We start from the raw sequence: 133,006 nt of genomic DNA on the forward strand, positions 1-133,006 counted from the left end.
TCTATTGTGCCCCCTATCAGAACTATACTATCCATAAAGTGATCTACAGCTCACCTTCCAGTTCCAGAGTTCTGATGAACTCCAATATCTGGGATGGCTTCAAGGAGGCTAATTACTCACTTCTATAAGTTTCGTGTCCAAGTCGGGTTTTGCGATGGCGAGGCATTCCGTCACCAGGTGATCCGGAGTTTCTTCCTCCCCACAGAATCTGCACTCGTCATTTTCTGTTAGACCCATTCTCATGAGGTGTTTCCTAAGGCGGCAATGCCCTATGAGGAATCCAGTGAGGAGGTGTAGCATATTCTTACTAAGATCCAGATACTTCTTGGATCTTGTAGAGTAGAAGTAGAATAATCCAAGAAAGATTTCACGCAATACTAATCGCCGTCTAGAGTGTCCGATACTGATAGAATCCCAATAAATCAAAATAACAATCAGAATGAAAAAATAATTCACTTTTATCAAAACGTGATTACTATGTTTTGATCATATGATTTTGACGTTGCCACAACTAGCTGCAACTCTCAGAGAGTTGTTAAAGAACAGTTTAAAACTGTTCGGTTCTTTTGCAAGAACCTGCTCTTTTGGTAAACTGTTCTGTTATTCATTCGTGTGTATGATTCCATCGGAGTAACATCTGCTACCTCACTGGTGAACGTATTTCAGCTAACGACGAAACAAGCCGATTTACGTTAACTAAATCAGTTTCATAAGAATTTTCCTGAAAACGTTTCAATTGAATTCAAAACAAAGGATTGTGGGTCTCACAAGGGAAAATAAGGCTGTAATCAAGGAAATTGTAGAGAAACAGTGGCTGAAGTTATGAATTCTTACATTGAACAAATCATTGAGAAAGTGATGGAAATGTTTGAAAAGCGTAATGTCGCAGATAATGCTAATATCATCCAATAATTAAATGAAAGTGAAGATAAAATTGATCAACTTCAACAAGAGATGAAATCAAGAAATTTAATAATGAATGGTAATCCGGAAACCCAGGATGAAATTGTAGACAAAAAAATTATCAGCATCTGCCACAGTCTGAATATTGATTTAAATGTTGAACATATTTCGAAATGTTATATAGTTGAAAGAAAGGTCAAAAGTAAACAGAGGCCCACTCTCAAAAAAATGCACAATGAAAAACGCAGAGATGACCTAATTAGTAAGAAGAAATTGTTCTAAAGTCTCGCGCCAATTTATTAGATGCACAAAGGATTTTTCATATTTACTTGTATTGCACAAGAATAAAAGCAAAATATTTGAATTTAAAATCCATAGAATAGTTGGCAATTTTTGTGCAATCACAATATTTCGTAACATATCTAGCTTGACACCTATTTCTGTTAAGAAATATTGTAGACAAAATAAACTAAAGGGAGGTGTTGCCATATGGGTGAGGCAACAAGTTGACTTTGCTGGAATTGATTCATGCAAATATTGCATCGAACAGGATTTTAAAATATGTGCTGAAAAACGTAGATACATTATTTTCAATTGTTATAGATCTCCTTTTGGAAATGTGAATATTCTCTGTTGTGTTGTCTTAATGTTGAGCCAATGGTGGGATGGCCCACAAGAGTTACCAATAATAGTTGCACCATTATAGATCATGTAAAATTACTCAAGAATTCCAAAAGGAGATACTAACAGAATAAAATAATTCTTAAGCCTTAAGAAATGTTGTGTCTGAGATAACAAATAAAAAAAATGAAGATGAAATCATTACTATTACTAGAGAAGGTGAGTTAATTCGTCAGCCTCGGGCTATCGTTGATAATTTCAATTCTTATTTTAGAGAAAGTTCAAAACTTCTTGTCTCGCATATTGACGCCTCCGATAACTCAATTGTGGCACCTATAAATGATTTCATCTGTCACTCTATGTTTCTGCAACCTTTCAGCGAAACTGAACTTTTTAATACACTAATAAAAAAAATTAAGAGTAGAAAATCTTCTGGTATGGATGAAATACCGGCTTTCGTAATAAAAATTTTTCTAGACATAATCATAAAACCAATAATTTACCTCGTAAGTATGTCATTCAAATGTGGTGTTTTTCCTTCAAAATTGAAGTTGGGAAAAGTTACACCTAAGATGCATCTTAGTTACACCTATTCAAAAAAATAAAAGAATAAAAAATATTGAAAATTTCAGACCTGTCATCGTGCCACAAACTTTGTCAAAGATTTTTGAATATGCTTGTTTGTGCAAGAAACAGTTATGAAGTTCGAGCGACCGCGAAGTATCATAGGATTGCGCGAAAACGATGTCAACACTGATGGCTCTGCCCAGAACGCAAGAGACATATGAATAATATAGTTTGAATGATTGACTTCGCTAGTTCGCCCAAAAATTGTGCTTGACATTTCTAAATATTAATTGACTTTTCGCATTTTTTTTCTTGATTTTTTAACGCTTTTGAAATACCCGCTTTATTCATCGCTTTGTCTTTTCGCCTACGCCTTTGTAAGTGTTTTTTCTACACCGCTTTAAACCCAGAAAGTTGGAGCTGATAACCCGCACCAAGGGCCCTGTGAAGAGCTGGGATTTGTACCAGAGACCATTTGTTCTTCAACCTGAAGCCCCATTTGGTAAGTCATCATTGTTGACCGCAATTATTATTTGCATTATTATCAAATATTTCGCTGTCGCTCCAACTATCCAACTACAAACGCACGCAGATATACAGTCCATTTTTCTCTCAAACAATACTGAGCTATCGGACGTAACATTGGTCCTTTTTCGCAGCCGGATATTGAATTTTGCATAATTTTGGTTTATTAATTTGTTTTCATTTCCCATTTATCGCTGTCATAAACATTTTTTGTGCCTTTTACTTCATAAACACCAAACTGTAACTTCAATCTTGTTACAAGGTGAAGATACTGATCTCGATTCAGAAGAAGCAATAAAACGTGAATTTCAAAATGATTATTTTTCTGTCAAAACTATTTATACTCAATTATTTGATCCAAATGAAAAATCTTTGAATGAATCGACGCAATCTGTTTTGACACGCAAGCAGAGTCTTGCTTCTTGCTTTCCTCATTCCTTAACTCCTAACATTCGACTTCCGCAAATAGAAATAAAAAAGTTCAGAGGAGATTATACGCAATTTGCTACATTTTTGGATGTATTTGACGCCCTTGTTCATAACAATCAATCGCTCACTGAAATTGAAAAGTTCAATTATTTGATATCCTCGTTAGAAGGACCGCCTCTATCTTTAGTTCGCACATTGCCGATGACTTCTGATAATTATCAGATCGCTTATGACTCGCTGGTCAATAGATTTTCCAATGAAAGGTTGAGAGCCCAAGCTCATTGGAACGCAATAGAAAGCACAGGCAAAATCAATTGTAATAATCAAACCGCACTTAGCAATTTACTAAGTACATTCACTGAAAATTTGGCCGCACTAAAAACCATGAATTTTCCTGTAGAATCTTGGGACTTTATCGTGTTTATGCTCTTGATAAAACGCTTGGATAATTCAACTATCGCACGCTTCGAACTTGAAAATGGTTCCTCTATGATTCCCGAATTCAAGACTCTACTTGAATTTCTCAATAAATATTGTATTGCAATGGACACTCTGGGTACATCCCATAATTCTAATAATACCAGAACGGGTGATTCAAATAGTTCTTCCAATTCAAAACAACGCATAGGAACCTATTTCTCTAACGACAATAAGAATCAACGCTCAAAATCCACTTGTACGCTTTGTAATCAAGACCATTCGCTTCTCTCATGTTCAAAATTTATTGAAAAAACTCCCCAAGAACGTCATTCATTCGCCAAGCAGAAACATCTATGTTTCAATTGTTTGAGTAACATACATGATTTGCGATCTTGCAAGTCTGTGAATACGTGTCGAAAATGTCATCAACGACATCACACCTTGTTGCACCTTGCACGGCCCTCCAGTGAAACTTCCGCTGGATCAGAGGAACCTCCTTCTACCTCTTCTGATTGGGCAGTTTTGTCAGCATCCGCTGGTGTCTCTCATAAAACACCTACAGTTCTATTGTCCACCGCGTTAATTGAAGTCAGAGATAATTTTGGAATGTTTCATCGTTTTCGTTGCTTGATTGACAGTGGATCCATGTCTTCTTTCATAACTCGAAAGGCTGCGAATTTGTTAGGTTTACCCCGGCACAAACTTGATGTTGAGGTAAAAGGTCTTAATTCCATGAAAATGAACGCTTCTTATGGTTCTTTAGTTTTAATGTTTCGCCCATGTAAATTGAATGGTCCTGTTTTGTTGACAGACGCAATAATTTTAGACAGAATTTGTGATGAGATACCTTCTCATCCGATTCCTGTTTCCGCTTGGTCCCATTTAGCGCACATAAAATTAGCCGACGAATCCTTCCATACCCCTGGTAAGATTGATATTTTATTAGGCGCAGATGTTTTTTCGAAAATCATGTTGACTGAACAGATAATTGGAAAACCTGGTCAAATTGACGCTATGAACACCATTTTCGGTTATATTTTAATGGGGAAGTTCTATTGTAAATCAAAACCATCTATATCAACATTTTTAACTTCATGTTCAGATTTCTCCACAGATATTTCTCTGCAAAAATTTTGGGAACTTGACTCCTTGCCTTCAGTAGAACCGATATCCCCTGATAACAAACTATGTGATCAGATATTTTCCGATCAACACTATCGCGACAGCGAGGGTAGATACGTCGTTTCGCTTCCATTTCGCAGTTGTTTGCCGCAGTTTACTGGAATGCGTGAACTGGCGCTGCAAAGGTTCTTTACTCTTGAACGAAGACTTTTGAAAACGCCCGATTTGTATAAATTATATGTTGAGTTTATGCGGGATTATCTTGAATCCAATCATATGGAGATTATTCCTTACGACTGCATTAATCGAAACTCATATTATCTTCCTCATCACTGCGTTGTAAAAGCTCAGAATAGTCAGAGTAAAATTCGTGTAGTATTCAATGCTTCCGCAAAATCTCCTTGTTCTGAAGAAGGTTCACTAAATGATCATCTTCTTACCGGGAAGAAACTTCAAAGGGATATAATTTCGATTTTACTTCGTTTTCGGTTGCATGAATATACAGTATGCGCCGATATCCGACAGATGTATCGCATGATTCGTATAAGGCCAGACCATGCAGATTATCAACGCATTATTTGGAGGTTTTCAGTCGATGAGGCACCTCAAGACTATAGGTTACTCACAGTAACGTATGGTGTAAATAGTGCCCCATATCTAGCATTGCGCACCCTCATTCAGTTAACTGATGATGAGGGTCCTAAATTTCCTTTGGCTTCAAAAGCACTACTCGAAAATACGTATGTTGATGATATCGTTGCTGGCAATTCGTCGTTGGAAGGAGCCAAACTGTTGCTCCAGCAACTAGTTGAACTTTTGAATAGGGGTAATTTCGAACTTAGAAAATTTTCTTCCAATTGCCCTTCCGTTTTGGCAGGAATACCGTCTTCACATATGTCAGCTGATCCTCTGACATTTGACCAGGAAGATGAACACTTTTCTTTGAAGATTTTGGGTTTGCAATGGGATCCAAAGGGAGATTGTTTTCGCTTCAGCTTTGAACCCTTGAATAAATCTTCTACAAAGCGACACTTACTTTCCCAAATAGCTCGCATCTATGATCCCATAGGTTTTTTAGCTCCAGTGACTTTTCTCCTGAAGCACCTCTTGCAAAGAGTCTGGTCGTCAGGTATTGATTGGGATGATGAACTTCCTCCAGATATCGCTAGAGTCTGGGATGCATTCAAATCCCAAATTCAGATCCTATCCTCGATCACCATTCCTCGCAAACTTCTCTCCCCGAAAGCCAAGTCTTACCAACTCGTAGGATTTTGTGACGCCTCTGAGAGGGGTTACTGCGCCGTGGTTTATAATCGTATGATTGATGACAACGATCAACCAAATAATAATTTTTTATGCGCAAAAACTAAAGTTTCTCCTCTGAAACGAATAACAATTCCGCGTCTTGAATTGTGCGGTGCTGTACTGCTAGCCAAGCTCCTCTCATATTGCCTTCACGTATTTCGGGATTCTATAGATTTTTGTAAAGTTTACGCTTTCACGGATTCCCAAATCACATTAGATTGGATCAAGGGATCACCACATCGGTGGCCTACATTTGTAGCCAACAGAGTAGCTCACATCCAGGAGAAGGTACCTAGTGCTTCGTGGTATCACATTGACTCCAAAAATAACCCCGCTGATGCCGGGTCCAGAGGGTTATTGCCTTCAGAATTCGCCTATCAGTCCATTTGGTTTGATGGACCTCAATTATTGCACACGCCTTCAAGCTCATTTCCTGTTAATATCGATATTGATGTGACCACTCAACAGAACATTAATAATTTTTGCTCGAAACTTTCAGATAAATCTGCCCAGAATATTATAATTTCTTTACTCGATAGTATTTCTTCGTTGACCAGAATTCAAAGAATTCTCGCATATGTTCTTCGCTTCACGCATAACGCTAAAAAAGAGAGTGATAAACTGTCTGGAAATCTCACACTCCTTGAGCTAAATGAATCATTGTTTCAATTAGTCAGAGTCACGCAACAACATGCCTTTTCAACCGAAGTTAAAGGGAACACTTTTCCCAAACATTGGCAAAAATTGAAAATTTTTCTTGATGAACGAGGTATATTAAGAGTAGGAGGCAGGATTGATTCATCCTCGTTATCTTTCGAGTCAAAACACCCAATGCTTTTACCTAAAAAGAGTCGTTTGACAGCACTTGTCGTTGATATGTACCATAAAAAATATTTACATGCAGGACTTCGCACTCTTAGATTTCTGATTGCTCAAAGATTTTGGATCATCAGTGGTAGAAAGGCCATTTCTTCGGTTTTGAATAGGTGTTTAAAATGTTTCAAAATTCGGCCCAAGCCATATCAACCCCCTATGGGTGCACTTCCAAAACCACGGATTTCTGAAGTTAAACCTTTCAGTAATTGTGGAGTAGATTTCGCAGGTCCTTACTCTATAACTATATAGGTAGGTCGACATCGTGGTGTCAAAACGGTGAAGGCTTATGTATGTTTATTTGTTTGTTTCGCTACAAACGCAACCGATTTGTCCACTGAGACATTTCTATCCGCTCTCCAAAGACTTATTGCGCGACGAGGAAGAATAAGTCATTTATATTCTGACTGTGGTACTAATTTTGTCGGTGCCAATCGAGAAATAATCAATTTGATGAAAGATTCTGCTGAAAGGGAGCACATACAGTGGCATTTCAACCCCCCTTCAGCACCGCATATGGGTGGTTTATGGGAAGCAGGTGTCAAATCTGTGAAAACCCATTTGAGCAGAGTTATAGGAGCTCAAATTCTCACATATGAGGAGTTTTATACGGTTCTTTGTCTCATCGAGGCTATATTGAACTCTCGCCCGCTAGAAGCATTGTCTTCAGACCCAGAAGATGTGTCCGCCCTTTCACCTGGTCATTTCCTTACCCTTGAACCACTTAATGCCCTTCCTTATCCCGATATTACCCAACTTCCCTTGAACCGCCTTAGTCGTTGGCAATGTCTCCAGCGAATTCAACAAGATTTTTGGAAACGTTGGCAACGTGAATACCTGCACACTTTGCAGCAATGTTCCAAATGGTACACGCCGGACAATAATCCTCCTAAACTTGGAGATTAAGTGCTCATCAAAGATGAGAGGCTTCCTCCTTGCCAATGGGCACTTGGACGAATTTCATCTCTGTCCAGTGCAATCGATGGACGTTCCCGCATCGCCACTGTTAAAACCCGATCTGGTTTCTTGAAGAGACCGGTTGTTAAGCTTTTCCCTTTGCCTGTTGAAATTTGATAGGCACCTATATTAATTGTGGTTAATAAATTAATTTTTTTTTCTCTCTCAATTTTTTTTTATAATTAAGTCGCACCTAATGCAGTTTTAGAAAACCAATGTTATGTACGGTATTTATTTTTTTTTCTCTTTTTTTTTTATCTTCCATTCATTTTCCATTTTTCGCGCCCGGAGAATGTTTGTGCAAGAAACAGTTATGAAGTTCGAGCGACCGCGAAGTATCATAGGATTGCGCGTAAACGATGTCAACACTGATGGCTCTGCCCAGAACGCAAGAGACATATGAATAATATAGTTTGAATGATTGACTTCGCTAGTTCGCCCAAAAATTGTGCTTGACATTTCTAAATATTAATTGACTTTTCGCATTTTTTTTCTTGATTTTTTAACGCTTTTGAAATACCCGCTTTATTCATCGCTTTGTCTTTTCGCCTACGCCTTTGTTAGTGTTTTTTCTACACCGCTTTAAACCCAGAAAGTTGGAGCTGATAACCCGCACCAAGGGCCCTGTGAAGAGCTGGGATTTGTACCAGAGACCATTTGTTCTTCAACCTGAAGCCCCATTTAGTAAGTCATCATTGTTGACCGCAATTATTATTTGCATTATTATCAAATATTTCGCTGTCGCTCCAACTATCCAACTACAAACGCACGCAGATATACAGTCCATTTTTCTCTCAAACAATACTGAGCTATCGGACGTAACAATGCTTTTTTGGACTTCATAAACAAACATCATATTATATATTCTACACAACATGGTTTTCGCAGTGGTAAGTCCACTCAGTCAGTTTTACTGCATTTTTATAATACACTTGTCGATTTTCTCAATAATGGCGAGTGCTGCAGTTTTATGTGACTTAAGCAAGGCTTTCGACTGTGTTAATCATCAGAAATAACTGAGTATTTTAGAATCTTACGGTTTCTAGAGGCAAGCCTTATAACTGGTTGAGGACTTTTCTTGAAAATCGAATTGTTTTGAGATTGATGGTTCGATATCACTGGTGACGTCGAAGAGGGAATCGGTGTGTATGGGTGTGCCTCAGGGGTCCATATTGGGGCCGATTCTATTTTTACTATTTATAAATAGATTTGGAGCCAGTATACTCCACGATTTCATTGCGTATGCGGACGATATATCCTTTTTAAAGCCTTAGACAAATGCGTTATTGTTGAAAGAAGTAATCGAGAAATTATTGTACGCCGCTTGCATGTTTTTCAACAACCACGATCTATATTTCAATGCTAAGAAAACCCAAATAATTCGTTTTCATAACTATAAACAACTTGATTTCGGTGATACACTCTTGTCCAATATGAATACGGTCAAGTTTCTTGGTGTTGAATTTGATGAACACGTCTACTGGGTGTCGCACTTTGGAGGTCTGGCTTCGAAGTTGCAACCTTACCCTTACCTGTTTAGAAACGGTGCTGGATGTTGGCCAGCTTGTGAGTATCTATTATGCAAGTGGAAACTCGTCTTCGATATGGAATCTGCTTTTGGAGTATCTCAACCAGATCAAAAGATGTATTTGTTGCACATAAGGCAATTTTGAGGTGCATTTTTAATATTCCTAAGAGAGAAACCTGTACACTGGCTTTCAGGTCCGGCAATATTTTGACGCTTGCCAGTTTATATATTTTTGGAATTTCGTGTTATATTTATTGCAACATAAGCTCTTTCGAACGTAATGAAGAGATTCATAACATGAATACACGCCGAATATGATTGATTTACACGCAGGTTGCAAAATACAGGATTGCTCAGAGTGCACATAACTATATCTAGGACCACGTATTTTCACGGCTTTAAGATGTTTAAGACGCGGCTTAAAGCATTTTTGATGCAGATAAGTTTTTATACTGTGCAAGATTTTTTTTTTGCAGTCCTGTACAGTAATATAATTTTTTATATGTATATATGTTTTTGATTTCTATGTTGAAGTTTGTTAATATTCCTATATTTTAGAATTTGAAGTTTCCGACACAATGTAATAATTATCTTATCAAAAATAATCATTTCCATTATTTTAAAGAAATTCATCATCTAAAAATTCCTTAACACTATAATAACTTTTTTTTATAAGTAACCACTTCACGAATCACGGCTTTCTTGGCTTATAATTCAAGATGACAGAAAATAACAATTTTTAGATAACTCACTTTGGTTAACAGCTCTTCACTTTTCAAGATAAGTATAGGATACAAGATCGAGCATCCTTACCAAGGAAGTAAAATGATAAAAAAAATGTTTGCCCAAAAATTTCTTTACCATGGTAGAAAAACAGTTGGACTATCTGTATCAGATGTTTTTTCTATTACCACTAATTAATAAATAAGCCTCAAGTGTTATTCCAATTTATTTATGACAATTCATAATGTGGTACACTGAAAATGATGTTCATTTAGTTAAAAGTAAATATACACTTATAAAAATCTCAAGCCAATTCATTTCACAGAAAAATGACAATAACGCAATATTAAGGAGCTTTTCACCCCATTTGAGCAAATGGTGATAAGGAGGAAGCCCGAAAAAATTTCGTAATATTAAAAAATTTTACATCTGTTGAAGAGATTTTTTCTACAACCGGTCCTAAATAACTACTTTCCCGCACTAATGCGGGAAAGTAAATATTTGTTAAACGTGTTAATAAAAATACCTTCAACATGAAATCTCTGTTCTCTTGTTCATCCTTAAACTTAAAAACAAATCAATATTTGTTTTTCGAATATCATTCATAAAAACAAAATTAAAAATTTATTCATCTAATGAGAAGCTTTCAGAAGATACGAGTATTCTGGAAACAGCTAATATAGCAACTATGAATCTATTGCCTGAAAAATCTAAAGATAGGTACAAGAAGCAATATGCAATTTTTTTGGACTGGAGCAAAGATAAGAATGTGAACAGCTTTAGAAAGGAATCATTTGCCTGAAAAATCTAAAACAAGGTACGAGAAGCAATATGCTAATTTTTTGAACTGGAGCAAAAATGAGAATGTGAATAGCCTTAGAGAGGCTTACTTAGTTGATCTCAATAAAATACTCAATGAACTACACTCTGGTCACATTTTCAACGATAAAATGTTTATTGAACATAAAAGAAAACATTTATATAAAGTTTTTTTTAATTGTATAGGGTGTAATATGAGTGACTGGCAATAGCCTAGTGGTGATTGCAGGTCATCCAGGCCTTTCAAAAAAGTAGCTTTTTTGTATGCTAATACGGTTAGTTTTGGAGATACAGGATTCAATGTTTTTTCCATGGGGATCAGTAAATTTTGATGTTCCGCAAGTCATTCAACTCATCGAAAATTTCGGCCAAAAATTTAGTTCAATACTGGAATTTCACTAAATTCTCAGAAAAATCGTACATTGAGATTAAATTGGAAAAATCTCTTGTTTCGCTGATTGGATATTTGTATTTTGTTATTCTGACAAATTTTCTCAAGTTTTTTCCAGAAACGCATGGCAATATTCCACTATACAGGGTGTTGAAACTCAGCTTGTGAAAAGTCCCATATTTTTCTAATACGGACCTGATTTTTTTAATTATTTTAAAGATTAATCAATGGAATGAATTGTGCGTTTCAAATGTCACTCAAATGTGGTTCAAAAGTTATGAGGAATTGAAAATATTGGTGAATTCATAAACCACCCTGCATTTCGGCTATGGGGAAGATTAAACCTATCATATATAGGTTTTTTGGCCTCGCCTAAGGTAGCTCTACCTCAGGTAAACGTATGTACATTTACCAATGAAATACCCTGTTTATTTTTTAAAAGGGAAAAATTAAGCGATTTCATTTGTTATATAAATTTATATGGTTCACATAAAAAACAAAAGTTTGTATTATATCTTCAAAACTAAATGCATTAAAAAACAAATGATTACACCAATGAGTTCTACTAAGAAAAGTGCCTCTAAGGTGTTTTTGTTTCATGTTGATAGCACCAATAATAAAGAAGTTATGAGAACTTTTCATTTCACGCCATTTTCCAATTTTCTCTTATATCTTGAAAACTGGACATTATGAGGTTGCGGTTTTCTCCAAATAAATTCTCTCAAACATCAAGCCCCAAAATGTGTCATTCATTTTTTTTTCTAGTTCAAGGGAATTCTGAGATCCCCTCACTAGACAATGAATTTGGGACACCCAATACAGTGAAATTTCATCGAATTCTGTTGTCTTCTCATCCATGATATAAAGAAGAGGGATTTGGTCCAACTCCCTACGAGGGGTAGTTAGAGGGACTGTATGAATAAACCGTAGCTTATCTGAACACACCCATATTAGTGAGTAACCTCGAAAATCTGAGTAAGGCAGAATTGCATATTATAAGATTTCCTGCATTCTCTACAGTGCTATCTTATACGAATATTTCCATTAAGTTTTTTGTATTACTACCCTGTATACAATTTATATATGTGAATATTTTTCTCAGTCTAATTTGCAAATCAGTTAATGAATAAAGCTCTCAAAGTTACCACACAAAGAGCAAATATAAACAATTCTAGAAATAATACTACGACTTTAAAATCTAATGTCATTTCTTTTATTTCACACCTTTCCTTGTTTCATTCATTATGGAATACCTTCGTTTTTTTGTTTCAATTCTTATTTCCAACTATTGAGAATAGCTTTACTGGTGAAAAAGGAAGAATAGTCGATCTAAGTAACTCCAAAGAACAGAATAATGTATAACAATTACAGATCCTGTTCCCAGATTTGTGTCTCCATTCCAAATCTAATTTGCTATAAATAGACCTGAAAAGGTCAAAACAAGAACAAGAAAGTTTGTGTATGCATAATGACTGGAAGTGTGAGGTAATCGTCATTAATCTGTCTAGGAATCAAGTCTGTTCACATCATGCAGAGATCCAGCTTGGGCTTTGTTTATTTGAATATATATGAAAGCAAAAAAATGTTCACTATTGAAATAAATACAGTGGACTCTCGTTAACTCGAAACACCATGGGACCAAGATTTTTCGTCGAGTTACGAATAGTTCGGCATAGACGTAGTTCGAGTTATACAGGTCATTCTTGATAAATTCGACTTACAGGGATAAACCGAGAGGTAAACCAAATGGTAATTCGCGATATAGAGGTAAAGATTTGTGATATTTATTCCCTATAATAAGAGTAGATCGTACATATTTGATGAATTTACTGAATAATGAATTGACAATAGAAAATTTCACAATGAAATAGATCAACGTGTCTTTGTGTTGACAAAAGTCAATTGACATATTCTGAATATTTTCAGAGTTTATCTGATGAAGGAGTCTTATTTAGACTCTAAAACGTCAAAAGAGTTAATTAATTCATAGTGTAATTGTTCGTTTCTTTTTTTGTAAAATTTTTTTCATCCTGACAAATTATTGCAATTATTGCGCAGGAGCATTTTATTCAAATTTTTTGAGAGCTTATTTCAGAAATTGAGAGTGAAAATTCTAAATAAGTTTTTTCAGAAATTCCAATCTACCGAGAGGTCTCTCAGAGGCTTATAAAAGTCGGGATAAAAAACATTAAACAAAAAATGTATTTTCAACAACCTTTACATAACTAAGCAACAAATAAAACAAAATTCTATAAAACCTCACAATGCAATTTTTGCATCATTAAATACGTTCGATTCTTCGACACCTTTCGACTTGTGCGGCGGGGTTAAGTACGGACTTCGAGTTATGCATGGAAATTTTTTCGGCTCAAACAGGTTTTTCCAAGGGGATTGAAAATAATTCGAGTTATCCAGAATTTCGAGTTAATGAGAGTCCACTGTAGTTTCGAACAAAGTCAAGGCAGAAGCTCACAATCAATTGAATGAAAATAGAGAGCTACTTTACCTTACAATGTATGATAATTTTTTGCTTATCATTACTTTAAGTTGAAATAGGCTATGTACTTTGAAATAAAAAAAATATTATGAAAAAATACAGAAAATTTCAAAATCTACAGTGATTCAAGCAGATTTCATAGTTTTATACTAGCTCCAAAAAAAAAAATGCATAAAATAAATATAATTCACAAATGACCCCTATGATAAGGGTCATAAGTGGTTAAATATTTATCTTGTAAAATTCTAGAATTATCTAATGCCATATTTCTTGAATTATCGGCATTCATCAGTCTGCCATCATTTCCAAGCAATCTATTACCATTATCAGCAATGTTAACACTTGATAACAGCCTAGTATCATTTGCCATAAGGCGTGTATTGTCATTCACTAACAGTCTATTTTGGTCACATACATTAATGAGTATTCTTCTTCCATCATTTGTTAATATTGAGGAATTATCTGGTAGAAGTCCTCTAGTATCAGTCAGAATATGGCTGCCATCTGGAATCATCCTAGAGTTATCAGCTGCCATCATTCTTGGAACTTCTTGTTGCATGATTCTTCTACATGTTCCATCATGTTGCATCAAACGATTGTGATCTGTTGGCATTGTCTGCTGAGGCTGCGGCAATTGTTGGATTTGCGGTTGTTGAAATTTTTGATCATTATTTTCATTAAATTTGGGCATCCTTTGGTCCAACGTTTCTTGATATTTCGAAGATTGTGAGGGAGCATGTACCTAAAAAAAAATATTTCGTGGAAAACAGCTAAATTTACACTATGATTCATTTTACTCTTTTAATGTAAAATATAAAAAGAAAAATTTTTGATGAATAAAGAGGCAGTATTCGAAAAACAGGTATTCTTTCAAAACACGAATACAAATTTGAAAGGTTCATATGAGACATAATTTAGTAAAAATATTATACAAATACAGTACCATCCAAGAAATACATGTTCTCAATTGGCATAATCCATAATCTGACTAGAGTTTAGAGGTAAAGATTTTCGTTCGAAATTTTGAGTTCCTATTGAATTAAACCAAAAATGCGAATTACTTCCATTGATATAAAAATTTGCATTTGAATGTAAAATTTTTTTCTGTTAATTTATTATTATTTAAGCCACGCGACGTCCCCTCAAAATGAATACTACCACTCCGAACACTCCGAAGGAAAAAAAGAGATCTGATCCGTCACAATTGATTTGAGGAGTCATCTATGAATGTTTGCTACCTATGGCTATGACTTTGAACACCAGCGACCATTTTAAATTGAATTTCTGAGACTTAGGCCTTATTAACCGACAGGCCTTAATACCCGAACCTACCTTAGTGTTTCATTGTAAGCCTGAAGAAGAATACAGCAATGCATGATAGCAGCAGTCTTCAGTGGGATTTTCAGATCTTGATTTTTACCAATTTACAATGCAACTATTTTGTAAAAACTTTTTTAAACATGGGCTTATATAGTGATCTGGATTCTTCAAAACAGAATGTTGATTTTTGAAGTACCTTCATCTTATCAGAGCTGTGCCAAACCTCAGTAATTTGTGATCAAATTGAGGAGTTGAGGTGAGCTTATTCGAATAACTTCATTTTCAAACTAAGTTGGCTAGTACTTCAATTCTAAAATTGTAGATCATAGCAAGTATTCATTTCTGTGGTTTTTTCTCAACAGAGAACAGAGTTGCATTCAGCCTAAGTACCTAATTTGTTGAATTTCACAGATAATTCTTTTTAAAATCAAATAACTAGATAACCGTGCTTTATATGAGAAAATATGAGAAATACTTTCATTTTTCAAAATAGGAAAATATTCATTAATGAAATTCAACTTACATCTAAGAGAGGGGTTCTTCGAATTTCTGCGTTTTCTATGAAATGTAATGGTCATAATAAAGAAATTGAAAGATGTGAATGGAATTTTGTATTTGGAAAAGATTCATAACATCAAGGAAAAGCTATATTCTGAAAATAATTTCCTTCAATAGAATCATTTACGAGATATACCCGAAAATAACATTTTTTGTGGGTTTTCAACTGCCTGCATCTTTTTAACTGAGCCGAATCGGAAAAAAATGGTGAAGGAAAAAAGTGTTTCTTTTGACCTCAGGAATCTTCGGATGAAATATATATATGTACAAGTCAACGACTCACCCTGTATAAGGTGTCCCATCAAAAAATCAATTCGAAAAACTCAAATACATATCTTTGAAACAGATAAAATTTTTGAAAAACCGATAAAGCGATGCTTTCCGACAAATCCACCAATTTTATCAACAACAATAACAATTTCAAGCTTCGTTAGGGTGATTATTGATCGTATCACTAAAACCTCAGAAAATCCAAACAGAATACCTACAATAATTCTCAGTTTTTGTCTAGTAAGTAGTAGTATATTATTTTCTAAGTACTTGCCTTCATATGAGTATTTAGAGTGCTCGATTGGGAGAATGCTTTACCACATGTGACACAAACATAAGGTCTTTCCCCTGAGTGTACCCTCATATGACGCAACAAAATTGTATTTACTGTAAAACCGCGTCCACAAACAGTACATACATAAGGCCGTTCTCCTGTGTGATTTCTCATATGATATTTCAATTTCATCACTGTTGTGAACCTTGAAGAAACAAGTAGAATATTAAATAATATAAATCTAAAAAAAAAGATTAAATTGGATCGCATAAAGAGTTTTCCAAAAGAAGGTTTCATTTTGAATAGCCCGCTATCTGGGCAGCTGTAACTTATGAATCTGTCATCTTGTGACATTCGACAAGTTAAAACTATGCCATCACTAAAAATTGAAGTATATATACTTCAACAGTGCATGGAAATTGTTGAAATTTACTACAAAAATGGTGGAAATTTTGCAAACACAGTTGGCGAAACTAAAACACTCTTGGGTCGTCGTGAAGCACCTTCTCGGCCGACAATAGTCAAAAGTGAAGCTGTTACGATGATTGGATTGCGCTACCGAGATATTATCAATAATTTCTTATGGTAGGAATTGAAAGATAATGATGTAGACTGCGTTTAATTCCAACAAGACTGCGCTACATACCCCACAAGCAACGAAACAATCACAATTATGCAAGAAAAGTTTCTTGGTCGTGTTATATCTCGAAGAGGTGATCACAATTGGCCACCTAGATCTTGTGGTTTAAAAGTTTAGAATTTTTTCTTTGGACCCATAAGAAAGTTAAGGTTTATGCCAAAGGACCTCGATCGATTCAAGACCTTAAAAATTGAATTCGTGAAGTTATCAAAGACATACAGCCGCTAATGTGCAAATTACTCATGGAAAATTTCATTGAAAGGATATGCTGCTGCTACTGTAGCCATGACGGTCATTTGGCCGATATCCTTTTCCATCGTTAATGGCATATTGGCATTTCTTCCTCTTTACAATGAAATGAACATCTATTCATTTTTCTTAAAATATACTCGTTTCATTTAACATCGAAATGAAACATCTTATTGGAAAACCGTTTATATCAAGAATATAAAGGATATTTACCTTTTCTGGCAAACACTACACTCTATGGGTTTTTCAGTACCATGCAACCTTTTATGACTAGTGAGATCACCAGATTGACGGAAAGCCTTTCCACAAAAGTCACAAACAAAAGGCCTTTCATTTGTGTGTGTTCTCATGTGTATCTTCAAACTTGCTTTTGATACATATCCATTTTTACATACTTCACATTGGAATGGACGTTCGCCTAAATAGAAATAAAAAATTATAACTCATGGCATTTATAGCCTGAACTAAACTCTATATACAGGATGGGCCACTTGGGAAGGGATGGGATGGGGGACTTTTACGGAGTACGATTTTATTGGAAATTTGGTTTGTTGGTTAGACACCACTGCTCTATCTATCTAAAATATTTTCAGCGCTGCTGTGTGTTGCCGCTTATATCAAAAAGTACTAACAACTTCGATATTTCAATTAGAACACCCTGTATATTATTACTTTTTTCGGTTTGCCGTAACCTCTTGATTATTTATGTCTTAACTTCCTTGTTCCTATCTCGAGCGGTTTTCGAGTAATTGATTGATTTACTACCTTCTTTGTGCAAAACATAGCCTCAATTAAACATTCCTCATTTCGGTACTTGTAATAGATATGGATTACCAATATTCCGTGTATCATTTACGTGGAATAAAATCAAGCGCGGTCCCAGGAGGGGGGCTCAGGGGGGTCATGACCCCTCCCAAAATAAACCCACCTACCACTATCAAGCAGACAAGGTACGAATTGGAATTAATAACAATATTAGTTGTGAATTACAAAATTCACATCTTTTCCGTCGAAGTGTACAATAATTACACAATTGGTACACAAACGTGTAACGGCATAAATATGAACAAATTATTTCGAAGAATTAATATCTGAACGAGTTCCCATCTTCAAAATAGATAAGAATACAAATAAGGGTATCATAAAAATGAGTGAATAGCTCGTAGCGATAGGTTTACAATCCTCATCCCTAATGCCCGCCACTCACGAAGCGTTTTTTCGAGCGTTTGGTAGCAAGCGTCGAAGAGATTCCAGTCGGGCAGTCAAGTTCATACTCTGATTTACAGTCGTACGGCCGTGTCACGAGCTGTCTGACTGGAATCTCTTCGACGCTTGCTACCAAACGCTCGAAAAAACGCTTCGTGAGTGGCGGGCATAAAGAAAGTGTTTCAACTGAAATTGCAGATGTAATTTCAGCTGTTACTGTCGGCACGTTTGAATGTTTTATGATTTATTACCCTTGTTGCTGTTATTGTTAGACCAGAAAGGGCAAACTTTTCTGGAATTTTTTCTGTCTGAAGTTTTTTCCGATATTTGAATAGGAAATAGAACAGGCATAATATTTTTCTTGTTTCAAAACTGAAATTGCAGAAGTTATTACGGCTGTCGGCTGTAACTGTTACTGTCGGCACTCGTCACGACCCGGTTCGTTTGAATGTTTGATGATTTTATAACCCTTTTTTGTTGTTCGGGCAAATTTTTCTGGGATTTTTTTCTATTTGGCTTTTCCGAAATTTGCATCGGATTTGGTTTAATCCTCTTGAACATTCACAGGGACATTGCTGTTGACGAGGACGCTGTGATTACAAAGTTTTCAAAGGGTTCAAAGACTAAATTAGATTTTGTGTTGTAGTTGCCAACTGTCTTCCTTTTTTTTCATATTAAACAATCGATATATTATTCAATTTTTATATTAATTTCCACCTGAATGTTTAAAACCCTGATAAGTAAATAAATATATTATAATACACAGGCGTACAACTTTGCTTCCGCCGTTGCTTTCCGAAATTCGAAGCTTTATTGTAAAATTTGGTTTTACATTCATTATTCTAAGTATTGTCCACCGCTGGCCACTACTTTCTCCCATCTTTCAGGCAGTGTACGAATTCCGCGATGAAAAAACTGATCATCATTTGAAGCGATCCACAATTCGATCCAATTTTTTACGTCTTCATAAGACCGGAGTGCTGGTCAGCCAGGCCGTATGCCATTGATCGAAACAAGTGATAGTCCAAGGGAGCAACGTCTGGAGAATACGGTGGGTGAGGTGGATCTTCCCATTTAAACGTTTCCAAGTTTATCTTGACCACTTTTGCAACAAGGGGTCGAGCATTGTCATGCTGTAAAATCAGTTCATCATGTCTCTCGTTGTATTACGACCGTTTGTTGCGGCTCAAATGCATTAATTGCGTTCGATAACGATCGCCTGTGATTGTTTCAGTCGGTTTCAACCACTCATAATACGCTACGCCGAGCTGGTCCCACCAAATACTGAGCATAACCTTGGAACCGTGAATATTCGGTTTGGACGTCGACGTGGAAGCATGGTCGGGATATCTTCATGATTTTCTACGCTTGGGATTATCGTAATGAACACATTTTTCGTCTCCAGTCACAATGCGATGCAGAAAACCCTTCCGTCTTCGCCTTACAAGCAGCAAACAAATGCCGTTAAAAATCTCTCGGCTTCAACTCGTACGGGACCAAATTTTCTTGTTTCTGATTAATTTCCATGACTTTCGGGCGTTTTGAAATGGCTTATTGCGTCACTCCCAATGATCCTGCCAATACTTGTTGCGTTTGACACGAGTCTTGTTCAAGTAATGTTAAGTAAGTTGAGTTAAGTATAATAAACAGATATTTTCTACATTAAAATAATAAACATAGAAATTTGTTTTTGCGACTAATTTATTCAATCAATATAACTCAACTCTCTTTTTTCCTTAAAACTTCTATGATAAGAAAACTAATCAACAAGTTCTATGTTGACATACAAATATTCAATGCTCTAAAACTTCAGGCTTCAATACCTTCCCTCATTGAACCATTGTGGTCTACCCCATTGCATTTTTTTAACATTTGTAGTCTGGGTTTGAACAAAGATTTCGTCATATCTGCAAGCTGGTATTCTGATGACACCATCTTCACTTCAATTATATTGTCAAGTCATCAGGTACATGGTACATTAAAGCACCGACTGCTTCTCTATAAGGAAAACCCTTGATTACTAAACGTGTTTTGTACTTGTCAATGGATTCATCTGGATTTGTCTTGAACTTGAATATCCACTTACAAGGTATTGCCTTGTCTCCTGCTGATAAATTTTTCATTACCCAGGTACAATTTTCTTGCAGTAATTTTATCTCTCTCTAAAATCCAGTTTTCTTTTTCATTGCAAGATATTGCCTCTTTGTAGGATAATAGTTCTTTAGACTCATTGACTTCTGCTGCAACTGCCATGACATAATTCTCAAAATGTTTAGGCAGCTTCTTATCTCTTCTATTTCTCAGCTGTCTCCTTAATTCGATGTCGTCTTCTCTAATCCCATCAAAGAAAATTTCTTTCGTTATATGTTCATCTTCTACAACATTTTGCTTTGCTTCTATAGCTTCTCTCTGTGTGTTTCTCATTTCTGGGTTTACATGGATATCTTCTATCATTTTTTCTTCGGATCGATCTTCAAATTCATCATTTTTCAGTGAATCCTTATTTTTTATGAATTCAATAACATTTTCTTGTGGAAATGAAGAAAGATTCTCTTTCTCTGTCCCATTCATAATCTGTAAGGATTACACTCATCAAAAATGACATCTCTTGATCTGAAAAATCTCCTCTTTTCAAATGACCAAATTCGATTGATGTGATTATAAATATTTTTGATGTTTTTTTTTTATACTTTTAATAATAATAATAATAATAATAAACTCCTTTATTTCAAAACATCTCTATGTACATGTATACGAGTGAAAAGAAATGACGTCAGCACAGAAATACATATAACTCAAATATAATTCATCAGATTATCACAATTCAAATAATCCCCAACTGAGTAAGGTTCTAAAACAATTAACATTTTCTTTATGACATTTTTAAACTTTGGAAAGGTTAACATTCTACAGCAATTAGGTAACTTATTATAAAGTCTTATGCACATATAATAGGGTCCTTTCTCTGTCAATGTTAGTCTATGTATGGGACAGTTCAGATCTAAAGTTCTCGTCTTATAATGATGAGTATATTCACTCTCGAATTTATCTTTATGCTTGAAAAGGAAAACCAAACACTCATATATATACAGAGCATAAACTGTCATTATACCCATATCCTTGAAAACACCTCGGCATGAATCTCTAAACTTCATACTATTTATAGATCTTATAGTTCTCTTCTGTACAACGAATAATGCTTGTATGTTGGAGTTACATCCCCAGAAAATGATTCCATATCTAAGAACTGACTCAAAATTGGCTTGATAGAGTATTTTCGAAGTTTCCTTGTCCATATACCTAGCCACTACTCTAATACCATATCCGATGCTACTCAGTTTCAATCCAGTGTTGACCAAATGTGTACCCCAGTCCAGAAACTCGTCTATATATATCCCAAGGAATTTTGTGCCTCCGACAGGCTTCACCTCAAGATTTTCTATACAAATACTGTCTTCCGCACACACTTGCGAATTTTTTGTACGAAATGTTACATAGTTAGTCTTTGTATCATTTATTCACAATTCATTCCTGTCAAACCATTGAGCAACTTCTGAAAGAGTGGTCTTAGCTCTTTCTTTAACCTCTGGGAAATTCTTTCCGGATACCAACAGGTTCGTGTCATCTACATATTCCACCAGTCCATCCATAGTCAGATCATTAATGTAAATTATGAACAGGATTGGACCTACCATACTTCCTTGAGCTAGACCTCTATTTTTGGCTACTGTACCTGACTTGTTGTTATTGATAACCACTTGCTGCCTTCTATCAACAAGATATGATTGGATCCATTGATGTGCTCCACCTCTTATACCGTATCTTTCAAGCTTCATCAACAAATATTCCAGATTTACACAGTCATATGCCTTACTCAGATCTAAAAAGAGTCCTATTGCTAAATTTTTATTCTCGAGTTCTTGTAAGATCATATTAACAAACTGATAGATAGCTGTGCCTGTCGATCTTCCCTTCAAGTATCCATGCTGAGAGTTTGACAGCAGTCCACACCCAGCAAAAAAACTCACCAGTTTTGAACACATGACTAATTCAAACACCTTTGAGAAAGCGGGGAGCAGACTTATGGGCCTGTAATTATCAAGATTCTCTGGGTCTCCCTTTTTATAGAGCGGTTTTATAATAGCGAACTTCAGCATATCTGGGAAAACAGAAAATTTCATGGAGTTATTTATGATATAGCACAATATTGATGCAACATGTTTCACTGTAATTTTGACAATACATGTTGGAATATCGTCATATCCACTGGAATATTTATTCTTCAGGTTTAGGGATAGCTGTATTAGTTCTTCTACATTTACTGGTCTTAAAAACAGTGACTGGTTATTCTCCGCTATGTTACACTCAAAAGGCTCATGTTGCTTGTCCACTAAATTTCTGACTACCTCAATTAAATGTTCATTGAAATCGTTTGGCAATGACATCCTATGCCTGAATACCCTGTGATCCACCTGATTGTTCTTTCCTGTCAGTTCTCTGCATATTGTCCACATAGATTTCATTTTGCAATCAGATTTTTTGACACGATCTTGAAGCATTTTTTGTTTTTCTTTTTTTAAAATTTGATCATAATATTTTTTGGTTTCATTGTACTGAGTTCTATAAGATGGTTGAGTTGTGGAAAGCAATAATAAAATATCCAGATGTTGTTTGATTTCCTCAATTTCTTTACTTTTTTTGTATTTTTTATTTTTAGTTGTACGTGTCAAGGTAAGTGGAAAGCACTGGTTGAAAATATTTATATAGTTGTTGATGAAAATCCGCCACTGTTCATTCACATCTCTTTTGTCAATTGAAAATACATTCTCCCAGGATTGTAATTTAAGTTCCTCTATAAACTTATTTTTAGATTCATCAGAAAAGAATCTTTTGCGTTCAGCTTTGACTTTGTTGCATTTTTCTATAGTGAACTCTAATTTCTGCCCATAATGGTCAGATATATGAGCTACAAGTATTTTGGCTCTCAGATTATACTGTATGTTCGTGCAAATGTTATCCAAGCAACTTTTCGAATGATCAGTGACTCTGGTATCCTCCATGACTGTTGTTCTTATGGAATAAAAATTAAGTAGGTTTAGAAGACGGTGTTTATTATTATTTTCCCTAATCATTTCAATGTTGAAATCCCCTGCTATGAAAATAGTCTTACCAGTCATTATATTGCTGTTTAATATGCTTTCTAGTTTATCGAAAAATACCTCAATATGACCACTTGGAGGTCTATAAATGCAAAGTATAATAACATTTGTTTTATTAATGCAACATTCAACAGCAGAACATTCAAACTCACCCAGTACAGCGCATTCATCTGCTTCCTTATATGCTCTTCCTTTTATAGAATTATTTATATAGATCGCTGAACCTCCGTGCTTTCCCTCTTCTCTACAAAAACTGGAAATAAGCCTGAAGTTTTTGATTCCTATCTGCTCAATTTGTTCTCTTGATTTCCAGTGTTCTGTAATACATAATATCACAGTTTCTTTATTTTCATTCAATAGTTGTTCTAACTTGTCAACACTATTCCCTAATGATTGCACATTTTGATTGATTATTCCAAAAACATTTTTATCCTTTCCTAATTCCTGTCGTGAAGTCCCTGTTTCCCCATTACCATTGTTTATAAAAAATCTGCACCTGGTTTGTACTTTTGGAAGAGTCCATAATTAAATCTTTTTACTCCTACGTTTTGAGGCCAGAAGGAGGGATCATAAAGTTCATCCTTTTTTTCAAGAGGTGCAGTCAACAGAAAGCTTTTCAACTGTTTCGGATCACTTGGTAGTTCTTTCACTTTAATACTCTCATTGGCAAACGACGAGTTTTTCCTTATATGTTGTTCCACTTGTTCAGCTGTGACATGTCGTTTAATTCTGTAAAGGTATATCCATGCTCTTCTTTCTGCTCCAACAAAACCCGTTTTCTCCTCTTCTTTAGATACCCTTGTTGTTCCGAGTCTCTTAGGACGTCTTCGTTGTACCTTTTCGAAACCCTCTTCATCTCTATTTGGTTTATTTATTTTTTCTACCAAGTAACGGTTGTTGGTAGATGGTTCTTTATTGCCGCTAGTTTGAAATTTCGACATATAATTACGATGTTGTCGTTTGGGTACTTTGAGGTTAATATTTTGTTGTTGTTGTTGTAGTTCTATGACACTTTCCTCGTCCTCAGACATTTGAACTACAATTTCTGGCATTATGTTGCTGTCACTAATGTTCTTTCTAACTGCGTCTGAATATTGTGTTTTTGTTTTTTTATCATCTTTTTTTTCAATTTGTTCCATTCTTTGAAGTAACAATCTATTATTTTCTTTCAAAACTGAGTTGTGTTCTTTCAATATTTCAATTTTATCAGTAGCTTCTAAAAGTAACTTACTGAGATACTCGATTTTCAATTCCAAGATTTTCCCCTTTTCCATATTTAACTGCTTATCAGCAACTTCATCACAACATTGGATGTACCTATGATTGATAACTCTAAAATTTTTCCTTTTAACGCACGAACTGTGGTATAAACCATCACAATTTATACATATTTGAGCCTTGCATACTTTTTTAACACAACATTTGAAATTATTTCTCAATAAATTCACATCTTCTGTGATTATTTCTTCGATAAAACTTCAACAATTGAATATATACAGTCATATGAATCTAAATAATTGAATTAATTAGGAATGCAAAGATAGGTAAACATTTTCTGTAAAAGTTTCATGATTATATTTTGTTTGCGTAGATTCTTCTAGAATCAAACAGAACCACAATGAACAATAGGTTGATTCATGGGAACAGTCTAGGCTCAAGTTTCTCCATTGCTAGAGCTGATACTCAAAATGTTAGATTTCTAAAACTACCAAAATCTACCAACAGATTTCTGTCTACTAAAAATTTCTATTAATTGCGATAAAACAACTAAAAAAGTCACACTTGCGATCATAGGCGTAACGAGGGGGGTTATTGAGGACATAACCTCCATTGATTCATTGATTAGAAGAAATTAAAAAAAAATTGTGAGTAACAATTGAAAAAAATATATAAAATTGGAAGATTTTGCTTTTTCGAAGTGGGGTCCCCACCTCCCAATGAATCAACTCTAGTTACGCCACTGCTAGCGATCGCTTCAGTCAGCTCGGAGCTCGGGAAACCCCCTTAATTTATCTAAGCGCGTACAAGCTTCCAGAAATATCTGCCGTGCGTATCAAGCTCAAGTAGAAGTAATATCCAGTAGCTTGATATCAAGTCAAGTAATACATATCTCAAATCAAATAAAGTTGAAGTATGTAATGTTTTAAGCTTGATTTTCAAGTCAAGTAGTTGGTTAAAATATCAAGCAACTTGGCTTGATGAATCCCTACTTCTCAATAGAAGTAGTAGTAGATAGACAAATGACAATTTTAAAATCAAATGAAAAATTCAACAATCGGAGAAAAATGAGAATGGGTACACTGTGCACTTACCAGTATGAGTTCTTAGATGCAGTTCTAAATTAAATCTCTGGGGAAAGCATTTACCACATGTATTACATACAAAAGGTCGATCGCCTGTGTGTTGTTTGATATGAACAGATAAGGAATCATTGTCTGGAAATTCTAATTTGCAATAATCACAAATATGTTTTAACAATGCTGGGTCGCCTTCTTTTTTCTCATGTATTTTCATATGTTTTAAAAGACTATTTTCAGCGTAACATCCCTTATTGCAGATTTCACAAACAAATGGTTTTTCTCCATTATGTTTAAGCATGTGCTTATTCAGTAATGTAGCATGTATAAATCTTTTGTTGCAAACATTACACTCGTGAGGTTTCTGATCATCAGGCATATGGGTTCTCATATGATTATTCAAATAATTTTCTTCAGTGAAGCCTCTTGGACATAATTTACACTTGAAAGGACGGTCTTCAATATGGGTGCGGAGATGTTTACGAAATGATTTCAAGTTTATAAATGTTTTCTTGCAGGCGTTACACTGATGGATGATTCTTTTGATTTTTTTTCCTCCTACTCCTAAAAATAAAAAAAATAATTAACACTATGTATTCAAGAAATTTTACTTTTTCAATTACAATTACCCCAACTAACATTGTAAATTTCTTGAGGGATCGAATTATTATACATATAATAGATTAATAATAGCATTGCATATATCTGATTTGTTTTATACTATCTATAATGGTACTTTATTATCGTAAAAAGCCAAAAAGTCTTAAAACACTATTATAAAGAGCGTATCGTGTATTCTATTATAATAGATGTTAATACAGCATCATTTATATATAAATTATGCTATAGCTATGTATACTAGCGACATATTGATCTTATAAAAGTTTTATGAAGATATTTTGTAACATCCTCATGATAATTATAAATCTCTGTGAAATAGTTATATAGCTTAGCTATGAGAAAATATATAAATGTATTATTATCTAAACAACAATAAGTTATTGATGTAAATGTATTTATCCTGTAACGGCTTATTTTCGGATATTATGAAACACTCTTGTTGTACTCATCAATATAAGCTTTATAGAGCACATAATATGAATTGTTCCTCAAGTTTTTCAACAAACATAGCTAAATCACTCGTTCAATCAACACCATTATAGGTAATAGTAAATTAGTGATAAGCGGTATACATAGAATTAAGGATTTTAGTATTGTAATATAGTTTGATTACCTAAAGTGAGAAAAAATAAAAGAATAGAAAAATGGACGATTCCTTGAGGAAAACTGAAAAGAGTTAATAAAAAAAGTTTTGAGCTAATCTAAAGAAAATTAAGCTTGTTAGACCATCATTGAATTATGAGATCTCCAAAGGAAATTATTGTTATGAGGAAATCAATTCCACCATCAAGGATTTGAAAGAACCCTGCAGTTAAATTTCTATTAGTGACATTGATAATAATAATAATAAAGTTTATTTGACTATAATAGATAAAAATAATAAATAGATAAAGAAATAACCTTCAAAATACATTGAATATATCACAATTTTATTTAAAATAATGCACTTGATTCGATAGGAGCTCACAAGTTGGTTCTCATGCCAATACGGTTGATAGTGAATTATCCAAAATAAAATGGACATACAAATACGCTAAGAAGTTAGATTATGGTCGTTATGGGCTTAAAAGTAATTGAAATATTAAACAAATAGCATTGAAGACGTTATCTGAAATCGAATCGAAGAATTCCAAAAATGTTTCTTACGGATCCAAGGAGCGTTTTAAATACTCCAAAAAAATTACGGAGTTGAAAATTACAGGTGGTGTATTTTGGCTTAATAGATCAACAAAAATATTATTCTGAACTCTGTTCATTATGATTCCAGTAACATGCGCATGCGCAATTTGATCACCACACATGACTGGTGTTCATTGTTCAGCTATACCAATAAAATATTTATTCCACAATGTTGTTAGGTAAAGTGAAAGTTTGGTATTTTATAAAACTAATTTGTTTTATAGAGTGTATTAAGGAGGTTAACAGATGATATCACTGATAACAGTTACCTCACGAACAGTTTATCCACAGGTAAGATGCATTCGAGCATATTTAGACGTTGCCAATGTGAACAAAATTTCATTTGAATAATATGTGACTTTGGAATAAATGTTTCACGTATTTCTTTCAATGAAGTACCTAATATTTAAAATAACTCTGACTGAAAATAATAGTTTTTCGTTGATTAAATATCTTGGTCTGACATTGACTAGATAATATATTATTTTGTGAACTCATATATTATGGACGGATATTTTACAGAAATATTTCAAGGATTAAAATAAGGATTAAAGTAGTAACTTAATTAGAAAACTAGAATTTAATAAAAAAAAGTAGAATTTCATAAGAAGTATAGAAAAATCGTTTCCCACAAATGTAGGAATCATAAAATCATATTTCTAAAAAAAAAATTTAAGAACAATCCTACCAAAAATTTCTTTAGTTTTATAATTTACTCTCTAAATGTTATTATTTTCTGAGTAAATAGCTAAAAATATTTATAAAAATATATATTTATTTCAACAAGATAAGATTTCAATGATCTTGACAAAGAACATTGGCGACATTGGTTGGAGCTCTTCTGATTTCGGAATTATTTTTATTTTATAGAGGCTATATAATAGTAACGTTTACAACTTTTGTTCCGCCTTTAAATTATCTCTGGTGTAAAATTCTGAGACGACACCATTCTGTATTTTTTGTGTTTGCAATGAAAAAAGATTATGAATAGGGTTTGAGCGGAAGAACAGAGGGTTAACAACATGCCGCACTAGCATCGCTGTAAAAGGGTGTTTTTAGAAATGAGAATAGGATGCTTAGTATCGAGACTAACGTTTGCATGTTCTAATCTGCCTCCCATTCGGATTATGCCGAGTTTAAAGATTTCAGACAACTAGAAAACTTGACTGATTTCGTAGATGTTAAATCTTTCAAATCAACGGTGAAACACTAGCCTTGAACGAGTTTAAGCAGCAAATTTTCCGTGTTTCGCTACTCAGAAGGACTTATTTTTAGTGAATTTATTTCAGTATCTTGTTTTCCTCTTGATTTTTTTGCGAATCTCAAACAATAAGTTGTAACACGTGTCATCTCAAAATGGTTTGAAAATCTCTCGAAAATGTAATTGTTACCTGACATTAGCATGAAAGTGTGGTTTTGATTATATTCGTTAAGTGTTTAAGCTGTAAGCGAATAGTTTGAAATATGACGTTCTTGTGGCCAATTATCTGAAGATTTAGATAGGAAATGTGGCGCATGCCACCACAAGTCAGCACCTTCAAGATCGGTAGGATTGATCCCTCTAGAAATAATATCAGCAGGATTTTCCTTTGAAGGTACATGATTCCAGTTGTTGGTGTCAGATAGACCTTGGATTTCAGAAATTCTATTGATCACAAAAGTTTTCCATGTACGAGGTTCGGCACTCAAGCATGCTGAGACAATGGTTGAGTCAGTCCAATAGTAAACTGACTCAAAGTTGAGGTTCATGGACTGGATCACCTTTTTTGCCAGCTTTGACACTAGCAAGGCACCTGACAATTCTAGTCTAGAAAGGGAAATGGTCTTGAGAGGAGCAACGCGTGATTTTGTGCATAAAAGGCTGGTTTGTATATCACCGTTGCGATTTTGCGATCTCAAATATATTCATGCACCATATGCCTGAATAGATGCATCACAAAATCCGTGTATTTGTACACTAACCGGATCTCCTTGAATGACATGACGGGGGATTTCCAAAATTTTGGCTCTTTGCAGTTGTTTACAAAAGAGAATTCAAACCTTGTGTAGGTTAGTCGGAATAGGATCAACCCAATAGAGATTGGCTAGCCATTGCTGCTGGAGTAAAATTTTTGCCTGAACTATGACAGGATCAAGGAGACCTAGAGGGTCAAAGATTTGGGAAATGGTTGACAAAATGTTTCTCTCCGTGACTGGTTTTGAATAATCAAGGGACAATTGTGAGTTATGGATGAAGCAGTCTGATGTGGAGTTCCAAGAAATTCCCAAAGTTTTCGTTCTTTTCGATTCGTTGACGAGATGTTTGATGGAATTTCCTTCTGATCTAACCCACAAAGATCTGCAAGGATAGTTGGATCGTTGGAACTGAACTTTCACAATTCAAAACCTGCGCCCTTAAGCATGTTAACTAGATTTTTTCGTATCACTATTAGATTTTCTGTTGTTTCGGCGCCTGTAAGGAGATCATAAACATAAAAATCATTTGAGACGGGTAGAAAGGAAACTTGCGGAAGCGGTTCCATAGGTAACTGTATTTAGATCGAAATGTGATAGCTCTTGATTAGGATGAACCCGCCACAATATCCGTTGGAGACTACACTGTTCGGGATTAATATTAACCTGGCGATACATCATAGTAATGTCACCAATTAACACAAAATTGTGTTGTCGAAAACGCAATATTATTGTGAAGAGATCATTTTGAATCGTTGAACCAACTTTAAGAACATCATTTAACGAGATGCCTGAAGTAGTGCTTGTAGAAACATCAAAAACTACTCTTAGCTTCGTTGTTGTGCTATCATGTTTTTCTACTGAGTGATGTGGTAGATAATAAATAGGATATTGACTTTGATGATTACGATTAATTTTAGTCATATGACATATATTTTGATATTGAGTGATAAATTCAGAATATTGAGACTTGAGTTCAGGGATTTTATTAAGTGTTCTTTCAATCGCGTGAAATCTGTTGATGGCTGTTTCTTCAGAGTCACCTAATTTGAGGTTATTTTCTTTTAAGGGTAAACTAACTGTGAATCTTCCGGTATTGTCTCTTGAAAATGTTTCAGAGAAATGAGATTCACACGCAGCTTCTTCCTTGGTAATGAATTTTTGACCTGCAAAGTTTTCCTCGATCTGCCAAAAATCTTGTAACTGTATATCATTTGAAGTAGATAGAAAAGAAGAGTTCTTGGAAGCGGGTGGAAGAATGGACAAAGGTCCGGATATTATCCAGCCTAGCTTTGTTTCCTGAAGTAAGTCTCAAGCGATTTTATAGTTGGCCTCGGTTGCATTTAATGAAGCAATTATTTGAGCTGATTCGCCCTTAAGAGAACCTTATACGTAGAAAAACCTTTGAATATCGGTAAGCATTTTGTTTTGATTGATTAGAGGATCAAGAATTTCTTGGAATTGAGTAGTCCACTTGTAATAACTACCGTTAAATTCGATCAATTTAATGTCAGATAGCTTTACATTTGTCATCGGATGATTTGATACGCCACTGACGGTCGATGTTACGGGGTTGGATAATTTCATTTTTGCTTGAGAAACAACGGAAAAATATTTCGTTTCAAATTCATCCCTTTCTAAATCATGTACATCTTATCGACGGGCTCTAGGCACTCAATTTCTGTTTGTATTGAGTTTAATTCGGATAAAAGCGATATAATAATAGCATTCAAACGAGTTTCTAAATCATATGTATTATTTTATTGTATTGTAAATGTTGATTCTTGAGTCAATGGATTAGTGGATATTTTCTTCAGATATTTATCAAATCTTGTGATCGAACCTTTTATACCGGCTCTGCGAGAAGTAAGCATCCTCTTATTATCGATTTTAGTCATTTTATCAGGGAAAAATATTCAGTAAATATGAAGAATGAATTTATTATATGTAATAGTTTAAATGGACTAACGAAATTTGGAAATTTATTATATCAATGAGACAGTAATACTCTAAACTCGTTATAAATGATGGATAAATTATGGGTTTATTTGAGAAATAGGTAATATAAAATGGAAAGGAATGACCTTTGATTTCCTGTGCTGCTAAATTGCAACAGCGATGGCGTCTTCTTATCGTAAATGCACTTGAGATGAGACCCTACCGAAGCGTTGATTTTGTCGTTCACAATATTGGTTTGTTAGATTTAAAATATAATCCGACTCGAAGGACCATGAATTGGGGTGTGGTTGGTTTGAAACACAAATTCTAATTTTATGAATATGTGTTTATATGACACCGGGAGATTCATTTATGCCTTATGACATATATCTGGTTTTTGAAGCATAAGCGAGATACAAGGTGTGCAACGTCATTTCTGACCAATATTCTATTGAGTGATTCAGAAAATGAAATTCAATTTGACCACCGAGAGAAAAAAATTCAAACGTTGCAGATTTTCCGCCATTTTTAATTTTTTTTTCAAGCTTTTTTACCTTTTCTGAATGGAGCACTCAAAAATTCTCTGATATGACTAAAAATCGTAACTTCAAAGGTTATACATAACTGACCCCACTCAATAGAATATTGGTCAGAAATGACGTTGCACACCCTGTATCTCGCTTATGCTTCGAAAACCAGATATATGTCATAAGGCATAAATAATTCTCCCGGTGTCATCTACATGACTATATATGTTTTATTTCTAAAACGTTAATTAGTTTATAATTAAATGGGATACTTATATTTGGCTTGATTACAATTATACGATGGAAACAAAATGAATTAAATCTGCAAAGAATGAAAAAAATGTATATACCCATAAGGTGTCCATTGAAAAAATGAAGTCAACAAACTCAATATCTTTAAAAAGGATGACATTTCTGAAAAACTGATAACTGGATCCTTTTTGGAAAAACCTGAGCCTAAAAAAAACTGTGTGACATGTGTGATGATCAAAACATAAACAATCAGTTCAAGTCAATAAGAATGTAGTATAGAATAAGAAATAAAAATAGTAAAAATCCCCGTCCAGTTATTCTGAAATTCAAGGATTCAAGAAAATTTCATAGACATTCAGGAAATACTTTAGAAATTATAAAATCTATATCAAGCAAGATGTGACTAAGAAACAGCTCGAAATATTAATAATTGCTGGAGAAAAATTAGGTTGCAAAAATGTATGGATTGATGGAAGTATCAAAGTGGAATTCATACATTGAGAAGCAAGGATGACTGCGACAAATACAAAATGGGTGCATCAGGACAATAGGGTCAATTTTCTTGATTTTGTTCTGTTTGAGTAAAGTATTAAATATAAAAACAAAATTTATTCTGATTACTTGTTTCAAATGTTGGGATGTGCTTGTCATGTCATTCATTTGAAAAATGTGTAGGGCAAGCTTTCATATGATTTACCCAATTACTATTCTTTAGATTTTGATGTTTTTTTTGGATTGTTGTTTGAATCATATTGCCTCCTTCCAGTTGAGATGAAATTGACTTTTAATCTAGAGAACAAAAGATATTGTGGAAAACTCTAATATATTTTACTCAGAATTCAAGAATATGTGCTAATTTTTGTTTTAACGATTGCATGTTGGGTTGAGTAAAGCCTCCGATCTTATAATTTGTGTCATTTGAATTGTAATTGGGTTTTTTTCTATCAACTTCTAGAGAGCTTGTTTTTCTTGTTTATAACCTAGATATCATAACGAATGCAGTTTTTTGGATTATTTGTTTTTCAATGTAGCAAATTTTATGTATTCATCATCTGCTTGGTCAGAGTATATGAAAAACAAGCTTTGCTTGATTGATTTGATACTTATGATGTATTGAAGAATATTGTATATTATGTAACTAAAGTGATGAATGAATTTTAAAAATTAAGTATGTTATTTTTGCATGTAGATCAAAAAAAATTTTATTTTTGCTATGACACAGACTCATTTCTTGAATATCCATTATGATAGAGGATGGCATTACATCATAAAAAGTGAACCCATAATCTTCAATAGTTGAAGTCCTTCGAAATGTTTGTATTTTCAAGAAAACATCTTGTTTCTGTGAAACAAAGGGTCAACAGAACCTTTGGTGACATGTTTTGAAATAGTATAGATGTTTAGACTATAGGTCATCAGTCATTATATATATTAATTTCAGTTGCTTTCACATGGAAATTTAAATATAATGAAAGAAACATAACAAATTTAGTTAATTTTTTATATTTTTTTTCACCTGCTGCCTTTGTTCCTCCATTTCTTGACAAAATTTTTTTTGAAATTTTACTCTTCTGCATTTTAGCTGCTTTGAGGAGCTGCTTCTGAGCAATTATTTTCTCATCATTTGGATTGTTTGTTAGAGGCTGCTCTAATAACGGAAAGTCATCTTTGTAATCGTCATCACTTTCTCCAGATGAAGAATAAATTCCAAATCCATCCAAAAAAAGAGTTGAAGTAAAGTCATTCTTTTGAGAATCCTCATCTTTATTTAAATTTTTTTGAAGTGGTTTGCCAAGATATTGACGTAGATTTGTGTCAGATTGTTCACATAATTGTTTAAAAGAAAATGCAGTGTTTATATTATGGAAACATTGCAGACAAACTGTAGAAGGCAAACCATCATTATTTTCCACCTAAAATCATATTAGATTTTATTCTGTATATCAATTAAAGAAAATTATCATGATTATCTTCATAAACTGTTTTATCTTGTTAAGAAGTCTAGATATAAAAAACCTTTCACAGGTTACATAAATCACATAGGTGTAGGAGTACCTTAGTAGTTCACTTAACAATAGAACAATTGTTTTTTTCAAAGTGAACAAGGAATATTTCTATTTTCTCTTTTCTCACATTGGTTGATAAAAATATTAATTTAGGGTATTGATCAAATATCTATGTATCAAATCAAACATATCTATAACAAAAGCATATGTGGAAAATATAAATTACATGTACTCACTACTGAATATTTCTTAAAACAATATTAACCTGTACTGAGCAAAAACCCATCATCATTTCAGCAATAACCATAGCTCGTCCTGTACCTGGATTATCAATTGTTAAAAATACAGATCGCATTTCCCCCTTATCGCTCAAACAAGCCCTGCAAATGTTGTTTACATCGAAAACAGCGCTCGCTTCCGATTTAACCTCCATGGTTAAAAAAGTTTGAAATGAAACATAAACAGAAAAGATGCACAAATAGAGGTAAGTTAATGGCGAAGTTCGCTACTTCCACTGGTCGATTGTGATGTTAAACCACAGATCGCAAAGATAATAAGTTGGGCTCATAGACCTATAATAATATTATAGGTCTATGGTTGGACTTTGGTTAAACTCTTGGGCTGCGTTCATAAACTTACACAGAGACCTAAGGTGCTTTCCAGCCAACGTCAGGAGCTCCTCGGTACAGCTCCGAAGCGCACTTGTAGTCAGCGTGACCAGATTGAAATATAGTGAATCTAATACTAAACTTGCCGCAGAAATCTACTAAAAATCTACCAACACCGTTCAGAAATCTACTAAAAAAATCTACTTACATATTTTTTGACAAAATTTCACAGATGACGCTGCATTAGATTTTAACATTATTCAGAATACACTTTATTCTAATGTCTCTTATGGTTAAATTTTACTTCATGAATAGGATATACAGTACAGATGCGTTCAGATTCGAAAATAATACATGATTTTATTTCAAAATTTGAACGACAAAAAAAAAGAAAAATAAACGAACAAAAACAAATAGGATCAAAATAGCTAATATAAACAAATAAATTTATATATGTAAAAAACAAAAGGATATAAATAGAAATAAAAACTAAAATCTTTCGGATAAAAATAACATCAAATAAAGAAATGAAATAGTACAGTTGAACATAAAAAAAAATAATTGAAAAATCAGTATCAATCTGCAGTCAAATCATCGTCTTTAACATCCATTATAAATTTTCACTATCCATCGAATCGAGCATATTTTTTGTAGGTTGAAAACGACTCTTTAAGTCCTTCTTTAGCATGTTATAATAATGCTATATTTTCATTTAGAAATCTGTTTCTATTTTTTGTTTTGATGCGGTTAATAGCCGAAAATATTCTCTTGCATTTGGCATTCGAAATCTGAAATATGCAGCCACCCAAATTTGTCGATGAAATTCCAGTCAGACATATTTTTTTCCACTAAATAGAATACCAAATGTGAGATAATGGTATATTTTCAACGGAAGTTTACACACCATCTGTTTTCAATGAGGCACCCTTCGGATATTCCATCATTCTTCGTATTTATTCTCAGCCGACAGCCACCAAACAAGTTTTATGATTTTATTTTGTTTAAGTAGGTACGTTCTTCTAGAAACACGTAGAACGTAGAACCTCAATGAGAATGAACAATGAATTGATTCATAGAAACAATCTACACATCCGAATTTCCATATTCCCAATCGTCTCGGTTATATTTTTTAAAACTACCAAAATCTACTAAAATCTACCAAAGGATTTCTTCCTACTGAAAACTCCATGAAAATGCGAAAAATCTACTAAAAAAGTAGATTTCTACTAAATCTGGTCACACTGCTTGTAGTGTTCCAGTAAACAGGGCGTCGAACCCTCGCGTTGCCTTCCCCTTTCCTCTGAAGCACCCCCCGCATTTGCGGGGCTTCGAGCCCTGATAGGTGTGAGAGAGAAAGAAGACCGTTACTTAAAGTACGCATAAAGTACGAGACAGCTGTAGAATATATTTAGTATTCTGTTCGTAGAACGCTGGTTTGTTTACGTTGAATTTGACAGTTTCGTTTTGGCGCGTTCCACTCATAGCAAGGGCTCGAAGCCCTAGTGCGCCGAGCCCCGGGGTGACACGCACCTGACTGGAAAGCAGCTCTAACATCAAGGTCTATGCACAGAGTATGGCCATATTATAAGAGAAATGCGCAGGTCAGAGACAAGAATGAGACGCACAACTCCCCACTAAATTTTATCCGATATTTTGCATTCTTGTCTCACACATCTTTAAAGGCAGTTGAAGATGGCGCCACATCCGCTTTGTGCATTTTAGCGCAGGAATTTCAAATTATTAATTTCAATTTCATTGTTTTTAGGCTTTGAGGTCTTCGAGCAATTTCGCGCAACCATAATATTAATAGTGACATTTTTGCCATGCTGAATATAGTGATTATTAATCATTTCCAGGCTGAAATATGGCAAAACATTGTCACTACTAATAAATAACTAATTAATATATAAATAATTCTCTTTATTCCACAATAATTCAAATTATAATGAAATGGCGTCATCACAAAAATATACTTCAAACTAGGGTACCTCTCCCTGAAACAGAGAAATCATCCAGACTATATGGTACCAAATTTATAAGGTATTCTTTAACATTACTCTTACAACTTTTTTCAAATCTGAGCAACCTCAAATGATTTGGGAGACTGTTATAGAATTTAATACACCTACATATAATAAGTACTTCTTTCAGTTAGAGGCAATGAAATAGCCGGATAGTTAATATTTATCCGTCTTGTGACATAATTATGGCTGCGTGGAATTGTTTAAAAAACGGAAATACATATTTCGAATTGAGATTATATAGTTTAATGTAATTTTTGTTGTAACTCTTGAGAACATTTATCATATAAGAACAAATACAATCCAATCGATTGTCTTAGAATATTGATTATCAAATAATTGTTAGCAAAACTTGAACTCTTGAGGTACCAGATAGCTCTAAAATGCCCCTCAAAGTTTTAGAATTTCTCTATACTGCTTTTTGATTTCCCATAATTGACTTCTGTGTGATGCATAATTTTAACCAACTTCCTTTTCCTGGGTGACTCATGGAATAGCATAGCGTTCATAAACTTACATACACTTAGATATTTCGTATTAAGCACAAGGAACTATATCTTCTAATTACCAAGATCTTTCGAAAAAACAAGCGAGTTACATTCACCACTTTCAGTCATCGAATGCAGCATGGAATTCACATAACGGTCGCAACCATAGACCTATAATAATTATTATATTATATTATATTATTATAGGTCTATGGTCGCAACCGTTCCTTTACCTACCTCGACCACCAGATGATCCTCTACTCTACTTCTACTCTGTTATCTGTGATCCTCTATAAGAGTTTTTCTATAGGCCGCTAGAAGGACTCATCGTCCTCCATTCGTCTATTCACCGCTAGATGGATCAATTGTCCTCTATAATCAAGTTCATCTAGCAGCCACTAAAAGGACTAATCGATTTGATTTGTTGTAGGAATGTTTAAAAAGAGTTGCACAGGGTGAACTCCAACACCCCCTCTCATGCCGACAAGGTGAACGAGAGAAAATTCATTAAAAGCATATATATTATTTATTGTTTTTCTTTTTCAATTCTAATTTTCGCTTCAGAATCCTATTTCGTTGTGAATCGAGTTGGTTCTTTCTCTGAAAAGACAAAAACTTATTAGTTTCAGAGATAATAAAATACAGTTTCATTTTATTTTTAATAATATATCAAATGGCAGCTTTCCAGAAACATAGTTTCAGATCGCTTCGAACAATCAATCGAGTTATATTTTCAGACCTCTTTTAACAAACAATCAAATGGTTTCTTTCAAGAGTTATATTTTCAGATCTCTTCGAACAAACAATCAAAAAGTACCTTTCCTAAAACATAGTTTCAGATCGCTTCGAACAATCAGTCAAGTGGTATCTTTCAAGAGTCATATTTTCAGATCTCTTCGAGCAATCAATCAAATGGTAGCTTTCTTGAAACTAAATCTAATCAGTACACACACCAGGGATTCTATCTTAGTGTCGACACCACAGAACACCAATACATACCATATAATCTCAGATTACTAGTCTGTGATATAATCATAATATATTCGATGTATCTTGTCTTAACCTATAAAGGTAAACTGAAATCATAAACCGTTAAACGATTAAAATAATGATATTGCTGAATTTCCCGCCATATATTCCCGCCTATTTGAGGAAATTAAACAAACCGGAAAGCTTATTGTATGAACTTCATAGACTCTACTGTTTCATTTTCATTTATAAGCTAAGTTGAGGTAGTTGACTTGGGGTAACATTGTGAAATAAGTCGATCTGAGTGGTAAGTGACCTGAAATTATTCTGAAATTCTACATTCTCCTTAAAATATTATATTTTCAGCGAACGAAATGCCTTCATTCAATACAGAAAATGATTTCTTCACCTCTCCCGCCATAACTGAAAATTTCGATGATAGTTTACTCAATTCACTTCCGAAATTAGACACGCTCTCATTATACTCTGAAGAAGAAAAACCGTTCGATCCTGAACTTGAACCTCTTCTTCGTGAAAATCCAAGGAGATTCGTAATTTTCCCAATTCAATTTCCACAGATTTGGGCTAAATATAAAGAAGCTGAAGCCTCAATATGGACGACAGAGGAGGTTGATCTTTCGAAGGATTTAGACGATTGGCTTCATTTAACACCCAGCGAGAAACATTTCATTTCACACGTTTTAGCTTTCTTTGCTGCTTCTGATGGAATTGTCAACGAGAATTTAGTTGAAAGGTTCAGTCAGGAAGTCCAGATACCTGAAGCTAGATTCTTTTATGGTTTCCAAATTGCAATTGAAAATGTTCATTCTGAAATGTATAGCACTTTGATTGAAACTTATATTACTGATTCATCAGAGAGAGAATATTTATTCAATGCTATTGAGAATCTACCTTGTGTTAAAAAAAAAGCAGACTGGGCAATAAGATGGATTAATGATAAACATGCATCATTTGCAGAGAGAGTAATTGCTTTTGCTGCTGTAGAAGGAATCTTTTTCTCTGGAAGTTTTGCTGCGATATTTTGGCTTAAAAAAAGGGGCATAATGCCAGGGCTCACATTCTCAAATGAACTTATCTCACGAGATGAAGGATTACACTGTGACTTTGCTTGTCTTATGTTTTCCTTACTTGTACAGAAACCACCTAAAGTACGTATTACAAATATAATTCAAGATGCTGTTAAAATTGAACAAGAATTCTTATCGGATGCACTTCCTGTTAGTCTTATAGGTATGAATTGTGAACTCATGTGTCAGTATATTGAATTTGTTGCTGATAGATTATTGGTTGAATTAGGATGTGAAAGAATTTATTTCCAAACAAATCCATTTGAATTTATGACTAACATTTCAACTGATGGAAAAACCAACTTCTTTGAGAAAAAAGTAGGAGAATATCAAAAAATTGGTGTAGCAGGAAGCGGTGGTGATGTTGATTTCACCACTGATGCAGATTTTTGAAGAGAATCTAGTTTTTCATAAAAAGAAATAATATATTTCTTTTTCTGTTTTTAAGCTTTAATTAAGAATTATTTTTATTAGAATAAAATAATGCACCACAAATATTTTTGTATAAATCTTATGTTTTAATCTACTGTGTGAATAAATGGTTTTATTTTATCATTTTTCATTAAATCAAAAAACAAATGAAGATGTTGCAATGAGATATTTGAGAGAGAAGTTGAAGAAATGTTTTGACAAAGTGGATTTCATTGTTGCCTTTTATTTCACTCCTTGTTCTGATGGCAGTTAAGATTCTTTTTAAAACACCATTTTGTATTCTATTTGAAATACCTTTTAAGACATAAGTTATACTTGAAAAATTCAAAATACTTTCTAAAAAGTTTTGTGGACATCAATAAATAAACTGGGATTATGCCATATTCCGAGTGTTTTCCATTATATGGCTATAGAAGAAAATGGATTTAGCATGTTGCGTGAGTAACCTATGTAATAGAAATTCACAAACTTGCTTGTTTGTACTGTACTTGTCTTGTACATATTGGTATGCCTTATGGGATCAATATTATTATTCTTTTACTATAGCTAAGATAGAGCAATCAATTGAGATTTTCTTTTCAATATACAATACTTACCTGCCTATATCTGCACCAGTGGAAAAGTTTTTTTATGGTGGTCTAATTATAAGATTGCACTGAAGATGAACGCCAGTGTCTTTGGAAAAATTATTTTATTGAAATTTGTTAAGTAAATGGTATTTGATAATTAACTTAGACTGCCGGTTGGCTGAAAAGGCACTTAATAGAGTTAGGTATATTATTTTAATGATGTAATTTTAAAATGAGTATTTTACATTTAGTATTTCAAATATGAAATTAAAAAAACATTTGGTTTTAGTATTTTGCATTTGAAATACAAAATTAATAAGTCATTTGAATACATTTATAAACTATTTTGCACATCTGTGTATAAAAGATATAGTTTATTAATAGACTTCTTGATTTATTCTGTAGTGAAACCTACTGAATAAAATATGATGCTCCATATCTGTAGAAACCGAAAATGTGAAAAAAATACAAGTCGGACACGCACAGGAAAAACTAAGTATCCTGTGTGACCGAAACTATTTTCATTAAGTAGTGCTTGAGCAATAATGATACTTCCTAAAAAATTAGATTCTTATCTCTGTCCTAACTAGAGGTATGGAACACCGTGCCACCGTTTCAGGGCCCTGTATTGTTGAGTACCTATACAGGGTGTCCCAGGAAGAATGCGACAAACGGATACCATGAAATAAGGTCATCATGGAGGACTCGTATCAAGAGGTTTCAACATAGAGAAAGGAGGAATTTTTTTATTTATTTGTCTATGGGTTTCAAGTTTCAATCGCCTGAGTGCCTTCGTTTGGGATATATGTAGGTACAGGGTGATGTTCATCTTTTATGAGTAAAATTTCACAGTTTAAGAACTCTTTAACTAATCGACCGAATAATTTCAAATTTTGAAGTTTTGTCACCCTTTACTATCGACTTCCTTCAATATTTCTGAAATCGAGTAAATCAGATCCGGACTAGGAAAATTTCAGACTTTCCCTATTTTCGTGAACATTGGATCACCCGCCTGTACGTGGACATTATAATTTTTTCCGTTTTCGTAATGTCAAAGAATTAATTCATAATAAAAATTCTAAATCTCTGCTTGGCACGGTCATACAGGGTGAACAATAAACATTTTCCCTTTACGAGTGAATTTTTTTAGTTCAATATAACTCTTCAACTAATCTAACGAATAATTTCGATTTTTGAAGTTTTGCCTCCCTTTATCGTCGCCTTCCTTCAATATTTCTGAAATCGAATAAATCAGATCCGGACTAGGAAAATTTTAGACTTTCTCTATTTTCGTGAATATTGGATCACCTTTTAAGTTGAAATCATGATTTTTTTTTCGTTTTCGTAACCACTAAGAATTAATTCATGATTCTTAATATCCTGCTTGGTACAGTCATACAGGATGATCAGTGAACATTTCCTTATGAGCGGAATTTTGCAGTTCGTCATTCACATGGAATGAAATCAACAACTCCCATTATTTTCACGTATGGACTCAAAATAATCCAAAATCACTGATTTATAAAAATTCCCAAGTTAGATTCTCGATAAATGTTTGTTTGCGGTATCTACAACAACAATTTGATTTGCCCTAATATTTTTTAAAATAAGTATAGACATGATGAGAAATTTATGAAAATTTTTAGAAACATAATTTTGTAAGTTAGAAAACATTCCAATGGAAACATTGTGGTTGCAACATGATGGATCTAATGCGCAATACAAAAAAAAGAAAATGCGCAAATATTTGACTGAGACTTTTGAAAACAGATGGATTGGCAAAGTGGAAATATAGCTTGGCCTCCTCGATCCCTTTAGGGAGCAATTGCTACAAAGAATTATTAATATTTGCGATATTATTAAATATCAACCGAAAACAATAGTGAAATCTGTGGCACAACTATATCAACGTGCTAAAAAATGTATTGAAATGAAGTGACACCATTATGAATAATTTCTGCTGAACTGAAAATATTTTTATTTATTTTGTTTTTGATTCATTTTGTTTTCAAGTTCAAATATTTTCAATTTATTTGCTGTTTATTTTCTGTTATTCATCCAGTTTGTGGATTAACATTTTTCTCAAATAATTTGGGAAAAATTTAGGGATGGCATTTGTAAATCGTTAAAAAACTGTAGTTTTCGAAATGATTCTACCGAAAAATTCAGGATATATTGAACTATGAAATTTTTTTCATAAGGAAATGTTTATTGATCACGCTGTATGACTGTGCCAAGTAGAGAGTTAGAATTTTTATTATTAATTAATTCTTTGTGGTTACGAAAACGAAAAAAAATCATGATATCAACGTACAGGGTGATTCAATATTCAAGAAAATAAAAAAAGTCTGAATTTTTCCTAGTCCGAATATGATTTATACGATTTCAAAAATTTTGAAGGAAGGCGATGGTAAACGATGACAAAACTTCAAAATTTGAATTTATTCAGTGGATTAGTTGAGAGGTTATTGAACTAAAAAAAATTCACTCTTAAGAAAATCTTTATTGTTCACCCTGTATGACCGTGCCAAGCAGAGATTTAGAATTGTTATTGTGAATCATTTCGAAAACGAAAAAAAAAACAAAATGTTAACGTACAGGGTGATTCAATATTCTCGAAGATAAAAAAGATATGAAGTTTTCCTAATCCGGATCTGATTTACTTGATTTCAGAAATATTGAAGAAGGAGATAGTAAAGGGTGACAAAACTTCAAAATTTGAAGTTATTCGGTGGATTAGTTGAAGAGTTATTGAACTAAAAAAAATTCACTCTTAAGAGAATGTTTATTGCTCACCCTGTATGACCGTGCCAAGCTGAAATTAAGAATTTTTATTGCGAATCAATTCTTTGTGTATGCAAAAACAAACAAAAAATCATTATTTTCACGTACAGGGGGTGATCCAAGATTCACGAAAATAGGAAAGATCTGAAATTTTCCTAGTCCGGATCTGATTTACTTGATTTCAGATATATTGAAGGAAGGGGATAGTAAAGGGTGACAAAACTTCAAAATTTGAAATTATTCGGTCGCTTAGTTAAAGAGTTATAGAACTGAGAAATTTCACTCATAAAGATGAACATCACCCTTTATATTCCAAACGAAAGCACTCAGGCGATTAAAACCTTTTGATACTAGTCCTCCATAATGACCTTCAATCATGGTATCCGTTTGTCTCATTCTTCCCGGGACACCCTGTATAGAAATTCGTTATTTGCTTTCCTTATGGCACATCGAGAGATTTCTACGAATTGTCAGTTGATTCAATAACAAAGAACATAAATGCAATTATTTATCCATTGACCAAACTAATCAATGGTTGGAGAGAATGTATTCCCGGATTGCTTAAAAATTTCCAAGATAATATAACACTTTTCAAAAGAGGTGAAAAAACTGCTCCAGAGAGTTATCGACCTATTTCTTTCCTACCAGTTTTTTCTAAGGTCTTGGAGAGAAGATTATGTGCATTTTGAAAAAAAACAACTTTTTTCGTCTTGTCAGTTCGGCTTCAGGAGGAAAAAATCAACAATCGATGCTATCTTAACTTGAGTATATACCAGTTTATTTTGGATTGTTTTGAGCCCGGAAAGTGTTCATTGTCTCTCTTTTTATATTTAACCAAAGCGTTTGACTCCGTACCTCATACGGCATTGTTGGCTAAGCTACGGAGGTATGGCTTTGGTGAGAATAGTTGTAAATTAGTTCAATCATTTCTGTCTGAAAGATTACAAGCTGTATTTGTTGATAATAAGTGGTCACAAAAAACGAAAAATACTATTGGAGTACCACAAGGTTCAATATTTGGGCCTATTTTATTTTTCATTTTTGTAAATGATTTCTCGGATTTTATGAAGATGACGCATAATGTTTTATTTGCCGACGATACGAATACATCAATTGCATGTGATGGTGTGGATATGGCGGAGGAGCTGTTTGCTAATATACGGGCGGATGCTTTGAGGTGGTTTTCGGGAAATGGACTCTCTGTCAATAAAGAGAAAACTGAAAAGTTTGTTTTCTCATTGAAGAGAACTGATCCGTGAGTAGTGTGAAATTCTTGGGACTGCACTTGGACACAAAGCTCACTTGGTGGGCTCATGTGGATTACTTGTGCGCAAAGATGGCAAGGGACCTTTTTGTATTAAGGCAGTTATCTTCCTCTGTTTTGGTTGGTGTACTTAGGGCGGCATATTTCTCGTTATGTGAGTCCCATCTACGTTATGGGATACTTATGTGGGGTCGCTGCAGTAGTTTTGAGAGAGTGTTCAGACTACAGAGACGAGCTATACATATTGTAGCCAACATAGGCTATAGTGATGATTGCAGAGATTCTTTTAAGAAATTGAAAATACTTACACTTCCATCTATATTCGTGCTGGAGTTATTGATGTATGCCCATAGGAGGTCAAGTATGTGGAGTTTTCGTAGAGAAAGCCATCCTTATTTCACTAGAAATGGGGATGAATTCTGTGTTCCATTTTGCAGGTTGAAGTAGTCACAGAGTGCACCTGATTATTTATCACCAAAATTTTACAATGTTCTGCCTTCACATTTGAGAAGGATTTCATAAATTTCTTTCAAAGACAAGATAAAATTGCTTTTTGCTTTTGTTACAACTGACTCTTTATAATGTAAATGAATTTTTTAACTGTGATTTTTCAGCTTTTAAGGTATATCCAATTTCGTTTATTTATATATTTATGTAAATTGTCTTTTTTTTTTCCTTTGAATTAAATTGGAATTTTGACGAATGTATATACTTTTTGTATGGTAACATGTATATACTTACTTACTTATGGTAGGAAATAAGTTCTATACATATAATTCTATTATATTATAATTTTTGGGAATCATTCTGGTTAATGTATAATAAGAATTTTACCTGTTGTATGTGAGAAAAAATTTATTTGGCATCATATTTTAAATAATCTTTCAGTATTAAAAGAGATGTTTTTTTATTATATTTTTAAGGCCTGCCATTTTACAGTATTTAATTTTTCACTAGCATAATGAATAATACTAAAATTGTAATGTTCAAATTCCTTATCTGTGGAAATAACAAAAAAGATCAAGCCTTCCAAGAAATAAATATTATTTTGAAACAATGTTTCAATCGAGTACAGATATCCCAAATAGGGCAAAATAATTTAAAATAAAGAATTTATAGTTTACTTATTGAATTTGGAAGGAACCTTTACAAAGCAATCAACTTATGGACATATCACCAAATATGAACTAGAAACCTGCTTTTTCCAGACTATCAATTTGTTGAGATAATTTTTCTTCTTTTATTTTCCTTGTTTGATATTTTGTTCGATTTCTAATATATAAGGATAAAAATCTATCTACATCCATTTCACCATTCAAAAACTGCTCTGCTAACTGTTCGCTATCCTCATCGGCTTTTCTAGATGCTAAGCGAAGATGTTCCTATAGAAATGAAAATTTAAACATTATGGAAATTTTCTCAACTTATTAATATTAATGAAATACTTTTATTACTAGTGTATTGATTGATTTGCCGAAAAAGTTAAAATGAAAAATTAGGTCAACTATATTTTCAATCAATGAATTCTAACATTTATTGAGTAGCTCAGAAGTTATACTCATATTATATTTAACAACCATACGTTTTCCACCACAAAGACAAGAGTTAGTATTAACAATAAAAAAATTAAGAGAAAAGCACTGATATGAAGTCATATACAGGGTGTTCCAAATTAAGTCGGCACCATTGCCAACTCCGTTATTATTGATGCTACGATGTCGGTTAAATGGGCAAACTGGTAGCATTTTTAGTGGCCTTCTCGATGCCAAAAACAAAACAAAAATTGACAGTCGCGTTGTCATAACATTTCATGAAAAAATATTTTTTTCAATGGAACATCCTATATATTTTTTCATGCATTCAATTCATTTAAACATTCTCAACAATGAAGCTCATATCACCTTTCTTCCTGAAGTGGAAAATAAGCGACTTATTTTGAAATATTAATTCTTTCACTAGTACAAAAAATGTATTTGTTTCGGCGAATAACACCTCATGATTGTCCAAACACCTATTTTTTGTACTTATACGAATTGCGCTGGGATGTGAACTCGTGAAACCCGTGATCATGTCGCATCACTCAATTGACACCTCTAAGCTTGTATTAATATACAATAATATACATAACGATAATTTCCATCTTAAAGCCATTTCGCTAGCCGCATTTATTTTGTGAATCAATAGTGTCAATAGAAATATGTGATCAACAAGAAGGCGGAGTTTTTGAACATTTTCTCGATATTTTATAGCGCTTTATCAAATCCGTTTGTTATAAATGTTTCCTATTAATACAACTGTCGTATATTCACCTTTAAGAAAAAAAGTCAAATGAGCTTTGTTGTTGAGAATGTTGTTACGAATCCAAATGCATGAAAAAATATAGGGTGTTCCATTGAAAAAAATATCATTTCATGAAATATTAGGACAACGCGACTGTCAATTTTTGTTTTGTTTTCGGCATCGAGAAGGCCACTAAAAATGCTACCAGTTTGCCCATTTAATCGACATTGTAGCATCAATAACAACGGAGTTGGCAATGGTGCCGACTTAATTTGGAACACCTTGTATATATACATGTATACATATATTAGATGCAGTTAAAAGGTAGATGAATTCTTTTTTGCATTTTTGAACTTCGATTTACTTCGACTACAATCACTTGCTTATTTTTATATGTAATATATTCTTAAAAAAGGCTAAAGATGGGTTTCATAAAACTTTTATCGTAGTGATTTGCTCAATCAAATCATTTCAGTGTTCAATTTCAGTTCATTTTTGACACTTCCATAGATTTCTAACTAACAAGCGTTCATTTAAATTTGTGGTCAAGAGTGCTCTGGAGAAATTGAGTGGATTTTCTGTGATAACAAGTAGCGCTTATCTTGTACCATCATTACAAGTAAAATATCATAATATGTCATATTTAGAATTTGGATTTTCGAATCTGTGAGATAAGTATTAGTAAATAATAAAGCATGGGTTTTTCCAAAGAACAAAAGGCATTCATGATCCAATCTTACTTCAGAAATGGACAGAAGATTGAAGGCGAAGGGAAATATTCTATAGATGAATGTCTAACGGAATCCAGGACCCAGATGTTCCCATTGATTTATAAATGTTTCCAGAGTACCGTTTCACGGTGCGTTAGTGTTTTCCGTGAAACCAGCAGAGTGGAAAGAAAGAGTGGAAGTGGTCGACAAACAAAAAAGACACCAGACTAGAATAATACGGTCGAAGATGGAGGAAGCTCCAAGAACTTCTGCCAGTTTTATCCCAACTCACTAGTGTCTCTTTTGCTACATGTCATAAGATATTGAAACAAGATATCAATTTATTTCCATAGCGATTGACCTGCTACCAAAAGGTTCAAGAGGTTGATTATCCCTGTAGGATGGCTTTTTGTTAGTGGTTCCTGAATGAAATCAGTAATAATCTCACGAACGTTTTTTTTTTCTGACGAAGCCACCAGGCTTCGTCACATTCTGGGTATGTCAACTCACAAAACTTGAGAATGTGGAGAAACGAAAAACTAAAAAATTTTTTTTTATTGAGATACCCCTTCATTCTCAAAAAGTTGGAGTTTGGTGCGCTATGAGTCGGAGGAGAATAATTGGACCAATTTTCTTCAATGGAACATTAACAGCGGACCGCTATAGGGACGAAATTCTTGCACTATTAATGGGTGAATTTAATTTGGAGGAATTAACTGAAAGCTTCTTTCAACAAGATGGTGCAAGAGCACACACAGCTACAGAATCTTCAGCCTTTATGAGAAATGTTTTTCAGGATCGGCTTATTAGTTTGAACATTTTGAGCATGAATTTCCTTCGCTGTCTGGCGACCTCATCACTCGTGACTTTTTTGTGCCTAATTTGAAAAATAGTATTTTTCAAGTACCTATACCTGATTTAGTCCAACTGAAGAACCGAATTATCAAAAAGGTTGAAGAAATTAACAATTCACCCCATACCTTGGATAATGTTTTCAATGCCTTCACAAAAAGATGTGAAAAATGTTTAGAGTAGAGAGATGGTCATTTCCAGCAGCTCCTTTGATTCAAATAATGTTTTCGTATGATTAGGAATTAAATGAAAGTCTCATGTTTCTTACTTTTATTTTTCTCATAAATTCTCAAATTGGTTCAATCTAAATGAGCAAATTTTTTGAAATTTCTTGACCGAAAATTGTCAGAATCCACTTATTTTATTTATCCAGGCAAACTTGACAATGAAATTTGTAAGTTGGAGGAAACTATCTTTGTGAATCGAGGGATAATTAGGTCAAGAAAGTCGAAAAATTGAACTGGTCACTAACATTTTTTTACATACTTCGAATCTGGGAATTATATGGTACAAGCTAAGCGCTACTTGCAATCACAGAAAATCAACTGTAATTTCTCCACAGCATTCTTGACCACGAATTTAAATGAAAGCACGTTTTGAGGTAAATCATACAAAATTTTCCAAAGTATTTACTACAGGATTAAATAATGATTTGATTTTAAAAAAATTAAATAAATAAAGAGCAAATATTAAAAAAAAATAGCAGTTTACCTGAATATTTTTAGGTGAGAATTTTTCACATAAATTTTTATAATCATTATGTAATTTCTCAGTTTTGAATGTTTGATCAGTTGCTTCTTCTATTCTATATTCAATACCTTTTCTTAACATTTCTAATTGTTCTTGTTTTGATAAATTAGAGTCTGTAATTATAAAATATTAAAATGTAATTAAATATTTGACCAAATATGAAGACATTACAATTATATTTCAACAATGAAAAAGTGTGACATCTTTGATGAGAAACTATTTACCTGCTAGATCTTCAACATGCAGAATAAGTTCATCTATCAACCTATTTTGTTCCTTAGGTTGAGTCAATTCAAGGATAAAATCTTCCTGTTTATCTATACTTTCATTCAAAGATTTCAATTCTTTAATAGTGAGTTTATTTAATTCTGGGAAATAATTTCCTTGTAATAATGACATAGAACTGCTAGCTATCATTTGACTAGGAGGAGAAAAATTTGATGAAGTTGGAAAGTTCATTAAATATCCTGGACTAGTTATTTCAGATTCTGAAAATAAAATTATATGATATTATAATAATTTTCACACAAAATAGTATTTGGGACATACAGGGTGATTCACCGAAATCGCCTATTAGACGTTTATGGAAAACTAATCATAATTTTGTGCTGAAAATTTGCATATTGGGGTTTGAGACAATGATCTTCATCCCTAAAATATTTTCAAATCTCTACAACTTCCGGTTATACCGGAAACAGACTACTACTTCCTTATTTCAAATTGCACACCCAGTATATTATTGCATTGTTAGTTAGCTTTATGACGAAAAAAACAATTTCGTCAATATGCCATACCTTGGGCAAAAACTCAACGGTTCATGAGTTAATGGGATTCTTATGAAAAAAATGGAAGCGATGAGGACTACCATTTTTTCGAATATTTCAGCAGAAAAAACTTTTTTCGAAAAATTTTTTTTCTTTTTCGATTCTGCAAATACGTTGTATTATAAGACTGCGGTTTGGACCAAAAATGTACAGAGTGTTTATAAGAAGATCATGAACCTAGACAAATAGAATTCATCAAAACTCAAAATTTTCAAATTAGAACCTATATTTTTTATTATACATAAACATTCAGTTCTAAGATTAATGTTTTCGAATTTGTACCATCTCTCCCATATTGCGCCTAAACCAATTGGACTCCCTATCCAAAACTGTTGTCGCTTCAAACTTAAAATCGTGTCCAGTACTAAAGTGATGTAAAATGGCCAGAATATGTTCATGAAACCGTAGCCACTTTCAAGCTCCATTTTAAAGGCGACTTTCTATTGAATCGGTCTTTTCGGATGGATTATGAAACTGAACCTAAGTTCAATCTCATAAGTAATAAACAATAAGGCTTTAGGGAGAATATTTCGACAAGAACTCATTGATACATTCTTTGGACAGAGGCTATAAAGTATTGGCGAAGGCCTTTGTTGGTGTCGGAGGAAATGGTCTGAAACTAATAGCGTTTTCTGCTTGTTGCACTGGTGCGCACTAGTGCTGCCCCCATCGAGTGTGTCGTTTCCCGCTTACGTTTTCGGTGCGCACTATTTCAGTGTTCACGTTTTCTGCAAAGATTAGGGAGAGAAAGATAGGAAACGAAGCGACTAAGACGACGCCAGCGACGTCTAGTGTTTCAGTTGTAAACAAAATTGGATGTTTTTGTCAGAAAAGGTTAGAATCACATTTCTGAAGTTTTTAAACATCTTTTGGGTTAAATCTGGTTCTGGGAGTCGGTGCATCATTTCCAGTGCAAATATAGCGGACAACAATAAGATATTTACTTTTACTGCGTTCGGTATATGTCACACCGTTCGCACCATTACCACCGTAAGCTCCCTAAGCGTTCGGCAAATCACACCTTCTGCACTTTTCTGCGTTCGGTAAATGTCAACCGAATGCACCGGTGCTTATCCTTTCGCACCGCCTAGGTAGACGGAGAAAAGGGTGCGAACTGTGGACCATAGATTACAATAATATTAACATAAAAATGAAGAAAAAAATGAAGAAAAGAAGTACGCCAAATTCTGTGGGATAGGAATTTTTGATTTCAAGAGGTTATATTTACTGCGTTCGGTATATGCCCACCGGTGCGGAGCGTGCGGTGTAAGGTGTAAACGGTTGATAGGTCACGTGACCCCGTTGCGTTCTTGATTTGCCGAACGATGACGGAGCTAACGGAGCTGATATCGAAGAATTTTTGAATGTGTTTTGTGAAAAGAAAAAAAGCAATTTTGTCGATTGAAATTATTGGAGACGGCCATACTAGATCTAATTTGTCTCCTCGGGATATCAGGATGTATTCTACATAATGTGTTCATCTTGAAAGAGTTGAAAGGAGATATTGTTGATGAACCACTTAATGAAAAAGTTGGAAATTTTGTAGACATCGAAAATATGCATAATCAATCAGGGAACCAATTAGAATAGAGTAAAAGGAATTTTATAATCTATTCTTTGAACAATATTCAACAATATCCTCAGGATTATCTCCTTTCAACTCTTTCAAGATGAACACATTATGTAGAATACATCCTGATATAACGAGGAGACAAATTAGATCTAGTCTGGCCGTCTCCAATAATTATAATAGACGAAATTCCTTTTTTCTTTTCACAAAACACATTCAAAAATTCTTCGATATCAGCTCCGTTAGCTCCGTCATCGTTCGGCAAATCAAGAACGCTCCTATTGCTCCGTGGTCACGTGACCTATCAACCGTTTACACCTTACACCGCACGCTCCGCACCGGTGGGCATATACCCACCGACAAGAAATTTTTTTCTCAAAAAAACTTTTTTTTCATTTTATGTATCAGATAATATCAAGATTTTTTTCCTCAATTACTCCTTTCTAAAATTATTACGTTAGTCCTTATAGTTTTCAAAAAATTATGAAAAAACCGAAAAAAGAAAATTTCCATAGTCACTATTAAGTGAATTATTTTTACTGTGAATATCCTATGTGTGTACTCGATTCACTTTCTCGAACTAGAATGATGTAGAAATGAACTTGAGTAATATCATCACAGGGTGTTTCAAATATTGTGCCAAATATTGTGCCAAAAATTGTTTTACAAAATTTGATCATAACTTTCGATTTTCAAATTAGAACCATATTGCGTTGGATTCTACGGTGAAAAATAAGGGTAGTGTCCAAACATGATTATGCTCCCAAATTCAATAATTCAAGAGTTATTCGAGATTTTATAAATTTATATTATACGTAGAGTAAATTTCATTCCATCTGTTTCAAGACAGACTAGCAATAATACTGTATGACCATAGAACTTTAAATGTCTAATTACTTTATTAGGCCAATTGAAAAGTCCCCGATCTGATGCACAGATGGCGTTGCTAGTATTAAATCCATATGATTTTTAGTTAGTACCAACTAAGATGTCTAAAAGCCTGGTGTATTGACTGATTAGATTTTGTTTTGCCAATTTTGATGATATAAGTTAAGATTCGTTAAGTCAACTGCAGGTAGCGCTATCAACAAATTAAGATTCTTGTTATTTTTTTCCTTTATATGTGCTAGGCTTTCTTAACCATCTACACAATGAACATTTAATTTTCTATAAGACTCTTTCAAATTTTATTACCCATCACCAGACATATACAATTCTTGGATCATCCATTCTGCTGTGATGTCATTATATTATCTGTCTTACATTTTTTCTCAATATTTTGAAAACTATAAAGACTAACGCAATAATTTTAGGGAGGAGTAATTGAGAATGGAAATCTTGATAATATTTGAGACATAAAATAAAGAAGTTTTTTTTTTTAAATTTTTTGTGTAAGTGCCGGAGCTTCGAAAATATTCTAGCTGAATAGGGCATCATGAAGAATATCATATTCCGAATTTTCAGATTTCAAATAGGCCCCGTTCTCCACAAACGTCTAATAGGCAGTCGAACTTGAAACACCCTATAGGACTAATGTTGATTTCCTTCTTTTATTTGTTAATATTAAAAATAGAGTTGAATAATGAAAGATTTAGAGAAAAATTCATATTTTAGTTTTTGCAGTATGGATTACAAGCTTGCTTAGGCTGCACTCTTTTGCCAGAATCATTTATAAGTATTGTACAAGTAACGTACACAATTTTTGATGAATAAATTGAATTGAATGTTATATATTTTTGACAAGAGAAAAAAAGCGATTTTATTTGTAATAGAAATTTTATGGTTTATATTTGAAAAAAATACAAGTTTGTTTTATAACTTCAAAACTAATTGAAATATAAAACTTTTGTGGGTTTATTCATTTATTTATTAATTTATCTATGTAATTGCTGATTATTTGGGAATAAACATATATTTATTCATTTATTTTATTTCTTTTAATGATTTCACCAATGTAGAATGTTTTCGTCAAGTAACTTAACGTAGTGAATAGTTGTCTTAATACGGGGTTATTTTAACAAAAACGTGGAACATCTAAAATTTCAAATTACTCAATAATTCGTCTTATTACAATAATTCTCATATAAACTACAACAATGGGATAAATATTGTTGTAAATAATGAATGGAAATATTCTATAGAACCGAAAAGAAACAACAAATGTTTCTGTAACGAAAATAAAATTACTTTTTTGAATTTATTTTTTTTACTAAAGTAACAAACAGAAAGAAAAATAGAAGAATCACATAAGAAGTGAAGCCCTTTGCAGGAGCACTGAAGTAGATCTAGAAGATATTGTCAACTTGGTGGCGAAACTTTTAACGACAGATGAAGCGATTGTGGAGCGAAGACCGCGAGCGAATAAGAACAGAATAGAAGAAGCCTTCGTTCAACAAAGGATATTTTGATGATGATCTACACCTTTTTCAATTTCAATTTGTAATTCAGAAAGTGTAAAATGTAATTGAGAAAAGCAAATTTAATTTCAGAAGATCGAAATTGTATTTCAGGATTGGTAGTTGTTATTCAGAAAATGGAATTTGAAATTCAGAAAAAGAAGTTTAAATTCTGAAACAGTGATTTATTTTTCAGAATAGCAATATCTAATTCAGAAAAGGAAAATTTGATTTCAGATAATTTAAATTTGGAAATCAGAAATAAGAAATTGTAATTCTGAATTGGTTACACGTACTTCAGAATTAATGAAAATAAATAGCTACTTCTATTAGTGTGACGTCACACACCGCCATTTTTGGTAGTCCTGTCAGTGTTCGGAATCCGAACAAATAAATTGTCATTCAAATTAGTACGGTGTCGTTGAAGGAATTGGCTTATTTTCATAAATAAGAGTTTTGAGGAACGATTTCAGTTTTAATTGATAGACAGAAGAAATGAGGTTAACATCAGTAAGTTTGAATCCTGTATCATTCCCCAGATTTTGTAAAAAGCCATGTTCATTAGTTGATCTTCAAGTTCGAACTTACTGGCATGAATCTCGTTCCTTCTGTCTATCAATTAATAGTAAAATCGTTCCTTAAATAATCTTATTTATCAAAATAAGTCAATTTCTTCAACGACAACGTACTAATTTGAATGACAATTTGTTTGTTTGGATTCTGAACACTGACAGGAGAAGTAAAATGGCGGTGTGTGACGTCATCACTAATAGAGCGTGTTGCACTGGTACCTCATATTCGCTACTGTTCTGATTACATATTACATTCAGCCTTATTATGTAACTTAAAACTGAATGGATCAAATAGAAATGCAACGGAATCGTTTCGAATTGCTATCTGTAACTCAAGTAGAATTACTATGGATAACAATTACGAATTAAATTTGGCAATAGAAAATTTGATACAGAATATCAAATTTGGATATGATAGAAGCGAAACATCCTTTTTTCTCACATTACGATCCAATTGGTCATTCATTCCTATTCTGTAACTTCAAACTGAAGGAATGGATCGAATAGAAATGCAAAGAAATCGTTTCGAATTGTTATCTGTAACTTAAGTAGAATTACTACGGATAACAATTACGAATTGAATTTGGCAATATATAAAGAATTTGATACAGAATATCAAATTTGGATATGATAGAAGTAAAGCATCTTGATTTCTCAGATTACGATCCATTTCTATTCGAGTTACAGATTAGGATTCATTATCTGAAATTGAATTGATAACCTCCCAAATACAATTTTCCTTTTCTGAAATATAATTTGCTGTTTCTGAAATTCAATTCACTATTCTGAATTCTAACTTCCTAATCTGAATCCAGATTTTAGTTCAATAACTTTGGAGTCGGATAAGACAACTGTTTTATGAAAAATTTGTTTGAAAATTTTTTTTTTTATTTTGAAAATTTTCGGCCACCACTTCGGTACCGCGATAATCGTCTGCCGTTTCGTTTTTGAATAGCTATGAGAGTGTATTTTGACATATTAAATCGGCAGCTTTCCTTAAATATGTCTTTTTCATGAAATTTTTCCACCTGTCGCTCGCAATTCACTACAGCTGGGGGCACCGCAACCGCGCTTAGCTTTCATGGTCGGTAGGTAGAACAGACTGACGAAATTTTGGGCTTTCCTAAAATATGTGTGTTCTGCCGTCCACTGGCTCTTAGACTATAAATTAATAACTACTCCTACAGACAAACAATTGTAATAAATACTTTTTCCATAGAAAAACGCATTTCTTCAATCTTGGACACTAAGAACTTCAAGCAGATATCTTGTAAACAGTTTTATTGATTTTAGATAAGAGGTTTTTTTATGTTTAAAAGTGAAATTTCATATTTTGTCAGTAAAACAGTAGAAATTGATTAGCCAAAAGAATAAGGAATAAATGATTCTTGTTAACCATACCCAATAGTATTTGGACATACTGCATAATTACCAACTGAATTTAACTAGAACACAAAATAATTTCTAAAAAGTTTCATAATCCTACCTCGCAATGTGCCAAAGACAAATACGAAAAACCTTCTTCAAAAGAACCTCTTGAGAAGGGTATATCAACTTACTCAATCAACGTTTAGAAAGCTTATTACATAGAACACAGGTTCTCCTCCTAACTTATAAAAGTTGTAAGCTTCTGTCTGAGCGGTCTCACAGAGGCCTAGAAGAGTCAGGACAGAAAACATTGAATTGAGCAAGTTGAATTTATGTCATGAAATTAATGTGTAAAACAGGCATTGAAGTATATGCATCTCCAGACTTTAACAAAGTTTTCAAAAGAGCTCCTAGGTAGAAAATCTTCACATAGACAATATTAGTCACAATAGTCATAATATCCTCTTAATATATTCTCATCATGTTCAGTAGCTTATATACATTTTTTTATTCCTTTATATGTGCTAGGCTACTTCAGCCATCTACACAGCGAACATTTCATTACCTATAAGGCTATCAAATTCATCAACCACCACCAGACATGCACAACATCCATGACCTAGTCAGGATTCGAACCCGGTACCTTCGGCACCACAATCGACTCTTTAGTCCACCATACTACCAAGGCAGTCTTATATACATTTGAATTATAAATGTTCTGTCAATCTGTACCAGAGCAACAGTTCCTTTCAGTTAACTTAAAATTCCTCAATTGCAATTTTTGTGAAGTAGATATACAGGTTGTAAGTAGGTAAATTCAGCAAGTTTTTGAACTATAAGGCACAGATGAGGAAAATTGTATTAAAAAATACAAAAATTCAGAAACATATATCTTTCTTTATATTAATTTAGTTACTCAACAAGAACAGTTTCGAATATTCTGAAGTTTCTTTTGATTTGTTATAAATATTTTGTCATTTTGGAATTGTATTTTAAGACAAAAATCGTATATATCATAAAGATATATCAAAATGGGTGCGTTCAGCAGACTCAACAGTTGTGGAACAGTTTATATTCTATGAATTTTCTGCTGAAAGTATTCTATCAGTTTCCGCTACGGAGCGGTCGCCATCTTTAGTAGCAAATTTATTATATGCAACTTTTTGGTAACATGTTGAGTAGCTGATATTAATGACAGTGATTTTGGGACGAAATTTAAATTTCAAATATAGCACTAATGGAATAAATTTCCCATATATTGAAGAATAAAAAAGTATTAATACCAAAACCAATCTTGGAAATAAAAATCGAGATTATAATAGCAAATTATCTCTCATATCAAAGATATTGAAGCCAAACAGCTCATCTGGTATGGACACCTACAGAGAATGAATGACCAGAGACTGCCAAGGAAGGTTATGGAGTGGGTACCTACAAAACTCAGGAAAAGAGGTAGACCAAGGAAAACTTGTATGGAAAGTGCGAAGAAAGCTATGAGCACAAGAGACCTGAGTCAAGTTCAATGGGATGATAGGAAGAGGTGGCGAAAAGGCATCGGACGAAGTTATGAGAAGGACCTACAGAACCTATTGCTGTCAAGAAAAGGAGTAACCTGTCCAGCAGAGAATACTAAGGTTACCAAACTGATACCTATCAGTAGCGGAGCTACTTATGCTAACAATCTTTCTGCTGAACGCGCCCATTATGAAGGAAATGGCACAATGTTGTAAATTTTTAATACTCATATACCTTTTACTGATGTTGAAGGTGAAGTTACTGTATTGCCACCATGTTCACTAGTTATGGGAGGAGGATTTCTTTCAAATTCCCGTATTACTGCTTGAACTACTCTACCCAAATCAGAATGTAATGTGAACTAAAAATAATAATAGTATAAAGTTATCATAATGATAATATAAGAACCTACATTCAGTAGACCTGGTGCCGTTGTAATATCACCTTCATGGTTAACCCATGGATGCACCACAATTGGAATTATTTTTAGTAGAGGTTTATCATTAGGAAATTCATTTCCTAATGACACTATCAACTTGAAGTCATTATCACCTGCATGAAAATCAATTTGATATTCTATCCCCTCGGTCAGTTCTGTAACACTAATCGACTTATAAGAACGTCATGTGATATGATAAATAATAACTTACTTTGCATTGAAAATTTTCAAAGTGTTAATTTGCTGTTTACGTAATTCTGCTTCGCTACGATGAATTCGAGGTAACATCACATAAACCATCTAGCTTGATGTTTTCGAATTTGTAACGAAAATATGCTTATTTTTCCTAAGCATTAAAAACAAACTTCTATATACCTTGATTTGACAATTATTTGATAAATATGTCAACGTCAACATAACCATCCGCCTAATGGTGGGTTTACGCACCATTCCTAATAACTAAAGACTAAGAACTAAAAACTAAGAACTAAACCTAAGAATTTAGTGGCGTTTATGCACTCTCTTGTTAGTTCTTAGTTAAGGCCTTGAGGTTTACATTTACTGCGTTAGGTACATGCCCAATTATTTGATAAATATGTCATCGTCAACATAACCACCCGCCTAATGGTGGGTTTATGCACCATTCCTAATAACTAAGGACTAAGAACTAAACCTAAGAATTTAGTGGCGTTTATGCACTCTCTTGTTAGCACAGAATACTAAATATATAAGAAGTGCTAACGCCGTGTTAAATCAAGGCAACAATATGGCCGATATTTTGTCCGCCATCATGTAGTGTAATATGGCGGGAAAATTTGAATATGAAGGTATGACAATTCATTGAAATTGTTGGAATATTATTAGTATTTATTTTAGGTTATGTTGTTATAATTTCGAATTAAAACAGAAAAATATCATCGAAAAGTTTTATTTATCAAAGGAAATTTACATATTTGCTTAAAATAATAATTATTTATAAAAATCAATACATAATATACATTATATTGGGAGATTTACACTATACCTGACTGAAAAAAAATACCTATTTATACCTACTGTATGAAATTATATCTGATGAACAACTGAATTGATACATTTCTGAAGCAATATTCAAATTTCTACACATACATGAAAGATAAAAATCTTCAGTTGGTTTAATCTATCTTCCTGCGTTACAGTGCTCATTTCGTAATTCACTTTAATTATCACAGGTCCTCTTTGTTACTTCATTTTCAGCTCATTTGGAGGTTGTAGGTGGATATGAAAAGAAAAGATTATAAATAGCGATCAATTAGTAGGCAATTCATTTTAATTTGATATGATAATTCTGGATCACGTAGATGGTTATTGTTAGAATCATTAATATTTTCCATACAAGAAACATTTGGGGAAGTTCTACAATCATAGGGCTGATGATTATAAATTTGATACTTCAGTAAATGCCGAGGAACAGAATTTAACTTTAATATAGTTGATTCTGAAGGATTATTATAATCACAAGTAAGGATCTCAGATATATTAGAGCATGGAAATACAATATGAGGAAAAACCCGGTCTTATTTTGTTCTAAATTTATTTTCTCATGGATTACCTGACCTTACCTTACCTGAAACCTAAAACAGAACTTGTAATAAATAAGTGACAATAAAAACCACTTTATCTGTTCATTCAAGAATTACAAATACAAACACAATTTATTGTTGGTTATAAAATCATATTGAAAAACTCGAACGCTGATTGGCTTATTATGAGAATAAAATTTTTACATCGTGATATGTATACCGTGTAATTTAAGTGTATGTGACGTCACATCTGTTGCCAATGCTAGCACTAGCGGTTTCACCCCCCTGCTTGTTAGTTCTTAGTTAAGGCCTTTGAGGTTTACACACAGATCCGTAATCTGTGGGTTTACATTTACTGCGTTAGATATATACCCAGCGGTGCGGAGCGTGCGGTGTAAACCTCAAAGGCAAGAGAAATCATAAAGTAATCAATGTTTAAATTTTTAATCAAATTTTCATCATCATAGGCCATAGACCTATAATAACATTATTAACAATATTATGTTATTAATTATTAACAATATTATGTTATTATAGGTCTATGTTATAGGCTGTGTGCGTGTTTGTATGTGGTGACCTCCGTGGCGAAACTAGTAGACAAAGTTGACAACCTAGTTTATCCATAGAATTATGTATTATTAGTTCAATGAGTTTATTTATGTCTATTTCTATGATTGACGTTTACTAATCGATTAAAGCTATGATAGTATGATATACAACAATAATAATAATTCATTTCTTCCGAATATTAGTTTTTTGGAATAATAATAATTATTATTAAATGATACGATCTAATGTAAATATTAGTATTGGTTGTTTGAAAAGCTAGAGGTCCATATATATATATATATATATACACACGTATATTTAGTATAACATTTTGTTTATCTATTTCTGTCTATATACACCCGGTTGATCCTATATGCTCACGAAAGTGTGAAATGTAAGAAAAAAAAATCTTTCCCAATTTGCAATCCACTCATTAGAAAAAAAAAAAGATGTCTTCTGGACAAAGAGCGTTTACTCAAAAGTTATCCAAGTAAGAATATTCGGTATTCAAGTATATATCAAACAATTCTCATAATGGTTCTAATTTCTATTTTGTAGGCAGCATCCTGCTGAAGTTCGTAGAAATGTAGCTTGTCACAAGAGTAGTTTCATATCGCCTTCCTCTTCATCGGTAATTGTTTTTTTTTCAGTACAAGTAAATTTTCTATTGCAAAGATCAATTATTGAACAAAGTATTTTTAGATTTGGACTAATGATTTAGTGGAACCATTTGATTTTGAAGAATTTGTTGGACAGTATCAACTCCTAATTGATAAAGATCCTCTTAGAAATATTTTAGAGGTGCCTCATAGAGATGTGGAAGTTGATGTTATTGAAAGGCCTATTAGAACCATACAGCCTGTGGTTCCCGAAGAAAAAATGTGAGTTCATTTATTTACAAAATAGTTTCTACTGATATGTTATATCAAATTTTGTCCAATAAATGTATTATTAGATAATTCAAGTGTTCAACTGGAAATTCTTTCTTATTAATTTCATTTGGCTGTATTTACAGTGAAACATTACCGCCCCATGTGCAATCCTGTATAGAATGTTATACATCTGACTGGAAGGTGGTGAGATATAATCATAGAGCTCTCAGTAGTAGTGTCTCTACAAAAAATAATGCTTGTAAAAAAGTACAACCAAGTCCAAAACAGGAATTTGAAGTGGATTTTCAAGTACAATCAATAGATAATCATAGTGAAGTTGGTAAGTTTATTATTTCACAACTATAGTTAAATCTCGATTATCTGGACTAATTATTATTGTTAGCTATTTGGATAATTAAGAGAAGGAGGTTATCATACATATTACATAGAAAATAAAATTGTCTATATATTATATATATTATAATTATAATGGTTTGGATAAACAACAAGGATTATGAGGGTAACTATTTCTAGTTTAATCCTGTTTCATTAACATTATAAACAAAATCCAAATCAGTATTATTTTCCTCCAATTCCTTCATGAGTGTTGTTGAAATAAATTGTGATCAACCCTCACATAAAAATATTTATAGTTCTCTTTTAAATAACGAAAATATTTATTAGAATATTTAATTAGAAAATTAGACTTTTTTTTTAACAAAAACTCAAAATGACAACTTCAATCAGCACACTTGAAAAAACATAACATTACATCAATTCAAAGAACTTTACGTGTTCATTTCAATACCTTCCCTAATTGATATAATGTTTCTTGAACATAAACCCATTAAACTTCTCAAGAGAACTCTGAACCTCTATTTCCCCATCCAATATCAATTTTTTTTAACTAATGGAGAACAACGGAGCAAATTACCTATTGAACCTTCCTATTTAGATATTAGTAGAGAGGTATCAAAAATGAACCCAGTAATACAGAAACAATTAAAGATGATAGATAAGAATAATACAAAGAAAGAAATGATTAACACAAAGGTAATTTGTCTGAAAAGTATGGAAGAAATTCATAAAAGTATTATGAAGGATGTGTTATTGCTGGAAGATAAAGACCTGACATCTAGAGGTTCCTACTGACCAAATCCAATAGCTGACATAGAATACTCACATAAACATAGTGAGCAGAATGAATCCGAATATACCACTCTACACAAAGGATATCGAAAATCCTCAACAAGAAAACCAACAATTGAAACAGCCTCAGTAGATGAAGAAAAACATTTACCCTATGTCCTACGTGAGCAGCGCGACTTTCAGTGTCCTACGTTGAAATCTACAAACACGACACGGCGAGACAAATATATGGTTGGGGTTGGGATTGTGCATTGCGAAAGATCAGTCGCGCGAATTTCGCGCAGAAATATCAAATAATTTACCTCGGTAAGGTTAGCTCCCGGCCGGCCAGCTCCTCGGGAACCATTCATTCCACCACGGTCAAACACGCTTTCGTCATTTGCGATTTTTTGATTTGATTTCTGGATGCGTGAACGTAATAATATTAAGTTGTCTTATAGAGAAATGAAAGATCTAGCGAGTAGCAATTTTTTGTTTACCTAGGGATCTAGGGATCAATTTCAGAATGGAATTGAAGAATTTCATGCCGGCCGAAGAGATTTTCGTGATTATTATATTTTCCGAATGAGCGGCCAAGAATGAATTTGAGTTCATATCATAGAGAGCAATAAGGAGGCTATTAATAATAAATTCATCGTACATATTGGTAACCCATAAGGGCCCAGCTCCACGACTTGAATTGTATGATATCGTACCACCGGACAGTTTTTCGTGATTTTCATATTTTTCGAATGAGCGGCCGAAGATGAAATATAGTCCATGTTATGGAGGATTGAAAAAGACATAAATTTTGAAATTTTCGTTTACATTGGTAACCCATAAGAGCTCAGCTCCACGACTTGAATTGTATGATATCGTTCCGGCCAGATAGTTTTTCGTGATTTTCATGTTTTTCGGATAAGCGGCCAAAGATGAAATATAGTCCATGCTATGGAGAATTGAAAAGGCTAAAAAAACTGTAATTTTCGTTCACTGAAGGCCTTGAATGTTACTTAAGTTTATATTATATAACTCTTTTTTTTTGTAATTTCATAATGTAATCAAACTTATTATTGGCTGAAGGACTCAGGTCGATGGCCACAAATACATTAATATTTTATCGATATTTTACGATCGATACGACTGCACGTAGGACAGCGCTATTATATTCCAAGGTTTGATAAATTCGCTTTGGCCGCGTCGCTCGCATCGCTCGCAATAGTTCGCTCACGCAGTACACAGCGTTAGGATTCCAGGGAAGGGAACAAAGAGAGAAGAAAGTATGGCTATTTATATCAAGAGTCAAAGATCAAGTAACAGAAGAAATAATTAGAAAATATGTGTCACGAAAGCTTGATATTTGTACTGATGAAGAAATCATTGTAAAGAAAATTGAAACATATCACCAAATTTAAGATAACACTTGTTTCAAATTAGAACTACCAATGAAACACAAAGATCAAGTTTATGAAATCAAATTTTGGCCTAATGGAGTAGCATTTACATGCTATAACTTTGCATTTGATAAAATGAGAGAAGAAAAAGCCGGTAAGAATGTTTAGTTAGACGCCACACAACTGCAAAAGAAATAAGTGTAAATAATAATATTGAAAACCTAATAATATTGAACGTAATTATACAATCCATAAGAAATAAAGTAGATCGCTTTTTTTTTTTGAAAGAATTGAAGCCTAGTGTGATGTGTTACCGAGCACTGGATCACTCGTAGTGAAATTGGAGTTCTCTCAAGGTTGAGATTGGACGAATATGTTGTAGCTCACAGCTTTTGTCGTTTCAAGCAACGGTGGATCATTAATATTGATTAAACCCGACTTCAAATTTCCCATTCCGAATCTAATTGAACACTATCAAGAAGATATTATAGCAGAAGTATCGGGAATAAGTATACCAAAAGAAAAACTATTGGTCCTAGTAAGCTGAATTATCGAATTTCATACAAACAATTGATGAAATAGGGAAAAGGAATATAAGAATCTACGGTAAGCACTTCTCCTGAGGGTTTGTCCAATATTCTTTTTCCTTGCTTTATAATAATTCCCTTGATAACCAATCGACGAAATGCTTGATAGAATATTCAATAAGGAGTTATTTAAGGACTACAAAATAATAGTAACAGGGGATTTCAATGTAAACATACTAGTAGATAGTAGGGAGAAAATGATGACAGAAAGCTTTCTTCAAACATTTAATCTAAGACAAGTCATGAATGAACCATTTAGAATAACTCCATTTAGCTCTACATGTATAGACAACTTTTTTTGTAATTTTGAGGTGGTGCGTTTGCTGACAAAAAAATCTTCATCTTGGAGATCACTATGGGCAAATCATAGAATTGGAACCTGAAAAAACAAAGTATGAATAAAAAACAAAAAGTCAAATACAGATCCATGTCTAACGCTGTGTCCTGCGTGAGCGAACTATTGCGAGCGATGCGACCGACCGACGCGGCCAAAGCGAATTTATCAAACCTTGGAATATAATATCGCTGTCCTACGTGCAGTCGTATCGGTCGTAAAACTGTTTTACGCGAATTCCGCGATCAAGTTATTTGATGTTTCCGCGCGAAATTCGCGCGACTGATCTTCCGCAATGCACAATCCCAATTCCAACCATATATTGGTCTCGCCGTGTCGTGTTTGTAGTTTTCAATGTAGGACACTGAAAGTCGCGCTGTTCGCGTCGCCCGCGCAGTACATAAAATTCGCGTCGCTCGCGTCGCAACATTAGTCGCTCACGTAGGACATAGGGTAATACAGCTGTACGTAAGATGAAAGAAGCACTTCGTCGGCTAAGAGTGTAAATCTGCTATGTCCATAATGAACAATTTCACAGGAGATCAAAAAAACCGTACAGTACAGTGTTATAGTAATAATAATAAGAGAGTTTATTCATGAAAATACATTCAATAGAGTTTATTGAATGTATGTAAATTCAATAAGGAATACCACAAATACAATATATATAAAGAGCACACTCGAAACTCTTGACACCATTTTCAATGTTACACACAGTATTAATGTTTTGGATCTTTCAAAGAGTACAAGAAAAAACTGAGTGAAGCCATTGAGACAGAGAAGAGAAGAAACCATGAAGAAAAAATCTTACAATTAGGAAACAAAATGAAACAAGTATGATTAATAATTCATAACGAAACAAGAAATGCAAAACAAATGAATGAGACCAGGTTACATGCAGATCTGTTCAATGATTACTTCTCAAGATTGGGCAAAACATCAACAATAGTACAGCGTGCTCAACCAAAAACATCAAAGCTGTTGAAAGATTAGAAAACCACACATCACGTCCACAAACAATTATGACTCTTGATCCAACTACTGAATTTGAAATAGTTAATATAATTTCAAATCTCAAAAGCAAATATACCCAAGATACGTATGGTTTGTCAACCATTTTCATTGAGAAAATAAGTGGAGCTTTAATTGTTCCACTAACCATTGTTATCAATAATTGTTTACAGGAGGGGGTTTATCCAAATCAGCATAAGATAGCTAGAGTCATACCGGTATATAAAAAGGGATATTGTAATGATCCAAGAAACTACAGACCAATTTCAATATTGCCATCACTGTCTAAGATATTTGAAGAAGCTATAAAATCTAGGCTGATTGATTATTTTGAAGACAATACTGAGCAATCACCAACATGGTTACAGACAAAATAAGTCTAGCACCACAGCTCTTTTAGAGATAATCAATCAGGTTGTGAAATCGGAGGATGAAGGACATGAATTTGAGATACTGTCAAGGGATCTCTAGAAGGCGGTCGACTCTGTTCAACTTGAAATACTGATAGGAAAACTTGAATTTTATGGGGTAAGGGGCAGCGCTTTGCGGCTTCTTGGGTTATACCTTGAAAAGCGAACCCAGAGTGTGGAGTAGAATTGTGTGTCTTCGTGGAAGAGAACAATCCTGTGGTGTACCACAGGGTTCCATTTTGGGCCATGTGCTCTTTATTGTTTTCATTAATGATATTATTATCCAGTGCACTCAGGAACGGGCTTCGGCCTCAACTTTGCTGTTTGCGGATGATACATCCTACTTCATGAAGGCTATAAACATGCAAGAACTTAGGTCAATGGAAAAAGCTGTATTGGTAAAATCAAATGAGTGGTTTCATAACAACTATCTATAGGTCAATGAAGAAAAAACACAGATTATGAAATTTCGAAGGAATAGCACAAATAATTTGAAATTTTTGGGGTTATATTTGGATGGAGGGTTGACCTGGAAGCCCCATTTATAAAAAATGAAGAAGAAATTGAACGCAGCAATATATGCTATACGAGTGATAGAAAAAGAGTGTACAAGACAAGCTGCTGTTACTACTTACTATGCAAACTTCCACTCCATCATTATTTTATGGTATACTTCTGTGGGGTACATCTTCCCACATGTCAGAGATACTCATTCTTCAGAAGAGACCAATCAGAATACTGTTTCAACTAAAAAAAAACTGAAAGTTCTAGAGAAGCATACAAAACCCTCAAAATACTTACCGTCTCTTCTGTGTACATGTTGGAGTGCGTCAACTACGCCCACAAGAATAGCACCACCTGGCTGTACCATACCACAGAAAAAAGAGAACTCAACTGGGTATTTAATTCTGGGGTCCCAAATTATATAATCGCCTTCCAGTGGATATCAAAAACTCCACCCTAGTAGCTTTCAAGAAGAGTGTAAAGGAGATATTAATCTCTAAAACTTTGTATTCCATTGAGGGATTCCTGAACACAGCATTCACATAATCATTTTGTAACTTTTTTAGTCGTGACATGTGAATTATTGATGTTAAATATACTTCCCGACTTAAGCTTATACGCGTAGAATAGAAAAATCTCATCGCCGCCGGCTTCTCACTCCCCGCTAAGAGGAACATTCACTCAATCCCAGATATTTAAAAAAACAGAAGGATAGAGTTCGGTCGTGTCTGGTCTTTGTGGTCCCCCTGGTTCTCGTCGAACTTCTGGCCCACGCGATCTCCCGATCCTTGGACATGTCCGTCGCCTCCTAGGAATTTTCTCACCGTCCATGCAGTACCTAAAAGAACAGCTTTTTGCTTTATATTACAAATTTACTCACTGAGTCCTAATTGTGTAACGACCTTTTTGCGTCACTGGCGCCTCTGCCAATTGCCCTTCAGCACTTTGCAGTAGTATCTCGAGCGCCAGCCAATTTTAGGGAGAAATTGACAAACCTTACCAGGGCAGCTTAGTGAAGACAGGATTCGGTGTCACCTAGGATGGTAGCGGTGACCAAGTAACAAACAACGCAACAAAATTAATAGGTTTATTGATTCAATTCTACAATACAGACAATCTCAGCAAAAACGGGAAATCAGAAAAAGCATAAATTATATCAATCTGTATACTTTAATTCGGTTACTGAGATAATTTGTACTGTCTACAACTACTGTGTCCTTACCTCACCAATTTATTGTCAGTCAGAACCGTTGAACAAGTTAGTCGGATCCGGGAGCCGGGAAATTATGATATTTGGAGATTGAGAATCGTGGATTTTGTAGAGTCGGGAAGGAATGAAAACTAATCCTAGCGCGTTGAAAAACTCCACCGGTACACCACCCTCTCGTTGTCTCTATCAAATGAAACCCTTGAATATTCACTCGCAAGAAAGTCACAAGTAAAAATTAGCAAACTCCCCAGAAAAAGACTAACAAGTAAGTTTACTGATGAAAATGGCGATTTTCGACCTCAGAAACGGATTTGTAATTATTGGCGTTCAATTACCAATTTTACTATTTTCCGGTCACCTGGTAACCACTTAACCAAAATGTCTTTTCTAAAACTAAAACTACTGCCTAAACTTCTAAATCTAACTAACTAACTACTGAACTAACTACTACCTAAATCTATCTGAATAACTAACTTTACTATACTACTGAAAACTACTAAGCAACTATCTGAATGCCTGAACATCAATTACCGATTTTGGGTCGGTTACCCCCTTTTATAACTTCGGTGCGGGACGGTGAAGGAATTCGGCCCACGTGACTCTTCATGTCGACAAAAACCTCGTTTTTCGAGAAAATTCTCTTGGCGGAACGTAATCTGACATATGGAAAAAAATATATCAGCGGTAAAAACGCCGAAATAAATAATTTCTTATATTATTTCACTCGGATTATTTGAGGCCCTGGTCGGTTGAAAAACATGAAGCATGGACTTTTTCTTTATCGCGGTGAACAATTAATAAATTATTTCCAATATTTACGGAATATATCAGAATGATTAATTTAAACGGAAAACAATAAAATATTCTTTAGACGGAGCCTGATTATTCCTATGGGAATAATCAGACTTCGTTACATCCCCCCTGGTTCGGAAAAATTCAAGTTACGGTGAAACAGAAATTTGAATTCTAAAAACAAACAAAAAAAAATAACCGAATACTATCCTGTCTTTTTACGCGGGATATATGGGAAGTACGGGTCTGACTGTTACGTTACGCTATCAAAGATTATAATGCTGTTGTAGACAGTATGACATATAAAAATAAAACTTTGCTCTATGAATCGATGTCAAATTCAAATGTCGTCTTCTTTCTTCTGTCATCCGGGGTGATTTGAATGTTTGGAAATTTCTTCATCTCGGGGTTGTGGAGTAGCTCTCATTCCCATTTCCATGAAGTTTCCAAGTGTCGGTGAAAAATTCAAACGCCATCTTCCTTCTTCGGTCATCCGGGGTGATTTGAATGTGTACATGTTTGGGAAATTTCTTCATCTCGGGGTTGTGGAGTAGAACTCATTCCCATTTCCATGAAGTTTCCAAGTGTCGGTGAAATAATCTGATGTCAGGTGTGGATTATCCCATTCTCCGGTGAGTAGTTCCGTGATTTCCATATCTCGATGAATCATGCCATATTATTTCAGAGGGACGTCGAAATTCCCAGTCAGATGAGTCGAAACCATTCCAAACTCATTGATATACTGGTTGATTTACCTGTGGATATTACAAGGAATCAGTGACTGTATGGTGAAATTTTCAGAACGGTGAAAATTCTTCCAGTTATACAGTTTAAATTATCTATATGAAAATTGAAATGGAATCCAGATGTCCACCAGAGTAATAATTGACAGGCCATGATGTCCAATTCTTCAAGTACTTCTTTCTTGGATGATGACATGAATAAATCTTCAGGAATCATGTCTTCGGTGGAATTGGGCTTACAGCTGATCATCCGATGAAAGGTGTGTTGCCTATCTCCAGCATTTATTCTCATCGGTGAGTATCTAGCCTCTTAGAAAACTTCATCTGTAACACTGCGGAATATTTCAGTTATTTATCAGAACAGTAAGAGATTAGAAATGGCATTCTTCAAATAGATTACACAGTGAAACTACTAATTTATATCTGACGGCCTTTGAAATTCGGGGCAAGTGACTGGAATTGTTTTTATTGCATAATATTCGCTGACTTATTATGTATTATTCGGTTTCATCAACATTTACATATTAAAAATCAGTCTACTAGTCTTGAATATAATGTTATAAGATATTGGGTTAGGCCCTATATGGTTTTACACAGTTTACAGGATTATGGAACAAAAACAACGGTATCTTCTTTTTAATTCTATCTCATTTTCTTGCTCTCTCTTCTCTCCGCTGCGTGGCTTCCCTCTCTGTGCATCTTGCACACGGACGCAGGGCTAGTTGTTCCAACCTAGTTGCTGTCGGCCGTGGGGCCAGTTTTCTGGGTACGCATTCGCAGTACCTTGTCTGCGTACCTATCAAACCACATCTGCTGCAGAATAGGAGTGGTCGACCTCGACACTCCTGCCGCGAGGGACATGTCTTGCCGCACTTCCAGCAAGTGTTGGGTCTCACCTCCAGGTAGACCTTATTTCCCATCGTACCTACAATACGAACGCTCCTGGGGGCTGGTGTGGTTTGATCTGAAACATATGGTTTAGTTATAACAGTGTTGTCTTCCACACTTGTCCTGCATGGAATTTTGGAACCGGTATCTTGCTTACTGGTACGCAGCTGGCACAAAGGGGGTGTTTGTGTAGACTGTGTAGTGGTCCGTTTCACCACCCTCTCCACTCTTGCTAGGGTGTTTCTCCCTCGCACTGACGATACCGAGCTCTGGGGGGTTCTGGGCATCCGCATCTCCGTCGTTGTTCTCCTCCTTAACACCGGTACTTCCGGTATTGTCTCCGGTGATGAGCTTCGTGGCTCGTACACCACCTCATCTCCCCACCGGATTGCTGCCCAGCGACTATGCAGACTCTCTGACATCCTCTTTGCCTGAACAAGAAAATCACAGAATAATAAGAACATGTCAGTAGTATAAAATCAGATTAATAGGTCTAGTTTATGCGGGGAGGTACCAGTTAGTAACAATTTTTTTTTTTTTTTATCTCAGTTCTGACTTTTTCTCGGTGAGTTTAACAAAGTAACTTACTAGTTATGAAATGGTTTTAGGTCTTTAACATGTACGTGATTCACTTTCTTACCTGACCGGTCTTTCAGGTCATAAATAACTGGTGAAATCACCTTCACAACAAGAAATGGCCCTTCAAACTTTGGAGCTAACTTAGATGCGAAGTTATTAACGGCGGATGATAGGTGATGTGTACGACGAAGCACTTGATCGCCTACCTGGAAACGAACTTCTCTACGTCGAAGGTTATAGTTATGAGCTTGTCGATTAAATGCCCTGTATAGGTTGGTCCTTACAAACTCATAGGCCTCCAGTAGGTGTTGAATCTGCTCTGTACGGTGAGTCAAACTTTCTTCTTTTTCTTCGGTGTTCTCGTTGGGATCTCCAGATCCTTGATTCCTGGGTTCCGTGGCATATATGGCTTTGGGGATGCGCAGTTCCCTTCCATAATTTAGATATGCCGGAGTGAATCCTGTAGAGTCCTGTCGAGCAGTATTAATAGCAAAGGTTAATTCTCCTACCTTTTCATCCCAATTTCGGTGATCTGCCTCGCAGAATTGAGCAATCATTGTCTTCAGTGTTCGGTTGGCCCTTTCAACCGGATTGCATTGTGGAGTATACGTAGGGGTAAACTGGTGATTGATACCCATAGCCTGGAGGTTTTCTCTGAATAGCCGGCTGTCATACTGTTTCCCATTGTCGGAGATCACAGTGGTTGGACATCCATACTTCAGTACAACCTGTTCATATAACGCCATGTAGACAGTCTTGGCGTTGGCCTTCCTCACTGGTCGACATTCCACCCACTTGGTAAACCTGTCCTGCATAACTACAATATAGGAATTACCTTTCTTGGAGCGGGGTAGAGGTCCTACTACATCAGTTGATACTTCCTTGAATGGCGCATCCACCATCTTTCGAGGTTGCATCTTTCCTGCCAGTTGCTGTTGGGGTACTTTAAACTTTTGGCACGAAGTGCAGTTCCGGACATATTTCGCAATGTCCCTAAACATACCTGGCCAGTAATAATTCCACGAGATCTTCGCAATCATCTTAGCTATTCCCAGATGTCCAGCCAAGGCAGAGTCGTGGTTTTCTTCCAGTACTTTGGTCCTCTGTTCAGTGGGTATACACAACTTCCAGGGATGGCCTGTTCCAGCTTCCTTGACGTCTGGTGAATCCCAAAAGTGTCGGTGCAATCTTCCATTGATGATGGAATAGTCGGGGCAGTGTTCTGGTCCTTTCTCTACTTCCTGAAACTTATTTTTGTACCACTTACATTGAATATCTGTCTCTTTCAGTTGGACACAGTTAAGTGTCGGTAGTGGGTTTCTTGACAGGCTGTCGGCCAGTTTGTTGAGTGATCCTCTTCGGTACTGTACTTCAAAATCAAACTGCTGTAGGAACACTGCCCATCTTGCAATTCTTCCAGAGGGTGACTTGATGGAGTTTAACCATTTCAAACTCATGTGGTCGGAGATGACCGTGAATCTAAACCCTTCCAGGTATGGTCGCAGCTTTTCTATCGCAAATACTATGGCGAGGCATTCTTTCTCGGACACTGAATAATTCTTCTCGGCGGCGTTCAATGTCCGGCTGACATAAGCGATGACTCTTTCTTCTCCTTTGATAGTTTGAGTTAGGGCTCCTCCCAGTCCCACATCGCTTGCATCAGTCTGTAAAATAAAGGGTTGCGTAAAATCAGGACAAGATAAAATAGGTGACTCAGTTAATTTGTGTTTCAGGATGTCGAATGCTTCCTGCTGTGCTTGACCCCAGTTCCATCGTTGCTTCTTCTTTAACAACTGTGTTAATGGAGAAATTACCTCGGAGAAGTTCTCAATGAAGCGACGATACCAACTGGCGACTCCCAAGAATCTACGCACCTCTCGCACTGTTTTTGGAGCCGGAAAGGCGACGATGGCCGACACTTTGTCGGGGTCAGTGCAGATTCCGTCTGAGGTGACGACATGTCCCAAGTATTTCAGTGATTTCCGGACGAACTCACATTTGTCTGGGTTGAGACGCAGTTTGGCTTCCCTCAGTCGTCGGAATACCTCTTGTAGATTTTCCAGGTGTTCCTCGAACGTTCCTCCCAGCACGACGATGTCATCTAGGTAAGCAAAAGCTTTTGGTTCCATCTCCGGTCCGATGATGGTGTCTAAGAATCGTTGAAAGGTTGCTGGGCTTGCATGCAGTCCAAAGGGCATTACCGTGAACTGATATAATCCCCTTCCAGGCACTGTAAACGCAGTAATGGGGCGACTCTCTGTCTCCAGTGGGATCTGCCAGTATCCTTGCTTCAAATCAATTGTTGATATGTATCTGGCCCGTCTTAGTTTATCCAGAATTCCAGAGATGTATGGCAGGGGATATGCATCCTTAACTGATGCCTCATTGACTGCTCGAAAGTCTATGCAGAAGCGATACTTCCCATCCTTCTTCTTAACCAGTACCACGGGTGAACTCCAGGGGGATTTGGAGGGTTCTATTACTCTTTCCTCCAGCATTCGATCCACTTCCTGATCAAAGATTTCCTGCATCTTCGGGTTCTGAGGCCTATATCTTTGTTTAATCGGTTCAATTCCGGGTTTCAACCTTATTTTATGTTCTATCAAGTCTGTAGTGCCACTCAGTTGGGTAAATTTTCCTAGTTCTTCGGCGAGGAAGGAATCCAGTCTCGTCCTCTGCTCACCAGTTAGATCCAGTAGGTGTTCTGCTGCGGCCTGTATCTCTATGGCCTTCTTTGTCACCTGTTCCACTCTGGGTACAAGTCGACCTTCCAAGTAGACATTTGTCTTTCGAAGATCCAGGGAGAAGTCGTATTTCTTGAGGACTTCTATTCCCAGGATTAAGTCTACCGTTAAATTGGGTACCAACAAGAATTCTATATCTGTCAGGACATAATCGGCTATCACCATTGACAAGTGATACATCTTCGGGGTGGCCGTCGTTTGACCATTTGCTACCATGACAGTTTCTGTGTTGGATTTTTCTCCCTTAATTCCATTCCTTTCACACAGCTGGGCTACCTTCCGGCTGCAGAAACATTTGGTTGCACCAGTATCTACCAGTGCGTGAAATACTTTTCCTTCGATGTATACCAGCACCAGGGGCCGGTTGTCACTTCCAGTAGTGGGGTCCAGTGGAGTCAGTAGCTCGATGGACGTCGTTGGGGAAGTTCTTTTCTGATTCCGGGAACAGGGGCAATCTCGGGAGAGGATGCCCACTCTTTGACATCGGGAGCAAAATAATTTCGGCGTTCCTTGGCATTCTCTTCTTAAATGTCCATATTTTCCGCATCGAAAGCATTGGGTCTGAAAGGTCACTCTTCGTTCCGCTGGGGATCCAGTCCGGTCCTGGGAGGTGTTACCATTTCTTGACCTGTTGTCTGTATGTTCCAGTGATCTTGAAGGCAGTTGTGAACGACCAGGTCCAGTGGGTCTTCGGTTTTCTATTCTACCGTGGGGGGACACTGGCCTCGGGGAATCCGGTTTGGAATTTGGGACTTGATCTTCTGTCAGTACATGGAGATTAGCTTGATAGTCTCTTTGACGACGCTGTTGATAAGTGAGATGAGGTTCATCAATAAGGCTGGGGTTAGCCGGTGGTTTTGTATAATGTCCCATTTGCCATTGTACTAATTCAAAGATTTTTCCTTTCTTCAGCAGTTCATCGTATGTGGTGGTCTCTTGAAAGGCCAAAGCCTGCTGCAGTGATGGCAATAACCTCTGTCTTATGAGTCGAATCTGTTCACTCTCAGTGGGACGATTGCAAGTCAGCTTCTGGAACAGATTTTGCATCCGGGTAACATACAACAATAGCTTTTCATCAGGGCCTTGCATCCTCTTCTTGATTTCATCCAGTAGGTTCTCTTCATAATTGACTGGTAAGAATGCTTCCTTCAATTGATTTTTGAAATCATCCCAGTTTCTGAAAAGTCCCCTCCGGGGAATGAACCAATCCTTGGCATCCTTTCGTAAAAGTTCGTAAATCGATTCGAACACATGCTCTAAGGATGTCTTCCGGGATTCAGCCAGTCTCTCTATCTCCTCTATAAATCCGGTTACGCTATCAGTGCCATCAAAATAAATATTCCATTTATGAATGGGTACCGTTGCAGTCGGTGTTGACTTCTGTTGGGTGTCATGTCGGGGGTTCAAATCTATTATTGATTCTGTCGGATGGGGGAATGACACCCTTCTCATAGAGCTCGTCCACCTACTATGAGTTGGCCCCTCTTGTTGTTCCACATTCTGTCTCTGTGGTTGAGAAACTGGCATTGTTGGTAAATGCTGTAGTAAATCTTCACATTCCTGTCTAGTTTCATTCAGGACCTGTGCTAATTTTGATTTATTTTTAGGTGTCGCAGCCTGGGGAATTGGAACCTGTGGTAGTGGCTGATCATCAGCGTCCAATGTTATCAACGATGTCTCCAGTGGTGCAACCTTGGTTGGCTGTATGGGAGACATCCCCGGCGACTGTGGAATCTCTACATCCAAAAGCGATCCATCCGGATGATTCGATGGCTGCGGTCTGTCTGCAGTCACTAGTGCTTCCAATGACCTCAAGGCCCGAGCTGCAGTCTCCTTTAATTGTTCTATCATCTGTGACTCGGTTTCATTGTCAGTGATAATAAAATTCAGTCTTCTCTGAATGTGTATCAATCTTGTTGAAATCCGAGTATATTCATTTGTGGTGTTCCCAGTGTCAAAGTGTTTAATGGCTTCCAGCAAGTCGGTGAGTTTATTCTGACAGGACTCCATGTCCAGTGTCGGGTTCATTCCTGTCGGCTGTAGAGGCAAATTTAATTTCAATACCTGTCGTAATAGGCTTCTCTTTAGCGTTACTGTGCTGGGTATTGTTTGTCCTCTCAGCTGTAACTCATAAGTCAGCTCATCATTCAATAATCTATTCACATCCATGTTGAGGTTAAGTCCAAACTCAATCGATTTGAAATCTATCGAAGTTATTCGACAATGTCCTCTTCTTATTAATCGTTGAAGTCCGAACACTTTCCCCCACTTCACTATTCCCGGTAACAGTCCTTATTTTTCCCTTATCCCTCGCACAAAAATAACACTAATAGACAATAATGCTGAAAAATTACAAGTTGATAACAGAATCTATTCAAGTTTGAATTATTGTTTGATACAGTAATAGAAAATCAAAAATGAGAAAACTCCCAGAAAACAAGCTGGTTTAAATTTATTATGATTCTCAAAAAATTTTTCAATGTCAGACAGTTGACAATTTCCAAAAGAAAACTAACTCATAAACCCAGCTAAAAAATATTCAATGTCAAACGCAGTTGACAATTTCAGCAAGAAAATAATTCAAAAACCCAGAAAAGAAAAGTAGGGTTAACCGAGTAGTTCAAATAATGTTCACTGTCAAACACAGTTGACAGTTCTTGCAATCAGATAATCTCAAAAATAACAAATTGTCAATTTTATTCACAGTCCAAAATATATTTCAAATAAATCAACAACAATTCAGCAATCCTGGAATATCAGACAAAGAAAATCAATGCAAGTCTTTATTCAAATCAATAACGATAATCACTTGTTTCAAAAATTCTTCAGCAATTCAACACAAAATAAAAATGTTTCAGGCAATCAGTAAACTCAGAAATAAGGAATACACAGCAACAAAAACTTATATTCACTGTTGCAGCAATAATAAAAACAAGTCAACTTTATTTATCAGAAATCAGCTATTATGGTTCAAAAGCAAATAAAGTCACAAGTAAATATCTCCAAGTCCTTATGACTTTTATATCCCTACCTTGTTTCAACCTGGAATAAAGTTGCTCAGGATAATAGTGTGTAAGGGAAAAAATAACAAATCTTTCTTTATTCAAACGATGATCAGTAAATAGTAGCAGTGAACAATACCCTATTATATGAAGGCGGTATGATATCACTATATTAGCTGCAGTGATTGTACAATGAAACAATCGGTAGCAGTATCTCAATTATACTCACTGGTTTTCTGTCCGAGTTGAACCAACCACTCAACGTTAAACAGTATTCAACGCGCACAAAGATAGTCACTGAGTGTCACCCCAAAGTCACTTTCCGTAACCCTTCACGTAATCGAAAAAGTCACAAAGAAATCCGGCGGTCGATTGTTCTAGTCCTGCAATACACAAAAAAACAAAAAAAAGTTATTCAGATTTAAATGTCCACACTGTCAATGCTATGTCGGTTTCCTGCTAATAAAGGAAATTATTGTCAAACGCGGAAATGTTTATAGCACTTTAATATAGTCCACTGATACTTAGGTACCAGTAACAAATCAATTCAATATACGGATCTTCCTCCAACAGGAGAAATAATCTCTTCCACTCAGAAAGAAAAAAAAAATGGTTGCACTGACCTTCGGTTCCTCTTCAGTCCTTACACCCTTAAGCGTTGTTTTCTGAAGATCGGGAGCTATTCTGTAGCGTTGTCCTCTCAAGTCCCTGCTCGGGCGCCATTTGTAACGACCTTTTTGCGTCACTGGCGCCTCTGCCAATTGCCCTTCAGCACTTTGCAGTAGTATCTCGAGCGCCAGCCAATTTTAGGGAGAAATTGACAAACCTTACCAGGGCAGCTTAGTGAAGACAGGATTCGGTGTCACCTAGGATGGTAGCGGTGACCAAGTAACAAACAACGCAACAAAATTAATAGGTTTATTGATTCAATTCTACAATACAGACAATCTCAGCAAAAACGGGAAATCAGAAAAAGCATAAATTATATCAATCTGTATACTTTAATTCGGTTACTGAGATAATTTGTACTGTCTACAACTACTGTGTCCTTACCTCACCAATTTATTGTCAGTCAGAACCGTTGAACAAGTTAGTCGGATCCGGGAGCCGGGAAATTATGATATTTGGAGATTGAGAATCGTGGATTTTGTAGAGTCGGGAAGGAATGAAAACTAATCCTAGCGCGTTGAAAAACTCCACCGGTACACCACCCTCTCGTTGTCTCTATCAAATGAAACCCTTGAATATTCACTCGCAAGAAAGTCACAAGTAAAAATTAGCAAACTCCCCAGAAAAAGACTAACAAGTAAGTTTACTGATGAAAATGGCGATTTTCGACCTCAGAAACGGATTTGTAATTATTGGCGTTCAATTACCAATTTTACTATTTTCCGGTCACCTGGTAACCACTTAACCAAAATGTCTTTTCTAAAACTAAAACTACTGCCTAAACTTCTAAATCTAACTAACTAACTACTGAACTAACTACTACCTAAATCTATCTGAATAACTAACTTTACTATACTACTGAAAACTACTAAGCAACTATCTGAATGCCTGAACATCAATTACCGATTTTGGGTCGGTTACCCCCTTTTATAACTTCGGTGCGGGACGGTGAAGGAATTCGGCCCACGTGACTCTTCATGTCGACAAAAACCTCGTTTTTCGAGAAAATTCTCTTGGCGGAACGTAATCTGACATATGGAAAAAAATATATCAGCGGTAAAAACGCCGAAATAAATAATTTCTTATATTATTTCACTCGGATTATTTGAGGCCCTGGTCGGTTGAAAAACATGAAGCATGGACTTTTTCTTTATCGCGGTGAACAATTAATAAATTATTTCCAATATTTACGGAATATATCAGAATGATTAATTTAAACGGAAAACAATAAAATATTCTTTAGACGGAGCCTGATTATTCCTATGGGAATAATCAGACTTCGTTACAATTGCTTGATATTTCTTTTGAGATTTTTGGTTACTATTCCAGTTGTTAAGATGGTAATTGGAATAGTTCTCTTGATATCATTCCCCACTGCCTCTTTATATGAAATTCGAGGTCCCTATATTTTCAATTTTTTCGACTTCTTTTTGACGCATGTTGTTGTTATTTGGTATTGCTACGTCGATGAGTAATGCTGTCTTTTGATGTTTATCGACTAGTAGAATGTCTGGTCTAATTGTGAGGGACTGTTTTATCAGTCAAAACTGTACGGTCCCAGTATAGTTTATAGCGTTCGTTTTCCAGGATGGTCACCGTTTGTTACTTGCAGTATTGCACTTTTTCAGAGTGAATGAGTTGTAATATGGTTGCCAATTCTTGGTGTAGTATTTTTCCTACTGCATCGTGTCTCCCTTTATATTCATTCCTGCTAACATTTGACATCCTGCCGTAATATGTTGGATTGTCTCATTTGTTGAACATCTGTATCGGCATCGATCCTTAATGATATGCTTGCAGTAATTTCTCGTTGAGATCACTTGATCTTGGATGGCTAAAAAAAAATCTTCCGTTTCTGGATACATCGCACCTGATGTGAGCCAATAGTTAGGCGTTTCAATGACGGTTTAACTCGTAGAAATGTCTTCCATGCAGGGGCTTCTCTCTCCATCTTTGCAGATTTTCTTGGTTTGTTTGGTGGTTATATGAAAATTGCTCCTTGTGAAGTTGTGAAGGTGTTGATTCGTCTGCTTCACACAGTATTTTGTAGACGTCTATTCAAATTGCTTGATCTCTGAAGTATTCCTGTAGGCTTTCTATCTGCCCATTAGCAAGTTCGATGATGTCCGTCGGACCCCTGACTCCTTTATTTCTTGGCAGTATAGTTCTCTCAATGCTGCTTTTCGGATGGTGCTTATTTGCAGGTTTTCGATGTCTGTTTTGCTCTATGGAACTATACCGAATGAGTATGATAGAATTGAACATGCATATGTATTGATGGCTCTCGTCATATTCTTGCTGTTGAGGTTTGTTTTTAAAATATTTTTAGTTCTCCTAACGAAATCAGCAGTTAATTCTTGCTTCAATCTTTGGTGGTTGATTCGTCGATTCTGTTTCATTCCAAGTTATTTGTGAAGATCATCCGATTTCATTGCTTCTATTTCCTGTTCAGTTGCAAGAGTAATCGGTTCATCTTGAATTCTTCCTCGCACTACGCTGAGAATACGACACTTGTCCAATCCGAATTCCATAACTATCTCTTTTGAAAAACTTTCCAATAGTTTGATCATAAATTCTAGGTGGTTCTTATTACCTGTTATTCTAACAGGCAACTAGTACAAACAAACTAGGCAACTGTAACTAGTAGTCTGTGGTTATATGAGTAGTGGTGATGACAGTTGTCAATTTAGATGAAATAAAGTATTTGTATTTCTTGCATACTTATATTATCATAACATGGCGCAGTCGTAATAAATAATAATGTCGATGTCCAAGAAATTAAAAAGGAGATCATCAGAACCATGGGCGGACTCCATTGCATCCACCCAAAGTGCAATGGAGAGTTTGGAATTACGAACAACAGAATTGTTCAATAGAATTCAATACAATTTCATTCAACAAATAGCTGAACTAAAAAAAAATTTGGTGAATTAGTGTCTAAAAAAAATATTGAAGATGATTCAGATGAGGCTAGACAAATGATTGATTCCAATAATGAAATCTTACAAGACATTGCACAGTCGAGTAGATTGGATAAAAATATCCATTTATCAAGTGGAATATCTGGCCCAGAAAAATTGTCCGATAATTTAACACTAGGACAATTTAAAGATTGACGACAGAAATTTTAAAACTATTTGTTACTCCAAGGTTTAAACACAGAAAATACCGGTCAATCTGCAGCACTTTTATTTTCTTTTTTCAACTAAGAGATATCAGACGTAGTTCGAACTTTTTCAACTTACTGAACCTTGTTTCCACTGCTACCATAAATATTTATCAGATTACGTTATTGAATCCCTTCACGACTCAGATTTGAGGAAAAAGTGCCGTATTCTTCCAGACTGCCGGTATAGAGGAAATTATAAAAATTTGCGAATTAGAAGAAATATCAAATAAAGAATGTAACTATAATGAAGATATCCTAAAAATCCAACGGAAAAATATTCCTCGGAGAAAATGCCCAAGATGTGAAAATAGTTGGCATAAGACTCTCAGTGAATGTCCAGCAAGAAATTATATTTGTGAAAAATGCAAAATCAAAAGACATTTTTCACAGCTTTATCGAAAAAAAAAATCAATTATGCAGACTAGATATCCTGAAATAGATCAACTTGGTGAATCTTCGAAAATAGTATTTTTAGTAATAAATTCACTGGAAGAACAATATTCATCAGAGAATTCTCGTCACATTTGGGTTGATATTAAATTGATAGGCAGCAATAAACTTATATCGCCACCTTTAAGGCTATTCCAGATACAGGAACAGAGGTGGCAATTGCAGGTGAAGACTTTCTGAAAAAGTTGTCTATTCGAAAACAAAAATGTGTGTGACGTCACTCTAATAAAGCGTGTTGCGCCGGTTCAGGAGCCGACCCGTCTCTCTCGCTAGATCGTTAGTTACAGAATTTGTACGTGTACGTTGTACGTGTACTGTTATTATTCGATGTTTTCTCTAACCTTAATCTATTTTTCAGTTAGAATTTTTTTGCAACTTCAATTCCCAAACTTCTCACCACGAATTTCAACCATCACTCAAACTCTTATCACCGTTTGGCGAGTTTTTCTCGAGCCAAGTTCTATTTGCGCCCTCTCCGGCCTCTCCCGGGGGTTTAGTGTTTCGTCCCGAGGTCGCTGGTGGACTTGTCAGTTGTCAAAATCCACCACTTTATCCCAATGAATAGCTCCTTCGTGACACGACCGTTCCTATGGTGGATATGCACCAGTCCTAAGAACTAAGACTAAACCTAATAACTAAGAATTAAACGCTAATAAATCAATGAGGACATTTTTGCACGTTTCCTAAGAACTAACACTAGCAGGCCAACTGTTAACAGTGTTAACTAAGAACTAAAGGCTCAAATAAAATATAGAAGTGCGCGTGCGCCTCATAGAATTTCAATATTAATGAGTACCAGAGTACCACCAACACAAGTTTACTTCTTATTGGTTCTTTTGAAGCCACGAGTGATTTCGTTTTCGTAGTCGATATTTCCATGTTTAATGTTTTGGCTTTTGTGTAAAATTTGAACAAGAGCGGTTGTAAATCGTCCTCGCTCTCAGCTACAATTACTGCATAATCGGCATAACAAATAATCTTGATCTCACCGGTTGTCAGCCTGTAACCTCTTGTTGACTTCTTCAGTTCTTCTATTATATCGTCCATTATTAAATTGAACAAATGAGGACTCAAGGAATCCCCCTGCCTTATTCCTAACGTTGTTGTTATTTCTTCTGTTAAGCCGCTGTTCGTGACTATTTTAGTGGATGTTTGGTGATTTAGGTCCCTTATTATCTTAACGATATTGTCAGGAACATTTTTTCTCTTTAGGATACGAGTAATATCTTTCAGTTGAACTCGATCAAAAGCGTTCGTCAGATCAATGAAACACATGTACATGGGCTTGTTGTATTCTATAGACTTTTCTACCAGCTGTCGTACTATATATATAGCGTCTATGGTTGATCGGTTTTTCCTAAATCCTTGTTGTTACTTAAAAATTATTATTATAATTATATTATAATGAGGGGTCTCTACTGTAATTTCAAAATTGACGAATGTTTATCTTAACAAATTGATTCTTATGGTGATTTTCAATTAGCTTAATTATCCTTTTATTTTTTATTCAATTTCAGATTCTAATTCAATATCTAGTAGCAGCAGACAAAGTGTCATTTCAATCAGTTCCATATCATCATGTGGAGATACTTTAACTCCACGAAATTCTTGGGCATCCTTAGATCTTAGACATTCAGCTGGTGATGCACTCATACCCGAAATATTGGGGCATACTTCACCTGAAACACTGGATCAGATAAATGAGTCACGTAGGCAGGCAGATAGACAAGATGCTTTGTTTGTTTTGTACTCTAATAATGCAGAAAATGAACCTTATGAATGTGTGGAAAAGAGATTACCTGCTGTACCTCCAGCCGAACCTTTGAGTCATAGGCTGTTGGTAAAATGTCAGCAATTAACGTGCGTATTTTTTGTACTTGAATGCCTACTTGTTGAAGTTGAAAATTCTTCATTTTCCATAGTTTGGATATTGAAATGGAACCACTTTTTGCATCAATGGCCCTCTATGATGCAAAGGAAAAGAGGAAAGTTTCTGAAACTTTCCACTTTGATTTGAATCCAGAAGGACTCAAACGTATGCTAGGAGGCCACATACCATACAGTGACATGAGCACCTTGTCTAGAGGTTGTATTTTCAATATTTCGAATCCATCACCAGATCTGTTTCTAGTTATAAGATTGGAGAAGGTTTTACAAGGCGATTTGAATGAATGTGTAGAACCATATATAAAAGAAGATAAAGTAAGTTAAATTAATTACCTTTTTTTTTTCAATATTCCTTTCATTATTTTTTAAGAATTGGGATAAACTCAAAGCTAATGCAGTAACTGTGTGTGAAAGACTTGGAAAATATAGACAAGCTTTTGCATGGACAGCTATCTATTTAATGAACGTCATAAATGGCAGCAATTCTTTGGAAAGAGAAAGTGACAGGGACTCAGGTAGTCATTCAAACACCAATAGTTTGGGTAAGCGCACAATATTTTTCTTGATTATCAACCATAAATATCACTTTGACAATAAATTAATAAATAATTGTAATTATTTACACAGAGAGAAAGTCTGCAGGAAGCAGCTTAGAACAACTCAGACGAAGAGCAACTGATATGGGAACCTTGACCAGAAGGGGTTCTCTAGAACGTAGAGATAAAAGAAGGAGTTGGTCACCTGATCATTTAGCAAATAGCTTAGATACCTTCCGACCAATAACTCTTACAGTAACTTCATTTTTCCGCCAAGAAGGGGAGAAACTGAAAGATGATGATTTATATAAATGCCTTCAGGAATTGAAGAGACCACAACTGATTCTAAAAAAAATTAAATGTATTCCTGCAACATTAAAACTGGAAATATCACCTTGTATTGGAGAATACAAACAATGTCTAACAACTGAGTTGGCTAAGTTATTACCATATCCAGATGATAAAGGTAGACCTATAAAAGAATTACTAGAATTTCCTACAAAGGAGTTATTGCTACCTCACTATATGTATAGGAATCTGCTCTTTGTTAGTCCAAAAGAGTTGAATTTTTCCAATAGAGCTGGATCTGCAAGGTAATCTTAAATTTTTCAATTATTACGTATACAATGGGCATGTGGCCCCTTTCGTATGTTTGTGTTCATTGAAATATGCGGATGACACAAAAAGAACAAACCACTACAAATGTTTCATATGGAAATTCTCGAGGAATATGCTATGATAGATAATTCATTATTGTTAATTTCAAACAGCAATATGTAAGTTAAGTGCTACTTCAATTCTGAAGTATTTGTTTTTTACTATATTAACTATTTAGGGTGAAAACGAATATAGACATAACAACTTAGATGGATGAAATTTTCGAGAATTATTATAGAAATCATTTTTCACTTTTTAATGAAAATATTTAACAGGGTATTCAGAAAAAGATTGTTGTTAAAACCTTCCCTATATTTCAAATGGGATATTTTCTTATTGAAATATCATTTTACTGAAATCAATAAAAAATGTTCCATCAACCATATGCCTAGAGACTTGAGATTGTAGCTTAGGTGCTACAACCTTTAGAATCGGCCTAAGAATAAATGTCTTAGGTGCTACAACCTTCAGAATAGGACTAACGATGAATAGTTCTTGAGCGGCCGTTGGTCCGCACCGATAACTATATCCGGCTGTTCATTAACACGAAAACTTTCGAGAGCAAGAAGGGACACTTGAAATTTTCAGTGTAGGTTCAGATCGCGAATATTTCGGTTGAGTTCGTTAACAGGCAAAATCAGACCAGTGGACAGTGGTTTCGTCGAATGGCTTTTCGAAATTGTTAAGGCTTACAGAGGAAGAAGAAGAAGAATTCCTCTGTGATTCAACTCGATGCTCCCTCGCACCATGTTCTCACCTCTAGCGAGTGCTTCCATAATTCAGTATTCATTCAAGTATTAACCAAGTATTCATTTTAAGTATTAAACAAGTATTTATAAAACAAGTATTCATTCAATCAGTAGTATTCATAAGTTATTATTATAAAAATTATAGTTCTATTCAGCGTGTGTTCATTCGCTTAACATATTGAACAAGTAAAAATCATTACGTATTTTCCTTCATCCACAAATCAAGCAAGCATACAAGTGTCCAGAAATTGTCAATTTTATTAATTTCAAAACATAGTTTGATTTGGATGGAATTTTGCAAATCAATGAAGAATGACAATTCGAAGCCTCTTGAAAAATGTTTTTGTTAGTAGGTCAAGAAGAACTATACATATATAGAAAATAGAAACTTATTTAACTATGTAATTCTATCCGATCGGAATTTTACGCGTATACGAAGGGTAACTATTTCAAGCTGCTTCCGAAATTGCGTCTAGATAGCTTCTCTAGAACCATAGGAAATCTTCCTATAATATAGACCAAAAAATATTGAAATAGAAATAACCTATTGTATATTTTCGTAATTGGTATTTTCGTAATAAGGTTGAAATTTTGGGTGTAAATTTAAAATCATCAGGGCCGGCACGAGCAATTTTGGCGCCTGAGGCTAGAATTTTTTGGTGCCCCTGTTGAAAAAGTATCAATAACATGACCTCCTTCATAGTAGTTTTAGTTTTTTTAGTAGTTTTATTTTTGAATGCCTTTGAAATCACAATAATTGTACTACCTTTCTGGATACAATTCTAGCAAAATATCTTCAAAATCAATTTTGTCACTAATTACTAAGACCTTCAAGAGTTAGTGGAAAATTGTTTTTTTTTTAACCCCCAACGTTTAGTTGAACTTGAGAAAAAAATGAATAAAAAAATTAAATGCTCTTGAACAATAAAGAAAAAAATTGATACTTAACCAAATTTACAAGATCCTTCGTTAATTACTAAATTCAGCGAATGAGAAGAACAAGGAACAAAGAAAGCTTCCGGGTTTTCATCAAGAATAATAATAATAATTCACGTGCCATCGAATAAAACAAAATGTATGTCTATTTACCTTATGTTGTTTACGCTGTATGTATTTTGATTTATTCCTGGATTTCTTCGACGCCGATGAACAATGCGTAAGTAATATATCTGATTTTCACATTCACAAGACACGATCGATGAAAAATTACCTATCATACCACAAGATACAGAGGGCGGTAGGTCATGCAAAGCTTCGAAAACTAATTGGGATTGACAACATGTGTTCCGCTGAAAACATTTGGCTTATTACAGAAACTAGTTCTGAATGCAAAATCGTAGGAATTTTCCATATGCTGAATATGTAAATAACTTCCACATAATTCGAAAGCGAAGGTAGTGCTGTTTTTCGTCTTTGTGAAATACATTTCATCCCTCTTTCAATTAGGTTAATAGGCAGTGCTGTTTATATTGGTTTGGTTGCTATGTGTTATTTATTAAACAGGCGGCTTAGTAAAGACGGTTTGGAGATTTTAATTGCTGGGAATGCACGCAGCGGAGCGGACCAACCTCATGTTGTTTTTGAGAATCAAGACTATATTTTTTAAGAAATATGAAAAGGCGGCCACAAACTGAGCTAATTTGCCACCCTCGAATAGAGGCGTAATTTATGAGTGGTATATTGCTTTCTGGGACGTTTCAAATGACGTTTGCGCTTTTATTGTTTAATATGAAGTTTTAATATTGAATCCCGCATGGAAAATTCCGCAGAATTTCAGCGGGATCCCGCATTTGCGGGATTGGATGCCCTATCCACGATGTTCTTATTGTTGACATTTCTCTGATTTAACTCCATATTGAAAATCTTTGAGTTGTTGTAGTTCTGATTTCAATAATTGCATTTCCATCAGCAGTTTTTCGGTACTTACATCAAATTGATCTAATCTAATACTGACACTTATACAGGGTGTCCCCACCATTATTGTTTGCCTATTGTACGTTTGTGAAGAACTGGGCCCATTTGAAATATAAAAATTAGAATTATGATATTCGATATTCTCTTCTAATACAGTTTTACAATAATATATTCATTGATGTCGATTGAATTCCAGAAATATAGCTATCAAGATTCAACTGATGTCTGGAGAAAGCGAGCATCATGCTTTGTACAATATTTTTGGAAAATCTAGCTGTCCTGAGATGACAAATGAAGCTTACACTGCAGTAACGTATCATAGTAAAACACCAGTATTTTACGATGAAATAAAATTAAAGCTACCTGCAACCTTAGCAGACAATCATCATTTGCTGTTTACTTTTTATCATATATCCTGTCAACGTAAAGCTGAACAAAACACTGTGGATATTCCCGTTGGTTATAGTGTAAGCGTATTTCTACATAAAAATTAGGATCAATCAACATTTTCATTCAAAATTGCAGTGGTTGCCCCTTCTCCGTGATGGTAGATTGATCAAAGGAGAATTCTGTCTTCCTGTAATGTTAGAGCCACCACCTAGGAACTACAGTTATATACCTCCTGATGTATGTTTACCAGGAACTAAATGGTTAGATAACCATAAAGGATTATTCATAGTCACTTTAGACACAGCATCTTCAGTTCATACCCATGATCCTCCTGTAGAGAGATTTCTTTCAACATATGATTATGTCCATACTGGAATAATACCTGCTAGATTAGGAGAAAGTGGCTTAGAGAATGAATTGAGGTGAGTGAGACATAACAGTTCGGAAATTTTCGGATTACTGATGATTTATTAGAATAGTTACTGAAAGATCAATATTTTGTACAGTAAAACCAATTTATCACTTATTTTCCCCAATGTTTATATGGTAAATTACGAAATAATATTGAATTTTTTTGCTATATTAACTTCTGCAACTTTACAAAAATTTACCTGTGTGAATTATTTTTCATTGACTATACATGTATATTGCATATGTAAATACTATTGGAAGTTTTTTTTTTAATTTTTAGTGCTGCAATGTTGGGCTTATCAGGAGCAAAGCCAGAAACCATTATCAAGCACTTACCTCTTATATTTGATCTAGTCATTCAGTTATTAGTCCAGCCCCCAAGACTTTCCAATCAAACACTTAATATTGGACATATAGCATTTGAAACATTATGTTTACTTCTAGAAGTTATTTCAGTAAGTAGAGAATATTATGAACCTGAGACTGATATATTGAATACTTCTATAAAATGTCTTTTGTAAATTTATTGACTATTTTGGCATTCTTTATGAATGTTCATTTGTTCTACATAATTGGAACAATTCAGTGAAAAAAAAACAGCTTTAAAATAATAGTGTGTATTTATGTGTGTGACAAATGCCATTAGTAATATTTGAGTAATAAATAAGTACATAAATATTACTAATGGGATTTGTCGCACATATAAATACGCACTATTATTTTATTATTAGAAAAAATGAATTTTCCATAATTTAGAGCGATTTAAATTCGTTCCTTCCTCATTCACAGAAACAGTTAAGTTAAATATTAAATTAATCTCACGGCATTCAGACATGTTTTCAATTCTGTAAAAAGTACCTCCCCGAGCGGGACTCGAACCCGCAACCTCCGAATCACTAGTTGCTAGAGCAACGAACTAATTATTATTATTATTATGATATTAATTTAATATATTAATATATACAGACGTTAAACCATTATTTATTTAATTTAGTGAAAGTTGCTGACTTTACGATGGTACTATAGATCTAGATTCGTTATTTATAGCCTCCTTGATCTCATGCATTTAAAATAAATCGAGTTGACTTAGGGATTGATCCCTACAAGAAATGAGGAAAACACTGACGCGAAGTCAGTAGGTTTTGAACGCTCATTTATTCATGCACCTTTAGAGACCACAGAACGGTTTATGGTCGATTCACATACATCACTCACGTCACAGTCATCGTTCCGAATCAAAACCGCTACCAGCCAGTCTCAGTCAGATTAGCGACTATATTTACATCAACTCGTCTTGTAGGATACATTCAAACGTAAATCTACCGGGCCAATCAGAAACTACTTCATCCGAACGCTTGAGGATTTTTAATTTAATTTTAATTCGAAAACATTGAGAATTTACCTTCCATAAAAAAAAGAAGTATGTATCTTTCAGAAGAAATCTTCTACTGACGTTTAGGTGACAATGTTGTGAGACTCGCGGTTCTGATTCGTGAGTGTCGGCTCAGTGTTCTAAGCGCGACTTAACCATAGACTAACTAAACGGAGAATAGATGAGACACTAGTAGAACAAGCTTCAACGCCATCTGTTTTTGTAGAACATTACTAATTCGTGAAAAAAGCTCAATTGAAAAAGGTATCTGTAAAGAAAAAAAATTCTGTAGTGCACCTTTTGAATAGGTAGGTACACCCATATACAAGAGGCAAAAAGTTTTTTGAAATTCAAATTCCAAAAGGAAATCAGAAATGGATTCGTGCAAGTTATCGATGAGTGAGGAAATTTATTTTCATGAAAATAATACCTGCAACGAACTTTCATCTGATTTTCTTTTGGAATCGAGAGATGAGGATCAATAATCAAATTCTGGATAGAATAAAAATTTATTAACTGAAATATCACCAATTAAAAATACAGATTTATTTCATAAATATCTAATCAATAAACTAATAATTGCATTGAAAACATTCTCAAAAATTAAAAATAATGAATTCAATAATACAAAATATGAGTATTTATACCTACTATAAAGCTCCTTCAGTTAATTACCTGGCAAATCAATTGAGGGCAAAGAACCTTTTTTCAGCTTTCCATTGCTTTCCAAACAATCACTATGAAAATGGCACTGGCATATTCTAACATGCTTAATTTGATATTTCTCCAATTCCAAAAGTTTCCTATTGCCGATGCGCTCAAGCCACACTTTTCGAATTTTCTCATCGGTAGTGATGGCATATCTACGAAAATAAAATAAATATATTCTTTTTATAGGTACTGCAAATCTTGTGTTGACGTTAAAAAGTTTTCAATTGGGTTTTGAATTCATATTTTATAATTACCTTCTTGCATCTCGATTTTCACATCCAATAACACAGCACGTCTTCACTCTTGCAGGCATATCGAAATTTATTATATTTCAAAAAGAACGTGTCAAACAACTCCTTGTGTCAGTTGACATTTCAAAGGTTTTTTGATAATAATGATTATACATTATACTTACTATTTTCATACATCTCCCCACACAAGCTGCATATAAACCTGGAGACTTTCCTCCCAATAGACCGTAACGTGTATGGGAGCCACTATTCACGAGTGATCTCCATGAATGCAACGACATCTAACTATCAAATTGAAAATAATTTTTTCGTGTATTAGTGTCCTCCTCCGACAGATGGCGCGGAATATACGAGTGGCTCATCTATTTTTTTAGTTTGTCTATGGACTTAACTTTCTATGAAGCATATTCTTTGAAACTGACTTCACGGAACGGAAACGTAATGTAACTGATTTGTGTGAATCGACCTTTATAGATAAATCCAAGGGAGCAATTGGCTAATGTATCGAAAAGCGCTTAAAAACTCCTAACTTCGGCGCAGTGTTTTCCTCTACTGTATCAGCTTGATGAACTAATAATAATAATAAATTCCTTTATTTCAAATCATCCCCACAGTAAATTACAGAGAGAGAAGCGAAATGATGTCAACAATAATATACAGGGTGTCCCGTAAAGACCACGTCAAACCGAGGGAGAATGTAGATCAAAGGATAACCCACCTGCTATGACCAAATTCCTATAATAAAAGTCTTACCGTTTTCGAGATTTTTTTTTGTTGAAAATAATGAATTTTTGCCCCTTTCAATAGTTTTTCCCTTACGGTTGGTACAATTTTACATCTTTCTGGTTAATTTTTTCAGTAAAATATTGCTGAAGAATGATTTTAACGTTTACATTAAAAACATAATCCGAAAATTCTAAAGGGGGCTATGAGAAATATTTTTATTGGAAATTTTGGTAGTGGATTATTTTGTTTATGAAGTTTAGCCCATCGTTGTGGAAAAAAAAATGCACCGAGCTACTGCTGCACATTACACCAATAAATTGTCTATTTGATAGTGATTTCGAAGAGGTATCACACAAGTCATTTGTTATTGAAAAAAAAAAGATATGGCTGTTTTTATCCAAATGGGTACGTTTCTGACAATATCAAGTTCGTCAATTCTGTTAAGAAATCTTCGATGTTGCATTACTTAGTGAACAATGGCAATTGTTTACGTGCGAAAATATTACTCGCATAATTATTCACCTCAACGAAATTCAATTTTGCCGGCAAATTTTGGAAAACATCATGCAGATCCAGATTTTTTTGATAGGATCATTCGGAGCGACGAGTCTTCCGGTACCGAAGATGGGTACATGAAGACCTAAATCCTTTAGACTTTTAATATTGGGGCAGCCTAAAAGACAAAGTATATGCAACACCCATACGTGATGAAGCCGAATTGCGGATGCGTTCTCTCAATTCGGCATCATCACGTATGGGTTTTGAGTATACTTTGTCTTTTAGGCAGCCCCACTCATAAGTCCATAGGATTTAGGTCAGGTGAACGAGGAGGCCCCAAAATTTTACCTTCTCTTCCAACCACAGACTACGTCGCAGCGCCAGTGGCACATCTTCCAATAAAATGTGCAGCTGGTTGGTTAGAAATTCCAAATAATTGTTTGCGTTCAGTGATGGCGGCAGTTCGATCGGGCCCAAAATTGCACCATTAAATATTCCAGTCCATAAATTGATCTTGAATCGATATTGTGATCTATCTTCTCTCACCTCGTGTGGATTAATGATATTCCAGCTATGCAAATTGTGGAGATTCATGTACCCATCCTTGGTACAGGAAGACTCGTCGCTCCAAATGATCTTATTAAAAAAATCTGGATCTGCATGATGTTTTCCAAAATTTGCCGGCAAAAGTGAATTTCGTTGAGGTGAATAATTATGCGAGTGATATTTTCGCACCTAAACAAATGCCTTTGTTCACTTAGTAATGCAACATCGAAGATTTCTTAACAGAATTGACAAACTTGATTTTGTCAGAAACGTACCCATTTGGATAAAAACAGCCATATCTTTTTTATTTGAATAACAAATGACTTGTGTGATATCTCTTTGAAATCACTATAAAATAGACAATTTATTGGTGTAATGTGCAGCAGTAGCTCGGTACATTTTTTTTCCACTACGATGGGCTAAACTTCATGAACAAAATAATCCAATACCAAAATTTCCGATCAAAATATTTCTCATAGCCCCCCTTTAAAATTGTCGGATTATGTTTTTAATGTAAACGTTAAAATCATTCTTCAGCAATATTTTACTGAAAAAATTAACCAGAAAGATGTAAAATTGTACCAACCGTGAGGGCAAAACTATTGAAAGGGGCGAAAATTCATTATTTTCAAAAAAAAAATATTTCGAAAACGGTAAGACTTTTATTATAGGAATTTTGTCATAGCAGGTGGTTTATCCTTTGATCTACATTCTCCCTCGGTTTGACGTGGTCTTTACGGGACACTCTGTATATACAAACTCTGATAAGTTATTACAATCTAGAAAATCACTAAGTGAATATGGTTCCAGTTTAATTAGCTGTTTCTTTATGGCATTCTTGAATTTTATTAAGCTAGATAATCTGCATGTAGATGGTAATTTATTATATAGTTTTATGCACATATAGTAGGTACCTTTTTCTGTACTTGTAAGCCTATGAGAAGGTTAAATGAAATTCGTCGTCCTTGTATTATAGCCATGGTTAAAGTAAGAGCTGAATTCAACTTGGTGCCTGAAAAAGAACATCAGACACTCAAATATATACAACCCATATATAGTCATAATCTGCATATCCCTGAAAACACCCCTGCAGGTGGTTCCAAATTTCATATGCCTGATTTTTCTTATGGTTCTTTTTTGTATAATGAAACTATATCTCATTTCTAGAACGTACCAGACTTGTCTGTAGATCAACACTCAAGGAATGCTCTGTTGGCCACATATATTCACTATCAGTGCAATTTGCCCCATCCAATGGGCATCAGCAATCAAAGCTCTCCAGAATGGGAAGGAAGATCGAACATAACTAGAAGTAGCTCTAATCCCGACCTTGAGGTTGCTCAGTTACAACAGCAATATAGAGGCCTGGACAGGGCAGCTAGTATGAGAGCTCCAAATGCTGATCTTATAAGTCCCAATTCAAATACATGTCAGAGAATTTTGCATCAGGAACTTGTACTTCAATGGGTGGTGTCCAGTGGAAGATCTAAAGAGTTAGCTAATCAGAATGCCTGGTTCTTATTCGAACTCACTATCAAATCTATGGTTGAACATTTAGCATATACTAGAACTTTGGAAGCTCCAAGGAAATTAAGATTCAGTGAACATTTCTTGGGGGATATATCTAATTTATTGCAGATAATCACAGGTAAAAACTAATATCACTGACTGCTACATACATATGTATCACTTTCTACATTTACAAAAGAAATTGTCACCGACGTTTTGGTGACCTTGAATACAATCTACTCGTATTTATGAATGAGCCTGGGGTGCGCCAATCAGAGAGCAAGATCGATTCTTTCTACCAATCGCAGCGATATTTCAATTTGAACCGAGGATTTGGCGTTCGCTTAGGTTAGTTGTTAGTAGGGATAACAGGTGTAAAAAAATATTTCGTTCCTACTTGATTTAACCAAGTAATAGCAACTGATAAATTGATATCACAAGCCTTTTTGAAATTTTCTTCAGATTTATTGTCTTCATGATTCGGACAGAAGATGAGGTGCAACACTCCACAGGCTTAGATTTGTTATTAAAGAAGTTTATTTCTTGAATTAAGTGTTTAAACTTGGAATTTCTTTACATGCGTTCTTTAAATTTCATTTTCCTTTGTAAAAATAAAGGTTTTTGATTCATTTTCATTCTTCAAATTTATCTATTTTATTCAAATGCCTCAACTTATTTTCTCGGTATTTGAGTTTCGACATGTGCAACTCACTTCCATTCGGTTCCCAAATTTTTTTTGAATTTTCTGTTTGGGTTTGAACATCCTCTGATAAAAAGTAATTTGTCACTAGGTCTGCTTCAAAGTGGGTACTGGTATTAATTGTATATTATAAGGTGAATACTTTTGATGTTTGGTATTCTAAGCAAATAGAGCTTAACTAGCTCTGAGGTTAATTCAAAAATGTATCCAAAGACTGAGCAGTCTGTGATTAGGGAATCCAATCCCGCAACAAAATATCAATCCCGCAAATACGCGTGATTAAAATTGTCAATCCCGCGGATCCGCAAGAATGTGGGATTGTTAACATATATACTTTTTGTACTCCTCCTATTAAACATGCTCATAAGAAGGTATTATGCTACTAAAAACATACTATAGTATGAAATTGTTTATTTCATGGCAAAAGCTGACAATTTTTGCTGCGAAAAAATTCGAAAAAACTGACACAAGATACAAAGATCGGGAGGGCATGCAAAGCTTCGAAAACTAATTGTCGTAGGAATTTTCCGTATGTTGAATGTGTAAACAACTTCCACATAATTCGAAAGCGAAGATAGCGTTGTTTTTCGTCTTTGTGAAATACCTTCATCCCTCTTTCAATCAGGGTAATAGGCAATGCTGTTTATATTTATATTTATTGAACAGGCGGCTTAGTAAAGACTGTTTGGAGATTTTTATTGCAGAGAATTTTGATAAACGCTGCGGAGCGGACCAACCTCATGTTGTTTTTAAGAATCAAGACATTCAAGACTATTTTTTTTTTAAATATGAAAAGGCGGCCACAAACTGGGCTAATTTGCCGCCCTCGAATATAGGCGTAATTTATGAGAGGTTCATTGCTTTCTGAGACGTTTCAAAAGACGTTCGCGCTCTTATTGTCTAATATGAAGTTTTAATATTGAATCCTGCAGATCCCGCATGGAAAACCCCGCAATTTCGATCCCGCAGAATTTCAGCGGGATCCCGCATTTGCTGGATCCAGCACGAAAGTTCGATTTTCTTTGTCATTTTTTACTACAGTAGTTCATAGTGAATCTCAAGGTCAACAAAACGACGTGCCTAAAAACGGCAGAGTGATTTATCTTATTAGTCTTCGCTAATATCTTGAAGAACCCATAAAACTTAATAGAAAGCTATTTTCAATATTTACAACTGATTACAGATTTTTGATTTCTAGGAGAAATAATTGCGCTCTCTATTGGAGATATAAGAAGAGCTCACAAACTAAATTCAGCTTTGGCTTTCTTTTTCTTCGACCTCCTTTCTGTATCTGATAGAGGCAATGTTTTCCACATGTTAAAAAACTACAATAAGCATCTGCAAACGAAAATAGCTTCCATTCAAGATCCATCTATTCTTATTGAATTGAAGTTGGAATTTATGAGGATTATTTGCAGCCATGAACATTATGTACCATTAAATCTTCCTTTTGCATCGCCTTTCATGTCGTCAGGAGCTGGTGTTTCTCCTAGTCCTAGTGTAACTAGCAGTACCAGCCAGAATTCTTTCTTATCTGGACCTCCTCCTAGTCAGGATAGATCGAGTGCTTTTGCAGAGTTATCACCAGAGTATAGACAGCATCATTATTTGTCAGGTTTGGTTTTGTCAGATGTTGCCACAGTTTTACTTGAAATACAGTAAGTTTATTAAATAAAATCAGAATTGCATTTCATTTCATTATGTTTCTATATGTATGATTATTCTATCGGAAATCTTAAAATTGAATGTATTTGTACCAGAAATCAACACCTACAAGGAAAAGCTGTGGATGCTATAAAATCACTTCTCATTTGGCATGACAGCGATCCTAGATACAACTCTCCAGATGCCAAAAGAAGGGTAGCTGCTTTATACTTACCAATACTTTCCATAGCAATGGATTGCCTTCCTCTATTACATCATTTCAAGGTCGATAAACTAGATCGTTATGTAAATGATGATGGTGGGTCTTCCAATATCAATCAAACAGTAGCTCTGGTGATTGCTGGAAAACTTACTACTGGAACTTGTGATTCATTCTCATCGGTAAGTAATATAAACTGTACAACATTTTGGACTAGACTTTGTGTTAATAGTAGTCTTTCCATTTACGAATTATAAAATACCAACTACTATTTTACTGAAATTGATTATTCGCTTATCACTTGGTGAAACATAAGTTCAATATTGATAAAAGAAATAAAACACTTGGCTATACGTTTCACAATTTTAATAAAATATATATTTTACCGTTGACATGCATGTTTTACAATTGGGAGTTTTTGTTTTTGAGCTGAAGATATTTCCAAAAACTCCAAATCCCAGGGAATTGAACTTTCGCCACTGAGGCGCAGGCATCTAATTTTGAATTCCCAATAGCCAAGCGTTTTATTTCTTTTATCGATCTATTTAACCAACCAGTATGTTTCATTTACAGACACGTAAATCTGGTCTCAATGCAGAAATTACAAGGAACCTTCTAATATGTGTACTCTGGGTTTTAAAGAACATTGAGAAAGAGTCCCTCTCAACTTGGTTAGGGGAATTATCATCTTCTCGATTAACTACATTGATGCAACTTCTGGATGCGTGCATTAGTTGTTTTGAGTACAAACCCAGAAAGATGGCGCCACCTCCTACAGGATATGCTCATGCTCAAGGTACGCAAGACATGAGATCAAAGTTGGAAGGAGTAATTTTAGGACAAGGTTCAGCAAGAGAAATGATGCAGAGAAGAAAAGGTTAGTATTTTTCCATTTAACACTACTGTGCCGGCAAGTATACATCTTGAATTAGTAAATACTGATAGTGTTCGCCGATACCGTATATATCTCAATTTTCATATTATGGTTTATAGGAAATATTCCCCAGCAAGGAGCAGCAGAAAAATTACGGTGGAGGAAAGAACAGATGGCTTATAGACCTACTTCAGAAAATATGGATCGTCCTAGAGAAGAACTCCTCAATGATGTTTACTTGGAAGGTCATTTCGCCACAGAAGCTTCATTTATAATTCTGGACACCTTAGAAAGATGCGTATCTGTTGTTGCTCAGTGGGATTCCCAACAGCACTTAGTAGGCTTAGCGTTAACTGTACTTCTTCATGCCCTAGGTAAAAATCAGAGCACAACAGTTTTACCGCATATGTTTTCATCCCAAAGGAGTTTGGTTTACAAAGTGAGACAATTTCATCTTTAATTCTTCTCGAGATTATTTCATATAATTCTCCTTAGTTCCATGGTGCGTTATTCGATGAAGAAAATAGTCATTGTGCTGATTTATGCCTCTTGCTTTTGAAGCATTGTGGATCTCAAATTGAATCGGTCAGATCTCAAGCAGCTGCATCACTTTATTTGTTGATGAGACAAACTTTTCAAATAGGAAATGTAAGTAAAATAGTTCACATCTAATACAAGTGAACGTAGAATTGAACATCTTTTTTTTAAGAATTTTGCTAGAGTAAAAATGCAAGTTACGATGTCCCTAAGTAGTTTGGTCGGCACATCTTCTGCATTCAGTGATGACTCTTTAAGAAGATCTCTCAAGACTATTTTGGAATATGCAGAGAGGGATGATGAACTCCAAGAAACTACATTCCCTGAACAAGTTCGAGACTTGATATTCAATTTGTATATGATCCTTTCTGATACTGTTAAAATGAAGGAATTCCAAGAAGACCCTGAAATGTTGTTGGATCTTATGTATCGTATTGCTAAAGGTAACATAACTAAATGATAGTTATTATGTACATACTATGAAGTAGATACGAGGGTGTTGTATGAAAAATAACTATTAATGATAATAGTTATTGTTCCTACAACACCCTCATTCATGAAGTTATGAATTTTGAAAATTTTCAAGAAAATGGTTTCAAACTTCTAGCTCACTAATTATGACAATTCGTAATTGAATTATATTTCTTCTGATCATGTAGTTAATTCTATACCAGTAATTTTTGAACGAAAATATGTAGATTGATGTAAGGCCTACTACATGTGTCTAATTATTTAGGGGGCAAAATCTGCTTAACGATTTCTAAAATCTATGGTTCTGATGACGCTATCAAACGAAATTTTACACGATCTTTTTAATGGTTATTCTATACCGGGTGGAATCAACCCGATCGAATGAATTTTACGGAAATATTGTGCATTTTTTCCAATGGTCCTGATGACGTGATCAGCTCGAAATTATTATGACATATCATCACTTGAAACTTTTTTTATGGCTACTACAATATTGTGTAATTTTCATATTCCTTTTTGAATTCTCTTTTTCTGATTTGAGTGATTGACATAAAATTTTGCACGGAGTTTGACACTTTTATTTTCATTCGAATGCAAATTTCGAGCATAGCCGTACGGCAACCATAGTTGTATTATGCACATTAACAAACTAATTAGACCTACCCTGAATTTTTGTATTCATTCTCGATTGCATTGGGACACCGTCAAGCTGAAACCATTTAGACAAATATAAAAAACAAATTTGCGAAAACATTCAGATCATACTGACACCACTCATCGTTTTTATTCAGAATGTTTTCACAGCGATAGATACAACAATGTGGAGGAAATCTTAAGGGGAATTGTTTAAAAGCCGAAAAAAGAAAACATTTCTCAAGAAGAAGCGTTAACCGTAGACATGTCTTTATTCTTGGACTCGGATGTCACGCAGGTAGCTATAGCTGCCTACGTGGTTGTTGCCCTGTAGCTCTTTGGTTCTGCCAACCGATAGCACAAATGAGCTCCGGATTCTGTTGTTGACTTCTTGTTGAATCTTTGCTTGTTGTTTCCCACCAAGTGCAAGGGTGTAGAAATAGGGGGTACTGGGGGTAATACCCCCCTTCCCAAGATTTTCAAAATATAAAATTTTAGAAAACTCAAAGACGAAGAACAAAAATTTCTCCATAAAATGAACAAATAATATTTATTTTACTTTCTTTTGAAATCGACACGTCAGTAAAAAATCGGACCCTTTTACGGTTTATGAGTTTATTATCGCTTTCAAGATGAGTACTTTTATTGCACAACAAGCTCGTCTTTGTCCGAGGTTTATTATTCTCCTTTATCTGTCTGATTTCTCGGCACTTATTTGCCATCTGTGATTTTTGCATTCGTCATCGGTATACACTTACCCGTTATTTCCATTCTTGTCACAAAATTTCAATATGGAGTTATCAAAGAACTGAATTCGCATCGAAAAATTGTCTGGGTTTTCTATAATTTATTGTAATTCATTCAAATTGTAATTCATTTGTGAAGACATCAGTTTTGAATTGAATATATCTACAGGGTGTTCCTTAATTGGAGGTACGAATGAAAATGACAGATTTCTCGGATCATTTCAAGAAAAAAAGTCCTATAACATGAGTCCGCAAACGCTTTGTTTTTGAGATACAGGTGTTCAAGGTTTTCTCTCATAGCATCTTCCCTTCACAAGATATTCAACTTGAATTGATATAGATATTCCAATTTAACGTTTTCATCATGTGATATCCTAATTTTGAATGCAAATCATAGGGTGAACTTTTTCTGGGTGGGTGCCCGCTTCTTTCCTTCAGAAAAATTTTCTCTGAACCACTGGTAATAATAATAATAATAATAAAGTTTATTGATCCTTTGTGACTGTTACAGTATAGGACAGGTCATAATTAATACAATTTCTAATACATAGGTATATAACAATTGACTAAAACAAAGGTATATATTACTCAACTTTACAATACCACAATTCCAACGATCATTCTTAGTTTAGAAAAATTTAAAAAGAAACTCTGGTTCAGTACTACACTTTTTGGTTTGTTGTGTTTTGTCGTATCTGCAATCGATTTCAAGAAAAAAATCAAACAGCTCTCTATAGTAATTCTCAGGATGTTGTTGATTTCATATGAAAATATTCAATTAGACATTTCGAGAAACGTTTAGGAATATTTTAGCCGAATAGGGGATCGCGAACAATATCACATTTCCGAATTTTCAGATTTAAATTAGGCGCTCCCCTCTCCAGAAACGTCGAATATGCAGTCAAACTTGATATAGTATATCCAAAGTCAATTGGAGGAAACTGAATATTTCGAATATACAAGGATTGTCCAAGTTTCCAGAAATTCCTTTGGGGTCTGTATATTTATTGCCTAACAATACTTTCAAATAAACCCCGGTAATTTGCGGATCGCGGTATCCACTTCAAAGGGACATCTATGGCCAAGCGTTTTTATAGACTAGTTCAAGTGACTTTGGATATACTATACCTGTATATCAGTCCAATTTAATAAGATTTTTATACATACATAATAATTTGAATAATTGATAGATTCTCCCATTGGTATGACTCTGAAATTATTTAATTTAAGTATATTGATAGATGAATGAATAAAACATTGAACTATGTATATAGATAATTCCATTTTTGTATATTAAATTTGTAATAAAATAGACGTACTTTTTCCTCCTACATAGGTTATCAAAATTCTCCTGACCTCCGTCTTACTTGGTTGGCAAATATGGCTCAAAAACATATGGAAAGGGGCAACCACACCGAAGCGGGAATGTGCCTTGTCCACTCTGCCGCACTTGTTGCTGAATACCTAGTGATGTTAGAATCTTTGCCTTACCTACCTTCGGGTGCGGCAGCATTAGAAAGAGTCAGTCCCAATGTACTCGAGGAAAGCGCTGTTTCAGACGATGTATTGAGTCCCGAAAGAGAAGGAGGATGCTTAGGTTCCCATTTTACGGAGGCGGGGCTTTTAGGTTTATTAGAACATGCTGCAAGCAGTTTTCACATTGCTGCTATGTATGAACCAATGAATGATATTTACAGAGTATTGATACCGATTGCAGAGAACAATAGAGACTTCAAGAAATTAGCTAATATCCACGGGTAAGTTCGAAATCACTTCTGTTCTGCTTCATTTCTTTGGAATACTGTACAATAATTTTTCGGAAAAAAATTTAAGACTTCAAGTGAAAAAAACGCAATGTTCTTCAATTATTTATTAAATTTGAAGGGCGGCCAATCGTTATTGCCCAGGAAAGCAAATAGGTATTATCTGGCAATAGAAAAATGTGTACTAGGTATTTTGTCACGAAAATTTCAACAAAAGAATATTATTTTCATTACAAATATTTTGTTTCAAAATAACGAAATGAAACAATGGAATGTTCTTCATAGAGCATGGAGGTGTTGTTTGAGGTATGAAGTTCAGAGGTCTTTCCTCGTTTGAGACGGTATCTTCAAAGTTATCTATATTTTATAGGTTGTCATCAGCTGGTTTGTTACTTTATTAAGCAGAGACGATGATTTTGCTGATCTTACTTCTTGAATCACTTTAACGTCAGTCAAATGAAAACTGTTATCAGTTTTGTCCGTTCTGACTCAGTGTCCCCTATCTACCCTTAGCTTCCTCGCATTTACCTATAAATCACCCTGTATGTTACTGCAATTTCTGCATCTAGATTTTACTTAGCTCTGTTCATGTAGAAGACATCCAGGGGAAAATGTATCATTTATTTTAAGATCTACTTGTGCAATCTGATTTAAATTGTGAATCAGAAGAAATGGAGAGTTTTCCGTAGAGAGGAGATCGGAAAGCCAGTCAAATAAAAGAACATCATTCATTTGTAGATGAAATAGATTAAATGGCCCGCCACTTACAACCACTAGACAGTAGTTCCGATTTCTGTGGGTGCGGTAGTGGCTTAGCGCTGACTCTAGTATATAAAAATAGTGTCAACGAGTTTTAGCACGGGAGTCGGACTTCTTCTCGATGGTTACTTCTATGCTTCTTTCTTCATAGTTATTTCCTTTTATATAATATGTTAGGGATAAAAGGGGGTGTGAGTATAAACGTAAGACTAGCCGACTAAACTTAGGTTTATATTCGAGTACCGGCTAAAGATCGATAGTGTTTATTTACGACAGACAATTTCATATTTGGCCGGTTAATCTGCACTATATCCGAAACGAAACGGCTACAAACGTTTTCGGTGGACAAGTGGGACGGCGACGTCGCGTGAATGGTCGGATGGGAGACGATTAGCGCATGTGGTAATGTTTTTGTTTAGTATTCCATTATCTTTTATCATGATTGCTTGAGCGCTTGTCCTATATACATATTCGTTGACATATCAGCGCCGACGCAAAATCTCGTAACGCGTAAAACGAAGTTTGACAGTAAGTTTTGGGTTTTACTGTCAACAAAACGGACAAAACTGATAACAGTTTTCATTGAACCTATTGAAATTGGTGTAAATTTGAGACCTTTGTTGTTTGATAAAAGTTGGTTGATAGGAAAAAAGACAGGTTGTTTAGAACAAAACCACTTTTTAAAACAAGGCTTACTAGTTTCGATTTTAATCAAAAATCATCTTCAGGGCTAGTTTTGAAATGGTCTGAGTCATGTCATCACATGATGGAAATATAAACACTTCACAATACATCAAGAGAGAATGATCGGGAAAGAACTCCCGAGATCAGCATGAAAAAATATAGGGTGGTTCGAAAAAATTCACAAAATCAATAAAACACTCCGTATCTTGATTAAAAAGAGAGATATAGAACCTTCAAATATAGTTTATTCTGATTCACCTCAGTGTCCTCTATCTACCCTCAGCTTCCTCCCATTTGCCAATGAATCACCCTGTATATTTAAATCAACGATTTTTTTCATTAATTTTATAGTAAAACTTTGTTTGAATTATGATCAACTGCCAATTAATAGTAGCTCAAATCCTTGAATAAATGCTAGTTTACCCAACTCGTTTAATTTTTAGAATAGTGTATATAAAAAAAATTCTTTTTCTATAGTAAGTTACATGATGCTTATACAAGAATAGATCAACTCCAAGGAAAGAGGATGTTTGGTACATACTTCAGAGTTGGGTTCTATGGAACAAAATTTGGGGATTTAGACCAAGAAGAATTCATATATAAAGAACCAACTCTCACAAAGCTACCTGAAATATTTAATCGCTTGGAAGTGAGTACATTGCTTCAATCAGTTTGGTGAAATTTTCGTAAGTAGAGGAATGTTTTAAAATTTCAGCTCGCAAAATGAAATTCCTTCTACAATTTTCCGATTTTGATGGAATTTAGTACAGGTATCCTGTTTGGGGCGTAGATAGTCCTATACGAATTTCAGCTTTTCATATATGGATTCGCGTTGAGCAAGTGCAAACGTGAAATTCCTAGAACTTAAATATTTCACGATCTCTCGTCTGAAATTCGATATGGGTCTGCTAGTCCAATTTTGATGAAATTTGGCCTGGATATTCGGATTGAGAGATAAATATTTCGATTGCAATTTCAGCTCTTGTGTACGGATATACGCTTTGCGCGCATTCGTAAATAAGATTAACAAATCATATATCATTGATTGATATTTCACTCTGTATTGTGTAAAATATTACTATTATCCATCAACTATTCAACTGAAAGATAAAATTTGTCCCTGAAAGTTCTCACCAATTTTTGCTATTGATCTATTTCCAAATATGTGGTGTCCAATCAAATGATTATTGTATACACCGAACACGTCATTTATCGATATTATGCATGAAGAGTATTTTTGAGTAATCGATTTTGGAAATTAGGAGAATTGTTTAATCCAGCTAGGGCTGCATAATCACAGATAAATGGTCAGGGCCAATTATCAACAATATTCAGGTTGAGTAGTTTCCAAAGTAAATATTGTCTTGTCCATTTTTTCTCATTTTCCCATTGTTTAACTCAATATTCCATTTTCAATTTGTTGATAGATAAATGAAATTTTTGTCCAATAAATTATTTAATTCGTGTTAACTTCTTAACTCGAAAGGACACCATATTCTAGTGACTTGTTGATGAAAATTATGCATTATGAGTCTTTCAACAATAAACTGAATATACACAATAGTTAGAAAAATTACTAGAACCAATTGAAATTTTCAATAAAAATTATTATTTGGAAAAAAACAATTCATTTAATACCCTGTCTGATGTTAATTGCTCTTCATGTTATAAATGTTAAACGAAGGCGGTCGAAAAAAGTGATACAACTGTAAAATTTGAAATCAGTCTGTTGATTGGTGCAGAATTTCTTGAACTTTCAAATTTCACTAATTTCCGGACATTACCTCGTATTTTCTGAACAAGGCCCTCTGGCGATCAAAACCTCGTGATATGAGTCCATATCTTGTCGCATTCCTTCCAAGTCACCCTGTATAATAGTATTTTCTTTTTCAGAACTTCTATGCAGAGAGATTTGGACCAGATAATGTTATAATAATAAAAGATTCCAATACTGTCGACCCAACACAACTGAATGCAGATAAAGCATACATTCAAATAACTTACGTCGAACCTTATTTTGAACAGTTTGAATTAAGATATAGACAGACTCATTTTGACCGGAATTTCAATATCAGTAAGTTCTAAACATTTCATTATAATATTCACCAGAATTGGAGAATTCCGGTTTTCCATATCACGTTTCGCTTGCTACTGTGGTAAGCATCTTCAGAAGTTTCTAGATCGTAGATTGTAACTTCTCGCTGGATTTCTCCGATATACGTTAAATCTACTGTGGAGTTACAATCTAGAAGCTTACCGCAATTGAATGCGAAAATAAGGTAAAAAACCGGCTGGACTATAACTGAAAAAGCCAGAGTTTACCAATTCTGTTGAACAATCCGGTCTTGAGAGCCTTCAGTATTATATATACTAACTGAAAAAAAAAAACTACAAAAACCAGAAGGAGCTGTATAAATTTTAATTTTTTTTGGTAAAACATAGATAGTATAGCAAGGAGTAAATGAGAAAAAACGAAGGGTTTAAATTTTTTTTTTAATAATGTTACTAATGTGTTTGTCCACCGCAATTATCTATACACAATTTGGAGAAAAAAATCGTGAAGGTTTCTTCATGTGAACAATTTTTGTTGCTCAAATATTGTACTTGTTTTTTGCAAGTTTTTTGAGTGTTACAACAAATCAGCTGTTCGAGGAGAACCAGAGTCTATGTTTAGTTGTTGTTGAAATGCCTAGAGCACGCGTATGCGGAATTGATCGCCAGCTAAGTGATTTTGAGTCAAGCGTGGTTTGATAATGCCCAAAATCGAAGAAGAGTAGACACCGGACGTCGAAGGGGCACAAATGAAGTTCAAGGTCGACGTCTAACACTTATGGCCATTAGATACCGATTTGCGACAACTCGACCCTTGGCTGATGAGTGGTTAGGAGAACAAGGCCTATAACTGTCCGAAAGGTTTACCGCCTGATAAGGTCTTTTGGACTGCAGCATTATCGACCCCATTTGGTGTTACCTCTGACGGTTGACCATCGCCGGCAACGATTACAATGGTGCAGAAAACGTCAACATTGTAATGTGGAATAGCATCTAGTCTTTTCTGATAAATCTCGATTCTTCTTGGGTGCACATGATGACCGAAGAAGGGTTAGACGACGTCGGGGAGAAAGACGTGAACCTCAGTTTGATGTTGAGCGTCATGTACACCCTCGTGTACACCGGACGGTAAGCGTTATGGTGTGGAGTGCTATTGCACATGCAAGTAGGTCACCTTTATTCTTTTAATGAGGTAACATGACAGCGCTGCGTTACATTCAAGAAATAGTGGAGCCATATGTTCCCGTTTACCTTAACCGGATCGAGAATCCAATATTTCAGCAAGATAATGCCCGACCTCATGTTGCCAGAGTTAGTTTAAACTTTTTCGAAGCGACCCTTGTGAATCTTTTGCCATGGCCGATCAGATCCCTTGATCTTTCACCCATAGAGCATGTTTGAGACATCATGGGTAGAAGGTTTAGAAATTTACCCCAGCCCCCACGGACTTAGGCGGCTCTGAACCAAAGTACAGGTACAGGTAGCTTGGGATAGTATCCCTCAAGAAGAAATAGACCATCTTATTGAATCAATGCCGAGTTAATAGATAATCGAGGTGGACAAACACATTATTAACATTTTATTGAAAAAATTGTAAACCTTTCGTTTTTTTTATTTACTCCTTGTTATGCTATCTATGTTTTACAAAAAAAAAAAAAAATTAAACAGGTCCTTCTGGGTGTTACAGTAACTTTGTCAGTTAGAATAGTTCAATCATGATGAAAATTTTCCATAGAATGTTTTGTTTATGCAACTCCATTTACGATGACTGGCAAACCACATGGTGAATTGAAAGAACAATATAAAAGAAAAACCATCCTTACCACTTCTGTTCATTTCCCATATGTCAAAACGAGAATTCAAGTTGTGAAGAGAACTCAAATTACTCTTACTCCAATAGAGGTGAGTGCATTTACCCCGAATATGTCTTTGGATAAATGCTTAAAATTTCAATTACCGTAGAACGGTCTGACTTTGCACCACTTTTTATAGTTTTCTTGGTGTAACTTTTTCGTTTTTTTGTGAAATGAGTCCTGTGCAAAGTATGTTTAATTTGAACATTTTAGTTGTAGATTGCTGTGGTTAGAATCAGATGAAAAGGTGCACACTTCTTATTTTTTTTATTTTTAAAAATTTGGCAAATTGACCCGCAAATCGGTGCGAGTTTGCCTATGCTTTAAAAATGCTTTTTTGGTAATTTAATTCCAAAGAGTTAATTTTATTCCAAAGAGTTTTTCTGGGAATGTTGTACACTGCGGAAGCTGTCTGTATTGAAATTTTTTCATTTCGAACTGCATTCATTGCTCGGATTAGTGTTTTTTTCCATATAATTTCCTTGCATCCAACTTCTTTTTGCATCGACGACCCAAAATTGTGCCTCAAAATAAAACAGGTGAAACAAATTTGGTATGTGGCAATGTCTCCCGCCAAAAGGCCACAATAGAAAAATTTCCCAAAATGTCGAAATCCTCTCAACCAAATCTTTTCAGTTTTTTCAAAGTGACGTTTTATGAATGTAAAGTAAGCTGCTAAATATATTTCAATGTTCCATTCGCCATATTTTCTGCACAACTCCTAGAATTTCGCATATATACCTACGTTGAAAAATTACCCATTCACATAACATACCCTAGCACACCATTTAAAGTACGCCAGACGACTGCGACGGTTGCAAGTGCAACATGTGGGTATATATACATATAGTGTGGTTAAAGGTTCCGATTCGTGATTTCTGTAAGATGTTGCCAACTCTCCAAAAAAAAACAAAGTGAAACTTAAAATATTAGGCAGTTCGGCAAAGTCACACCGCTCTACAGTACTTGAGAAAATGCTTTTCAAAATTTTTTTTTTTTCATTTGGAAATTATTGTATATTATATATGTATATTTTCTTGAAACTGGAAAAACATTCGAAATTGTAGGTGGCTATTGAAGATATTCAGAAGAAAACTACTGAACTTGCAACTGCAACTGTGCAAGAACCACCAGATCCAAAAATTTTACAAATGGTTTTGCAAGGATGTATTGGAACTACAGTCAATCAAGGTCCTTTAGAAATGGCCTTAACTTTCTTACCAAGTGATGGAAAACCTCTAACTAAACATCAAAACAAACTCAGACTTTGTTTCAAAGATTTTTCCAAAAAGTATAATTAATTATAGTTTTTTATCTTTATTATATCATTTTTTTTCAGATGCGCAGATGCTTTGAAGAGAAATAAAAATTTAATTGGGCCAGACCAAAGAGATTACCAAAGAGAACTAGATAGAAATTATAAACGATTTATAGAAAAATTACATCCCTTAGTCAATCCGCAAAATATTGTGGTGAACTCAAGGTAATATCCAAATTTCAATTACTGTCTTGAAGATTAAACTGATTGACTAAGGTCAAGAGGAATTGAATGTAACTTAGTTATCTTGAATGCATATATTCATTTTAAGGAAAAAAAATTAAAATAGCTAGGTTCATAGGTATTGAATTAAATTTTCTGTGTTACCGCTGTTTTCTGTACTAATGACATAATTAAGATAATTTTGAAATTCTCTAGAGCAGTTAGAAGTTCTCAATTACTGATGAGCTTTCTTTTTTGGACACGTGCATTTGGGCACGCAACATTCTTTTCACAAAAAATTAATCGGGAAAATACAATCACTATAAAACAATTGGCAAAAACGTTTTCAAGAATTTGCACGACGTACCTTTCTTTTAACACCTATGACCATTTTAAAAATGAGTAAAACACTCATGAATTCGTAACACTCGGAAACATGTAACCTCTTGGATATAACTCAAAATGCCTGAGCACAGTCGTTTGTTTTGAGTCGTGGTTCTGATCTCGGAATTCAACAAATGGGAGGGACAAAAACCCAGGTCGATCAAACACCTTTTATATTCACACAAGTATTTTACAATATGAATTTTACAATATCTGATACCAGTAAAATTTGCATACAATATATTATAAAAATGGAAATTTATATATAAGAGAATCCGAAATTTTTATATGTAGCAGAATAAAGAATGAAATTTTGTAAATTCACAAATTACTTCCCTGAAGAGGTAAAAGTCCCAGCTCTATACTGAGCCAATCTTCCTCCACCGAAGTTGATAAGAACTTAGGTTTCAAAATAAGATTTCCATTTATCAATACACCAACCTCGATTTCAATATTATTTACTTTTTCTTGCAGGGAATTCCATTTCTCATTCAATTTATCAACAACCATATTAGCGACAGTTTCAGCCAGCATCGATAAGATATTATCTTATCTTCAAATGTGTTTCGGATGATATCTTTAACATAACTTTGTTGTTACAACCTAAGAATCATTTTAAAAATCAAAAATTGAGGTTCAAAACGTTTGGAAGTTTATATTCCACTTACATATTTCATTGGGAAAATGTATAAACTTTATATATTACACAATTTTTTTTTCTGAGCTGAAATTAACTTCCCGAAAATATCAAAAACGATTAATGAGCGACTCTCTCTGACTGGAGCACATATTCCTTATACAGGGCCGGCGCGAGTAATTTTGGGGCCTGAATCAAAAAATTTTATGGTGCCCTTACTCGAAAAACATCAATAACAACATTACCTCCCTCATAACATCCCCCCCCCTAAAAAAAATAGCACCTGCCCCTATAATAATACAGAACTTTCCTTCTTCCGATGAAAAATCTTGCAATCGGGCGTAAAAAATTGTCTAGTGAACGAAGAATATTGAACGCTACATGACAATGAGTGATTATCCAATAGATTAGGCGGTCAGAAAACTGGACCGAATTGCCGCCCCTCAAATAGAGGTGCCTGAAACGGTCGCTTCCCTGTCTCAGCCCTAACGCCGGCCCTGCTTATAGTTCAAGAGATGCTCTCACTGGGCATCGAATTATAGATTCACATCGAATAACATATTATATATAATCTGTAACCCATATAATACCTTACAGTGTGCGAATATGTAGTAGGATTTAATACATTTTTTTGTTACAGCACTCATCAATGTTCTGGATCTGAAACTACCAGTTTAAGATGGTAACGATATTTATCACTTGAAATACCTTCAGAATTTCAGGCAAACTTTACATATATATTTCTAAATCAAGATCTCCTGCTTTTTATAAAAATATTTATTCTTTTATCCATCATATGAAATAGTTGCTATAAGCTTTTTATATTTTTGTAGTTACGAAATAAAAAGTTTGCAAATTTTACAATATGATTCATTATATCCTGAACATATTTCAAATCGTTAAAAAAGCTATTAACTATTTAATGGATTCGGTCCTTACTTGGCGGAAATTCATTATAAATAAAATAAAACAAAGTAATTTCCACTATATTATTTAATTGTTAGCAACAATTGTTTCGCCACACTGTGGCTTCATCAGGCTACTTTTCTGAACTGATAAGAGTACAGAGATTCCGAAAACCTCTGTACTCTTATCAGTTCAGAAATGTAGCCTGATGAAGCCACAGTGTGGCGAAACAATTGTTGCTAACAATTAAATAATATAGTGGAAATTACTTCGTTTTATTTTATTTAAAGCTATTAACTCCTGCATTGAATAAGGAATTTTCTTTTTATAATGCTTATAGTTCAATACTCAATTCCTTCTGTCTGATGGGCTTGAACGACCCATCTGGCAAGTAAGGAAAGCAGTGCAATAAGTTAGTGATTCACAATACAGTTGTTTTCAGAGCTACGCAAAAATCAGTAAACTTTTTCAAATCGCAATATCGTTCTGGAAACAGACACCGACGGGTAAGTATTAACGTCAACAGAAGATAAATGAATTATTGAAATCTAATTGAAAAACCATCTTAATTTTGTATCACGTTTTTTAAAATACCACAAGAATTAGAAAAAACTGAAATGTGAAATAAATGGTTTTGCAAATGAGGTAGGTATTTACGAAACGGTCAAATGGACTTATCGTATTTGTGAGGCGGAGGTGATCCTTCTACAAGAAATAGTTGAACATACCATCAAAATGTTCGCATCGCTAAATACTCGGCACTCAATCTTCGGTGCAGAGACTCGCATCTCGAAAGTCTTCGGTTGAATTCGTTATTCCTATCTACTCGTACTCGACGAGGAATACTCGTGTACGTTTCCGATTATTTAATTTACATTCCTCGTGCTCGTAAATTAAATCGTGTTGATGATAAAAATCGAATGGGATAAGAAAGAATTAGGATTTAGGAATAACGAATTACACAATAACAATAATATATGGTTGATCTTTTTTTTTTGGGGGAATATTCGCAGCACCTTACCTTACTGAAAACTGAGGTGCTGAATATTTGGATTTTTCGGCATTGAATAACTCCAAAAAGTTTCAATTGCATTTCTATCTACATTTTCCAAAAAAATAGATTCTAATAAATTGCCGGCATTCGATGCTTCTGTCATCCTCTTTTATATGGATGGGATGAATTCTCAAGAGATGTTGTCTGAGATTAGTAAAGTGGTTCCACCAAAATATTTGAATTTTTTCTACAAAATATACACACAGCCACTTGATTATCATCTTTGCTGAATTATTTCCAAACAAACGACTCTGGCTCCAGGACGCATTTTTATTTTCGGAAAGAATTAATCGTTCCAAGATTTCGTTGGAACATTCAAACTGAAAGAGACTGAAATGTATGAGAGGAAGAAGGGTTTATAATAAAATTTATGAAACTTCAACTCCAGTTTCAAATAAATTAGGAATAGAAACTCAAAGATTTCCTAATTATTGGTGTAATGGAATAAAAAATTTCATGTCATAAATCTCAGGCATCCAGGGTGACTTCCCGAAGACGCATATTCAGCTGAGTAATAAATTGTTCCCGGTGATTGAATGATCCAAATGTCCATCAAGGCATAAAATGTGTAGTTTATTACTTAGCGCAACATATTCGGGAATCTTTGTCTATTGCCGACTACATTTCAACGCAATGAAGGTAGATCATATGGCAATATGGCATACGAGGATTTTTGAAATGCTCGGTTGACGATTAACCGAGTATTGAAAACATCCGATTATGCCCAACACTATGCGAAACCCATTTTCAAACCAGGCATCAAGTCTGTTCTTGAAGGTATTTACGGAAGGTGCATTCACGACGTCACCGGGGAGTCTATTCCATACACGGAACACTCTATTAGAAATGAAATATTCGCGGCACTTTGCACTTAGTTCTTAGGTACGGTGCATAAATGCACCAATAGTCACTGTAATTTTCAGATGCCTATGAGTGAAACAAAGAAATATTGATTTATCCGAGTTCTGTCAAAGACTAGTTGTCTGTGGTTCTATTATCTGTGTCCCATTTCAGATAACCTAGAAAAATTATGTCGAAGAATTGTAAACATCGAACTTATAACTAAACATAATTCCTTTAAGGGGTTCCAGGTGATGAAAATAATAATCAAAAAGAAAGTTAACGAAAAGAAAATATCAATCAAAAATGACGGAGGAAAAATTACTCAATTATATACCAAGTGACTTGCAGGAATTAGCAAGAGTAGTAGTTCGAGGTTTTTATTGTATAGAAGATACTTTGATTATAGATATGCTCATTGCTAATCCATGTATGAAGGAAGATGATATATGTGAATTACTAAAATTTGACAAAAAAATGTTGAGAGTACGTATAGCTGTTCTGAAAAATGATAAATTTGTCCAAGTTCGTTTGAAAATGGAAACAGGGTTGGATGGTAAAGCTCAAAAAGTTAACTATTATTTTATAAATTATAAATCTTTTGTGAATGTTGTAAAATATAAACTTGATTTAATGAGGAAGCGATTGGAAACTGAAGAAAGAGATGCAACAAGTAGAGCTAGTTTCAAATGTCCAAGTTGTTTAAAAACATTCACCGATTTAGAAGCTGACCAATTGTTTGATTTTATGACCAGTGAATTTCGATGTACATACTGTAGGGAAGTAGTGGAAGAAGATTCATCAGCATTTCCTAAGAAAGATTCCAGATTGTTATTAGCAAAGTTCAATGAACAATTGGAACCTCTTTACAGACTTTTACGTAAAGTTGAGGGTATCAAATTGGCTCCAGAAGTATTAGAACCTGAACCAATAGACATTAGCACTATCAAGGGCATTGATAAGAAAATTGCTCATCCTACAGGAGATGCTTGGTCTGGAGAACAAACAAGACATGCAGGTTTTATGGTTGAGGAAACTAGAGTAGATATTACAATTGGAGAGGAAGCTAATGATGATTCTGCTACTGCCAGAAAAGAACAACCAATTTGGATGACCCAATCTACTGTTATTACTAATGCTGATTCTTCATCAGATATTAAGATTGAAGATTCAAATATTAGCAGTAATATGGATTCAACAATGAACTCTAAAAACGAAGATATAATGAGTGTTCTGCTTGCTCATGAAAAACGACCCTCAGCTAACGCTGTTAATAGTTTGAAGTCTGTGAAGCATGACTCAGATTCTAGTGAGGATGAATTGAATGAAGTTAAAGATGAAGTTGGTGATATTGAAGCTATGGACAGTGATGATGAAGATGATGGAAATGTTCCTATGGTTACAGTTGGTAACAAAACCTACAGTATTACAGATATAAATGACTCTATAATTGCTGAAATGAATCAATCAGAGAAGGAAATTTATGTACAAGTTTTTCAGGACTATTATTCTCATATGAGTTATTAATTTAATCATCTTATTTTTCACTAACTTTTCTTCATTCCTCGAAGTTGAAGAGTAAAATGTATATATAATAAATAAGTTTTAAGTCTTCAATAAAGGTAATTATTTTGATTTAATGAGAATTTTTTTTCCTATATTTTAGTTTATTTAGTGAATAAGTCCAACCCATAGTTCCCTATAAAGTAACAATAACTTAATTCAGTGAATGACTATTTTGGCTACAGAGTGCACCCATATTGTGCGATTAATTATCCGATTTTAACATCCCTATGGACAATAATCATTGGCCCCTATTACTCTCAACATCCCTAGGTACACATCCATAATTCTTCTTTAATGATATAGTATTGATTGATACACCAAAAAATAAATTAAAGGTCATCGGTACTTACAGCTGTTTGAACATATCTTGTGTGTGTATTAATTGTGGCTCTTTTATTACTATCTGATTTATGCAGCACTTTGCTGTGTATGTTTGATAGAACAGGATGTTTTGATTAATCTTTTAAATATGTATCGGGTGTCCAAATTGGTTGTCTAGTGAAGGGATCTCAGAATCCCTTGAGCTAGAAAAAAATTAATGGTATATTTTCGGGCTTGATTTTTGAGACAATTCATTTGGTTTTGATGTTATACAGGGTGTTTCCTAAACATGCGGCAAAAATTCAGGGGGTTGTTCCTTGGACTATTTTAAGCATGTTTTGTCCTTGGATGATTTTTGAAAAACGTCTTTTTTTTTTTTTTTGAAGGGTTCGGCAGTCAATGAGGAGAAGATTGGATGCTTGTATGCTGGCTAGAGGTGGTCATTTTCAACAGTTTTTGTAGGTTGAGTTGAATTTTCATGTAATTTTTCATAATAAAATGTTATTATCTGAAATTTTGTTTCCCCTATATCTTCGAAACAAATAGGTTTTTCAAAAATCATCAAAGGACAAAATATTCTTAGAATAGTCCAAGGAACAACCCCCTGAATTTTTGCCGCATGTTTAGGAAACACCCTGTATAATACAAACTTTTGTTTCTTTGAATGTAAACCATACAAATTTTCATAACAAATGAATTCGCTCAGTTTTGCCCTTCTCAAAATTATATAACATCTAAAAATTTCCTAGAAACTATAGAAATTATCAATAGTTTGAGTTTAACACTGTCAATCAAGCAGGTGCCGGTCTTTGATAATATGTAAACTTCAGATAATAATATAAAAAATTTCAAGGTGAGCGCTTTCCGATACTACCTCAAAGAACAGAATAAATAATGATTTTTCTTTTTGCTGTTTCCTAAGTCTTGTGTGTTTTTTTCCTTTTTAAAATAGTGAACACAGAACGCCTTTAAGTAAATATGTAATTATGATTTTTTTTTTTTTTTGGTTGAGTTTGAGCAGGATATGCATGCGTGCATGACTGGACTCCGCCTTTTTTCACAATCAAGCTACAACCTGACTACTATATATCTTTGTACTTCTATTTGTGGAAATAAAGTTCATTATTATTATTATTATTATTATAATTAAAACATTCGGTGCCACCAAGGTCTTCGTATTTAACACCGTTAGATTTTTTCAAATTGATAAATTTTGTTCTTGAAATGTGACCAAAGGAAAAAACCTAACGTTGTTAAATCCGGAGACCTTGGCTGTCAACGAATATTTTAATAATCTGAAGTTCACAGATTATCATAGATAGATACCTAGATGATTTACAGTGTGGATATCAAAGTTTCGATGATTTTTATCTGGTATTGTTGGAAATGAAAAAAAAGCGATTTTAATCGTTACAGAAATTTATAGGGTTCACATTAAGAAAAACACAAGTTCGTTTTATAACTTCAAAACTGATTGCATCAAAAAAAATTTTTACATTAATGGATTCTACTGAAATAAGTGCCTCTAGAATGTTTTTCTTTCATGTTGATATCACCCTTAATGAAGAAGTTATGAGAATTTTCCATTTCACGCCATTTTCCAATTTTCTCCTATAGCTTGAATCAGTTGAGTTTATGAGGTTTCGGTTTTCACCAAATTAATTCTTTCAAAAATCGAGCCTGAAAATGTGCCATTCGTTTCTTTCTAGCTCAAATGGATTCTGAAATACCCTCACTGGACAACGAATTTGACAGTCGTTACAGTGTGTCTGATCAAGTGGATACCTTAACAATTTACGGCATAATTTGATGAAAACTTAGTAATGTCGGCAAAAAAATGTATCGAATTCGTTATATTTAATTCGCTTTTTTTTCCTCTTTGGTTCAAAAAATGGAAATAATGTATAACTTCGATCATTAATTCAAATGATCGAAAAGTCAATTTCGAAATAAATCGTTGAATATTTTTTCCGGACAGATACTTTCATTTTTGTTCTAGTCATTCATATGTTCCTATTATTGTTACTTACCAATCACAAAATTATTTTTATTTTTTGTGTAAGTTTGAACTTGTTGGTTTTGTTCAGACTTTTATTAAAATTCTACAAAATCGCCTTCAATTTTTCCATATTTCGGTAGAAGACCCAGATAATCCAAAATATTGTTTTGCATTCTGCAGAGTTGAATGTTAGGGTGGCAAATTGGGTATTTGCCTAGGACGGCAATTTGGCTAGCGACAGCCCTGCTTGAACAGGCGCTGGACCCCGATTATCCGATATTAATTTATAGCATTCTGCAGAGTTAGGGCGGCAAAATGTGTCTCTACCTAGGGCGACAGTTTGGCTAGCGACGAACCTGCATTTACATGAACTATTGGCTGCTTCTTTATCTTTGACAATCTCAACGTTCAGTTCATTCCACAAATTTTTCAGTTTTGACGTATGTGTGGCAATGTCATCTCCAGGCTGTCGCTTATAACTGAAAAACTGCGTTCATAAATCATAAGTCTCATCTTCTGCATTACCATCGTATAATCTATGCAGTTCTAGCCATACCTCACGTGCTATTACGAATCGCATAACTTTCTGAAGCGTCTCCTACGTCATATTGATTGTCATGATTAGAAGTGCATTACTATCTGCTTTCGTGAAAAATGTTGAATCGGATTCATACTTCGATTTATCTTCTGCACTTGTGTTTGCTGCCGTAGGTGTTGGAGATCCAATTCTACCTTCTATGACATCAATAGCGCCTGGAATTCCTCGTAGTAGAATGCACAACTTATATTTCCAAATCGTCCAGTTAGATTTTCCTTCAAGTAGACCAATTTTGATTCTTGTTGTTTACATAACCGTCTATTTTTCTATTTTTCACTAGTCCTGTGGCACTGGGCCCATAATCTGTTGAAGTTTGGACTTGAAGGAAATATTTCTATATCTGTGAAACAGGAATATCTTCAGCTTTCAGAAAGAAAAATAACTTATGAAAAACACGTTTTCAAACGCAACTTTTTAATGACAACTTAAATTTACACACCTACTAAGTATATTTAATATACCAAACAAATTAGGGAAAATGTAAAAGAAAATCATTGATTTCAACATAAATGAGGTGCTTCTCTCGGTGAATAATACCGTTCAACAGCATGTTAAGCCGGAGAAACGTGAGTTTTTAGAAAAAGATTTGATTTACTTCGATGGAAATCTTCTTGATTGGCCAGCTTTCATTCGGCAAGTCCGTAATTTGACCGAGTCATATAATTATTCAGCCGATGAAATTGTGTTCAAACTTCAAAAATGTTTGAACGGCCCAGCGAAGGCAGCGGTTGCTGGTATATTTTTGACTTCTAATGTGAACAAAATTATTGCAACATAAAAAACACGTTTTGGCCGACCTGATATTATTATAGAGATGCTGTTGTATAAAATTAGAGTCATTCAACCAATCAAATATACAAATTTGGAAGAATTGATAGACCTCTCGACCGAAGTTACTAATATTGTAACTATAATGAAATCTCTAAATTATGTTGGCCATTTGCAAAATCCACAATTACAAAGAGATTTAGTGAGTAAGCTTCCTGATGAATTGAAACTCAAATGGGGTGAAACTATAATTCAATAGAGAAGAGAAAATTGTCAGATGAATCTGGAAGATTTTGCTAATTGGTTGACTATCTTTTCAGAGGCAGCTTGTCAAGTTAGTGTCGCTAATTTTTCTGAATATTGGGACAGATCAAAAATTCCTTAGAACAAATCAAAATCGTCTTTAGGCACAGCAAGAAAAACAGAACCAGTGTTGTAATGAAGTAAAATTCGTTACTAGAATCATCCGGTATAATTCACCCCAGGTTTAGAATTCAATAATTATTTTACTAGAGTCACCTAGTATAATTCGCCCCAGGTTTAGAATTCTATCATTATTCCACCAGTCATATGAGAAGGTGAAAATAAAATTTTAATTGAGAGCAGTGAAGGTATTTTTCGTCCAGTTCAGGAAAAATCATTTGGAATAATTTCTGATTTATTTAGTTCATGAAAATATAACGATGCAATTTAAAATATCAGCCTATGTATAAAAACTTCCGAACGGCACCGCGATAGACGTTATCTCTTCAATATGTTCTTTTTTACATGTTGTCGTTTGTTTTTCATAGGTACACCGCCGATTTTGAGACTCGAAATTTTCCCCTTCCAACCGACATTACAAGTGAAGTATTTCGGAAAAGGAGGATTAGTCTCGTCTCTTCGAGCTAGATATTTTCTGATAGTTATTGAGCGGATTGTTTTGTGGTTTTCCTGGAGTAATATTTTAGAGTTGAATTTTTAGTTTACAATTTTCTGAAGGTTGGACGTTTTAGTGCAGTATTTTATATTCGTGAATTTGACACTCAGCTCGTACACGAAAAGAATTTGAGTTCGTGTGGTGAAGTGAGAAGTTCTTAGGATTGGTAAGACCCGTTTTGTTCCTGTCTATATTACCGGTGACTTTCCTGTGTTCCATCGCTACTTTTCGAGTGTGATTTATTTGTAATTCATTTTAATTCTTTGATATTTCTTTCTCAAGTGGAGTTTGTCTGTCCGGTTCCTTATTGCGAGCAACTCTTATTTGGAACTACCAGGCAAAACTCCTTGTCTTGGGGAGAGGGGTCGTTTATTTCCGATCTCCGGATCACTGCGGTCTTTTAGGTCAATTACCCTGTCCGGTCCGACTCGAGTCGTGAATTGGTGGATGCGCCGACAAATACCCTGCTTGAAATTTATTTCTCAGATCCGTCTTTCTCAAGTGGAGTCTGTGTGTCGGGTCCCTTATTGCGAGCAACTCTTATGTGGGACCACCAGGCAGAGCTCCTTATCTTGTGGAGAGTGGTCGCTCATTTCCAAATTACGGATCACCGTTGTCATTTCGGTGAGTCATCCTGTCCGGTCTGACTTGAGATTCATTTCGGTGGATACGCCGGCGAATACCCTGATTGAAATCTGTTTCTAAGATTCAACTTTCACAAGTGGAATCTGTGTGTCGGGTCCCTTATTGCGAGCAACTCTTATTTGGGACCACCAGACAGAATTCCTTATCTTGGGGAGAGGGGTCGCTTATTTCCGATTCACGGATCACCGTGGTCATTCCGGTGAGCCACCCTGCCCAGTCTGACTTGAGATTCATTTTGGTGGATGGGCCGACGAATACCCTGATTGGGAATTCATTCCTTAGATCCAACTTTCTCAAGTGGAGTCTGTGTGTCGGGTCCCTTATTGCGAGCAACTCTTATTTGGGACCACCAGGCAGAACTCTTTATCTTGGGGAGAGTGGTCGTTTATTTTTGTCTCCGGATCACATTCGCATTATCGACAGAGTATTTTGCCCTAATTCCCTTGATTTCCATTTTAGTGGATGCGCCGAGACAAGACCTGATTCGAAGATATTGTTCAGGCTTGCTTTTTCTAATAAAGAGGTATCGAACCAGGGTAGGTAGTCACATCTGACTTATTAGACTGCATTTCACACGCCAATCTGCATGCTTTCCACGCTTGTCCGCACTTGACCGTTTTTATCATTGCTCAATTTGCCTGCTCACTGCTTACTCATTTCTGCTGCTTGATATACGCCACCTGCTCACCTCGCTTAGTTCTCGTTCCGTACCGTGTTGCATTGTAAATATTTGCTTTTGGTGTTTAGTAGCCTTTTGCATATTGTATATATAGGATAGTATTGTATATAATTTGGTGTTGTACATAAGGGAACGAATAGTTTTTAAAATAGTGTGTATCGTCAGAGAGTCTTTTATTCGTCTCATAGACATTTACTGCTATTTAGTGAAAGAAATCACCACTGGTCAATCGCTCTTATCTTTGATTGAATCGAACCCTTCTCCAACTGTTTAAAAGCTACCCAGGGTCGATAATAGTGAGCGACGTAAGGAATTGCGACCTTATAAAACCTATCGCAATTGGCGCCCGAGGTAATATAGAAGGGAAATAGTAAACAATCAATAATACGAAGAAAGTCGCCGTCACAGTGTTCACTACTCAAGAACAAAGAATTCCTAAATGCAGTTATTGTGAAGAGCCCGCTCATAAAGAGAATTGTCCAAAAATGGAAATGGATGATATGGAAAGTAGATGAAATGTTGTGAGAACAAAAAATTATGTTTTGCCTGTCTCAAGAGAAATCATCAAAAAATAAAATGTAGAAATGAGAAAATTTGTGGGAAGAATGGATGCAGATTTTCACATCATTCTCTTCTTCATAAAAAAAGTGATTAATTGATTGAAAACCCAATAACTACTGAATCTGTGTCTATGATAAGGAATAAGGCAACAGTATTAATTACTTCGTTTTATTCCAGTAAAAATTTATGGACCTAAAGGACAATGTGAAATCTTGGCTATGTGTGACGAGGGATATACAATGACGTTGTTAGACTCAAGCCGAAGAGTTAGGGTTAGACGGCCAATTGGAACCTCTATGTCTACAGTGGACAAACGATGATATAGTAACAGAAGAGAACTCCTTAAAACTAGATATCGAAATATCGGATACTAACAATGAAGAAGGAAAATTTTCACTCCATGGCGTACGAAGTACCAGAAATTTATCTCTTCCAGTTCAGTCATTAAATAAGCAGGATTATGATTATCTCGAACGATTACCAATTCAAAATTATATCAGAGACCAAGAATGATTATTGGTCAAGACAACATAAATTTGATAATCCCACGAAAAATTCACTGATGTGGACCAGAGAATATGCCATTTGCTTCCAAATGCAAATTAGGATGGACGGTTCACGGGCCAATGAAGGATTTCTCATATAAAACCAAATTTCGAATTTTACATATGGCTGAAGAAACTAACTCAGAAAATGACTTTCAGAAAATAATGCTCAATTTCTTTACAACGGAAAGCTTCGAAACTGTGGCTAAGCCAGATTTATCCGAATCTGTAAATATTGAGGAAGGAAAGGCATTGATAATGATAATAATAATAAGCCTTTATTTCCAACAGGTAATGGTACCCAATTACAGGAAATCAAAAACAACAATCAATATAAAATCAATACTAATTTATAAAGAAAAACAAAATCAATGCTATATCATGAACTTTATCTGATAAGAACATGAAAATCAAGAGATAAACAGCCCATATACACCCCAACAGACAGTTTTCAAGTCCCGGAAAAGAAAAACAAAATACAATAAAGAATGTTATAATGAATTGAAATGCATGAAAAAATATAGGGTGTTCCATTGAAAAAAATATCTTTCTATGAAATATTATGACAACGCGACTGTCAATTTTTTGTTTGTTTTCGGCATCCAGAAGATCACTAAAAATGCTACTAGTTTGTCCATTCAACCGACATCGTGGCATCAATAATAACGGAGTTAGCAATGGTGCCGACTTAATTTGAAACACCCTGTATACATATCTATATTATGAAACAATTACTATGTTGATACAACAATGTAATTTCTTAACTATTCTATTCGAAGCATTTCCATAAACATCTTCGCTTCTAGAATGAACGTCCGCTTGCCTTCTCAAGAAGATGATATTCAATGTTATCTGTGAAAAAAAAACACCTTTAGTGATAACATATTTCAAAGATGATTTGATTCATACAACTCGGTTTTAAAGAGTCTTGATCATCCCTTCCTGTCTCATTCAGGGGGTGGAGGTTCGTCCTTTTACGGTAGATTTCGTTTACGTTCGGAACAGCTTGAAAAATGTTTTTCCTATTGAAACATGATGATAATTCATTTTTCCGGCAAACACAGCATTTTTCTTGTTTTCTTTTGTATACTGTAACCTTTTAGTCATTTTGGAAATATTTTTGTGACTGCAAATTGAATATAGCTGATAATAACAGTCACATGAATGATCCGATTATCGACATTCTCGGAAGAATGGTAAATAAAATCATAAAACAAAGCCATAATTGAATGTCGATTGGATATGTATGATGGGGATGTTTGATTGGGTAAATTTCCAATATTTTTTGAACTGGATTTAATAACAGAACTTGAATAATAATCAATAATTTTCCGTAAAATTGATGATTATTCAGTATTAGTTAGCGACATAAGGTCACATCATTCATCGACATAAAGTTGTACGTAGTATCGATACCAACATTTTTTTACTCCTATTTGATAAGTTGACGAAAAACAGCATGTCGATAATTGGTGGATAGAAAATTGGGGGTCTATTGGACATAGCAACAAAAAAAAAATTAGGTAAAACATTAAAAGTGAGTTTCTGTTAGAAAGTCAAAAATCATCTTGCGAAGCCCATTGTCATGAACGGGTTAGTCAGAGAATGTTGACCAACGTTCACTTATCTCCGGCTGAGATGTTCTTTCAACGTTTCAACCCCTGGAAGAGCGGCTTTCCAGACGTCTCGGAGAATGAATGATTATATAAATTTCACAAAGATGTTATGTGTGAGTCCGGCCCGTCGCTTCAATGGACAGGTCTTTTTAGTTGACTTTCTTTCTCTAGAGACAGGATTAGTTTTCTGGGCTTATAAGTGTCGATTAAAATTTTAAACTTCAATATAATGAAGAGAAATAAAAAATATCCAAAATAACAATATCCACGAAATGTTTATATATTTGACTCAACGGTCAAAACTTTATGATTAAAATAAAAATGTCTCAAATAATCTATTATTATTCAAACAAAATACCAAAATTGTTTACTCAACTTTGAAATTGGGACAATCGGGACTACTCAGATAAACTTATTTTCATCGAAAAGTATTCAAAATCAACAAATAAAAATAAAAATTAAATAGCCAAAAGATTGTCAACTTGCCCTTATCCCGCGGTGCTAGGTGAATAATTAGGCCCTGCCTAAACCTAGTTTTAGTTTCTGCAAACTTTTCACTCGAAACCTGTAATTCCTTTTTAATAACTCCACTCCCGATTCGCGCACTCCGTGCTAATCTAATTTATACCAAAACAAATTCTAAAACTTTATCCCAAAAAAAAATAATCCCTGTTTTTCTATTTCTGACCTAATTCTTCCTTTCACAGAGCCAAATTTTGAATACTTAAAATCTCGAAAACTCACTCATATAGATACCAATTTACCGTTCTATTTATCCTCATTAAATATTACTCTGATTTTGAAAAAAAATTGTTTTGCTCTAAGTCCGGTTTCGCGACCGACGTTCGAATTCTCAACCCTTCTCAATAAGAGACCCTAAGCGATACTCCTTATAAACTCAAGCCTCATCATTCCTTCTTCATTTTTTGTCAACCGACCCCACCAGCTCAAGCAAATTTTTCTGCTGTCTCAGCTAGAACCATACTTCGAATTTGCCTACAGCCTGACGGATTTTCTGCTGTGTCATATGTGACCAAAAAGCATTTACTGAAATTAGATTAGCCAATATTTAGTTTATTCTTTCTTATCAGTGAAAAATATATCGATTTCACCAACGCAGTGAGACGATAACTAGGAAAAGTAATAATTGAAAAATAAAACATCCTGCTTCGAAGATAATATCAGTTTACACAAGTCGCGATCGCTCTTTTGAATTTGACGTATATTTTTTCTGAATAATAATCCTAATAATTTCAATAGTTTCAATAATTTCCGATTTACTACACTATTTATCGACATCTGTGTCGATATTTAGGAAACAGCGTATTTTAAATGTATCTATTATCGACACCGCAATATGAAATGAATATTAAATTTTCTATGAAACTGAAGATAATCGAATATATAGAAGTGTGTTTGAGATAAAAAAATTATAATTCACTAACATTTTGTGGATTTAGAGAGACAGAAGTATAAAGAGTGCCACTAACCAGTTCAGCAAGGAAAACGGTATTCTCTCGACGTCGGCTAGCACTCGACAGATCATCAGCTGTTATTGTAAAAAGGATGCTTAGAAGTTAGTGGTAAATTCATATATGTTCAGGAAACTACAAAGTTGTAACTTGTAGACTGAAAATTTCTATTAAACTACTCCTCATGTTATTATTTAGAAAACAAATCGAAATTGTCGATACTTTAAGTTTGTTTGTCATTAGTTTTATTTTTCTTCTTTAAAATGTATTGCCTTTTTGACAGATGAAAAATTATTGGGGCACTGTCGATAATTGGGGTGTTTGCCTTAACTTCAAAGATTTGAATTGAAATTAATATTCATTCCAAGTAAGTTTACTGTTTAACAACTTATTTATATCGACTACAATAAATTGACAATTTAAGGAAATCGGGTGTGGTAGTCAAAAAATGAATGAGATAGATCTTACAGAGTTTGACTACCACACCCGATATTCTTAAATTGTTAAGTTTACCGTTTCTTCGGAACAATCATAAAATTAATTTTGAATTGACCACATTACATACCTACTTGTTCTAACACTAACTTAATTTTGATTTGGTTCTTTCATTCGACTATATGATTTACTACCTTCAAATGAAGAAACGACTGAAATTGAGGAATTCAATATCTTGTCTTGAAAATATTTTATATTCAAACGAAATTTATTAATCACACATTTCAAGTATAGTCATTTACTCACAGCTAATTTAAAATTTCTGAGGACCAATAATACCGACTATATTAAATTGAAGAATATCATATACTTATTGGGAATATATTTCAATTTTGGGAATAAAGTATACTTGACCAAAAATTTTTTTTATCCTTGCTTATATGTAAATCTATCATATAGCTACTTCAACCAATTATTATTTACTCAATTTGAGAATAGATTTTTTGCGTGTGGGTCAAACATGCATCGTTGTAGGTTCCTAGGTGACGCACTCTTTCTTATATTTCGATTTCATATTATATCAATTAGGGACCTTGAAATATATCATATTTCAATGATCATAATGGGACCATATTAAAACGCCTATAATATCAATTGTATCAAATATGTTGTCGCTGAAATGGGGGAGAGTGGGGCTGGAAGTTCCCAGGGTAAGTAGTTCCGATGGAAATAACTTTGTAACGAAAAAAGATAGCAAGACATGCAAAATATGCTTCTAAAGCAGTAAAGCACCAAGTGGAGCGCCAATTTGGCAGTAATTTTTATTACTTTGCTGACGGTGGTTGAGTGGCTGTGTGCACGTGCTCTCGAAACGTCACGTAAGTGTACCTAAGTTTTCATGTTTGAACTATTTTGTCTATCTTTGTTAATCATAAACCTATTCATGCGTTAATTTCCCAAATTGTAGTTACATAAGTAAGGAATCTTATTGCTTGTGTATTGTTTTAATTGATATTGTTAGTTTGCCGGTATGTTAGTCTTCGTATATAAAACTAATTTGGAGTCATAAGTTCCTTTCTGGAGGGGCTGGTTGTTCCTCGGAAAAACTAACCCAATCGACTTTAAATCTTAACTAAAATTCTCATGACACATTTTTATTTTATTCTAAGGATCTGAAACTACAAGCAAAAGACAGAGAGGTAAGACCTCCGAGACAATTGTTACAAAAAGTTGCCTCTGCTGTTATCAACGACGGAAAACCTGTTAAAACTTTCGTAAGAGAAAAAACCAAGACTCTAAATAAATGGCAAAGACAAGGGGAAAGGAGGAAAGGTGAAGGAGATTATCAGTATCACGAAAAAGCAAAAGGCAAGATAGCGAGAGTGACAGTTTTAATGATCTGGAATGGTATCTACTGCATAATTTTTTAGGATTCATATTCAAATTCTAGACCAAGAGAACGGTGAATAGAATATACGATACTATGTGTAAAAATTGGGCTCCTACCAAATATTTAGACGGAAATGATAAAGTTAATTATATGACGTGTCCTAATTTTTATGAATGATGAATAAGATTGCTGCTGAATAAAATTGGAGATTTCCAAAGTTAATTACAACTGAAAGACTGCTGACTGATGATTTTAATTTTAATTAGAATTTAAATCTTAAACATGTCCGCGAACAAGAAGGTTGGTACGAGCGACGCTCTACAAACTGAGTTGCTTAAGTGTGGTTCTTGTAAACAATCATTAAAAGTTGGTTTTAAATGCAATCTCTGTCCCAATGTATATCATCCTAGATGTGGTTCGAGATTGAAATTATGTTGCGGAGAAAATCTATTGACTCCATTCCCAAGTCAAAACAACACCTATTTGGCGAGTGTAACAGGCGAATCTGGGTCTGGAGGTACACAAATTTCTGGTGAGTCTACCTACCAGGATCTTCTTCTGAAAATCATAGAAGAATTAGAAGTCAAAAACTCAATTTTGATTGAGAATTCTTCATTATTGAAAGATAAGGTCACTTATCTAGAAAATGAGATATCTAATTTGAAAGAAATAGTAAACATACGAGGCGATAAAATTATCATAGATAACGCGGCAATTCCCACGTATGTTACAGGTAATGTCAGAGAACCTAAAAATGTGGTAGCAAAAGATCGCAAGAAAGAAACTGCCAATAAAACAGAAGTAACTAAACGGATTATCACTTCATCTGAAGAAAATAATGCTCTGCGCACAACAAAAATTCCAGATATTGCTCGTAATAAGGGATACAATTTTGAATCTCATCAAAGTGTGAATGAACCCAAATCGAACACGAATTGGCAGACTGTGACTCGTGGAAAGAAAAAAAAGGATTCTAGACAGGCTTTGGTAGTAGGAAATTTTTCGGGAACATCTGATATCGAAGGGATTGAAAAATATAAATCCCTTCATGTAACGAACTTAAAGCCTGATACTACGCCTGAAAAACTTTTGGCCTTTCTAAAACCAAACTTCGCTGATGTGAAATGTGAAGCCCTAAAATCTAAATATCCAGAGAGTTACGCATCATTCAAAGTACTTATACCAAAGAGTCAATTTGATAGAGCTCTTGAAGCATCTCGATGGCCGAAAAATGTGAGCGTCCATCACTTTTTCCAACGCCGAAATCCGCAGCCGACGCAAGCATGAAACGAGATTAAATCTGAAAGAGTTTCCTCAAAAGTTGAGTTGAGTATCATGCAAATAAATATCCAGTGTATCACCAACAAACTGAATAACCTTGAAGTGTTTCTGTCTGAGGAGGAAGCTGATATCATTAGTGTCGCTGAACACTGGTGCAGCTCTGACAACATCGAGCTGATGGTGATTCCAGGCTACCAGCAGGCTGATTTCTTCTGTCGCCACAATAGGATCCATGGCGGTACAGTGTTGTATGTGAAGTGCGACATTCAGGTAAATAATTTGATGGTTTCCAGATATTCGGATGAAATGCATTTCGAAGTATGTGGCGCGAAAGTACTGTATCGGGGTGTGAAAATAGGGATAATCAGTGTTTATAGACCGCCATCAGGAAATTTCGAAAATTTTCTAGGAAAGTTCACTGCTGTTTTGCAATTTTGCTGTGGGTCTGTAGACAACCTAATTGTTTGTGGTGACTTCAATATAGATTTTTTGAAACCTGAATGTAATTTAAGAAAATTATTTTTTGATGTACTTGTCAGCTTTGATTTACATGTGACATCACAGGATGCTACAAGAATATTTACAAATATATCGGGAAGAACATCATCCTCGAAAGTAGATTATATTTTAAGTAATATTGCCTTGAATTATTGTGAGACAAGAGTAATTGAAGCAAACCTCAGTGATCATAAAGTTCTCTCAGTGGTCTTCAAAATTCCAGAGAAATTTTCAAGCAGTCAACTGTCTAATGAAAAATATATCAGATCGTTTTCTGAACATAAAATGATGAAATACGTGACAGACCTCTCTGTGGTTTGCTTTGATGAAATTTATAAGAGCGGCGATGTAGATTCGTGTTTTGTGGCATTCTTGAATACTGTTACTCATTTGATTCACGAGAGTTTTCCAGTCAGGCGCTTAACCTCCCCGAATAAAAGCTGGGTAACACGTGAAGTTAGGCAGGCAAGTCTGCATTTGAGAAATTTGCACTGGTTACATTCTGAATTAAAATCCGAAGATTCTTTTGAGATTTACAAAAAATTCAAAAAGCATTATAATTCACTATTAAAAGTCACAAAAGCAAACTTTTATGCAAATATGATAGAAAATTCGACAAACAAAAACAAAGCTGTCTGGGGTATTGTAAACCGGGAAACAGGTAGGGGGAATCAAAATCAAAGTGTAATGTCCCTCAATTTGCATGGAACTGTCTGTTCGGGGTCCCATGCGATTGCTGAGGCTTTCGCTGAATATTTTTCTAGTATTGCAAATGTTAGCTTGCAACAATGTTATGGAAATGACATATCTCGCATGTGCACAACATCTAACTTGGTGCCCCATAGCTTTTACTTCCGACCAGTAGCTATGGAAGAAGTCATAAGTGCCATAAATTGCTTGAAAAACAAAAAAAGTGCTGGTATCGACTGCATCTCTTCAAGAATATTAAAGGTTTCGGCAGTGTATGTTGCGGGTCATATTGCGCACCTGATAAATTTGTCAGTTACAACCGGCATATTTCCATCTGCACTGAAGATAAGCACTGTTATTCCAGTACATAAGCGAAATGATGTAAATGAAATAGTAAATTACAGGCCAATCTCAATTGTCAGTGCTATTTCCAAAATTGTTGAAAAATTAGTTTTGAAGCGAATGTTGAATTATTTGAATAAATTCGATATCATCACAAGTTGTCAACACGGATTCAGGGCTGGTTGCTCAACTGAGACCGCCGCTGTGTCATTTGTTGAAAAAACTTATAGATGGTTGGATGATGGCCTATGTGTCGCTGGTATCTTTTTCGACTTATCGCGTGCATTTGATTGCCTAACTATACCGTTTATAATGGATAAATTATATAATTTAGGATTTAGAGGAATTTTCTTAGAATGGTTGCATAGCTTCCTGGCGGGAAGATCCATGATTGTCAGGGTGGGTGACTCATATTCGAGTAAATATGGTGTCAATATCGGTGTTCCTCAGGGATCGGTGTTGGGGCCTCTCTTGTTTATTTTATACGTGAATGATATGCCTGAATATCTTAATGGCTATAAATTGATTAAATTAGTTTTGTTTGCGGATGACACCTCTATTGCCGTAGCATCTAGAGATATTAATGAGCTCCAATTATGCTGTACCAGTCTATTGAGGGGCTTCATTGATTGGTGTGGAGCAAATGCGCTTATTGTAAATATTCAAAAAACAAACCTTATATCTTTTGGCATAAGGGGTTCTGTCCCATTGACCCTTCAGTTGGGAGATGTACAAATTTCTTCTACAGAAACTGTAAAATTTTTAGGTGTACATCTCGATAGTAATTTGAAATGGTGCGAACACATTGATGTATTGAGTAAAAAACTCAATACATCCTATTACGCTATAAATAAATTAAAACTATGTCTGCCATTGAATTCTATTCTGGATGTATACTACAGTTTAGTTTACAGTCATTTACAATATAACATCTTATTATGGGGAGCTTCTGTCGACGTAAACAGAATATTTATAGCTCAAAAAAGAATAATGCGTATGATTTTCAATGTCAGCCCACTTTCCTCCTGCAGGCCGCTCTTTATTGAACATCGCATCCTTACGGTTCCTTGTATTTATATATACAAATCTCTTATGAATACAAGACGTAATCTGAGAAACTTGGTTGGATTGTCGAACTATCACAATTATTTCACGAGAAACCAAAGAACATTGTGTCTTCCTCAACATAGGACAACAAAATTTGAACTGTCCCCATCTTATAAGGGCATTAAAATATTCAATAATCTACCTGAGAGGATTAAGATTTTAAATGAGTTCAGATTCAGGGATGCCATAAAGCGTTTATTGATTGAAAAAGCTTATTACAGTGTGGGGGAATACATGACAGATGGTCAATTCAGATAATCTTTGTTCATTTATTATGTTTTAAGATTATATTATATGTTTGTGTTCATTTTCTTAGAAATAGCTTATTAGTTTATACTTCATTATATATGACTTGTTCCATACATTCTTTGTAATGTCAAAGGGATCAATAAAGAATTATTATTATTATTATTATAAATTAATTTAATTTCAATTAAAATTTACCTGAATTAAAAGTTCATCCAGAAGTAACCAGTTATGATTTTTATTTGGAATGTATATTTACACATTTGATAATGTTTGTAGATTTTATTTTAACTAAATGAAAAAAGTTTATATAAACCAGTAGCATAATATTTTGTTGTTGTTTTTTAGTTCAGTTCTGCATAAAATAAACTTAACATACATAGGTTGATAAAAATAATTGTTTTATTCAATGCAACCTTCATTATTTCAACAAAATCTCAGTGGAACAATTTGCCCCAAAGGTGGTACAACTCGCCCCAAAGCGGGGTTGAATGTTCCGTTCCGAAATTTTACAGACATTTGCTTCTGCAAAAAAACTATAGTAGTAAAAGCGACTATAATATTTCTAAAAACGATAAATATCCGTTTTGTATTATTTGAAAACCGGAACTTTCAGCCCCGCTCTCCCCTATTGAGTTTCTTTTTCTATTATTATTTTTGGATTTTCATTGTTTTCGGGACGAGGTCAATTTCTAAATTTCAAATTTCACATGAAGCTCGAAACTGCTATTCTCCATTGAAATTCAAAAGTTCATCGTGATCGCTTCCGTAGTATTGAAATTATAAGGAAAACAAAATTTTGAACTGCCATTTTTATGGAACCTCGATATCCAAACCTACATACTCGTACTATAAAATTTGCAATTTTCTAGGTTTTTTGTTCGAGAGTATTCGTGTTAAGGCCAGCCTGCCAGACGAACATGAACACGAATCTGACTACGGTTTTGTCATCATTGGATCGAACCTTGTCATTTCAAAATTAAAAAAACTACAGACATTATAACTAATTAGCGTAGCGTTCTTCTGATCGGCAAACTGAAATCAGCATTGTACTAATAATAGGGGAAATGCGGACAAAACGACATATGCGGACAAAATGAACATTTTTCAAAAGTAGTGCCGTATAGCTCGGGGTTTTACAGTGATTTAGTTTCTGCTAGTGATGATGGCAATCCTGCGAAGAAAATGACATCCTACTGTCTATTTCACTGGTGCAATTGCTACAAATGTGTTTATATACGTCGCGACGTATATAAACACATTTGTAGCAATTGCACCAGTGAACAAAACAAAATTCAACCGACGCGTCGGTTCACTTGGTTTCTGAATTGCTTCTGGAGAGTGTCATTAAGATATTCGTTGTTCTTTTAATGTAATCTTGTTGATTATGTTATGACGTAATAATATGTCTAAGTTTTAAGATGGATATTAGTTTTTTTTTTTTTGAAATTATGCTTCAATATCATAAAAAGTGCGTATCGGACAAAATGACATACTATCCTGATGGAAAAAACGACATAGTATGTCATTTTGTCCGATACATGTCAAGAAAATATATTTTTGGAAATAATATGGAATTTTGTTCATTGATTTTCAAGTGGAACTAATGAGCTCATTCTCATGTTGTCTTGAACTAATTTTGCACTTACCATTCGTGATATAACGTGAAATTTTGGTATGTATCTTGTGAAAAATACGATTTCCTAATGAAATTCTTCCACCACTTCCTCAGTGACAAGGCATAAGAAAGCCAGAAGCTCGCAAATGCACGTTAACGCCTTATTTTGACAAAACCAAGGCTAAATCTGCTGCGACCATTCCACCCAAGAAGAAGAAACAAGAAATTACTGAAACATTATTCAATGATAAAAAAGCCCTGTGATAAAAAAGACAAGGCCGCTGCAAAATAAAAAAGTCGTTGACGATGAAGAATTCGACACTGAACCGTTTCAAATTAACAATAAAAATAAAGATGTCGATGACTGCCCCTGCATTTATTGCAATGACGTTTTTTTTTCGTTTCATACCTCGTGAGCAGTGGTTCCGTTGCATGCAGTGTTTTCACTGGGCTTATACATCGTATGCTACTGTCTCGAGAACCAAAACCTTCATGTTTTCGAGCTTTGTATTCAAATATTATGTTTGTCATCATGTCTATTACAAGTATGTCATTTTGTTTTTAGAATACGGACAAGATGGATATAATTTCTTATATCTTTAATTTTTGTAGTTTAATTCAATTTTCAGCTAGTAATACAGTACAACTTCGATAGTTCGGACAGTCGCTAGTCCGGACACTGCTGGGATTCGGGCATTTTGAAATTTTTACCTCTGAAATCCGGGCGCGAAAATATTCATGATGCAAAACAATAGCATTTTCCTGTCTATACATGTAAAAAACGGTTACATGCCGGTTGGAAACAGCGCGGCGGCAGCATCTTTCATTCTGCACTTTGTTTTTGAGCGTGCCGGACGCAATGGCTCCAGTCAACTGATCACAAAAGACACTTACACTCACAGAAAAGTCTAGCTATCAGGTGGACTGAGAAGAATAATCTCACCCTTGATGATTTATAGCTTTTAAAAGGCTTAAAGACAAGGCAATTGATATAGATGCATCCAAAAAGGTCCAAACTAAAATTGATATGTATTTTTCAATAAAGTAGAAGATATTTCATTTTGCATACATACATAATATATATGTATACATATATACATACATAATATATATGTATACAATATTATAAATACCTACATGTACATATTTACATAACGTGTTACATGTACTTAGGAGTTTTGTTCAGTTTTGTTTTATTTTATGAGAAAATAATATTTTTTTTGTGACTTGATTAATACCTTATTTTTATAATTCATAAGTTGCTTTATTTCTTAAATTAAAATCACTCCAGTAATCCGGACGCCTCAATAATCCGGACAGGTACCGGAACGATATCTGCCCGGACTACTGAAGTTATACTGTACTTAACAACAATTAACCAAAGTTAGTATTTCGCACCAAAATGGGAGTATTATTGCAATAACTGATAAAAACTGATTGAAAAACAAAACAATATGTCATTTTGTCCGCATTTCCCCTACTCGGTGAATACAGAATTTATAGAAATTTTTTCAACATATATCGTTTGCATGGATTCCTCTCATTTCGCATTACGTAGTTACTGCTCTGAGCATTAGACGAAATTATGTTTCCTGTGCAGTTATCGCGAAAGAGAATAATCGTGAATTCGTGAATAATCAATCCAGAAGCAAGTGTATAAACACATCAGACCGCAATCATCAATCTAAATTTATAATGTAACATACCCGCGGTTTCTATTCCAATAATCTTTGGTATTTACATAAAAACGTGTTCTTTTTCTACCTCAATTATCATGAAAGCTCAATTTACTTGAATAAGGACCCTATTCAAGTTTATGTATCCCACATCGTAGACAACTAGTAGGTACAGATGTATTTATTTATGAAGAAATTGCGCTTGTATTGAGTCGCACGGTGTGGTTAAGTGGATCCACCGCTATCAGACAATTGTAAAAAGTCAGTGAGTATTTCATGAATGGAAAGCCATAATATCTACATTCAATCGTTTATTTTTTACCGACTTTCACATACTGCTATACAGGGTGTACACTTTTAAAACGGCCAAATTCAAGGGGAGATTATACAAGTGATTTGCAACAAAAAATGTCTTATAAAACATGGTCGAAATGTTGGTGGTTATTCTTCAATTTAACTTTTTTTTATTTCACGGAATTTATCACTTCTCTCTATAAAACCAATAATATCTTATTCATTTCTGCGTCCTCATCGAATTTGATCATATATTCCGAAAGAGCATTGAATTTGCCTTAATATGAGAGGTTATTACTGGCAAAAGAGTTTCACTGACGAGTGTGGTGACTGGTGAATAAAAGTAAACGAACCAATAACGCTATTTAATAATCGCTGTTGATGGTCTGGCCCTTCTGAAGGTAAGCAATGGTATTATACCATGCGCACCCCAGAATACTGATGCCATAACCGTACCAGTTGAATGTTGTGTTTTTCCTCGCTTTGAATTCGTTTCATCGTGTGCAGTCCACTCAGCTGACTGTCGATTGGACTCCGAAATGATGGGGCCATGTTTTATCCATTGCCACATCGACTTAACACTTAAAAGCTTAACTGCTTCAAACTCTGCTCAGAATCATTAACACGTTGTTACTTTTGATCAATTGTGAGCTCGCGCGGCACCTATTTTGCACACAGCTTTTTCATGTACAAATGTTCCTGAATGAACTGATGTACAGGGTGGGCAAATAAACGAGGTAAGCGGCTATATCTCAGGATCCACTCATCGTAGAGAATTGCGGTGAAAAATTTTACCACTAAAGCATACAAAAAACACAATGGAAATTGTTTTGAAGTTCATACCTCTACCGCTAGGGGGCGTAATAGCTATCGTCGAGTAGAAATATGAATTTTACTCGAAAATGTTTCATATCAAGGTGATGAAAAAATATCATCACTGTAATGCTTGGAAAATTCTGTATCTTTTCGAATAATCACTTTTAGACAATTGCCATTGTTCACTAAGTAATGCAACATCGAAGATTTCTTAACAGAATTGACAAACTTGATTTTGTCAGAAACGTACTCATTTGGATAAAAACAGCCATATCTTTTTTCCTTGAATAACAAATGACTTGTGT

General features: G+C 34.7%; 8 protein-coding genes and 2 long non-coding RNA genes across 11 annotated transcripts; 6 read left to right on the top strand and 4 right to left on the bottom strand.

Annotated features, from left to right (window-relative positions):
* Positions 1–4,203: 4,203 nt before the first annotated feature.
* LOC123678636 lies at positions 4,204–7,017 on the top strand. Its single transcript, XM_045615768.1, has one exon. It carries the CDS (start codon positions 4,204–4,206, stop codon positions 7,015–7,017), a length of 2,814 nt encoding a protein of 937 aa, XP_045471724.1.
* A 201-nt stretch (positions 7,018–7,218) lies between these two features.
* On the top strand, positions 7,219–7,671 carry LOC123678637. Its single transcript, XM_045615769.1, has one exon. The coding sequence runs from the start codon at positions 7,219–7,221 to the stop codon at positions 7,669–7,671; it is 453 nt and encodes a 150-aa protein (XP_045471725.1).
* A 2,510-nt stretch (positions 7,672–10,181) lies between these two features.
* Positions 10,182–34,675, bottom strand: LOC123677615 (zinc finger protein 2 homolog). Its single transcript, XM_045614252.1, has 6 exons — positions 34,395–34,675; positions 33,640–34,036; positions 25,669–26,217; positions 17,205–17,409; positions 16,103–16,307; positions 10,182–14,422 (listed from the first exon to the last, which is right to left on the bottom strand). The coding sequence occupies exons 1-6, from the start codon at positions 34,560–34,562 to the stop codon at positions 13,868–13,870; spliced, it is 2,079 nt and encodes a 692-aa protein (XP_045470208.1). The 5' UTR covers positions 34,563–34,675; the 3' UTR covers positions 10,182–13,867.
* Positions 34,676–38,290: 3,615 nt separating this feature from the next.
* On the top strand, positions 38,291–39,855 carry LOC123678224 (ribonucleoside-diphosphate reductase subunit M2 B). The gene is made up of 2 exons (XM_045615124.1): positions 38,291–38,522; positions 38,582–39,855. Exon 2 carries the CDS (start codon positions 38,590–38,592, stop codon positions 39,694–39,696), a length of 1,107 nt encoding a protein of 368 aa, XP_045471080.1. The 5' UTR covers positions 38,291–38,522; positions 38,582–38,589; the 3' UTR covers positions 39,697–39,855.
* A 5,387-nt stretch (positions 39,856–45,242) lies between these two features.
* On the bottom strand, positions 45,243–58,032 carry LOC123678070 (vacuolar protein sorting-associated protein 37A). 2 transcript variants are annotated; one of them, XM_045614853.1, is made up of 6 exons: positions 57,840–58,032; positions 57,602–57,791; positions 57,424–57,550; positions 49,169–49,432; positions 48,906–49,057; positions 45,243–45,734 (listed from the first exon to the last, which is right to left on the bottom strand). In XM_045614853.1, the coding sequence occupies exons 1-6, from the start codon at positions 57,926–57,928 to the stop codon at positions 45,540–45,542; spliced, it is 1,017 nt and encodes a 338-aa protein (XP_045470809.1). In that variant the 5' UTR covers positions 57,929–58,032; the 3' UTR covers positions 45,243–45,539. The 2 variants fall into 2 exon arrangements, with proteins under 2 accessions (XP_045470809.1, XP_045470810.1); XM_045614854.1 differs by having other exon boundaries at positions 57,602–57,783; positions 57,840–57,992.
* Positions 58,033–59,881: 1,849 nt separating this feature from the next.
* Positions 59,882–108,680, top strand: LOC123678985 (dedicator of cytokinesis protein 7). Its single transcript, XM_045616291.1, has 25 exons — positions 59,882–60,229; positions 60,298–60,370; positions 60,442–60,620; positions 60,755–60,951; positions 81,743–82,085; positions 82,148–82,427; positions 82,483–82,654; positions 82,740–83,241; positions 86,165–86,435; positions 86,494–86,780; positions 87,050–87,224; positions 92,041–92,521; positions 94,281–94,740; positions 94,843–95,128; positions 95,520–95,823; positions 95,940–96,259; positions 96,316–96,468; positions 96,530–96,800; positions 99,544–99,964; positions 101,891–102,062; positions 103,307–103,487; positions 105,201–105,367; positions 106,386–106,609; positions 106,658–106,801; positions 108,460–108,680. The coding sequence occupies exons 1-25, from the start codon at positions 60,189–60,191 to the stop codon at positions 108,503–108,505; spliced, it is 6,150 nt and encodes a 2,049-aa protein (XP_045472247.1). The 5' UTR covers positions 59,882–60,188; the 3' UTR covers positions 108,506–108,680.
* Positions 67,976–74,743, top strand: LOC123678989. Its single transcript, XR_006747330.1, has 3 exons — positions 67,976–68,613; positions 68,667–69,018; positions 74,543–74,743. It is a non-coding gene; the product is annotated as an uncharacterized LOC123678989 (long non-coding RNA).
* On the bottom strand, positions 69,015–70,392 carry LOC123678987. Its single transcript, XM_045616294.1, has 3 exons — positions 70,253–70,392; positions 69,770–70,043; positions 69,015–69,688 (listed from the first exon to the last, which is right to left on the bottom strand). The coding sequence occupies exons 2-3, from the start codon at positions 70,032–70,034 to the stop codon at positions 69,372–69,374; spliced, it is 582 nt and encodes a 193-aa protein (XP_045472250.1). The 5' UTR covers positions 70,035–70,043; positions 70,253–70,392; the 3' UTR covers positions 69,015–69,371.
* Positions 108,681–109,394: 714 nt separating the features above from the next.
* LOC123678986 (general transcription factor IIE subunit 1) lies at positions 109,395–112,259 on the top strand. Its single transcript, XM_045616292.1, has one exon. The coding sequence runs from the start codon at positions 110,926–110,928 to the stop codon at positions 112,144–112,146; it is 1,221 nt and encodes a 406-aa protein (XP_045472248.1). The 5' UTR covers positions 109,395–110,925; the 3' UTR covers positions 112,147–112,259.
* LOC123678990 lies at positions 109,724–113,650 on the bottom strand. The gene is made up of 3 exons (XR_006747331.1): positions 113,157–113,650; positions 112,536–112,709; positions 109,724–110,099 (listed from the first exon to the last, which is right to left on the bottom strand). It is a non-coding gene; the product is annotated as an uncharacterized LOC123678990 (long non-coding RNA).
* Between the last annotated feature and the right edge of the window lie 19,356 nt (positions 113,651–133,006).

This window comes from Harmonia axyridis, chromosome 4 (assembly GCF_914767665.1).
Source record: "Harmonia axyridis chromosome 4, icHarAxyr1.1, whole genome shotgun sequence".
NCBI classification, from domain to species: Eukaryota; Metazoa; Arthropoda; class Insecta; order Coleoptera; family Coccinellidae; genus Harmonia; species Harmonia axyridis.

Bases quoted from the DNA above. Each gene is read 5' to 3' on its own strand.
- LOC123678987 (XM_045616294.1), bottom strand. From the start codon at position 70,034: ATGTCAGAGAGTCTGCATAGTCGCTGGGCAGCAATCCGGTGGGGAGAT. The intron at 69,689-69,769 runs GTAAGCAAGATA...CATATGTTTCAG, and splicing joins TTTGTGCCAGCTGCGTACCA to ATCAAACCACACCAGCCCCC.
- LOC123678985 (XM_045616291.1), top strand. From the start codon at position 60,189: ATGTCTTCTGGACAAAGAGCGTTTACTCAAAAGTTATCCAA. The intron at 60,371-60,441 runs GTAATTGTTTTT...AAGTATTTTTAG, and splicing joins TATCGCCTTCCTCTTCATCG to ATTTGGACTAATGATTTAGT. The intron at 102,063-103,306 runs GTGAGTACATTG...TTTCTTTTTCAG, and splicing joins AAATATTTAATCGCTTGGAA to AACTTCTATGCAGAGAGATT.
- LOC123678986 (XM_045616292.1), top strand. From the start codon at position 110,926: ATGACGGAGGAAAAATTACTCAATTATATACCAAGTGACTTGCAGGAA.
- LOC123678637 (XM_045615769.1), top strand. From the start codon at position 7,219: ATGAAAGATTCTGCTGAAAGGGAGCACATACAGTGGCATTTCAACCCC.
- LOC123678070 (XM_045614853.1), bottom strand. From the start codon at position 57,928: ATGGTTTATGTGATGTTACCTCGAATTCATCGTAGCGAAGCAGAATTA. The intron at 57,551-57,601 runs GTAGGTTCTTAT...TATTATTTTTAG, and splicing joins CGGCACCAGGTCTACTGAAT to TTCACATTACATTCTGATTT. The intron at 45,735-48,905 runs GTAAACTGCTAT...TCATTTCTATAG, and splicing joins TCTCACCTAAAAATATTCAG to GAACATCTTCGCTTAGCATC.
- LOC123678636 (XM_045615768.1), top strand. From the start codon at position 4,204: ATGAACGCTTCTTATGGTTCTTTAGTTTTAATGTTTCGCCCATGTAAA.
- LOC123677615 (XM_045614252.1), bottom strand. From the start codon at position 34,562: ATGGAGGTTAAATCGGAAGCGAGCGCTGTTTTCGATGTAAACAACATT. The intron at 34,037-34,394 runs GTTAATATTGTT...ATATGATTTTAG, and splicing joins TGGGTTTTTGCTCAGTACAG to GTGGAAAATAATGATGGTTT. The intron at 26,218-33,639 runs GTGAAAAAAAAT...TTTTATTTTTAG, and splicing joins TGGAGGAACAAAGGCAGCAG to GAGTAGGAGGAAAAAAAATC.
- LOC123678224 (XM_045615124.1), top strand. From the start codon at position 38,590: ATGCCTTCATTCAATACAGAAAATGATTTCTTCACCTCTCCCGCCATA.